The sequence below is a fragment of the Onychomys torridus genome, chromosome 2 (assembly GCF_903995425.1).
Source record: "Onychomys torridus chromosome 2, mOncTor1.1, whole genome shotgun sequence".
Lineage (NCBI taxonomy): Eukaryota > Metazoa > Chordata > Mammalia > Rodentia > Cricetidae > Onychomys > Onychomys torridus.
The window spans coordinates 160934894-161076417 of NC_050444.1; the positions used below are offsets into that span (position 1 = coordinate 160934894).

Genomic DNA, 141524 nt, shown 5'->3' on the forward strand with positions numbered 1-141524 from the left:
TGACAGCTGGGTCAGGGGATGCTGGCATTTGAGTGAGGACAGACAAACAGACAGCATGGTCATAGCTGTGTAGGGCCTAGGCTGAGAGGTGGGAAGTCTTCCCAGAATGTCCTAGAGCAGTTGAGGTGGCAACAGGAAGTCTCCAGAGTCAACAACAATGCTGCAGTTGCAGCCATGGTCAGAGGATGACATCTTTGGCTGGAAGGAGTGCTGGGTGTGGTCTGGAGGTGGGGATGGGCAGCAGAAACCTTGGGAGGGATCCAGCTGCAGGAACGTGTTAGACATTACCAACATGGAATCTTCAGGCTTTGTGGGGAAATACAGGACAGAGAGGAGAATTTCCATTACAGTTTGCTTTGACACACTCTCAGGTCATGGCACATCTCTCTACAGCTGTTGAAGGTCTTCCTGTATCATCAAGTCCAAGTCCCCCATCCTGTCCTGGCCAGGCACCTCAGTCTACCTTTATGGGCTTCTTGCCCAAACTGCTCTTAAACAGTCCTGTCTCTCCACAGGCCACCCATTCAGCTTTGGTTAAATAACTGTTTGGTTGCTGTTAAGCTTTTTGTTGTAGGTGTTTCCCTAATGAGGCCACCCTGCCCTCGAGGGCCTAGGGCAGACTCTTCTCAGCCACAGAAGGCATTTCACTTTCCTGTCAGTAAAATAGAACCAATTAAGTCTCCCAAAGCACAGTGCTCACTGAAGCCCACCTTAACTCTGCCAACCCTGTCCTCTAGCGTGGGGCAGCTTGTGTGTGTGTGTGTCCAGATTCCAGGAGGCAGATAAGGGCACAAGGAAAATGGGTGGGCCCCAGAGAACCCCATAGAGACCCACAGAAGGGGCCCTTCTTTTGGACCTCTGTATTCCTAAAAGGTACTTAACATCGTACTTTGTGCTCTACAAGCCCATAAGCCACAAAAGGTTTCTTCAGTAAATCAGGACTCCCTGGAGACAGTCCCTTTCCAAGGCCCCAGACTGGAGCTGGAGAACAAGTACAGCCACCCTAGGCTGTTTACCAAACGCACTAGGACAAGCCGTGTCCCTGAAACCTTTTTCCTACTCCACAAGCTCCGCTCATCACCTCCACTTGGCAGAGGGGGTCCCTGAGGTGCTTGGAGGAGACACTGCTCGACCCAAGTGAGCTCCGAGGCCCTGGGATCTGCAGTCCTAGTGAGTGGAGGGGCAAGTCCTTAGGTTCGAGAACCGAGGCGCGACTCCGCAGGAGCCTTGGGGAGCTTCCAGGTGCAGCGTCCAGAGGCGCGCGCGGGGAGGATGAGTGGATGCTCTGGGGCGGCCGCGGGCAGGGGGCGCGTCCTGCGGGTCCCTGCGGGTCCCTGCGGGTCCCTGCGGGTCCCTGCGGGTCCCTGCGGGTCCCTGCGGGTCCCTGCGGGTCCCTGCGGGTCCCTGCGGGTCCCTGCGGGTCCCTCTGGGCTGCTCCCGGGCCAATCCTCCTCGGCGCGTCTCCGCAGGCGCGCACCGCGGGCTCAGCCTGTGGGCTCGTGCACCCGCGGAGCGGGGAGCGTGCGCGCGCGCTCCCTCCCTCCCTCCCCGCCCCGCCCGCCCGCCGCCACCCCGCCCCCGGCCGGGTACCCTCGCCGGACCCGAGAGAGAGCGCCGCCGCCATCTTAGCTGCCGCCGCCGCCGCCTCCAGCGCAGCGCTGCCGACTAGGGGAGGGAGCGCGCGGCCCAGCAGCACGGCGGCTGCTGCTCCCATCCCGGTGCTCGCCGCGCCGCCCAGCCGCGGGGCCCCCGGCTGCCTGCGCCCCTCTTAGCGTCCCGCGCACCTCCCTGTCGCTTCCGCGTCGGGCCGGCCGCGGCGCCCGGAGCCCGAGCGATGCTGCGCCGCCCTGCGCCCGCGCTGTCCCCGGCCGTCCCGCTGCTGCTGGCCGGGCTGCTGAGCTGCGGCGGGGTCTGGGCCGCGCGAGGTAAGCGGCGGGGCGCGGTGAGCCGGGTGCGGGAACCATAACCGGGTGCAAGGTTGGGCCGAGTGCGGGAGTCATGCGGGGCCGCAGGGCTCGGGGTCGGGGCCGGGTGCGGGAACCGTGCCCCGGGTTCAAGGTGGGGGCCCGAGTGCGGGAGTCATTCGGGGCGTCTGGGTTGTGGACAAGGTGGGTACAGCTCTGAAGTCGTGCAGGGCCTCAGGGTTCTGGGCCGAGTGCGGGAATCGTGCCAGAGCCCAGGGTTCGGGTCCTAGTGCGCGCATTGTATTAGCAAGGTTCGGGTCCGAATGTAGGAATAGTGCCAAGGCCCTTGGTTCGGATCCGAGTGCGCGAATCGTATTGAGCAAGGTTTGGGTCCGAGTTCCGAAATAGTGTCCGGGTGCAAGGTGGTGGGCAGAGTGCAGGAGTCATTTAGGGCTGCAGGGTTTGGGTCTGAGTGTGGGAATTGTGCCAGGTCCCAGTGCACGCGTCGTATTGGGCGAGGTACGGATCCGAATGCGCAAGTCGTATCTGGCAAGGTTTGGGGCCCAGCGCGAAGATCGTATCAGGGGCACAGGTGCAGGACCCAGTGCGGGAATGGTGTCAGCGCACAGGGATCGGTCCCGAGTGAGGTGGTGTTACTGGGGCGCGGGGTTCCGGCCCGAGTGTGGGACTGATTGCTTGGGCGCGGGGCTGCGGGCTGAGTGCGGAGCACCGAGCCGGTTCGCTACATGAGGTTCAGGTGCAGGCGTGCAGAGCCGGGCACTGAGCTCCGGAGAACCTAGGCACGCGCTGCAGTTGCCTAGGGGAAGCCAAATTTTTCCCGGGCGGGGCACCTGGGTCTTGAGCAGCCCAGCTGCAGCCCCAGGGTGGTGCTCTTCTAGGGAGATCAGGGGACGAGCGGAGGAGGTCAGCCCACTTCCCAGGAGTGCACTCAGCCTGGGGGTGCGCCCCTGGGTGGGATGCAGTGGTCCTGTATGGGGTGCTCAGATGTGCATCAGCTGGGGGATGTATGCCCGGATTTTTTGTGTGCTTACATAAGAATCCACTCCTCCGCATCCCTTTCCCAAGATCCCGGTTCTCTGCTGCGGCTAGGTGGACACCACGACTTTGCCCCTTTCTGCCTCCTCTCTAAGTCCTTGAAGCGTGGTTTCCGAAGTAGCAGAGGCGAAAAGTCCGCTTCCTTCCCACCCTTTTACCCAAGGCGAAATTGAGAAGGTGTTTGTAACCACTTCTCACCTACCGGGTGTGAGCAAAGTGTTCATCTCCCGTAGCCTTACTCACAGTGATGTGCAAGGCTGTATGACCACCACAGAAACTAGAAGCCCCGCTAATTCTTAGGATTGTAGGTGACAAATAATATTTCTTTACTAACTGATTGTTTTAAATATTCATCCACTTCACCTAAACATTTTACCAGGATTCTGATACTGACTGAGCTTGCTACCAAAAAGCTTACGCATTGCAGATAAAGGCTCTTGAATAGAACTTGAAATTGTAAACATTTCCCTACTCTTAAAGTATTCTAGGTCTATAGGCTATAGAGTGCTCTAATCTATTTTCTTCGAGTGTATATTTTGGTAATCAAAAGAACTTTGGGGGAAGAGAATTAATAGAAGTCTGGATGAGATGGTCACATTATAACTTTGCAAGCTTTTTAAAAAAAGGTTGCTTTTTCTACTTAGCCTGACATAGGAAAGTTGTGTTCACAAAATAAAGGGCAGAAGAGGCCAAGACAGCCTTTGTTCCAGCGTGCCACACAGAGGGTGATAAACTGTGAACACTTCTTTTATTTAATTTAGAACATTCTGTCCATTCTTGTCAAAGTCAGCTCCTCCTTGGCACCAAGAAGCTACTTAGCCTGCATTTGGTTTTTTAAACGTTTCATTAAGCCAAGTTTGAAGTGAGGTTTGAAGCCTGATATATCCAAGAGGGAAAAAAAGTCAGTTTTGGAAAAACCCCATACATTAAAAAAAAAAAAAAAAAAAGTGCTTGGGTTGGGTATTTTAGAAACAGTTTGAGTAATATTTAGTTCAGTTGGCAATAACACTGCTTGTTATGGTTTTAAGTTTGTTCCTGTACCTACATTTCCGTTCATCTTTTAATTACTTTGGTGGGCTATGGTATCAGTCTCTCCTGACTGTCCTCATTATGGCCGACTGGCAGAGAGGAACGGGAAATTTCCAGTGGGTTGAGTTTTTGAGTCTTTTGTAATCTGCTTTCTCTAGCATTTCCCTGGTGCACATTGGGGTTCTTATTCTTCAAAATAAAAACATTTAAACATCAGTTTTTCTTTTGCATTTGTTTATTTTTTTCCAGCTTGCACATTCATGAATATTCCATGACATGCTAATAAAACAATTTCAGTTTGAAATGTTACAAATGAGTTTTATATGTAAATATGCAATTTGTGGAGGCGCTTTCTGTAGGCTCATTATTTCAATTAGCATCTGAGTCCTCCCAGTGATGTTGGTGCTGAGGACAGAGCCCAGGGCCTTGCCTAGGCTGGGCCAGTGCTCTGCTGCTGACCCACAATTCCACCTCAGTATTCCAGATGGTTTCATGTGCAAGTCAGAAGGGTGTAAACTGTTGTTCATACTCCATATGCCTTGAATAATTACAACTGGAATAAAGTTCACATGCAGACTTGGAGTGGAAATGGTAGCTATCTTAATATAAATGACATTGAATTATTAATTAATTGTCTTGAAAATGGTTTACACCCCTCCCCCATCTTTGAGATAGTTTCACTCTGTAGCCTGGAGCTTGCTGTGTAGACCAGGCTGGCTTTAAACTCGAGGCGATTCCCCCTGGCTCTTTTTCCCACTGCTGAGGTTACATGCCTGCACCTCCTGTCTGGCTAATTAGTTGTTTTGTTTTAGAGTACTATAGAATTTCATTTTAATTAAAAAAAAAATCAAGTCAATCAGAATACTGGAAGTCTCTGCATGCCTAGATGGTTGTGTCTGCTGCAGCTTGTCTTCTAGAGAAGGAGAGCTTGAAATATTTTTGTTGTTGTTGTTCATGTCTTTTTTTTTTCATTTTTCTTTATTAAGAAATTTTCTAGTCACTCCACATGCTATCCATAGACCCCCTCCCTCCTCCCGCCCCCTAGGCCCCCTAGCCCTCTTTCCCAAGCCACTCCTCATCCCCACATCCCCCAAATCAAGGTCTCCCATGGGGAGTCAGCAGAGCTCAGCACACTGAGCCTAGGCAGGTCCAAGCCCTTCCCACTGCACCAAGGCTGTGCAAGGTGTCACACCACAGGCACTGGATTCCAGAAGCCTGCCCATAGACCAGGGACAGATCCCGATCCCCCTGCCTGGGTGTCCCCCAAACAGTTCGAGCCAAACAACTGTCTTCCGTGTCCAGAGGGCCTAGTCCAGTCCCATGGTGGCTCCACAGCCACCAGTCCACAGTTAATGGGCATCCACTAGTGTGACCGGTCGAGATCTTGAAATATCAAGAAATATGAACTGAAGTAGAGAAATTGGAAAGCTACCTGATGTTATAGTCGCTGTTATTTATTTATTTTTCCAAATTTTCTTTTTTGTTTTTGAGGCAAGGTTTCTCTCTGCAGCCCTGGCTTTGTGGATCAGGCTGGCCTCGAACTCACAGAGATCTGCCTGCCTCTGCCTCCCGAGTGCTGGGATTAAAGGTGTGTGCCACCTCTGCCCAGCAGAATTTTCACACAGACCTCTCACAGCCTAAAACTGAAATATGTTTTTTGTTTTTGTTTTTGTTTTTGTTTTCTAAATCAAACACCAATAAAGCATGAGAGCGGAGTCCTAAACCTTCCTCACTGCCCTGTTTGACAGCTGAAGGCTCTTGAAATACAGGTGCCTATTGAGCCAGGGTCTTGAACATGGCTGAACAAATGTGCTAAGCCGAGTCTCCAGTCCCTCATCACCCTCTTTGAAATTCTCTCTCAACCCCTGAATCTCCCTTTCTCTACTTATTTGTTCGTTTTTTGCATAGTATTTACCTCATTAATTTTTTTTTACATTGTTTGCTTATTATTTGGGGAGAGCCATTTTGCTAGCTCCTGTTAAATAGGCTTCTATAAATAACTTTGAAGCAGGAGAGTCATTTCAATATAGAATTTATTATTATCTTTAGCCTAACACTTTTACTTATTTGGATGCAGAAGAATTAATAAAATAAATAAAATTAATAAAGTACTACTAATTCTTAGTGTGCCATAGTTCGAAAGTCTTTAACTTGATTACTTGGAATATTGGATTAGGAGGTAATTCATACTTTGGTGTATACTTTAGGAGAAAGAACAAAACCAAGCAGTTTCATAGAAATTCCTTTTCTGTAGGACGATTAAAAGTTCATTTCGAAGCCAGGCAGCATGGTGCACACCTTTGATCCCAGCACTCTGGAGGCGGAGGCAGGAGGATCTCTGTGAGTTTGAGGCCAGCGTGGTCTACAGAGTGAGTTCCAGGACAGCCAGGGTTACACAGAGAAACCCTGTCTCAAAAAAAAAACAACAACAACAACAACAACAAATTCATTTTGATGATCATTTGTATTGCTGCTAACCTGTTTAAAAAGGTGTATTTTTTTATTTTATTTTATTTTATTTTTTGGTGTGTGTGTACAGGTATCTGCAGAGGCCAGAAGAGGGCGTTGGAGCCCTGGGACTGGAGTTATAGGAGGTTGTGAACTTCCAGATGTGGGTGCTGAGAATCCAGTTCCAATCTTTTGAAAGCAGCAAGTGCTCTTAACTGCTGAGCCATCTCTCCAGTCCTGTTAATTTCATTCTTTAGTCAAAGAAGAACAACTCATATTTTAGATATGGAGAATATGGCCTGAAATGACATTTTGGTGAAATATAGTGTTTTTATATTGAAATCAGAAAATGCTATAATTGTAACATGTTTAGGTAATTGGGTAAACTTATTAAAACAAGTCTGAATATTCAAAATGATAAACCTAAGATAAATGAAAAATTTAAACTACAAATTATTGTAACTCAGATGTCATAATGTACACCTATAATCCTAACACTTGGGAGGTAGAGGCAGGAGAATCAGAGGTTTGAGATCTTTCTTGGCTGCATAGAAAGTTATAGGCTAGCTTGGACCATATGAGACCCTGTTGCAAACCAATAAACCAATTGCATTATTTTCATTATTGCTTTGTAAGACAGGAAAATGTGATTTTTTTTTTTTTTTTTTTGGATAGAATTTTATTTCATGTAAAAGAATCGAGACAGAACTGATGAGATGGCTAATGAGCAAACATGCTTCTCCTTTAGACAGAGGGTGAGTTCTGTCTCCGGGACTCACGTGGTGGAAGGAAAGAACCAACTCCCACAAGTTGTCCTCTGACCGGCACACATATGTCATGACACATGCAAGCTTCCCCATAAAATAAAGAAATATTAAAAAAAACAAAAACAAAAACCTGCCGGTCAGTGGTGACACACATCTTTAATCCCAGCACTTGGGAGGCAGAACCAGGCAGATCTCTGTGAGTTCGAGGCCAGCCTGGTCTACAGAGTGAGATCCAGGACAGGCTCCAAAGCTACACAGAGAAACCACGTCTTGAACCAAAAAATCCAAACCAAACCAAACCAAACAAACAAAAAAACCCACCAAAAACCTCTTAAAAATAGAACCAGGGCTGGAGAGATGGCCAGTGATTAAGAGTGCTTACTGCTCTTGTGGAGACTGAGGTCTGGTTCCCAGCACTGTAGTTCCAACTCCAGTGGACCTAGTGCCCCCTTCCGGTCCCCAAGGGCATTGCACACATCTGGCGCACGTACATGCAGACAAAACACCCATAAAAAATAGGTAAATATATATAGTTTGTTTGTTTGTTTTTTGAGGCAGGGTTTCTCTGTGTAGCTTTGTGCCTTTCCTGGAACTCGCTTTGTAGACCAGGCAGGCCTTGAACTCACAGAGACCCACCTGCCTCTGCCTCCCAAGTGCTGGGATTAAGGCGTGTGCCACCAACGCCCGGCAATAAATCTTTTAAAAAATTGAAACAAACCAGGCATAATGACTTATGTCTGTAATCATAATGCTCAGGAAGGTGAAGCAGGAGGATTGCCACAAGTTTGAAGCAGGCCTGGCCATGTAATGAGTTCCAGGCCTGCCACCAGGAGCCTGACCCTCATATATTCTAGTTGAGGCTTCAGAACATTCTACCTTGCTTTTCTTGTGGTCTTGATTTGGTAGAAGCAGTTTCTCAGATGAAATTCATGTTTGCAAATAGAAATTTAAAATGTCTATTTGGGTTGGGGATTTAGCTCAGTGGTAGAGCACTTGCCTAGCAAGCGCAAGGCCCTGGGTTCGATCCTCAGCTCAAAAAAATAAAATAAAATAAAAAATGTCTATTTGTCTATAAACTACAACTCGCATATATGATGAGGAGAATGTACTCTCGACTGGTAGAGGTGATTTATGCAAAGTCATGTTCTTTCATTGTTAAAAAACCCAAACTTCAGGGTGCCCTTCAGACACAAAAGTGGGTGCTGAGAAAAGGGCACAGGTGGGAGCCTGGTGCTGTGACAGCCCTCCTGAACAGGTTTCCTGAAGAGCCACCACCACTGCCCGTCACAGAAGCGTTAGGTGTGGGTCAGCTCATTTTATCATTTAGCTTTAGGATGATATTATTAGATTAGACATTTTCACAGGATGCCTTGCTGAGTGTGTGGTTTTTAAAGGTTCTCGGCAAAGATTCAATTATTTCAAAGTAACTGAATATAAAGTGCCTTAAGAGCCTGTAAGATTTGAAGGTCAACTTTCCTCCTCTCCGAACCCCAGCAGGGGGCTGGCGGCGGCAGCAGCCTACCAAAAGAAGGCCTGTGTTTGTCTTTGTGCCTTTTGGTCAGAGATGGACAGTGTCTCAGCACTGTTTCAGATCAGTCAGATTCTCCTGCCCCGAGAGCTCCAGTTGAGGCTGTTCTCAGATTTTCTCTTTAACTCATTCCTTTTTCTTCATCTTTTAACTGAACCCAGGGCTCTGGTGCTCGCTCTGGCGCTCTCTCTCTCCCTCTCTCTCCCTCTCCCTTCTCCCCCCCTCTCCCCCTTTTCCTCTCTCCCCCCCTCTTCTTCCCCCTCCCTCCCCCCCTCCCCCTCCCTCCCTCCCTCTCCCTCCTCTGTGTGTGTGTGTGTGTGTGTGTGTGTGTGTGTGTGTGTGTCAGAGGATGACATCAGGTATCTTTCTCCATTGTCCTCTTATATTTTCATCCAGGGTCTCTCACTGAACCCAGAGCTCACCAGTTGGCTACACAGGCTAGTCAGTGAATGCAAATGTCTCCATTTCTCTGCACCCCAAGGACAGGGTCACAGACCTTCATGACCATACCTGGCCTTTCCATGGGTGCTGGGGATCTGAACTCAGGACCTCATGCTTGTGCAGCTGGCTGGTTAATTCCTGGCTGAGCCGTCCCCCGAGGTAGGAGATGGTCTCATGGAGCCGGCCTCTGATTTGCCAGATATCAAGATTGACCTTGCATTTGCAATCCTCCTGTCTCTTTCCACCCCAGTGCTGGGCTCATAGGTGTGCACCACTCTCCAGAGTTTACACAATGCTGAGATGGAACCCGAAATTAACCCTTTAAAGTGCATGACTTGGTGATGGTGATATTCGTAAATTCACAGTTTTGTTACCATCACTCCAGTCAAAGTCCAGTCCCTCCTAAACCCTGTACACGTTACTTGGCAGTCACTTGCCATTCCTTTGACAACCACTGGATTTCCTGTCTAGATTTACTTATTCTGGACATTGTACACCAGTGTTCTCATGGTATTTGGCCAAACTTCTTTCCTGTAATGCGTTTTCCTTCCTTCCTTCCTTCCTTCCTTTCTTTTTTTTCTTTTTTTTTTTTTTTTTTTTTTTTTGTAGTTTTTCAAGACAAGGTTTCTCTGTGTAGTCCTGCCTGTCCTGGGACTTTGTAGACCATGCTGGCCTCAAACTCACAGAGACCTGTCTACCTCTTCCTCAAAAATGCACCTGGCAACTTAGTATATTTTCATGATTTATCAGTATCATGGCATGTGTCAGAACTTCATTTAGTTTTTGGCCAAATAATAGCCTATTGTGCTACATTTTGTTTATCAGTTTGTAGGCATTTGGGTTATGCCCACTTAGTACCTTTTTTATACTGTGAACATTTATGCACAAGATTTTGTGATGATGTGTCTTAATTTTATTTCTTTTGATTTTCAAGACAGGGTTTCTCCATATAGTTTTGGTACCTGTCCTGGATCTCGCTCTATAGACCAGGCTGGCCTGGAACTCACAGAGATCTGCCTGGCTCTGCCTCCGGAGTGCTGGGATTAAAGGGAGGATGTGTCTTAAGATCTTTTAAGTATATACTTAAGAGTGGGATTTATGGGTCTTAGGGTAATTTTTTTCTTCTTCTGAGAGAGTCTCATGTAGCCCAGGCTAGCCTAAACTCATTGCATAGCTGGGGCTGTTGTTGATTCTCTGATCCTACTGCCAAGTGGTGAGATCACAGGCGTGTGCCAGCGGACCTGGCTACTTTTGGTTTAACCTCATGTTTAACCTCTTTATGTTTAACCGGTTAACCTCAGACTGTTTCTCAGAGACTGTGGCATCCTGTGACCTCCACAGTCACTCAAGGGAACATTTTTCTGCTCCAAACAATATTCCCTGTTGTCTGTTCTTAAGTTGAAGGTTGCTGGTTTTTTCTTACCGGGACAAAGAAACATTTCACCCAACCGGTTCCTTCCTTTGTGTCTGTGTCCCAGGGTTTTGAGCAGAGTTGGGAGGAACTTTGAAGTCCTCTGCTTGCACAGCCTAGCCCCACCCCCACGACGGACAGGCTTGTGCGCACCTACAGGCTGCGGACACAAAGCCTCTCTCTCACACTTTGCTTTCCCTTGGACTGGGCCCTATCTTTCCTATCTTGGCGTCATCTCAGCCTGAAGCTCTTTGTCACTCTTCACTCTGAGGCCCACAACATTTTGTGACCCAGTATCTCTCAGGTTCTCATGTTTGGTGATCTGAGATGGAGCCAGCTCATGTGAGGGACATATGCAAAATGTGAGGCTAGGCTGCTGAGCAGGGCTGAACTTCATGAAGGGGTCGGAAATGACATGTGAATTCCTAGGCTACAACTAGCTTAGAAATGACAGTTGCTCACTCATTATATTTTGTTATGTTAATTGGAGACTGGGGTTTAAAAAGAAATTTATTTTGTCAGGTCCTTTGATTTTATTCTTTAATTAATGTTCCTTATTTACCCTTAATCCTAGTATAAAACATTTAAAGACATGTTTTTAGAATCGGATGTACTTTAAAACTTAGTAAGAACAGATGCTATCTTTAATATCTCTTTAAAATAAAGAAACAAAAATATTTACTCTAAGTTCCTCCCAATACTTAAAAAATTTTTGAGACAGGGTCTCGTGTAGCCTAGACTAGCCTCCGGCCCCATACAAAGCTGAGAATGACCCTTGAACTTCTGACCCTTCTGTCTGTCTGTAGCTCCATGTGCTGGGACCACAGGCATGTGCTACCATGTTCAGTTTATGGGTGTTGGGGATCACACACACACACACACCCCTCACACTTGAGTGTGGCTTTGTGCGTGTTAGGCAAGTACTCTACAGGTCAAGCCACACTTGAGTGTGTATACTGCACTGTTTTGTTTTTTGAGACAGGGTTTCTCTGTGTAGCCCTGGCTGTCCTGGAACACTCTGTAGACCAGGCTGGCCTCGAACTGACAGAGCTCTGCCTGCCTCACCACCAGGCTCTATGCACACATTTTTTGACATAGGGTCTTACTAGGTATCCCAGGCTGGCTTAGAACTCACTGTGTCCCCCAGGTTGGCCTTGAACTTTCAGCAGTCCTGTCTCAGCCTTCCTGATGAACCAGCCAGTGTACAGCCTCCAGCTGATGCTTGCCTCCTGCTCCCCCTGCCCATCTTACCCCCTCTCTCTCCCCCCTCCCCCCTTGTCCCCCTTCCTCTCCCCCCATGGGGAGACTCTGGGCTTTCTTCTTTAGTAACCTCAGGATGCAGGCCACCTCTTCTTTGTTTGCACAGCACCTTGCCAGAGATGTGTTATTCTGAGTTCATCAGATACAGTGAGAACAAGTGGGGTTGGTGCATGATTTGGGGGATTAAAACCCTGTGTCAAACAGATTGTGTGTACCTTTAAGTACACTGGCTAATTCCTGCCAGTTTAAAATTGCATATGGGATTAGTACCTAGGATGACAGTAATTAAAATGCACAGCTAATCCCTCATCTTTTTTTTTCCCTGCCATGCATTTCAAACGTTTATCAAAGAACAGTGTGCGCTGATGTGTCTCTAATTTCTTCCTGGCTTCCTCTGGGTGAAATTTGTGGAAGAACAGTGGGGTGGGGACTGGCGGTGAGGACAGTGGCTTTGTGCCCGAGCCCTCACTCACGGTGCCGCATTAATGGCAGGGGATCTTGAAATCCTCAGGGTGGATTATAAACCTGGAATTGGTGAGGGCTGATCTTCTGAGATTCTGTAAATAGCTGCTCCCACCTGTGTGTGATTCCCAAGCAAAGTATTTTCGCTTGGCAAGGGTTTGAAAAGGCTGTGCCCAGGTGTATGAGTGCCTGTGCTTGCTTAGCCCAGGAGTAACTAGAATGCACCCTCTGTACTTCAAAATCTCAAATAGAAAATAAATAGCCTGGGGCTGGAGATGTAGCCTGGCAGTGAAGATCCCTTGCAGCTGCTTGTCCAGAGAACCTGAGTTCGGCTCCCAGCATTCTTACTAGGCAGCTCACAAATACGTGTAACTCCAGCTTCAGGGGATCTAATGCCCTCTCCTGACCTCCCCCGGGCACAGGCACACATGTGAAACATACATACACATAAATAAAAATAAAAAATATCGTGGCCACAAGTGTGGCTTTGTGCTAGAGTGCATGCTGTATGTGTGAGTTCCTGGATTTGACTCCAGTATTGCAAAAGCAAAACAGAATTTGGGGCCTAGACAGATGGCTCAGGGGCTAAGAGCACTGGCTATTCTTGCAGAGGACCCAGGTTCGATTCCCAGTGCCCACATGGCAGCTCATGACCATCCATAATTCCAGTTCCAGGGGACCTATGAGCACTGCATGCACATGGTGTGCATATATTCATACAGGCAAAGCACTCCTATGTGTAAAATAAAATAATAAAATAGAATGCAACAACAAAAACCTTAACTCTGAGACCAGCAAGACTGCTCAGCAGGTAACGGCACCTGCCCCACAAGCCTGGAGACCTGAGTTCGATTCCCAGAAACGTGGTGGAAGGAGAGAACTGAGTTCTCAAAGTTGTTCTCTGACCTCCACATGTTGCCTAGGTAGTGTGCCCATATTCCTGTGCATACACACATAATAGGAAAAATTAAATGCTTTTTCTATATGAAATGGATATATTTAAGCCATGTGGTGGTGCACACCTTTAATCCCAGCACTCGGGAGGCAAAGGCAGGTGGATCTCTGTGAGCCGAGGCCAGCCTGGTCTACAGAGCGAGATCCAGGACAGGCACCACTACACAGAGAAACCCTGTCTCGGGGCGGGGGTGACCAAAAGTGTTAAACTTATTACCACTTAAAAAAAAAGTGGGGCTGCAGAGACGGCTCAGTGGTTAAGAGCACTTGCTGCTCTCATAGAGGACTCAGATTCAGTTCCCAGCACCCACACGGAGCTTCACAACTGTCTGTAACTCCAGTCCCAGGGATCCAGTGCCCTTTTCCATTCTCATCCAGCGCCAGGCATATACGTGTTCCAGACATAACACAAGTAAAACACCCATACACAAAGTAAAGTCGAAGTTTTAAAGATGTCGGGACAGAAGAGATGATTCAGTGGTTAAGAGCACTTGTTCTTGTGAAGGACTCAGGTTTGAGTCCCAGCACCCACCTGAAGTCTCGACACTTCTGTGAGCACCACAACAGACAGATATACATGCAGGCAGGGCACTCATACACACAGAATAAGTCTTTTTGTGTTGTGTTTCAAGACAGGGTTTCTCTGTGTAGGCCTGGCTGTCCTGGAACTTGCTCTGTAGACCAGGCTGGCCTCAAACTCAGAAATCCACCTGCTTCTGATTCCCAAGTGCTGGCATTAAAGGTGTGTGCCACCACTGCCCCGCTGGTGATCACATTCTTAAGCAGTCTTCTTTGGGATGTCCAGTGCAGAGCTGGCAGCAGTCAGGCTGCAGAGTGGATGTGGCTCATCCCAGGGCTGGTTCAGACTCTGAAATGCAGAGAATGGGTGAGCTCAGTTGCTCTGATGTCAGCTGTGGTAGTACATGTCCCTTATGGCCATGAGTCTCATCCTCTGTCCTCCCTAGGAAGAGACCAGGAAACATGTGGAGAGAAACAGCCCCAGAATGTTGTCTGAGGTCTGAGTCTGTCAGAGGAAAGGCAGAGCCTGGAAGACCCTAGTAGATGGAGCAGAGCTGGGGGCATAGTGGCCTCTTGGGCCAGGCATGATGGAGCAGGCTTGAGAAGTGGCTCAGAAGGACAGTGTCTGCCTCTTCCTCCCAAGTGTTGGGATTAAAGGCATGCTCCATCACACAAGCCTAACCGTCTTGACTTTTTATTTTAAGATGGAGTCTCCTGGTGGTGCCTGGAGTCTCCCGGTGGTGCCTGAAGTTGGACCTGAACTTTTTTTAGGCCCAAACAATTCTCCTGCCTCAGGCTCCTGTGTAACTGGAACTGATTGAATTGTCTTATTCTTTTATTTTTTTTTCAAAGATTTATTTATTTATTATGTATACAGTGTTCTGTCTGCACACATCCCTGCAGACCAGAAGAGGGCACCAGATCTCATTACAGATGGTTGTAAGCCACCATGTGGTTGCTGGGAATTGAACTCAAGACCTCTGGAAGAGCAGTCGGTGCTCTTAATCACTGAGCCATCTCTCCAGCCCCTTCTTATTCCTTAGAAATCTGAAGCCGGGCTATGGTGGCGCACGCCTTTAATCCCAACACTTGGGAGGCAGAGCCAGTTGTATCTCTGTGAGTTTGAGGCCAGCCTGGTCTACAGAGTGAGTTCCAGGAAAGGTGCAAAGCTACACAGAGAAACTCTGTCTCGAAAAACCAAAAAAAAGAAAAAAAAGGAAATCTGAGTACAGGCTGGTAAACTGAGGCCTCTGGTGTAGAGGGGAGGGCGGTAATGGGACCTTGGCCCAAATAGCTGTATGTTGACAAAGTTAAGCCACGTCTAGTGTGGCACTGATTGAAATCTTTCCTCCCGGATGCTAGGAGCGTATTTTATTTCTCCTCACTCAGATTCTGTTGCCATAAACTGGCCCTTATCACCTCTGCTACCTTCTGGAACAGTGCAGTAGCTGAAAGCCAGCCTTGTTTGGCAGTGTTTCCTGAGATCACAGTTAGGCGTGATTCTAAGATGACCCAGAAGGTCACTCGTTGAGTTTGTTGACTGTGAGGACAGCAGCTTGAAACTCAAATTTTATTTTCTCCCTGGAAACGTTAGAAAACCCTTGAAGTTTCCCAATTGACCACTAGAAATGCACTCAGCCTGTAGTGAGTGTGCGTGGGGTGATTCGTAGGGAAACAGCTCAGTCCACACAGACACCATCACATGGGCAACGAGGCCCAGGGGGTAGAGCTGAGGAGGTGAAGGAAGAATCTGAGCGACTGCACCAGGATGGGTAGAAGGTGGACAGTGGCCTGTCCACTGTGGTCTCAACAGGGAGAATGGAGGCAGAAGGCAGGAGACAGTGGAAGAGCCCTGGGACAGCACTCGGATCAGGGCAGCTGTTGTGTCCACCATGGGGATGTCTGACCCTTGGTCTCTCCCTCCCCAGTGCTGGGACCACAGGCATGGGCATTTCACTAGCCTTTCAGGAAATATTTATTAATGTGTGTTATGTAAAGCAGTGACTGATCAAATGTACCTAATAGTTTATATCAAAGAATTTATCTTATGAATTGCTGTTTGAAACTATCCCTTGGGTTTTCCAAATTACTTAATCTATAAGAATCAGGTTTACTCTTTTGTAGAAGTATTTCACCAAAGGAAAGATAAGAAGCGTGTTTTAGAGGCAGCCAGATATAGCTCAAAGCGCTTGGTGTGGAAGCCTGTTGACCAGAGCCCGGTCCCTGGAGGATCCTGGTCCTTCCTCATGCCGGTGGAAGGAGAGAGCCAGCCCCAGCTCCACAGGGTTCTGCTTTGACCACACACGGGCTGTGGCACGTGTATGCCCACACTCAGGCACGAAACATCATGCACACATGCACACTCCCATGATTAAAAACTCTCGGGGGCTGGAGCAATGTTCTTGCAGAAGAAGAAGAGCTCAGTTCCCAGCACCCACATTGTGTGTAACTCCAGTTTCAGGGGATCCAACATCCTCTGCAGGCAGTGTGATGGTACAGAGATACATGCAGGCCAGACACATACATATAAAATAAAAATAAATAAATCTGCAAAAAAATTTAAAGTGTGGTCTGGACAGATGTCTGTTAACTCCAGTGCCAGAGGATCTGGCACCTTTGCAGAGACATACATTCAGGCAAAACACCAATGCACATAAAATAAAAATAATGTAAAATTGTTTTGTTTGTTTTTGTTTTTTGAGACAGGGCTTTGATCAGCTCTGACTGTCCTGGATCTCGATTTGTAGACCTTGAACTCACAGAGATCCGCCTGCTTCTTCTCCCTAGTGCTGGGATTAAAGGCGTGCACCACTACTGCCCAGTTTTAAGAAACTCGTGTTAACATGGTTTTGTTTCTGTGCATATTTACTATATTGAAAGCAAAGGTAAGGCCAGTGGTGGTGTACGTCTTTAGTCCCAGCACTCTGGAGGCAGAGGCAGGCAGATATCTAAGTTCAAGGCCAGCCTGGTCAACAGAGTGAGTTCCAGGACAGCCAGGGCTACACAGCTTGTTTTAGAAAGGAAAAAGCCAGGCGGTGGTGGCGCACGCCTGTAATCCCAGCACTTGGGAGGCAGAGGCAGGTGGATCTCTGTGAGTTCGAGGTCAGCCTGGTCTACAAAGCAAGTTCCAGGACAGCCTCCAAAGCTACAAAGAAACCCTGTCTTGGGAAAAAAAAAAAAAAAAAAAAAAAACCAATAAATAAATAAATAAATAAATAAATAAATAAAAAAAAAGTAAGACCAATTAAGCAAATGGATAGTTATTATTTAAGGCAGTAATAATAACCTCCACCACATGGTCATTTAACACATTTTTTTTTTTTTTTTCTGAAACAAGAAAACAGTTTAGAGAGCTGGAATGTGACTCAGTTGTAGAAAAGAAAACAAAACACTTGCTTACATGCAGGAGTCTTGGGTTTGATGCCCAAGCACCCCAAAAACAAAACAATTAACACTTAGTCAGAAGAGTGTTTTCTAGTCTCTGTCTGATTATGAAGCAAGCTGAATTCTATATCCATTTGTTCTGTTTGAAATAGACAGGAAAGTTAAGCTTCACGTAGATACAAAGGTGTAGACTGGGCTGGAGAGATGGCTCAGAGCTTAAGAGCAATGACTGCTCTTCCAGAGGTCCTGAGTTCAATTCCCAGCACCCACATGGTGCCTCACAACCATCTGTAATGAGATCTGGCGCCCTCTTCTGTGTACATAATAAATAAATAAATCTTAGAAAACAAACAAAAAAGAACCCAAGGGTGTAGACTTCCTGAAAAGACCAAGGAGACCCTCCCCCCTGAGCCCAGAGCATACTGCCCAAAGCATCCTCCAGCAACTGTCACTGGGGTAAGGTACCTGTAATCTGCCTCTAAATGTAGTTGACAGTGCAGAGGCAGTCTGCAGAGGCTTGCTTCTTCTTTCTGTGCCCCTCATTAACCACTCAGGGACCCCTGGAGTGGAGAGAAGAGTGGAGTTCTGGCCCTTGGGACGGCCTTGCTCGTGGCACACATGCTACCATGCCCCAGTGAACCCTTGCAGATGGAAAGGCCTCCACTTGATGTTGGAATGGTATGTGCTTGTGAGCTGTTGTTATAGATCTCGTGGAGCCAATGCTGACCTCAAAGTAAATTGTATAGTTGCAGATGACCTTGAACTCATGACCTTCCTACCTCCATCTACCTAAGTACTGAGATTACAGATGTGCACTACCATACCTGGTATTTCTTTGAAAGGTTTATTAAGTTTTATTTTATATATGTAAGTGTTTTGCCTGTATGTATGTATGTGCAGCATATACATTGTAGTGCCTGTGGAAGCCAGAAGAGGACATTGAAGGGCCCTCTGGGACTGGAGTTACAGAAGGTTGTGACCACCATCCTGGGTCCTCTGCAGGAGCAACCAGATCACTCAATGTCTCTCCAATATGCTTCCTTTTCTCTTGGGAGGTGGTGGCAGTGGGGATGGAATGTCACAAGGACCACTGAGGTAGCCTCCTGTTTTGAACCTCAGTTAACAATAACAAATTATCACCTTTGTTCACACCCCGCCCCCATCCCCACCCTCTGGAAGCTTAAAGTGGGTGCTTTCATTGTAAAGGACTTGCTTTTTATAACCACCATGATGAATGGAATCTGTGTTTGCTCTTTGCTTTATTTTCTGAGAAATCTGCTGGGATTTCTCAGCATCTGGCTTTCTCCAGGGGACAGTTCCGCCCTCAGGAGCCTGCCTGGGTACTCGTGGGAAAGGCTGTGAACTGCCAGCTCTGGGCATTTTGTTTTGGTGTTACCCTTGACAAGACCAGTGCCTTGTTTTTGCTTAGACAATGTTCCCTACAGCTGGCTTCGCCTGACCAGTGCTCTACTCAATCCTTTCTCCTCTGTGTGTGTGAGAGCCCTTTACTTGTAAAGCTGGCAACTTGCCTGCCCACTTAAACAGGCTTTGGTGCCTTGGATTGTATTGCATGAGATGTTAGGTACTTCAAACCCCTAAGCTTTAAAAGGGAAAAAATTACCGTCATGTAAACAAACAGACAAACAAACAAGCAAAAACCAAACCCTCAGCTTCTAACTCACGGTGCTGGAATTCTAGAAGTAAAAGGAACTTCAGAAATCCTGTTCGTACACATTTTACCAAAGCAGAAGTGAACGCCTGCAGTGGTTTTTGTAGCTCAGGACCAGCAGATAGGACTGAACAGTAGAGGTGGCTAAGAGAGATGGTTAAGAGCACAGACTGCTCTTGCTGTAGACCTGGGGTTCAGTTTCCAACACCCACAGGGTGCCTCACAACCATCCATAGCTCCAGTTTTAGGAGATCTGACGCTCTCTTCTGGTCTCCACTGACTCCTACACGCATATGGTGCATGTAAACTCATATGCATACATGTAAATAGTGAAGGTCTTAAAAAGTCCCAGTGCAGTTGGGAGTGTAGCTCAGTGTTAGAGCATGTGCTTTCAAATGCAAAGCCCTGGGTTCAATCCCCAGCACATCCCCAAAATATTTATAATAATTATTAGTACATTGTATTTATATTTATTTATGTGCTTATTGGGTTTTTTTGAGACAGGGTTTCTCTGTGTAACAGCCCTGGCTGTCCTGGAACTCACTCTGTAGATCGGGCTGGTCTCGAACTCATAAAAGATCTGCCTGCCTCTGCCTCCTGAGTGCTGGGACTAAAGGCGTGCACCACCACAGCCCAGCTAGTGCCTTGTATTATTAACCACTGTGATATTTACATGTGTAAACATCTCAGAAACTTGCACTGTGCTTGCCTCCTGGCAGCAATGTTAGCAGGCATCTTAGAAAGGATCTGTGGGGGCGGGAGGGGGGAGGACAGGGGAACTCATGGCTGATATGTAAAATTAAAACACAGATATAATAAAAAAAAAGGCGGGGGGGGGGGAAAGGATCTGCTGTGGCTTTGACTGAGTGCTGCTCCGTGTGGTGTCTTCAGAGGAGCCCTGTTCACCAGCTTTGCCTTGGAAGGCTGATTCTGCCGCTGCTGCCTCAGAATCCCCACAGGGTGGATTTGGGTGTGACTGCTCCTTACTGTGAGCTCTTACATGGGTTATTTAATTTCTCTGTGACCCAGATTTTCTCTCTGTGAAATGAGGATAGGAACAATAGCTAGGGTTGCTGGTGAGCGATGAATTGTGAAATGTTTAGAACAGTGAAATAAGTGTGGATGATGTTTTATTAATTCCATGTAAATTCCCTGTACCTCTTTGTTTTGCTTTGTTTTTCAAGACAGGGTTTCTCTGTGTAGTTTTGGTGCCTGTCCTGGATCTTGCTCTATAGACCAGGCTGGCCTGGAACTCACAGAGATCTGCCTGGCTCTGCCTCCCGAGTGCTGGGATGAAAGGCGTGCACCATCACTGCCTGGCCCCTACACCGCTTTTAAAAATGGAGATGAAATTACACAACATAATAAGGACAATTGGAATTTTTAAAACATTTGCTTCTATGTGTGTGTACTCACATGAGCTGTGGTGTAAGTACAGACAGGGGTCAGCAGACAACATGCAGGAGGTGGTTCTCTTTCTATTGTGTGGGTCCCTGGGGATTGGATCGAGATCTTCAGGCTTGGTGGCAAGTATGTTTACCTGTCAGCCCGGGTGTTGATGTGGCTGTACATTTTTAGTGCACATGGGCAAATACCAAGACCAATAGATACAGGCTTCCCTTGTCCCAGACTACCTGTGTCTTTCTGAGTGCCTGCAGCATTTGGCCTTCCCACCAGTAGTGAATCCGTTTGTATCTGCCCCGGCATTTGATGTCTTCAGTGTTCTGCCTTTTGACTGTTCTAATAGCTAGTGTGTTTAGTGGAGTCTCGCTGCATTCAGACAAGCACTTTCCTGACAAGCGTGTGGGAGTGTCTGTTCACACACTCACTCACCTTGCCGTCTGTGGAAGGTTCTGTGGGTCAGATCTTTGGCCCGTGTTTCGGTTGTTCATTTCTCGCAAAGGTGTCCTCTCACCCTTATACCTCTTTCCTCACCTTATTTCCCTTTGAAGTGAGGCCGTTATTTTGTTGCCCAGACTGGCCTCATACTTGTGAGCTCAATGATCTGCCTCAGTCTCTTTCTTTTTTTTCTTTTCTTTTTTTTTTTTTTTTCTTTTTTTCAAGACAGGGTTTCTCTGAGTAGCTTTGGTGCCTGTCCTGGATCTCAATCTGTAGACAAGGCTGGCCTCGAACTCACAGAGATCCACCTGCCTCTGCCTCCCAAGTGGGATTAAAGGTGTGTGCCACCACCGGCCTGCCTCAGTCTTTTGAAGAGCTCTGGCTACAAATGCACCTATCTCGTTCATCTGTCCGTCTGTCTGTCCATCCATCCATCTGGACACAGGGTCTCACTAAGTAGCCCTGGCTGTCCCGGAACTAGCTCTGTAGACCAGGCTGGCCTCTCACAAAGATCGTCCTGCCTCTGTCTCCCTAGCGTTGGGATTAAAGGTGTATACTGTGGCCAGCTGCTCTTGGCTCTTCATTGAGACATTTGAGTCCTTTGTGTATCTTGGGTAACAGTCCTTTATGAAGGACATCTTTCACAGATGTGCATTGCTGGCATGGAGCTTGTGGTTCTTTATTCCTGTGTCTTTGTAGATCACAATTGTGAGTTTTAGCTGCTTATTGCCATGTACAATGTAAATCAGAATTGTGGGTTTTAACAGCTTATTGCCATGTACAAAACCATCTGAATTTCTCTCCTTTGTCATCTGTTTGGCTTGGATATGTGAGTTTGGTCGACTTTGCCTTTCAAGGAATTGATCTGTTTTATTTAGTTCACCAAATTGTGTGCATAAAAATGTTTGTATCATTCCTTTATTCCTTTAAAAAATATTTAATTGTATTTTGTGTACAGTGGTGTTTTGCCTACATGTATGTTTGTGTGAGGATGTTAGTTCCCCTGAAACAGGAGTTACAGACAGTTGTAAGCGCCTATGTGGGTGCTGGGAATTGAACTCAGGACCTCTGGAAGAGCAGCCAGTGCTCTTAACCTCTGAGCCATCTCTCCAGCCCCTGTATTACTCCTTTGTTCTAGTGTCTATGAACCTACAGTGGTGTCTTCATTTCTTTAAAAAGGTATTTTTAGCTTTATTTTTAATATTTATTGTGTATGTGCGTGTTTTGCCTGCATGTACGTCTGTGCATCACATCATGCAGTGCCCATGAAGGCCAGAAAAAGGCACTGGATCTTCTGGAACTGGAGTTACTGAGGACTGGGCTGTCATGTGGGAGTTGGGAATTGAACCTGGGTGCTCTGGAAGAACAGCCAGTGCTCCTAACCACTGAGCCATCATTTCTGATACAATCAGGAATCTTTTTCTTAGCCTAGCTAGAAGTTTAACTTTTTCCATCTTTTCAAAGAACCAGCTTCAATTTTGTTGATTTTCTATTGATTTGCTGATATAGCTCTAATTTTTGTTTTGATTCCTAAATAACTACTTTTTGTTTGTTTGTTTTTGAGACAAGGTTTTTCTATGTAGCCCTGGCTGTCCTAGAACTCACTCTGTAGACCAGCCTGGCCTTGAACTCAGAAATCTGCCTGCCTCTGCCTCCCAAGTGCTGGGATTAAAGGCGTGTGCCACCACTGCCCAGCTTAAATAACTACTTTTATATCATTTATTGCTTTGTATTATGGCAGTGGTTCTCAACCTTCCTAATGCTGCGACCCTTTACAGTTCCTCATGTTGTGGTGACCCCAACCATGAAATTATTTAGTTGCTACTTTATAACTGTAATTTGGCTACTATTATGAATTGTAATGAAAATACCTGCTATGTGACCATTGGGGGGTCATGACCCACAAGTTGAGACCACTGCTTTAGGGGTGCTCTGTGGTTTGTTTGGGGGTGATCTTCTGGCCGCTGGCTTCTGAGCTGTAGCAACTGTAGACTTGTGTTATTGGCCCTGGTTTAGATTTTTTTCTTTTCTGAAGTCACATGTTGTTTAGTGATGAGAGGTATTATGAGGAATGTGTGGCTACAATCTTATCACTGTGTAAGCATAGAGTGTGCTTACATGAGCTTAGATGGAATAGCCCACCACATCCCTGTACTATGTGTTTTTACATTTAGGGTTTTTATTTTTTTTTAACCTTTATTTAATTAATAAGTAGGACTCTAAAATACACATTAGTCTATATCTACACTGTGTTAGATGGCTGGTATCTCTTCTCCATCTCCACATCTCATCCCTTAGGACAGTAACAGGCTTCCATGTTATCTCATGATGACAGAAAGGGCTACATTCTAAAACAGCAGCTGAAACAGACGTCATCTTGTCCATTCATCTGTCGATGTTTTGAACAGTCATATTTATTTGACTACATTCCTTTTCAGTTCTTTGGCACTAGGATTGGTGCTGTGTTTGTTAGTTTATTGAGAACATTTCAATGGTGGCAGAAATGTTTTCTCTCTTTTTTTTTAAGATTTATTTTTTGTCTTTATTAATGTATACATGTGTGTGTTTATGAGTATGTGTACCATGTGCATATATGGGTGCTGGAGGAGGCCAGAAGAGAGCATTGTACCTTAAAGAGCTGAAGTTACAGGCACCTTGAGCTGTGTGATGTGGCTGTTGGATACTGAACTCAGGTCCTCTGCAAAAGCAGCAAGTGCCCTTGACCACCAAGCTGTCTCCAGCCCTGGCAGAGAATGCCCACAAAGGGAACCCTTGCCCTTCGCTTTCCCTGGCAGGTCAGCTTTGACGTCTCTGAGCCAAGCATCCTCTGTTTCTCTCAGCTGCTCATGTGACTTTGTTTCTCAAGTTCCTACCAGCTAGCCTGGTTTCTTTCTCTCTGGCTGCCTCCAATGGTGTGGATGTTGCCTTTTACACTAAGGGTTCAATGGAGGTCCCTATGCCAGGACAGTACTGGTGTGGCCAGCTAGCTCAGCTTCTCAGCATGATGCTTTGTTCTGGTGCAAGCCTTTGTCTTTCCTCTATCTCGTTTCTCTCGCTGCCTGTGACCCTCCCTCTAATTTGCTGACTAATCACCCCACATTCCATCATGTCATTCAGGCTTCACGTCAGCTCCAATCTGACCAATAAACGGGTTGGAGACAGTTCAGCAAGGACAGAGCCTTTGAAAGGTAGCTGGAGGGTGGTCTGGGTTCCTGTGGGTTCCTGACTCTCCTGAGGAGAATCCCTTTCGAGGAGGCTGTGAAAGCATGGTAAGGCTTCCCGGCTCTCTTTGGCCAGTCCCCAACTTGAATCCTGTCCTCAGTCACAGCATGTGAGGGAAAGCCTCCTCACATGTTCAGGGGCTCAGGTGAGTGTGGGAGTGGAGCTCCGGCCTGTGCTTGGCACCAAGCAAGCTCCCATGCCGTTCTTTCAACCCTTGCTTGTCTTCCTGATGACCTCAGAAGAGAAGCATCCAGAGAGCTTGTTCATGCGAATCATGTCTCCTCCAAAGGCACAGGAACCAGCCGAGGAGGACGCGGTTCCTCTGCAGCAGGGCCCCGGCAGATGGGCCTCGCTCTTGCACAAACCCATCTTCATGAGCGTCATGATTCCCCTTAAAGAGCAGCTATGGCATAGCTTGGTGTCCTGGGATTTAGATCAAGCAGAATAACCCAGGAAAAATGAATCCTTTTCTTGTCCGTGTTTCCCTACCTGGGAGTCTAGTTGTCTTGTCATGACAGTCCATTCCTTCCAGTGAAAATAAACATGCTTCTTGAGAGACCCCTGGGCCTATGTTGGGTAGTTTCGCTTTCTAGTTACCATAAGAGTGTTAATGTTTATTTTGTAAATAATACAAGGACTTGTCAGAGCATCAGTCTTGCTGTCATTTGTATCATAGGGACATAAATCATGAAGAGAAAAGACCAGGACAGAAGCCTGATTTTTCTGACTAGGATTTATGGATTTATAGATGGTCATAGCCAGCCTTTGATAGTACTTAGGGAAGCAGCTGGTAAGGGTTTTGCATTGATAATGAATGTCAGCAGGTTTTCAATACCGTGTGGCCTTTTTGGAACTGTGTGTGATAAAGTTTTCCATTGTGCATGAAGGTCAGGAGACTCAAAACACGCAGGACTTGGAAATGCCACCGGACTATTAGTTCCTGAGGAGACAGGGCCCTGCCCTGTTTAAATTCAAGACAAATGTGGCAATGATAAGAGGTGGGGAAGGGCAAGCCTGGCCTGTATCTTCTGATAGCAGTAAACACAAGGAATTGAAGGAAATCCTAGCCTGTGCTCTGTGGAATAACTAGGTCTGCAGTCCGCACTGTAAGCACTCGCTAATAAGAGTGTGTGCACACCGACACCGACACCGAGCTGCTCGTGTATTTACTGTGGGGATCGGCTCCTCGCTCGTACGTTACGCATTCAGTTCTATAGAAAGCTGCAGATAGGTGCTGGAGAGATGGCTCAGTAGTCAGGAGCTGCTTTTGCAGAGGAGGTGGCTTTGGTTTCCAGTACCTGCACAGGTGGCTCACAGCCATCTTCTATAACTCCAGTTCCAGGGGATCTGATGCCCTTTTCTGACCTCCAAGGGCACTGGGCATGCACATGGTATACATACATACATACATGCAGGTAAAACACTCATACACATAAAAAAATTCTTAAAAAAAAAAAAAAAAGACAAGGAAGCTGCTTATAGCCAGATATAGTGGCATACACTATTGAGTCCAGCACTTGGGAGGCAGAGGCAGGAGGATCTCTGTGAGTTTGAAGCCAGCCTGGTCTACATAGCAGATTCCAGGCTAGGCTGGGCTACATAGTGAGATCTTATCTTCAAAAAGAAAAGAAAACTTGGGAGACATATATAGTCTGAATAATTCGTATTGGTGACCATCGGGTGGTAGTGTCCAGACACATGCAAGGTGAACGGGTTTTTGAAGGGCCCTGTTCTTCCACCAGGCTGTGGAGAACACACTCCTTGCTGTGGCTTGTGTTTCCATGGGAACTTGTTGAAGCTCTTTGCAGGGCAGATCCCTTAATTCGTCAGCATCGTTAGCATCTCGGTCAAATTAGTGCGTGAGACCAGCTGTTTGTCAGCATCGTTAGCATCCAGGTCGTTAGTGCCTGAGACCAGCTGGCCTGTGCATGGGGCAGTGAGGGACGAGAAGGTGGGACAGGAGAGTTTCGTTCTGAGGAAGAGTTGGGAGATTTGGAAATACTGACTGGTTACAGATTTTTTTAAAAAAAGATTTATTTATTTATTATTATTATGTATAGTGTTCTGTCTGCACATATCCCTGCCGGCCAGAAGGGGGCGCCAGATCTCATTACAGATGGTTGTGAGCCACCATATGGTTGCTGGGAATTGAACTCAGGAGCTCTGGAAGAGCAGTCAGTGCTCTTAACCTCTGAGCCATCTCTCCAGCCCAAAAATATTCACTTTTTTTTTTTTTTTAAATGGATCTGAGGATCGAACCCAGGGCCTTGCGCTTGCTAGGCAAGCACTCTACCACTGAGCTAAATCCCCAACCCTGGTTACAGGGTTTACATTGGGAAGCCTGGCCTGCCCTAGAGCAGAGAAAGGGGCTGTGCGATGATAGGCTGCAGCCCTGCTCGGCCCTGCCTGGGGGAGATTCTAAGCCAGATCTCAGGGAATTAGCAGTCATCCATGAGATGCTTGTGAGTGAACAATGGCAAAGCAAAGAAGGAGCCGGTGGCCTCACTGCTGCCACTGATGAGGGAGAGCTGCAGTTGGGTCCCTACCAAGGGGAGTGTTCAGAGGACTCTTCTGGGCAAAAAATCCCCACTCAGGCCAAGGAACTTCCTCCCAAGTAACCTCTGCTCCTGAGCTTCCTCTGATACCAGTTGTGATTGGTTCTCTGTTGGGGAGAAGGGCCCAGCTGGGTAGTCGGCCTGCCTCAGCCTCCAGGGTTGGGCCAGAAGCTGCACCAGGCTCTCCTTTCCTGCCATTCTGCAGTGTCCACGGCAGGGTGGCTCTTTGCTCTCTGAAGTTTGCTCTCTCCTGCCCTCTTCTTTAGGAATGAAAAATTTCCAGTTTTCTTCCTTTGGTGGCTCCAGAGACAGACACCCAAGAGAGAGGCATTCTTGCCTCAACCCCAACTGGGGGGACCAGCCCCCACACTTATTTACTCCAGGAACTCTTGAGGAATGAGGGATAAGAGACTTAGAAATAGAGAGGGGAGGGAAAACAGAGAGACACAGGGTAGACTGGCGGGGGGGCTGGATCCTTAGCCACCGGCCCAGAACTTTATTCCAAAGGTCTATTTATAACAATGCCAAGGGGTGGAGCAAAATGTAGACCCTTACAAACACCTGACACTCAGGCCCGTGATCCAATCAATCTCCCATGCAGTTCTGCTGGGTACAGCCACTAGGAAACCTAGTGGGCTCCAACACCCAACCTCCTTGATTCCTTTTCATACCTCACACTTAGTCCCCAAAGCCAGTTCTCAGCAGGCAGCGAAAGTCACAGCCTGAGGCAGGCTGGAGAGCTTGATGAAACCTCAGAGGAAATTGGACCCCACCCACCTGAGTCAGAGACACCCCAGTTGCTTGGGATGTGACCTGCAAACATCAGGCGCCATCCTTTGTACCCTCTCTGGGTATTCTGGACTGAGGCAAGAGCCTGTTCTGTTCCCAGAGATGCTAGAGCTCAGGGTGTGGCCCCTGCATCTCTGCTGGAGTATGTCCCCAGTCGGACACAAGGAAAGCCAAGACCAAGGACTTCTGTGACCTCAGAGGCACTTTTACTTGGACCTTCCCAGCCTACAGCCAAATTTAGAGGGAGATTTCAGATTTCCTCAACATTGAAGGCGGGCCTTCCCTGCCCTCCTGCGTGCCACCGTGGCAACATTTAGAGAGTGACACACGGACCTTCCTTCGGACCTCTGTTGTGTTTGCAGAGCTTGGGTCCAGCTGCAGCCAGAGCAGTGTAAGAGCTGCTGCTGGGTGCCCTACCTGCTGCAGTGGGTCTCCAGGTGCTGGCTCCCGCTGCAGCACATTCGTGAGACTGAAGAACCCTCAGGACGCTGCAAGCTTTGTGGGTGCCTCAGGAGACATAGGGATGCAGGCCGTCAGGTGGTTCGGGTGGCTGCCTGCCCTGCTTTAATGGGACGAATCTACTGTGGAGAAAAATAGATTAGAAACATAACATCTTCAGTTAACGTCACTGGTGGTTTTTGTGCTCCTAGAAAAGTCTGAATGTGATAGGAAGGCACTTTGGAAATCTAAGCATAACCTTTTACGAAGGTCTCAGTGACAGAAAATTGAGCTAACAGACAACTTTTGCAGCTGCTGCTGGTGGCAGCAATAGAGGCCAGGATCTGTCCGTGCCAGATTCAGGCTTTGCCACAAGCCACATCCTTACCACACTATAAGCGTTAAAAGAAAATTTGTTAAGCTGGAATGTGGTGGCACAAACCTTTAACCCCAGCGTCTGGGAGGCAGAGGCAGGCAGAGCTCTGTGTGTTCTAGGCCAGTCTGGTCTACAGACTGAGTTCTAGGCCAGCCTGGTCTACAGACTGAGTTCTAGGCCAGCCTGGTCTACAGACTGAGTTCTAGGCCAGCCTGGTCTACAGAGTGAGTTCTAGGCCAGCCTGGTCTACAGAGTGAGTTCTAGGCCAGCCTGGTCTACAGAGTGAGTTCTAGGCCAGCCTGGTCTACAGAGTGAGTTCTAACTTGGGTCTGAATGCTTGTAAGGCAAGCACTCTGTCAGCTGAACTGTCTCCCGAGTTCCACGTCCTATAGATTCTCCTCCGTCTCCTCACTGGCTGTGTGCTGCAGAAGCCTTGGCACACCACCACAGCTTAATTTAGGTCCTTGTTTCTCTTCTTCCCCTGTGCTGTCTCTCCTCTGGTCTCCTGCCTCTCAGCCCTGGCCAACTGCCTTCCCTCACCTGCAGGGCCAGGCAGGGCGCTTCTTGCTTCTTCTCACATCACCCTCCTTTGCAGTTTGTGTGGGTGAAGTCCCGGGGACTCTTCTCAGCTAGCCTGGCTTACCCTCCAGGCTCCCTACTCTCCTCCCTTGCAGAGTCATTTCCTGGCATGAGATGCACAGTGCAGCTCTTCTGGTCTCTGGGAACCAGTCTGTCACAGAGTCGACCTACCCCTGGTGACAGCTTCAAGCCCATGAGCCCCTAAAGGGCCGGATCTGACTCTGCTGTGTTTAAAGTCCCTATCACCTTGTAGAAAATTGGGCCTCGATGGCTGGTGGTGGCGCACACCTTTAATCCCAGCACTTAGGAGGCAGAGCCAGGCGGATCTCTGTGAGTTCGAGGCCAGCCTACTCTACAGAGGAAGATCCAGGACAGGCTTCAAAACTACAGAGAAATCCAGTCTTGAAAAACAAAAACAAACAAAAGAAAGAAAGAGGAAGGGAGGGAGGGGGGGAGAGAGAGAGAGAGAGAGAGAGAGAGAGAGAGAGAGAAGTTAGTTAGTTAGTTAGTTAGTTAGTTAGTTAGTTAGTTAGTTGGGTGGGCCTCTTACGACCCAGTGTCACAAACTAGCGCTTTTCATGGACAAAGTGAGTATCCACAGCTGCCTTTCTCTCCTCCCCTTGAACTCTTGATGTAGCTGGAAATGATCTTGAATTCCTGATCCTTCAGCCTCTAACTCTAGGTGTTTCTATTATAGAACTATGTCTGACTCTGCGTGCACATGTGCGTGGCGTGTGTGTGTGTGCGTGCACATATGCATGCTCGCATGGCATCAGGTGTCTTTAACTTCTTTAATTACTTTACATATTGAGGCAGGGTGGGTCTCTCACTAAACCTGGAGCTTGCTGACTCGGCTAGTCTCGCGAATCTGTAGTCTTCAGGGATCCCTTGTCTGCACCTCCAGGGCTAGGCACTGTTCTGCTTCTTATCTGGGTGCTAGGGACCTGAGTTTCATCCCTCATGCCTATGACAAGTGCTCTGTCCACCAAGCCATCTCCCAGCCTCTTCTCTGTGCTGGTTGCTAAGGAAACCAAGCTCAGATTTGTGTGACTTAAGAATTTATTGTATATTGTGTATTTTTATTTTTATAATTCACATTGATTTAACACACAGATGATACCGTTGGCTGTTTTAAAGTGTGCAAGTGACTTTAATGTGGAAAACATTGCTCTTCTTAATGAGGTAGATCTAAGTCGCCTCTCTAGGGAAGAGGACTGGGATTTGCCCTAGAGGACTTTCGACTCTGGTGGAGACAAACTGTGGTTGACTTAACCAGGAAGGTACTAGGGCACCTGGTGTCCAGAGCGCAAGCACTGTGCGTTTAATTCGGAAGCCTCTTCTTTCTCATATTGCTTTTCGTTTTATGATGTTTTGCCAGCGTGTGTATAAGCACCAGGTTTGTGCTAGGCCCACAGAGGCCAAAGAGCCCAGCCCCAGTGTTGAGTTTTGGGGGGCGGGGGTCGCTCTGAAAACATTTTACAAAGTCAGAGAGAACTGATGTAGGACTGAGCCTGGGGATGGATTGAGGACCAGTGCCCACTTCTTCAGTTTTACACTTGACACTGTGTGACACGCTCTTCCTTTGTTGTGTAAAAAGAATAAAAAGAGCCAGATGGTGGTGGCTCACGCCTTTAATCCCAGCACTCAGGAGGCAGAGGCAGGCGAATCTCTATGAGTTCGAGGCCAGCCTGGGCTACCAAATAAGCTCCAGGACAGGCGAAAAGCTACACAGAGAAACCCAGTCTCGAAAAACCAAACCAAACCAAACCAAAACAAAAAAAAAGAGTAAAAAGAATTTTCTAGAGCGGTGGATCTCAACCTTCCTGATGCCGTGACCCTTTAATACAGTTCCTCGTGCTGTGGGGACCATTAAGTTACTAATTCTGCTACTGTTATGAATTGTAATGCCCTAAAGGTTTGAGACTGGGGATTCACTTTAGCTTGAGTTGTGCTAATGGCAGTTTGAGGAACTGCTAATTGTGGGGTGGTCCTGAGCTTGTCTCCCAGCCTGGGAGATGGCCTGAGAAGTCTGGTCCTGTCTTCATGGCTAGTCTGGGACATTGATCTTACAGCTTTCAGAAGTTTGTGGAGGCTCCCTAAGTGGGCGGTTCCCTCCTCCACTCCAGCACTTCCCTAGCATGTGTGAGGCCCTGGGTACCAAACCACCTCTGCAAAAAAGAAAGAAATGGAAGAAGGTCGCCTTTGCCCCCACACCCACCCCATGCCATTCTGCAGAGCAGAGCAGGAATTTGCAGTGACCTCATTCATCCAGGCCGCCTGCCTTTTCTGCCCTCCTGCTCTTTTTAAAACTTCACTGCAGGCCAGGCATGGGGCATGTGCCTTTAACACCAGTGTTTGCTATGTAGACCAGGCTGGCCTCAAACCCACAGAGGCCCCCTGCCTCTGCCTCCTGAGTGCTGGGAATAAAGGCATGCGCCGCCATGTCTAGTTTATATGAACTTTGACTTAGTGGATTCAGTGGTTTTTTTTTTTTTTTTTTGCACATGTTTAGAGGTCTCTGTTTATACTTCAGGGTCCAGATACTTGGTGGAATACAGTTCCTTAGGCTTCAGCTCCTGACTGGTTCTGGCCTGTAAGTTCTGAGAAGCAATGGCTTGTGTATCTCTGGAGGGGGAGATCTTGCTTGCTCTCACTTGACCTTTGGTAGAGGAGTGGGCACATTTGTGTCGGCAGCTGCCTTGGCATGTTGGTATGAAGCTGCCCTCACTCAGCATGGGCTCACTACCACACTTGGAGGGCACTGTCAACAGAGCCAGAGTGTTTTGGAGTGCAGATACATTTTTATGTTTGTGTTCTGCCCAAGTGTTCTAAGAGCCCAGCACCTGCAACCTGCCTTCTGCACAGGAGGGGGAGATTGCTTGGAATATGTAACGCTGAAGAGTTAAGACCTATGACATTCAGAAGGACCACAGATGTCTGCGCTGAACAGAACTTATGATTGGAGACAGTACTCAGCCTGAGAGTGTGTCTTTTTTTTTTTAACATATTATTATTATTATTATTATTGATATTATTGGTGTGTGTATGTGTGTGTGTTTGTGCATGTGTGTGCATCACAGTGTACATGTGGAGGTCAGAGGACAACGTGCCAAACAGAGGCTAACCTGCTGGAGCTGGATCTCTCCTTCCACTGTGGTTCCTGGGCAGAACCACAGGCTTGTCAGTGGACGCTTCTATCTGCTAATTTATCTGTCTGTCTTTCTGTCTGCCTATCTATCTACCTACCTTTGAGAAAGGATTTTTCTGTGTAACAGCCCCTGTTGTCCTGGAACTCACTCCGTAGACCAGGCTGCCTCTGCTTCCCAAGTGCTGGGATTAAAAGTGTGCACCATCACCACCCAGTTTATTTTTTATTATTTTAAATTATGAGTATATGTGTATTTGTGTGTGTGGGTATGTGCACGTAAGTACAGGTGCTCAAGGAGGCCAGAGGTGTAGGATCACCCTGGAACTGGAATCAGGTTTGTTGTGAGCTGCCTGACTGAAGTGTTGGGCGTCAAACTCAGGTCCACTGCAAGAGCAGTTCCTGCTCTTACTGGGGAGTCCGAGGTGAGTCTCCAGCCCAGAGAACGCATCTTCTGCATTTCCAGTTTGCAACTGTGCAACTATCCTGTCAGCTTTCTGTTGCTGGGAAAAATGCGTGAGAAAATCACCTTAAATGAGGAAGGGTGTGTTGGTTGCAGCCTGGGGTCTGTGGGCTCTTGGTTCTGGGCCTGTGGGGAGGGTACACCACTGTATGAAATGTGTAACGGAGGCCTCTCAGTGATGGGAGGCAGAAAGGACATAATGAGCAGGAGAGAGAGGGAGTGGCCCACTATCCTGGCCACACCCCCAAATGACCTAACTTCCTTCCATCTGGTCCCACCTATAGCACCTCAGGTTGGTCAGCAAGTTAGGGCATCCAGGCCTTTGGGGGACACACTGTCCAAACTGTACCAGCCTGTTCAGTGTTCTGGATTATGAGTGTTGTTTGCATGTATTCTGCATACCATATGTGTACCTGGTGTCCAAACAGAGGTCAGAAAAGGGTGTCAGGTCCCCTGGAACTGGAGTTATGAATGGCTGTGAGCCACCCTGTGGATGCTAAGAACCAAAGTCAGGTCCTCTGCAAGAGTAACAAATGCTCCTAAATGCCTCTCCAGCCTCAACCCTGTTCTAGTATATTTTGAGGAAAGAATCAGCTAGAGACTACTTCATTGCTTATTATAAATATTTATTTATTTTTGACAAGTCTCATTATGTATTCCTTGCTGGCCTGGAACTCACTGAGTAGTCCAGCCTGACTGACCTTGAACTTGTGATCCTCTTGCCGCTGCCTCCTAAGTTTGCAGAAGTGGGCATTTGACACTATGTCTAATTAGGGATTTTAAACCTAGTTAGTTGCGTTTTCCACACCTATCATCTTACCAGGGTGGCTACTGGTTCTTCTTTAGTAACCAGGGGATGGGCTAGAAGTTATTTTTTTATTTTAACTTTTTATTTATTTTTTTGTGGCTTTCACATGTAGAGGTTATTTATTTTTTTTAAATCAAGCAAAATTTGAAGGATTCACACCCAAGCACCTGCTGCCACCTGGTGGCAGTATCCCAGGATTGCAGGGTCTTTCGATGGACCAGAATTCAGTTTGTCTTGGCTTTTAGAGGTTCAGTTTGTAGTCAGTGCATTTATTACAGATGTACAGTATGACCAGCCTAGGTATGTGCAAACCGGAGACATACATCCAAGTCTTATTCGCAAACAATGAGTTTCTGCTTATAAAGATGTAGACGAGAAGGCTGTACAGTGTGTGATCAGCGGACAGCAGGCTCTGTAGTGCACTGTGGATCTGAGACCAACCTGCCAGCATCTCTTGCTTCTGTGACTGAGGCAGGAGAGCAGCCTTCTTTGGCCTACAGAATTGGGATGTACCTGGGACAAACCTTTTATATTTCAAGTTAACCCAGGGTTCACTGTTCATACTGTGTGTGTGTGTGTGTGTGTGTGTGTGTGTGTGTGTTCTTTAATGTGCATTGGTGTTTTGCCTGCATGTAAATCTGTGTGAGGGTGTCACATCTTATAGTTACAGACAGTTGTGAGCTACCGTGTGGGTGCTGGGAATTAAACCTAGATCCTCCAGAAGAGCAGTCAGTATTTTTTTTTTTTTGTCTGAGACAGAGTTTCTCTGTGAAACAGTCCTGGCTGTCCTGGAACTCACTCTGTAGACCAGGCTAGCCTCAGACTCACAGAAATCCACCTGCCTCTGCCTCCCGAGTGCTGGGATTACAGGCTTTTGCCACCACCGCCCGGCTGCAGTCAGTGCTCTTTAATTGCTGAGCCATCTCTCCAACCCCCTCGTATTGATTTCTTTTATTTATTTGTTTGTTTGTTTGTTTTTTTATTTATTTTTAGCTGAGGATCGAATCCAGGGCCTTACACTTGCTAGGTAAGCGCTCTACCACTGAGCTAAATCCCCAACCCCCCTCATATTGATTTTTAAATCAAGTTTCTAATGATTAAAATCTAGAGTCAAAAATTATTTTCATCCGAAAGTAACTCCCAAAAAACTCTACACTTACCAGTTGGATTGCTAGCTTTGCTGTTTGAGATGTAGCTGGGTTTGATCTGGAGTGTAATGGTGTGAGTGTGGTGAAGATTGTGCCATAGCTGGTGTGTTCCTGGACGTACAGCCTACAGTGTGTAAGATTGTGCCATAGCTGGTGCTTTCCTGGACGTACAGCCTACAGTGTGTAAGATTGTGCCATAGCTGATGTGTTCCTGGACGTACAGCCTACAGTGTGTAAGATTGTGCCATAGCTGGTGTGTTCCTGGACGTACAGCCTACAGTGTGTAGGATTGTGTCATGGCTGGTGTGTTCCTGGACGTACAGCCTACAGTGTGTAAGATTGTGCCATAGCTGGTGTGTTCCTGGACGTACAGCCTACAGTGTGTAGGATTGTGCCATAGCTGGTGTGTTCCTGGACGTACAGCCTACAGTGTGTAGGATTGTGTCATGGCTGGTGCTTTCCTGGACTTACAGCCTACAGTTTATAGGACTGCATCATGACCAGTACAGTTCTGGACTTACAGCCAACGGTGTATAAGACTGCGTCATGGCCGATGCGTTCCTGGACTTATAGTCCATAATCTTCTGGTGGTTTTGGAGAGAGGATGATTACTGAAACATCAATCATTTGTTTCTATAAATGTTTCATAATGCAAATTGAATGTGATGAAATATTAAAAATATCATTCATTAATTATTGAAAAGTTCAGTCTCTGGAAATGGCCATATCTCTCATTATACTGCCAGCTTAAAGGAGCAATCGAGAAATTTTGGATTATAAAATTAGAATGCTGGGATGGTGGTGGAATTAATCGCCACAAAGTTATTTTCTGCTCTGAAACTTGTTAACCATTTTCAGTTCAGCGGCAGCCTTTCTGTTAAGGTGGCAGCAGGTCCACTCGGTTAGGACACGGCAGGTGCCCTGGGCTTTGCTTGGCTTCATAGTTCTGCATTCCTGTTGTGTTGGAAAAGACAAGGCGATGTCCTTATTTTAAACCAAGAATTTTATGGACTCAAATGCTGGAATAAAATTCAATTTTACTTTATTATGCTTGTAATTTTATTAGTAAAACAAAGTATTAATACAAGTTAGTATGAAATCTTACTATTACTTGCAAATCAAATCAGTGTGAAGCAGTGGTGTGCATCTGTAATCCCAGCAGTTTGTAAACTGTGAGACTGGAGTGTGAAGCAGTGGTGTGCAACTGTAATCCCAGCAGTTTGGGAGGCAGAAGTAGGAGGATTGAATTTGAGGCCAGCCTGGGCTACATAGCCTGGTGAGGCAGGGGTAGGAGTCGTAGACAGGGTGTTCAGGTTTGTGAGTAATTTACAGTGCCATTTGCCTCCCCCAGGTGTGTCCCAGCCTCCCTCCTAGTATGGTTTGTGTGAAAAGCTTGTGGGGAAGAGACTGGGGTCTCGGCAGCGGGTGCAGCAGCGGCCCAGCCCATGGGTAGCAGCGTTGCCCTCTGTTCGATGAAGCCTGTGATAGAAGGCTGGCCGATGCCGCTTGTGAGCCTTCCTCCATTCCATCCTGTTGCTGCTGTGGGGGAGGAGGGTGGGCACAGGGAGGAGGGTGGGGAGGCTATGCTAGCTGAGTCCTCCTCTGTGTCAGAGCTCCTGCCCCAGGAGTAGCTTGTGGAGGGAAGGCGTCAATGTTTTGTCTCTGTGATCTGGGTTAGATTTCATGTGGGGTCTTCCCGTCATCAAACCACAGTTCATCTTTTTCCAGAGGATCAGTCTCTTTTGACCTTATTGATTTATGTGCCTGTGGCTTTTCTTCACATGTGCACATGCATGTATGTGGAAGCCAGACACATGTTCGTCTTCCGAGGCGGCACGTGTTAGAGCAGGCCATCCTAATCTCAGAATTTCTCTTTGTCTCCACGCAGTTAACAAGCACAAGCCACAGCTGGAGCCCACCTACCACGGGATAGTCACTGAGAACGATAACACGGTGCTGCTCGACCCCCCACTCATCGCCCTGGATAAAGATTCACCGTTGCGGTTTGCAGGTACGGTGGCCGGCTGTTCACTGTCACAAGCTTGGCCTGCATAGGAAGCAGCTTACATCTGGCTGGATGACTGGACCTTGAGGAAGTGTTTTGGTAGCTGAGAGCTGCTTGTGGCTCCAGGCGCCACATGTTCTCCTTTTAATAGTCGGGGTAGCCGACACAGAGCAGATGTGCTGGTTGAAGGGGAAATGCTTAACCTAATTGCATCATTACGTGCTCTGCCTTGTGCAGATGGGCAGATACTGTCTAGACAAGGGCAGCCAGACAGAGCACGCCAGACCACGTGAGCACTGTTCAGTGCGGAGTCGATGTGGAGGGCCGGGGCCTGGGCTCTGTGGTTTTCATTCTTGTCCAGGTGCTCAGACGTCCACGTCGCCTCTTTCCACACACCCTTTGTTCCTTGTCTGCACAGACTTGTGAAAACTTGAGCCATCTCTGTGGGGAAATGTTTTTGGCCTAGATTTACTTTCTTTTTCTCAATCTTTAAATTTTACTGAATTACATTTTTTTTCTATAGATTTATGTGTATGAATGTTTTGCCTGCATGTATGTGTGTGGAGCAAGTGGATGCCTGGTGCCCACAGAGGTCAGAAGAGGGCATCATAGCCCCAGGAACTGGAGCTATGGATGCTGGGATTCAAGCCTAGCTCCTCTGCAAAAGCAGCAAGTACTCTTACCCACAGAGCCATGTCTCCAGCCCCTTTCTGTGGTTTAAAATCATCTATGGTATTGTGTAATTTAAGGGATATACATACTGAGCACAGTCTCCATTTGTGTGTGTGTGTGTGTGTGTGTGTGTGTTTTGTTTTTTGTTTTTTTGTTTTTCGAAACACATTTTCTCTGTATAACACTCTGACTGTCCTGGAACTCGCTCTGTAGACCAGGCTGGCTTCAAACTCAGAGAGATCTGCCTGGCTCTGTCTCCAGAGTGCTGGGATTAAAGGTGTGTGGCACCACTGCCCAGCATTTGTTTATTTTTTTTTTAAACAGGCATATACCACCATGTCCAGCTTAATGGATTTACTTTTTTTTTTTTTTAATTTACTTTTACTTTATTTTTGCGCGTACGGGTGTTTTACCTGCATACCACATGCATGCAGCACCCAAGGAGAGCAACAGAGGGTATTAGATTCCCTGGAACTGGAGTTAGAGATGGTTGTGGTTGCTGGGAACCAGACCCGGGTCCTCTAGAAGAGCAGTTGGTGCTCTTACCCACTGAGCCATCTCTCCAGCCCACTTTTTTATTTGTTTGTTTTTGTTTTGTGACAGGCTGCTATCTATTAATGATGGCTAACATCAAACTTGTCATCCTCCTGCCTCAGCCTTTTGAGGGCTGAGGTGGCAGGCATGCACAACACCTGGCTTACTAAACTTAACAAATGTTTAATTTGAGTTATATTACTAGATCGAATCCTGTGTCTTTGCAGAGAAGAATCTGTAGGATAGTGCCAGCGATTTTGATCATGTGGTAACTTTCCCTCATTGCTGAGATTTAGTGGCATTTTCCAGTCAGGTCTATTCTGGCATCATGTCAGCCTGGACTGGTGGAGAGTGGGACTTTCTCAGTCCCAGAGTTACACAAATGCTGGGATTACATGTGCATGTATAAGGCTGTGTCCAACTTTTAAATTTTTTCTTTTTTCTTTTCAGTTTCTTTTTAATGCATTAGCAAGGGGAAGAGTGTTTGTTTGTTTATTAATTATATATAGTGTTCTGTGCATATATGACTGCACACCAGAAGAGGGCGCCAGATCTCATTACAGATGGTTGTGAGCCACCATGTGGTTGCTGGGAATTGAACTCAGGTCCTCTAGAAGCACAGTCAGTGCTCTTAACCACTGAGCCAGCTCTTCAGCCCCATGTCCAGTCCTTTGTGTGGGTCCTGGGAATCCAAACGTCTGGTCGTCAAGTTCTTTACCCACTGAACTGTTCCCCAGAGCCAAACAACCTTTTGCACATGAGTGCAGGTACCTATAGAGGCCAGGAGAGAGTGTTGGATTTTGAAGTTGGAGTTCTAGGCACCCAGCTCCAGTGCGTTTTTTAAGTAATTACGGTTGCTCCTCCGGTGTGTGACATTTAGAGCTACATCACAGTCTGAGTGTTGTTGCCTAGGAGGTGCTTTGAGTGGATTTATATACACTTCTGCATTTTTTTAAAAGATTTATTTATTTATTATAGTATGATTGCAGGCCAGAAGAGGGCGCCAGATCTCATTACAGATGGTTGTGAGCTACCATGGGGTTGCTGGGAATTGAACTCAGGACCTTTGGGAGAGCAAGCAGTGCTCTTAACCTCTGAGCCATCCCTGCAGCCTCACCCACACTTCTGCACTTTTTTTTTTTAACCTTTTAGAGCTTTATTGGGAGAGGGAGGGAGGGAGGGAGGGAGGGAGAGAGGGAAGGAGAGAGGGAGAGAGGGAGAGAGGGAGAGGGAGGGAGGGAGGGAGGGAGAGAGGGAGAGAGAAAGAGGGAGGGAGGGAGGGAGAGGACTAGAGAAACAGAGAGACCGTGTGGAGGGAAGAGAGCAGGAAGAGAAAAGGGACCACTTCTGCACTTTTAAGAAGTGGTTTAGAGGCCTAGGGATATGGCTCAGTGGTTAAGAACACCTTTTGCTCTTGTGGAATATCAGGGTTCAATTGCCAGCACCACATGGTGACTCACAACTGGAAGTCCAGGTCCAGGGAATATGGGAATACAGTGCCTTCTTCTGGCCTCTGAGGGCATCAGGCACACACATGGTGCACAGACAGACATGTAGGCACAACCATTCTTATACATAAAATAAAAACAAAATGTTGTTTTAAGAATTAAAAAAAAAATAGTAACGGGCTGGGAATGAGCTTGCCTAGCAGCACAGACCCTGAATTCACATCCCAGAGCCGAGGGACATGTTACAGCAGCACATGCTTACCCCTCAGCATTTGTGAGGTAGAGGCAGGAGGAGTCAACCGTCAGGGTCATCCTCTGCTGGGTAGTAAGTTTGAGGAAGACCAGCCTGCGCTGTATGAGACGCTCTCTCAAGAAATAAAGAGGGGTTGGGGATTTAGCTCAGTGGTAGAGCGCTTGAGGCCCTGGGTTCGAGCCTCAGCTCCACATTAAAAAAAAAAGAAAAAGAAAAGAAATAAAGAGCAAAGAGGTGACTGAAGTCGTGGGTTCTGCGTTGTCTCCTCCAGCCTTAATTTACCAAGTGTGACCAGCTGTGTGGGTCTGTTTGTGGGGCTCAGGCCTACTACATGGCTAATAATACATTTGTGCCTAAGCATCAAGAATAGATTCCAGGCACAGCTCCAAGTGCTTTATAAATAAAAATTTGTATTTAATTCTCTACCACTTGAAGGAAGGATGATTTCTGCCAGCCTCATTTTAAAGAGATGAAGCTCAGGGGCTGGAGAGATGGCTGAGTGGTTAAGAGCACAGGCTGCTCTTCCAGGGGAGCCAGGTTTATTCCCAGAGCCCACATGGTAGCTCACACCCACCATCTGTAACTCTGGTTCCCAGGGATCTGATGCTCTCTTCAGGCCTCTATGGGTCCCAGGCGCACATGTGATGCACAGACATATGTGCAAAGAAACACATGCATAAAATAACAAGAAGTGTTTTTAAAGAAAGAGAAAGGGAGTTGAGGCCCAGAGCAGTTAAATTGTCCACTCTGCTTTAGAGGTAAGGTTCTAACTCAGGCTGGACAGCAAGTGAACACTTTGTCACAGTGATGCTTATAACTACAGGAAATCAGAAAGGGACAGAGATGAACTGGACATCACATAATAACTGAAGGGAAGCTAATGTAAGAAGTCTTCTTTTATTATTATTATTATTATTATTATTATTATTATTATTATTTGGGTGTGGGTTTTTTGTTTGGTTGGTTGGGGTTTTTGTTGTTGTTGTTGTTTGTTTGTTTTGAGACAGGGTTTCGATGTGTAGCCCTGGCTGTCCTTGAACTCACAGAGATCTGCCTGCCTCTGCTAGGATTACAAGTATGTGCCACCATGCCCAGCAAGATTTAATTTTACTGCCAGGTGGTGGTGGTGCACACCTTTAATCCAGCAGGCAGAGGCAGGTGGATCTCTGAGTTCGAGGCCAGCCTTGTCTACAGAGCAAGTTCCAGGACGGGCAGAGCTATATAGAGAAACCTTGTCTTGAAAAAAAACAAACAAACAAAAAAAGATTTAATTTTATTGTATCATTTATCAAATGTATTTGGAATGAAGCAATACGTATAATATTTCATGGTTTCAGGGGTCCTTGGTTATTTTTTATTGACACATAAAAATTATAAGTTGAGATAAACTATTCAGAGAAGCATTTTAGATCCAAACTGTGGTGTGTGTAATTGGACTGACCTTCTGCAGGAGACACATACGTCATCCTTTCTCTCCTGGAATCTTTGGGAAGCACAGTTATTCATAGATTCATTTTTGTTTTGGGAGAGAGAGGGTCTCACTGTATAGCTCTGGCTGCCCTGGAACTCACTTTATGTAGACTAGGCTGGCCTCCGACTCGCTGAGATCTGCCTGCCTCTGCATCTTAAGTGCTGGGATTGAAGGAGTGTGCCCTACAGCTGATCTTTTTTCTTTTTCTTTTTTAAAACAAGTTATTCATGTACTACAAAAGTCACCCTTTGTAATTCACTGAATTTTAAAATACTATGTTCACAAGACTGTTCAATCGTCTCCTTCAAGAACATTCTCATTACTTCAAGAAGCTACCCTTGCCCCAGTTAACAGCCCTTCACAGTGTCCCAGTTAACAGCTCTTCACAGTGTCCCAGTTAACAGCCCTTCACAGTGCCCCAGTTAACAGCACTCCACAGTGTCCCAGTTAACAGCCCTCCACAGTGTCCCAGTTAACAGCACTCCACAGTGTCCCAGTTAACAGCCCTTCACAGTGTCCCAGTTAACAGCTCTTCACAGTGTCCCAGTTAACAGCCCTTCACAATGTCCCAGTTAACAGCACTCCACAGTGTCCCAGTTAACAGCCCTCCACAATGTCCCAGTTAACAGCTCTTCACAGTGTCCCAGTTAACAGCCCTTCACAGTGTCCCAGTTAACAGCACTCCACAGTGTCCCAGTTAACAGCCCTTCACAGTGTCCCAGTTAACAGCCCTTCACAGTGTCCCAGTTAACAGCACTCCACAGTGTCCCAGTTAACAGCCCTTCACAGTGCCCCAGTTAACAGCCCTTCACAGTGTCCCAGTTAACAGCCCTTCACAGTGTCCCAGTTAACAGCACTCCACAGTGTCCCAGTTAACAGCCCTCCACAGTGTCCCAGTTAACAGCCCTTCACAGTGTCCCAGTTAACAGCACTCCACAGTGTCCCAGTTAACAGCCCTCCACAGTGTCCCAGTTAACAGCCCTTCACAGTGTCCCAGTTAACAGCACTCCACAGTGTCCCAGTTAACAGCCCTCCACAGTGTCCCAGTTAACAGCCCTTCACAGTGCCCCAGTTAACAGCACTCCACAGTGTCCCAGTTAACAGCCCTCCACAGTGTCCCAGTTAACAGCCCTTCACAGTGTCCCAGTTAACAGCCCTTCACAGTGCCCCAGTTAACAGCCCTTCACAGTGCCCCAGTTAACAGCCCTCCACAGTGTCCCAGTTAACAGCCCTCCACAGTGTCCCAGTTAACAGCCCTCCACAGTGTCCCAGTTAACAGCACTCCACAGTGTCCTCTTGGCCCCTGGCAACTGCCATGGGTTTCCTTGTTCTAGCTGTGGTTATCTCCAGTGTTTAGTAGCTACTGTCGATTTCAGGGTTCATCCATGTGGTGGCGTCCGCCAGTCCTTGTCCAACCCTTTAATCGCTGGGTAACATTCCCTTATGTGGACAGGCTACATTCTGTTTGCCCACTCATCCATTGGTAGACATTTGTATTTTTTCATTTTGGTTATTATGTGGATATGTACACTGCAGCATGGGCCTTGACCTTGGGCTTGAGGCCTGAGCAGGCGTGTGGTGTGTGGAAGGGAGCACCTACCCAGCCATTCTCCCTCTTTGGTAGCCTTGTGCCTGTCCATCATGTCACAGAATGTTGCCCTGGTGAGGCTGAGCAGACAGGTAAGTGAAGAACACAGACTTTAGAGCCAGTGGGTAGCACTTGACCCCTGGCCATGCTGCAGGTAGTTCTGTGACCTTCAGCCAATTATTAACTCCACAATTTTCATCATTTATAAATGGATAGAAGCTTAATACACTACAGGGTGGGGGTCTCAGAAAAGCAGGGAAAAAACCCAAAATATTTAACACCCTTTGGTCTGGGGAATATTAGTTTGTCTATAGGTAGGTGTCAGAGAGCTTAAATTCGCAGGTGGTTGCTCAGTGGTAGAGCACTTGCCTAACATGCATAAGGGTCAATCCTGACCCCCCACACACACACTAGTGATAATAATAAATATGAACCCCCCATCTGAACCAGGGAAGCCATGCCTGCTTGAGTTATATCTGCTGCTTCAGTGTTAACAATGGTATCATACTTAACATATTTAAAAATATGTTGTCATGGGCCAGCAAGATGGTTTAGCGAGTAAAGGCACTTACCACCAGTTTGGGTCCCTGATCTGTGCTGGAAGGAAGAAACGGACTCCTGAGTTGTCCTTTGATGCGCGCACGCGTGCGTGCGCACGCACACACACACACACACACACACACACACACACACACACGAGATAAATAAGTGAAATTTTGTTTTTTCTTGTTTTGGTCTCACTACTTAGCCCCAGCTGTCCTGGAACTCACTCTGTAGACCAGGCTGGCCTCAAACTCACAGAGATCCACCTGGCTCTGCCTCCTGAGTGCTGGGATTAAAGGTGTGCGCAATAAGTATAATTTTTAAAGATGTCAATACATATTCTTTAATTTAATATTCTGTGGGAAAAGTTTCTTTTTACATAAGTCTTTGGTATCCAATATCCTCACACTTCCTTAGAATTATTTTTGTGTTAGAGCAAGGCCAGACATGGAGACTTATTCTGCGATCATTTTGAAGTGACACTGAGTTTGCTATACTAACATGATTGAGATGGCTAACAGTGGCCCGGGGCTCTTCGCGGGCCACTGGTCCCTACTGCTTGCAGAAGTCAGGTACCAGCACTCTCACGTGGGGGAACTGGCTCACAGTGTCATTCACCACAGCAGGAGTGATGGCCTTGTCCACTTTTGGCTTTAGTCCCCTAGCTAGGTCAGTGTTTGGGACACACCCCATGTGTGTATGTGGAGGGGACAAATGAGTTTGTCGGAAGCTACACCTCACTAACACTGGAGTTGCTTTTCGGCCAGGCCGTCTGGCTGCAGCCTGGATTTGCTATGCTGGCTCTCTGAGATGTTGTATTTCAAAGTTGGGAACATTCTGGTTTGTATTCCCAGCCCCTTGTGGGGTGTGTGTAGGTAAGTGCTAAGCTCACTTGACAGAGCTCTGAAGCAGATGCGTGTATGATATGGAGCATTTTATCCCCTACGCCCCTGGTAAATGTCATCAGTGTCAGACGCTTGAGAACACACAGCAAGTCCAGATTGTTTGCTTGGAGTGAACTAAGTTGGTTCAAAGGAAGGCAGTGCACCAGGGAGTTTGGATATTTGCTGCGGGTGTCCATCTTCTTAGACGATGGCGACTCTGGTGACTCCCTCTCTTTACCCTTCTCCTCCTCCTCCTCCTCCTCCTCCTCATTCTCCTCCTCCTCCTCCTCCTCCTCCTCCTCATTCTCCTCTTCCTCCTCCTCCTTCTCCTTCTCCTTCTTCTTCTTTTTAAAGATTTATTATTATTTTATGTTTGTTTTTGGCCATTCCCAAGTCTCTTTCTCTGGTCTACAGTCAGGTCTGAGTATTTTGTCTGCATGTATATATGTGCACCACTTAGTGCCTGGTGCCCTCAGAGGTCATTGAGGTCATCAGACCCTGGAACTCACAGATGCTTGTGAGCCACCATGTTGGTGCTTGGAACCAAACCTGGGTCCTCTGCAAGAGCAGCCAGTGCTCGTAACCACTGCTTCATGTCCAGTCATCTTAACTCTGTTTGATTAAACATGTTTTACTTCACAAGTAGCTTGTGGTCCAGTTTCAGAAGTTCAGAAATCCTGATTGACGAGGTAGAAGAACGAAAATGGGAAACGGCTTCCTTTGGGCACCGAACGGATCTGAGAAAGGAAGGCGCTGCCGGGGCACAGCACCACAGGGCCTCGTAGGTCACCCTCTGTGTCCTAAGCTCGCAGTCGGGGATTTAGCTCAGTGGTGAAGCACTTGGCCTAGCGGGCACCAGGCCCCGTGTTCAGTTTTTCATTTTATTTATTTTTCTATTATCAGCTTGATACAGTATAAATTCGTATTCTAATAGTGAAATGTTTCATTGAGGCTTGCCCAGTAATTGAGTAAAACCAAAACTTACTATAAGCCGCAGTCATCCTAGGGTCCCAAAACCATGGAACGCTTCACGAATTTGCATGTCATCCTTGCACAGGAGCCATGCTGATCTTCTCTGTATTGTTCCAATTTTAGTCTATGTGCTGCCGAAGCAAGCACAAAAAAAAGAATTCTTTAGGGAAAAAATTCCCCTTGGCAATTTTAGATCATCTTAGAGTGGGAAAAGGGGAGAAAGAGATGGGTGGCGAGAAGCAGCTTCAGGAGAATGATGGGGCTGGACAGTTCTGACTGGGTCCTAGGTTGGCATGGCTGGGATCTGATTCCCCACGAGGAAGAAAGGATTTTAGGAGGCTTCCTGCTGCAACATAGTTGTGTGGAGTCTGCGTGGACCAGAAGGGGCCACGGCAGAGAGGAAATGGTACGTGAGGTGATTCTGCGAGATGTGAGCAGCAGTGTGTGAGGACAAGGGAGTAGCCAAGGGGTAGAGGTGCCAGTGTGACTCCATACGATGCTGGTGACTTCTGTGAATTGTGCATAAAATGGAAGAAGAAGTCAGCGTCAACTAGACAAACAAATAAATAAACCTTCGGTTCTCAACCTGAGGGTCGCCACCCCTTTAGGGGTCAAAGGACAGTGGAAAACACAGACATTCACACTGCGACTCATCAAAGCAAAATCACAGTTGTGAAGTAGCAACAGAATAATTTTATTATTGGGGTCACCACAACATGAGGCACTGTATTAAAGGGTCAAAGCATTAGGAAGGTTGGAACCACTGAAACAAACAGATATTAGCCCCTGGGGAGAAGAATGTGAGCGACATAAGTCCGAGTTAGGGAAGGCAGATCATAAAGCTTTGTGCAAAGGTCCATAATGGGGCCGGGTGGTGGCGCACGCCTTTAAACCCAGCACTCGGGAGGCAGAGCCAGGCGGATCTCTGTGAGTTCAAAGCCCGCCTGGTCTACACAGTGAGTTCCAAGACAGGCTCCAAAACTACACAGAGAAACCCTGTCTCAAAAAAACAAAACAAAACAAGTCCGGAGACAATAGCCATTGTCATTCAGTTGGCTGTGATAGACTCTTGTGGCTCCATTAAATAGAGTGTTATAGAGGAAACTCTGTCATGCCTGAGATTTGATGTAAAATTCTCCATGCAAGCCCAAAGATGATGAGGATAAATGACGTAAGCCAAACCACACACACACACAAACACAGACACACCATACACACAGGCATATCATGTACACACAGACATATCACACACACAACAGAGAGAGACACACACACCACACACATATATACACAGCACACACACAGACCTATACACCACACACACAAACATACAGACATACCCCACACACAGACATACACACACAGAGACACAACATAGAGAAACACACATACCACCCACATATACACAGCACACACACACACACACACACACACACACATATATACAACAGAGACACACACACACACCCAGACATGCCACACAGGGAGAGACATACACACACATACTCAGTATACACAGACAGAAACACACCGCACACACAGATACACCCAGGCCACAGTTCCATAGAAAGCCCCATTAGCTAGAACCAAGATCCTAACCCCAGACTTACTAACTTCTGTGTCTTCCAGTCGGTCTTCCCTGAATGTCCCTAAGTACTTGCTGCTGACACTGCCTTTATTAGGCCTTCTTACCGCTCACCTCCAGAGCTGCAGGACCTCTTACTGCCCTCTTGTCCTGCCTTGTGTCCATCAGATGGATCCAGCCTCCTCATTAAAATCACTGCTGTGGGCTAGATGAACAGATAACAACAAGAGGTCGTCTGCTTGCTGCCTCCCGGAAGTCCAGCCTGTGAAAGGGTAAATCCCCTTCCCTGTGCAGCAGCTGGCCAGCTGCTGAGGCTTCAGGTCACTGAGGCAAAGGCCCAGCAGACTAGCCTTTGAATAAGCTCTAGTAGGTTTCTAAAGCCTGTTGATGGCGCCTGTTAAAGTAGCTGGCTGCAATACTCAGAATCAGTGGGGATCTGTGGGAAAGACAGTTACAGACTTTTGCTGGTCTTGTTACATGATCAGATCAGTCTTTTGGAAGGCAGCATAATGTGCTTTCGAGTCTTCTATGTCCTTGTGTTTGTTAACTGTGACTTTGCAGGCACTCTTACACGATAACCCCACCACCATCACATTGCAGAACGTGCCCATGTTTAAAGCTAACATACTAATTCCCAGTCTTCCAGACAGACCTTTCCTCCCTATACTTTCCCAAGTCAGTAAAGGCAGTCAGGCTTAGTTTCTCAGTTACACCCTGACCCCATTGACCTTACCTTTAAAATTCTTCATGCCTGGGGTTGTAGTCCTTGAACATGGCTGATCTCATCTAAAATACCCCTGAGAGTCTGGAGAGATGGCTCAGGTTAAGAGCACTTACTGCTCTTGCAGAGGACCTGGTTCAGTTCCCAACATGCATGTGGCTCACAACCTCCTGTAACTCCAGTTCTGGGGTTCCAACACCCTCTCTGGCCTCCACAGGACTGCACATGCATGGCACACACAAACTCGTGCAGGCAAATATACACATACAGAAATAAAATTAAAACAAAAGCCTCCTCTTGAACGTGAACTTTGACCACTTCTTGCCAGCTGGGTCTAGTTCCCAACATCTCTTGCTGAGGTGATCCAGGTGTCCATGTTTGAACAGGCATCCTTTTGTTAGCAGCGCCAAGGAAGGTCCCTTTCAGACCTTCAGAATCCTGAAGCCCATTCATCCAAGCAGCTGCTCATTTCCTTCTCTCTTGATAGAAATCCTTGTATCAATCTGAGAGGATGACGCAGTATCGCTTCCCAGCCTACTGTGGAGCCTGAGGCAGAGGATTGCTTGAGCCCAGGTGCTCAAGACCAGCTTGAGCCATAGAGTGAAGCCCTGCCTCAATTTTTTTCATTGTTTATTTAAATGTGCAGCATTAGTGGTAGCACTGGAAGTGTCATACCAGAGGTCCTGGTCTGTATTTACTGCAGGGCTAGTGGCCTTGCCAGGAACACACAGTCCCCGTTAGGAACACCAGCTCCCAAGATACAGAGCTGTCTCCCTTGCCCTGTGCTCTGCAGAAAAGTGAACTCCAGTTGGAAATTGGGACATTTACATTGAATGAAAGCTTGGCAGTTGGGATTATTTCACAACATATTTTTTAGTGCTGGAGAGTTGGCTCATTGGTTAAGAACACACACAATTCCCAGAACCAGTGTTAGGTGACTCACAGCCACCTGTAACTCCAGCTCCCCTGGAATCTGATGGCTCTGGCTTCCATGCCACCATTACTCATGTGCATATAACACATACAAGTAAAAGTAATGAAAATAAACTTTATAAAAATAATGCTGATAATCAAAGTACATTTATAATAGTTTACTAGCACATCGTAGGGTGCTGTTTGGGGTCACATGTCATCCAGCCGTTCTAACATGGAGCTGTATCTCCATAGTAAGGATCAGTAAACTTTTCCTTGAAGACCTCGACAGGTTTAGGTTGGGTAGTCCACAGGGTCTCTTGCAATAGTGTAAATTGACAGTGAGCTTTGCCATCACAGTGAGAAAATGTCCCGAGACCTACGCAGATAAGCATGTTTGTGCTCCAGCCAAACATCATTTATGAAGTCTGATGTTTGAATTTTAGTATAATTTTCTCATGCTGTGAAACACCATTTTTAAAATGGTAAGAATCAGCTAGGTGTGGCGGGGCGCTACTGTAATCCAAGCACCCAGGAGCTAAAGCAGAAGGATCATGGGCTGGCCTGGGCTACAGAGTAAGTTCCAGGCTAGCCTGGGGCTCGTAGTGAGACCGTGTCTCTGCTTGATGAAGTACTTTCAAAAAGGGAAAACCATTCTTTTAGCACACTGGCCTTTCAAAAAGAGGGGAAGCCTGAATCTGGCCCAGACTCCATGGTCTGCAGAGCCAGACCCCATAGAACCTGGTCCCGCAGTAGTCCGGCTCCCCAGTAACCCATCCCCACAGTAGTCTGGTCCCCCAGTAGCCTGGCCCCCCAGTAGCACAGCCCCCCAGTAGCCATGCTATGGTGCTGCACTGGGTTGTATTCTCTATGCAGTGAGTATTGTCAGCCTTGTGTGGCTCATGTGACTGAGAAATTGAAGGTTTAATGTTACTTCATTTTAACATGGATTTTAGTTTAAATTTGAACATCCCCTGTGGCCAGCATCTACCATGTTGGGCAGCACTCATCCATGGAAGTCTCATGCAGGAGACATGGGTGGAAATGCTTCCTGCCATGTGTTCACAGGCAGCAAAAGGCCTGAAACGGCCGTGTGCAGAGTGGAGAGTGGCTTTAATAACAGCCATGTGTGCTGAGCGCTTTCTGTGTGCCAGGCAAGGTGTTAAGCACTTTACAGGTTTCAGCTCACTGGATTCTTACTGTCTGTCAGTCAAGAAAATAGATAAGCCACAGACTCATACATCAGTGGGGACAAGTGAGCTCTAGGTCATGAGGTTGTGTGAAATTCAAGGCACAAAACCCACATTCCATGTTAATGTTATGTTTAAAATCTTAAAGACGAGCAAAAGGAAACAGGTTGTTTTCCAGGGGGAAATACATGGTAAAAGCACTCAAAAGAAGGGGCATTTGGTAAGTTTGCAGTCCCAGAAATGGCATCCAGTCTGTGGTGGGCACAGGGTGGCAGGCTGGATTGGTGCTGGCTAGGTGACATCTTGTCGACACAGTGGTCCTCACTGCGTGGCTGTGACCTAACGTCTGTTCCCTGAAGAGGCACTTCTGCCCATTGCTCTGGTCATGTGCTTAGACACAGTTTACCACTGGGAGCAAAGACTCAAACCCCTTAGCTCCAGATTTTTGTTTCAGTACATCTAATGTTGAATGTTTGTAGACTCTTATTTAGAGAACTTGGTTTAAAAATAAGAATACAGGGACTGGAGAGATGGCTCAGAGGTTAAGAGCACTGATTGCTCTTCCAGAGGTCCTGAGTTCAATTCCCAGCAACCACATGGTGGCTCACAACCATCTGTAATGAGATCTGGTGCCCTCTTCTGTATACATAATAAATAAATAAATCTTTAAAAAATATTAAAAAAACAATAAGAATACAGGCCAGACGTGGTGGTGCACACACCCTTGATCCCAGTACTCAGGAGGCAGAGACAGGTGGATCTCTGTGAGTTCCAGGCCATCCTGGGCTACAAAGTGAGACAATGTTTCCGAAACAAACAAATGAGAATACATAGGTTTACTTACTTACTTAGGAAAAGTCCTAAGGACACCTGGGGTGTCGGGAAACCCTAACAGCATTCCACCAGTGTTTCCCCAGAGTGAGTTCAAGTGCAGAGTTACATAATAGCTTATGGTAAGTAGGGTTCAAAGTGGCCTGGGGTCGAGGACCAGGTTTCTCCTCCTTCACATTCTGGCTGCTGTCTCCTAAGTGTGTGTTAGTGACGTGTCGAGCTTTTCTAAGGAATGTGTTGCATCTTTGACGATTTCCTTGTTCCGTCTTCCGTCTTTCCTGAATTACTGACATGGGTTTATCTTTTCTCCCTTTAGAGAGTTTTGAGGTGACAGTCACCAAAGAAGGTGATGAAGGGTTCTTTATCTTCCTCTCATGAATATTAACCCACTAACTTGTTTATAAAATTGGGAATCAGCCGTTACAGAAGCAACTGCCATGCCATTTCCCATTGACTCTCCTAGTTTTGCTTTGTTTTCTTTAAGTGTATTTATGGAAAGTGTATGTAACCAGACCCTTGGTTAGAAATATCTAGAACTCAGACATCCATTTGAACTACATGGACAGGACCACGTGCTTTTGTTACTTTGGCTTGCTTGGTACCATTTTTCTATTCACTGGACTCATGGAAATGAGCAGTCTTATTTTTATGTGAAATAATCTTGTAGCTTCCTGTGTGCATCCGAACGTTAAACTTGCTCTCCCACAGACAAGCATGGAGCCATGGAACTTTCTAATCAGGACAGTTTAGCTGTAGGTGAAGTTCCTGGCTGGTATCCCTAAAGCCCGGAACTAAGGAATCCTGGCAGACCCCTCCCTGTAGTGGATGTCAGCTGTTGAAATGGATGCCTGAAAACTTGGTATTTCTACCCCTCTTTAGCAGTTTGTTTTGATTCCCTAATTTTAGCCAGGCTCATTGCACAGGAAGACTTGATCTTTTTTTCCTTGACAGAATCTCTGTAATTATGATGCTGGTCCCACATGTGACACTGCTCCTCTCAACGCTCAACTGTGCATTTTACCCTCTCTCTGGTCCAAACCCAAAGAGCTGCCCAGTGCTCAGATGGCCTGGGAGTCCGGTGTGCTCAGGCCTTGGCTGTTGCTTATGAGACTCCTTTTACCCTGAGCCATCTAAGTGCTCCTGTGGAATGCCTGTCTATGTTCTCTCTCTTGTATCCCTGCATGAATGGATGCAAAGTAAACCAATTGCTTGGAAAGCCAGAATCCGCTTCTAATAAAGCTCCAGAACTCACCCGTGTTACAGCACAGTGCCCCCGCTTTGTCCACGGACCCTCCGAACCCCCTGGCTGCTAAGTGGTTGTTGTCTATTTTCTTTGGGGGTGGAGGGCATTGTGCAAAAGGTTCAGTGGCAGACACACTAACCTGTTCTGCTTTACTCCCCAGGTGAGATTTGTGGCTTTAAACTCCACGGGCAGAATGTCCCTTTTGATGCTGTGGTAGTGGATAAGTCCACAGGTGAGGGGGTAATCCGCTCCAAAGAGAACCTGGACTGTGAGCTTCAGAAAGACTACACCTTCACCATCCAGGCCTACGACTGCGGGAAGGGACCTGATGGCACGGGTGTGAAAAAATCTCACAAGTAAGTGGACTGGACAGAGGGCAAAGAGCCACACCCAGGAGATGAGTGTGCGTGGGGAGTGACAGCCTGGACCTGGCCCCCAGGTGCTCTGTGTTTTGAAATGGAGGCAGAAGAGTTCTGCAGGGTCCCAGATGGGTTGTAAGGGTCTTTGAGGGTGGGACTGCAGCCTGTGTGTCCTCTTCTGTGCCTAGCTTTCAGGAAGAGGCTGGTGGTTAACAGGTTTCAAAAGGATGAATGGTTTCATCCCACTGAGTATTCTCGGTAAAGAAACCAAAGCTCCACCCAGACAGTGGCTCACCCTGTTACCAGGGCACTTGGAAGGCTGAGGTAGTCAAGGACAGCCCAGGTAATGTAGCAAGACCCTGTCTCTCAGGGGTGGAGGGTGGGGGAAGGACAAAGACAGACAGACAGACACACACAGACACTCACACTCATACTCATGCATGGCCCTATATTGAACTTTTTCCTGAGGAAAATGATTTTGTTGCTTTTTTTTTTTTTTTTTTTTTTTCCTCGAGACGGCGTTTCTCTGTGTAGCCCTGACTGTCCCGGAACTCACTCTGGTCTACAGACCAGGCTGGCCTCGGAACTCACAGAGATCTGCCTGCCTCTGCCTCCTGAGTGCTGAGATTACAGGCGTCTGGCTGATTTTGTTATTATCTTTTCCTGTAAACTAGTGAACTCTGTGATTGTGTGTGGCATCCACACACCTGCCAGCTGAGAGCTTCTAGAACCCTCTGACAGCAGGAGGCTCTCAGCTGGCAGAAGGGGTGTGGACGCCACACACAATCACAGAGGGATATCAGCCGGGAACTTCACTACAGCTAAACTTCCTGATTAGAAAGATCCATGGCTCCATGCTTGCCCGTGGGAGAGCAAGTTTAACGCTCAGATGCCTCTTGAGCTCTGAGATTACAGAGGCGCCACCACTGGCCTCACATTCCTGTGGGCGCTGGGGCTCAGAACTCCATCTTCATACTTGTGTACTTCACCCACTGAGCCTTCTCTCTACCTCAGGATTTATTTTAACTCATACAGTGAGAACTTTTCTCTATTTTTTTTAAACAGGAAGCAGAGAGAGAGAGATAGAACTATATTTTATTTTTATGTGCATTTATGTTTAGCCATGGGTGTTGGGATCCCCTGAAACTGGAGATACAAACAGGTGTGAGCTGCCATGTGGGTGCTTGGAATTGAACTTGGATCCTCTGGAAGAGCAGTCAGTGCTCTTGACCCATGAGCCATCTCTGCAGCCCCCTTTTCTCTGTTTCTAACCCTTCTTCTTTTGGCTGTGAGTTTTTAAAAACCTTGAATAACATATCTTAGCCTTATGACCAGAGAGTAAGACGTGTTGACTTCATCTCCTTCTTCACATCCCGTCCCCACTTTGAAAGAAAATTCAGTCTCTTTAGTTATATCACTGATTTTCTAAGTCTGCTGCCTTACTTTAGGACCTAGAAAAATCAGCCCCAGTCCCGATTTTAGCTTCCCCGTGATTCCATGCCAAGCTAAAAGGAATGTGATTATGTTTTGGCTTCATTGTAGGAAGCTCATGGAACAGTATCAGGAAAAGGAAATTTAGAAATTGGCAGAATTGTTGCTTTTTGGGTAAAAGAACCAAACCCCTCAACAGCTTCCCCCTTCTCGTCTAGAGCAACTGTCCACATCCAGGTGAACGACGTGAATGAGTACGCTCCTGTGTTCAAGGAGAAGTCCTACAAGGCGGCCGTGGTGGAGGGGAAGCAGCATGGCAGCATCCTCAGGGTGGAGGCTGTGGACGCAGACTGCTCCCCTCAGTTCAGCCAGATCTGCAGCTATGAGATCCTCACCCCAGATGTGCCGTTCACTGTGGACAAAGACGGTAAGGGTGGAGGAGCCTGGTGTGTCAGTGAGGCCGGTGGCCCTTCTAATGAGATCAGCTGGTAACCTGGGCTTCCCAGAGCATCAGTGAGCCTGCAGGCTGCCCGGAGCCCTGTCTAGTGCCTAGTGACTCGTGTTTGACCCAACTCCCTGGTCTGACAGCTTTGCTGGAAGTCTGGGCTCTTGGGAGCTCTCTTTCTCCTTTCCTACCCAAATCGAGTAAAGGCCTCATTTGACATGAATCTTCTTGCTTTGATTTATGGGCACCTGAGTGTGGTGTCCCTTTAGTTAGATGCAGTTTCAGTTCTCCGCTTGATTAGAACCTTTCACTCCTCCCCACTTTTGGTGATGCTGGGGATCCAGTCCAGGGCCTCGTGCATGTTCTCCCACTGGGCTACGTACACCTCTAGCCCCTTCCGCCCCATCTTAAAGGTGAGTGTTCCTTCTTTCTTCCTTTCTTTCTTTCTTTCTTTCTTTCTTTCTTTCTTTCTTTCTTTCTTTCTTTCTTCCTTTCTCTCTCTCTCTCTCTCTCTCTCTCTCTCTCTCTCTTTCTTTTTTTTGTTTTTTTGAGACAGGGTTTCTCTGTGTAGCTTTGCGCCTTTCCTGGAACTCACAGAGATCTTCCTGCTTCTGCCTCTCCAGTGCTGGGATTAAAGGTGTGCACCACCACCACCCGGCTCATGTTTTCTTTTAAAGAATTATTTTTAGTTCTGTGTCTCTGTGTGGGTGTGTGCATTTGAGTGCAGGCGCACAGAGGCCAGAGGTGTTGGATCCCCTGGAGCTGGAGTTGGAGGCAGTTGTGAGCCACTTGCTGTGTGGGGATGCTTGGAAGGGAACTGCAGTCCTCTGGAAGTGCAGTGTGTGCTCCTAACTGCTGAGCCATCTCTGCAGCCCTCGGTCATTAATTTTTGAGACAGACTCTTCTGTGCAGCCTAGGCTGGCCTCACATTTGTCATCCTCCTGCCTTGACTCTCTGGTTGCTAAAATGTGGATTTATGCCAGATACTTCTATCAGAATCAACACACTTGTGTGGCAATTCTTTGTTGTTGTTGTTGTTTGTTTATTTAAAGATTTATTTATTTATTATGTACACAGTGTTCTGTCTGCATGTATGCCTGCAGAGGGCACCAGATCTCATTACAGATGGTTGTGAGCCACCATGTGGTTGCTGGGAATTGAACTCAGGACCCCTGGAAGAGTAGCCAGTGCTTTTAACCTTTGAGCCATCTCTCCAGCCCCTCTTTGTTGTTTTTCAAGAACAGGTTTCTCTGTGTAGCCCTGGCTGTTCTGGTGCTCACTCTGTAGACCAGGCTGGCCTTGAACTCAGAGATTCCCCCTGCCCCTGCCTTCCTACGGCTGGGATAAAGGCGTGCACCACTACCGGCCAGCCCTGGTAGTAACTTCTTAATGATAGTACAGTGTCTCCATTACAGATGAATGCACACTGTCTTTGATGGAATTGTGGGTGTGAGACTTGTGGAGCCGGAGAGATGGTGCTCTGGCTGCAGCACTTGCTGCTCCTGCAGAGGACCTGTATTCAGATTTCAGCTCACTTCAGGCTGCTTACAACTACCTGTAACTCTAGGTCCAGGAGATCTAACCCCCTCTTCTGGCATCTAAGGGGACCAGACATGCATGTGGTTTACATACATACATGCAGGCACTCACACATACACACAAACTAAAAACGAACCTTAAAAAAAAATTTTTAAGCCGGGCAGTGGTAGCGCATGCCTTTAATCCCAGCACTTGGGAGGCAGAGGCAGGTGGATCTCTGTGAGTTCGAGGCCACCCTGAGCTACCAAGTGAGTTCCAGGAAAAGCGCAAAGCTACACAGGGAAACCCTGTCTCAAAAAACAAAAACAAAAACAAAACAAAAAAAAAAATGAAGACAATAAAAATTTAAAAAAATGAAGACATTTGCACTCACATTAGAACAGAAGGATGCCTCTTTCTAAGCAAGAGGACCAAGGAAGGAGCTCCCCCAGTTCACCTCTCCCTCCCCTCCCCCGCTTCCTCCCTTTTGGTGCTAGGATAGAATCTGGGGTCTCACCTCACAAATGTTAAATATGTGTCCCAGTGAGTCATACCCCCAGCCTATCCTTAGTTGTTTTGATTTGTTTGTTTGAGGGAAGATAGAATTTCTTGTAGTCCAAGCTAGCTCTGCATTTGGCATGTAGCTCAGGATGACCCTGAACTTTTCATCCTTCTGCCTCCCGAGTGCTGGGGTTTCGGGCGAGCACCACCACTCTTGGTTTATGGAGCACTGGGGATGAGACTGTACTGTCATTCACCAACTGAAGTAGATCCTCAGCCCAACCTTCCCTTTAACAGAATTAATCTCTCAGCAGAAGTATTTAATGGAGCTTGGCCTCATTGTTAGTATTCAAGGTATTTAAAGGATTTGTCTTTTTTTATCTTATATGCAAAGTAGTAAATGTTTTATAAAGTCAGGTCAGCGGGGGCTCAGGTAGGAGTACTTGCCATCTGATGACCTGATTTCAATCCCCAAAACCATGGTGTGAGGAGAGAACTTAATTCCAAAAGATGTCCTTTGACCTCCACACATGTGAGGAAGCACATATACACACACACACATACACCTGAATAAAAATGTGTTTAGAAAGCTGGCTGTGGGGCTGGAGAGATGGCTCAGAGGTTAAGAGCACTGGCTGCTCTTCCAGAGGTCCTGAGTTCAATTCCCAGCAACCACATGGTGCTCACAACCATCTGTAATGAGATCTGGTGCCCTCTTCTGGCCAAAAGAACACTAGGTACATAATAAATAAATCTTTAAAAAAATTTTAAGACCAATTAGAAACCCTGGGAGTAAGTGGATGACTGGCTGTGTGGACTCAGACTATTGACCACTTGAGTGTGGACTCAGTGAGGGAAGAAGTGTCGTGACCTCAGGACTGAGTTTATTTCAGGTCGTGTCAGTCTTGCATAGCATAAGTAAAGATGGTTCTCACTGTTGTTTTCCTCTTCTGCCAGGTTATATTAAAAACACAGAGAAGCTAAACTATGGCAAAGAGCATCAGTATAAGCTCACGGTCACGGCCTATGACTGTGGGAAGAAAAGAGCCACAGAAGACGTTCTTGTGAAGATCAGCGTCAAGCCCACCTGCAACCCTGGGTGGCAAGGTGAGCTGTAGTCTTGTCTGCTCCTACGTCCATTCTGGAAATGTACGTGCCATAAAAACATAAGCGTGAGCTTTCTTTTTTTTCTCCTGCACCCATCCGTGGGTCAACACAGGCTGGAGCAGCAGGATTGAATATGAGCCAGGCACCGGTGCTCTGGCCGTCTTCCCGAGCATCCACTTGGAGACCTGTGATGAGCCTGTCGCCTCAGTGCAGGCCACAGTGGAGCTGGAGACCAGCCACATAGGGAAAGGCTGCGACCGAGACACCTACTCCGAGAAGGCCCTGCACCGGCTCTGTGGTAAGGAGGTCTGGTGTCAGCAGGAGCCCATGGGACCCTGGCCCTGTGTCTTGGTCTGTAAAATGATAAGCAGAACAGACAGGATGTTCTGAAGTGGCCTTTGCTGCCTGGCTGGCTGGTTTTCAGGACGGGCACCAGGGAATGAGTACACACCCTGCAGAATCTGTTCGGAGTGTGTGCACTGAAGAGCCCAGAATTTGAAGAAAGTAACATACCCAAGTATGAATGATGTAAGAATAAGGAACTGGGCTTGGGAATGTGCTCTGTACCCCAGCTACTCAGAAGGTTGAAGCAGGGGATCATTTGAACCCAGGAGTTCTGGTCGAGCCTGGGCAACACAGGGCATACTGTTTCAAAGGCACATGCTTTTGCTAATGCATGAGGCTCTGAGTTTAATCCCCAGTACCAGGAAGAAAGAGCAAAATACTTAACCTGACAACTATAATATCTCTCTATTCTTTTTTAAATTGCATTTATGTATTTTATATTTGTGGGTACCTGTGTGCCACAGTGGTCTGCAGAAGTCAGAGGGTAGGTAATGTGGTTTTTTCCTTCCCACATCCGGGTCCTGGGGATGGAACTCAGGAGTCACGTTTGGTGTCAGGTGCTTTTACCAATGCTGGGCTATCTCACCACCTCCCTTTCCCTGCTCTCTGACTTAGTAATTGCAGCTCTAGAAGTTTATCCTGAGCTGAGAATCATCGCACACATAGGTGCTCACTGAGGAGAGGTGTGAGTGCGTAAGGAAAGAGGGGGGGCGGGACACATGACCAAGAAGTTCCGTGGTGTCTGTGCAGGGACATGCTTAGCCGTCACTTTAAGGTAGAGTATATGTACATACGGCAGCCACAGCAGGACTCCAGTTAATTGAAAAATACTTTGTGAGCTGGAGGTGACTCAGTGGTTAAACACACTCGTGTTCTAGGTTTGAATTCCAGCACCCACATGGCAGCTGACGGCTGTCTGTAACTCCAGTTCCAGGGAGTTATACCTTCTTCTGACCTCCTTGGGCATAAGGCATTCAAGGAGTGCACAGGCATGCATGCAGAAAAAACACTTGTACATATAAAATCAAAACAAACAGACAACTTTATGGGCTAGACAGACGGCTCAGTGGTTAAAGCAAGTGTGAGAACCAGGGTTCAGATCCCCAGAACCCACTAAATGCCAGGTGGGTCTAGTGGCCCACCTGTAATTCTGGCATAGTAAGAGACAGGTGATCCACAGAGCAAGCTGGCTATTGAGACTAGTCATATGGGTAGCTCTGAGTTTGATTGAGAGACCCTGCCTCATTGAGTAAGGTGGAGGTATTTGAGGATGATTCCTCCACATGTGTGCACACCAATACACATTTGCCCAGACACATGCCAACATGCACACACAAGCACACACCACTAACCTATGAAAATGAAGAAAATACTTTTATGTATTCATTAACAAAGGACAAAAATGGAGTATATTTGGGTGGAAGCATAAGAAGTCACTTTGTTGTTGTTTGTTTTGAGACAGGGTCTCACTACATAGCTCTGGCTAGCCTGGAACTCACAAAGACCTGCCTCTGCCTCTGCCAGTGCTGAGATTAAGGGTGTGTGCACCACACCTAGTGGTGTTTTATCATCTTTATCCCTTCTCCTTATAAAACAAAAATCCACAGTCTGTGTGTGTGTGTGTGTGTGTGTGTGTGTGTGTGTGTGTGTGTGTGTTTCTGATTTGTCTTATTCTGTAGCTGAAAACTCACTTGTAGCCCAGGCTGGTTTTGAACTTGGCAATCCTCCTGCCTCTGCCTCCCAGGTGCTGGGATTACTGATGTGTGTATTATTACATTTTTTTTTTTTTGTCAGAGCTGAGGACGGAATCCAGGGCCTTGAGCTTGCTAGGCAAGCACTCTACCACTGAGCTAAATCCCCAGCCCCTTATTATTACATTTTTGTTAAGGAAAAAACATCCCTTATTTTTCAGGACAAGCAAAATCAAACCAGCACGCATTCTCACCCTAAGCTGAGACACACCCCCACCCCCACCCCACCCCACCCCTGCTTAGTGTGGTCCTGAACCACTCCGCCATGGAACTGAGCCTCATGTCTCTGGTTTCAGGGGCTGCTGCTGGCACCTCCGAGTTGCTTCCTTCCCCAAGCAGCTCCTTCAACTGGACTGTTGGCCTCCCCACCGACAACGGCCACGACAGCGACCAGGTCTTTGAGTTCAATGGCACTCAGGCGGTGAGGATCCCAGATGGCGTTGTGTCCCTTGACCCCAAAGAGCCCTTTACTATTTCTGTGTGGATGCGGCATGGGCCTTTTGGCCGGAAGAAGGAGACGATTCTCTGCAGTTCAGACAAAACAGGTTGGTTGCACCCCTGGACCTTCTTCAGTGTTCCCTACCAGAGACTAGTTCCTCGTAGATACTGCTATTTTATGCTGGGGACACTGTCCTCAGAGAGACAGCACCAGCCTGGGGGATTTATTAGTTTTACTCCGTAAATTGTCATGAGTTCTCAGTAAAACTCATGTGTGTTTGTTCCTAAACCCTGTCTTGGTCCAACTAGAGGATTCATTTCTGCAGATAAACGTGTCTTTAAATCCATTAAGGAAACAGTTCTTACTACCCCCGGTACCTGAAGTTGGCAATTTATCCATAGATGCTGTCTTTGCAGATATGAACCGACACCATTATTCGTTGTATGTCCATGGGTGCAGACTCATTTTCCTCCTCCGTCAGGACCCGTCTGAGGAGAAGAAATACAGGCCTGCAGAGTTCCACTGGAAGTTGAACCAGGTGAGTAAATAGAAACCTCGCCAGATGTCGTTGTATCTAGGGATGTCACAGCCTGCAGGACATCACACTTTGTGCATCTGTTGGTTACAGGAGAGCAAATCGGGTCCACTTAACTCCTTCCCACCAAAGCCTACCTTTCCCCATGTGTGCACTTTATGAACAAAATAATAACATAAATATTATCTTCTTTTTGGGCCAGAAGGACTCACCAGGTGTAAGGGTCTTGCCACCAGGCTTGGCCACCTGATTTTGATCCCCAGAATGCACACCCATGATGGAAGGAGAGAACTGCCTCCCCCAAGTTATCCTCTGATGTGCACACGTGTTGTGGCATGTATGTACACACACATACACATTTCAAATGTAAAAAAGAATATGTGTTTTAAACTGAAAATACAGTGACGATCTGTTGAAATAAAGAACGCTGTCCGGGGTGATGGCATTGAAGCCCTCATGTTTAACTTACTCATCAATGTTTAAAGCTCCACCAAGGAGTGCTAGGTTGAGTTAGCAATTCAGAAGTACCAGAATTCCCTAAATATTCAAGTAGCTACAATCTCGGTATCTTTCAGATGCCACACAAACTGCTAGCTCAAGGTAGCCTATGGCTCTGGCAGAGACCACATAGAATTTCTCTTGGTGATGTTGTGTAGGCAGAAGTTTCTGTGTCCGACCAACAACTCCCAAATACCTGGCAGCAGCTTCCCAAATAATTGACTCAGAGGCTTAATATTACTTATAAATGTTCAGCCAGTAGCTCAGGCTTATTACTAACTAGCTCTTACACATAAATTAACCCATAATTCTTATCTATGTTTAGCCTCGAACTCACAGCGATCCACCTAGCTCTGCCTCCTGAGTGCTGGGATTAAAGGCGTTCGCCACCACCACCCAGCAGAGTTACATTTCCTAATCACTTATTTAGTTGTTTATTTTATTTTATTTGGAGGCAGGGTCTATGTAGTCCTGGCTGAATTTCGGTGTAGACCAGTCTAACCTTGAACTCAGAGAGCCTTCCCTTTGCTTTGCCCCCCCCCCCCCCCCGCCTCTGACAGGGACTCATGTAGTCCAGGTTTGCCTCAAACTGTAAAGCCAAGGATGATCTTGAACTTCTGATCTTCTGCTTTACCTCCCAAGGGCTTTCAGCAGGCGCCATTGTGTGGTTATATGTGGTTCTGGGGATTACTCCTGGGGCCTTATGTGTGGATACTTCCTTCAGCCTATATGTTCCTGTTTGGATGAGCAGTTGACAGAACATGTACATTCACTGTCACATGCCTTTTCCTGAGACTGATAATGATTATTATTTTGACTTGGAAATGAATGATGGGTACTCGGGAGCAGAGGCAGATGTCACTGAGTCCCAGTCCAGTTCCAGGACAGTCAGGGCTACCTAGTGAAACCCTGCCTCAGGAACGGGGGAAGAGAATAGCTAGTTGATAACCCCACCAAGTTTTTAAGACTTAAACGTCCAGCCTGCTGCTGGACAGACTTGTGGATGCCATGGTAATGGAGAACTGTGCAGCCCCTTGTCATCAGTCCCTGGCCTGTGGATAGTGCTGGTGTGAAATGCCCTAGCGATGATGAAATTGACCTACCCCTTTCTGGTGGGATGCGTTTACGAAATACTTTCTTGCAAGATTTTTTAGAATCCTTTTCTTTTTAGGAAGCCATTCCTTATGCATGACTCCTTTTCCACAGCCTGCTGCCTCTCAGAGTCGTGTCTTTGGGTGAGCAGCTGGGTGACATGTCACGCTTCCTTTGCCTTGGCTAGGTCTGTGATGAAGACTGGCACCATTTTGTCCTTAATGTGGAATTCCCAAGTGTGACTCTCTATGTGGATGGCGTTTCTCATGAGCCTTTCTCGGTGACAGAGGACTACCCACTTCATCCAACCAGGATAGAGACTCAGCTTGTGGTTGGAGCTTGCTGGCAAGGTAACAGTTGCTGGCCTCCCATCCCTTGGCCTGGGAACTCACTCACACCTCCTTGCTGTATCGTTACAGTGTCAGGGATCAGAGTCTCAGTAGCTCTCCCTTCACTCAGTGTCCTTGTATCTTGTGTGGCCTTTTAGAGGACAGGATGGATGTTATCAGTGGTTGTTTAATAAAGGTATGTTATGGACAACAGTCCACTGTCACCCTTCCTGAACCTGAGAACAGTGACACACAGAGGGAAAGTATGAATTGGAAACTGGCATATAAATCAGTCTGTTTATTGATTATTGATGTCTATAAAGCCAGAGGTAAGAGTGAACCAAGATACAGAAATGTAAAGGACACAGAAGTGTCCAGGCCTGTAGGCCTCCTCTGTAGCTCTTAGTCCTTGACAACTTGGTAGGAACCTGGTGAGTGAGGGAGCATTTGGAGTGGACTCCGGAAAGCTTTGCTGAAGGGATAATATAATCCCCATGGCCAAGTTGAAAACCACTGCCTTAAACAATATATTGGTTATTTGTGGGATCTTAGGTAGCCAGTTAAATTGAAACAGTGACCAGCATACTGAAGGATTGACTCTGTAAACTTGTGCAACGATACCCATGATGCCTTATTAAATGGGTGAGACAAAGCTTTAATGGCAGGGCCAGAAAAGACCGTAAATTTGAAAGTGGTGAAGAGCTTTGAGATGGTGTGTGGAACCCTGCTCTGCTGTGCAGTGATGAGAAAACACCCATGATTCTGCTGGTGACAGGGTCACAGTTACCGCCCACTGCTGTGGTTTATGGCCTATATTTATAGCCAAAGGAAATAAGTTAGTGGAAATAAACAGTAACTGTTCTTGTCCAAGTTCACAGAGCCTCGGTCTGCCTCAGAGGGTCATGCGCCCTCCACTGGACATTGGACCCTTGGACCCCACATCATTTCCGGTCACCACACCATCACCGTGTGCTAGATGTCTAGACTTTAGATACATTTTTCTCCCCGTGGAAAGATAATAGCTGGACTTTGGTTAGAAAGGTAAAAACAAATCTAATTCCCAAGACAAATTTGTTTATTTTAGGAGAGTTTGGATTTTATAGTTTCTCTGTAAACTTTTTCAGATACAAAGCAGTAGCTAGCACACTGAGGCGACCCTCTTCAGCAGGCCCCCAGGGTTACTGTTGGTTTATAAAGCTGCCTGTGAATATGGGATGTGAAGCCAAAGGCTGGGTTGCAAGGCACGCAGGCAGCTTTCAACTGATGCCCTGGTTCTTAAGTTCAAATGTGCTGTAAGAAAAAACACAAGCATAAGCCTGAACAAAACTCTGTATTCTAGAGGTTCCTTGTTCCGGTTAAACAGGCCGCCCTGCACTGCCCGCCTTCTTCGGTCAGCATCATTGCCAATGAATAGCAAATGCCTTTCATCTTTCCTCTCTTTTGACCTCAGCTCTCGACTTTTTCAACCTGAAAGCAATTTCCACACCAAATGAACACAAATTCTTTTTTTTTTCTTCTAATTTTTAACATCTTACGTGTCAGGGATATTTTGACCTATATGTACTCCTGGGCACCAGGTGTGTGCCTGGTGCCTATAGAAGCTAGAAGAGGTCTGATCTCCTGGAATCAGTGTTACAGATGGTTGTGAGCCACCATAGGGTGCCTGGGAACTGAACTCAGGTCCTCTGGAAGAGTAGTCAGTGCTCTTAACCTCTGAGCCATCTCCAGCTCCTACCAACACCAGTATAAAATTCAGTTCACACAGAGGAAGGTGAATGTGGAAGCCTTCCCCCTGCTGACTTACAGTGGGGAGGGTGGGCCATGGCAGCAGCTGTGTCTCCATGGCAGCAGCATCACCTCAACTGTGTTATAGAGAGATCACAGTGGGTGTGCATGGAAGTGCAAAATGGCTTCACAGGTCTGGCCTCAGCCCAGAACACATCTCCACACTTGTTGCATGGGAGATACCTAATTGGACTGTAGTGGCCATTTGCAAGGGAGGCATTTCCCACAATGCAGTACAGAATATGTGGGTTCTATGCACAGCCATGGGTGTGTTGCCCACTAGCAAAGCTTCAGATTCTGTGCCCCCATCTGTAGCTGTAGAGATTGTGGCTGGTGAGCGCCTAGGCCTGCTGCAGGTTGTTTAACTGAGTGAGACCCTCAGCCAGCATCCTTCCTACCATCCTCTTTTCTCTGTCATTTAAGATCCAGGAAGTACAGGCTCACGTGTTTTCACGTGCCACACTCTGGACCCTTGTACGGGTCCTCCCACTTTGTGTGTTCTGCTTCCCTGTTTGGAGAGAAGAACATGGTGGTCCAGGAGCTGAATGTTTATTTACATTTGCTCCATCACCACTCCCGGCCAGACCTCCTGGGAACGCATTGTAACATGGGCTAAACAGATAATGAATGGTGTACCTGGTTTTGTCTTCGTTTGAGTCTGATTTGTGTTCTGGCAAGAAGAATAGGCGATGTATAAAAGAAAAACCCCAAAGGAAGCATTGGAGGGGATCGCTTCTGGGAAAAGGTCATCAAGAGTAAGCATGCATCTGGGTGAAACATGTCCCGGATGTCAGGAGGAACTTTGTTCTCTGGGGCTCCTGTTTGCCTACTTCAGCATTGGACTCTGAGGTCCAGTGTGAAGGCCTAACCTCTTGGTCTTTTCTGCTGTTTGTCTCGCTTTCCAGAGTATTCAGGAGTCGAACGAGACAATGAGACCGAGCCTGTGACTGTGGCCTCTGCAGGTTGCTGGACATACCCCCCACTCCCCGTTCACTATAGTGTTTCCTTTAAAGCTGAGACATCAACTCATTCCACATGTCGCATGAGATGAGCAAATTGCATTTTGATCCTGGACACCATCTCAGCTGCTTGCCTGCATCGAGCTTCCCCATTGCCTCCTGGGACTTCCTTTCCTGCTCCTCTTGCCCCTGTACACCCCCGTGGGCTGCACTCGTGGGGATTGTCATGCCTCCAGTCCCCCAAGTCCACTGCACGAGGCGCCTACTACAATTCCTCAAGCTGGGTTTGGGGGCCACTTTGTGGTGCTCATGTGGCTAAGCCACGGGACAGGAAAAGAGTTTCTGTGTTTTCTGATTGGTACTAAATTCTGCACAGAAATAGCAATCCCCAGGGATGACTTGCTGGGCCAGGCCCTGTTCTTCAGAAATGTGAAGCTGTAGTCTGTGGCTCTTTGCTGTGGTCTGTCAAGGTCCACCATCTGGGGTTACATCTTCCCTGCCTGTCATCCTGGGAGACAGGACCCAACCAAAGAGCTTCCTGGAGCAGAGATGACTCCATGTGTGAGGCGCTTGCTGTGTGAGCATAGAGATGAGGGTTCGGATCCCTAGCACCGATGTAAATGCCAAGTGAGCCTAGCACCGGCTACTTAGTCCAGTGATTGGAAGGCAAATCAGATTGCCTGAGGACTAGCTAGCCAGCAAGCTCTGGGTTCACCAAGAGGCCTGCCTCTGTGAATAAGGTGGGAGAGCAATGGAAGGTGATCTCCAGCATCAACCTCAGGTCTGCCCACACACGTGCACACACACGTACCCAAACATATGAGCATGCTTACTGTATACATATATTTGCACACACAACTTGCATATGCATGTGGATACTGTTCACATATGAGTGCACACACAAATCTCTCTGGAAGGCCTTCAAGGCCTTTTACGTGGGGACTCTTAGTGGCTCAGAGTTCCTGCCATGCTTATGATCGAGTCTTCCCCATGCCTCCACTCCTGTGTCCTCAGTCAGGGAAGCATCCCACAGTGTGCTCAGCCAAGTAGGTGGTAGTGGTTGAACAGGCTAGTGCCAAGTGTCCTATGTACCTTGCTTATAGTACCGGGTTAGCCTCTGTCATCAGGGAGTGGCCCGATATAAAAAGAGGGACCCCTGGGCATCCAGGCTCTGGGTGAGGGAACCCCCACCCCAAGCTCCTCTCTTCTCCAGGCCATGTGCATGATCATAAACAATTTAATTTTCCATTGCACTTCCATGTAGACTGCAAGGCTAACAGGGTTTGCTCTGAACTAACGTGCATGTCCATTCATCAAGCCGCCTCCACTGGTAACACAGCCATGACAAATGCAAGCCTAACTTCTCTCCTCCTCCTGTTCCCAAGGTGGTGACCTGCACATGACACAGTTTTTCCGGGGTAACCTGGCTGGCCTCACGATCCGTTCTGGGAAACTGGCGGATAAGAAAGTGATTGACTGTCTGTACACCTGCAAGGAGGGGCTGGACCTGCAGGTCCCTGAGGATGGCAGCAGAGGCGTGCAGGTAAGCGCTCGCCTGAACTCACTCTTAGCCTAGCCCACTAAGAGTGGGGCTGGCAGGGTAAGGCAGAGATAGGGTGAAGGGATTTTTTTGTTCCTGTTTTGTTGTTTGAAACAGGGTTTCTCTGTGTAGCTCTGGCTGTCCTGGAACTCATTCTGTAGACCAGGCTGGGATTAAAGAGATGCACCACCACCACGCAGCTGGGGGGTGGGTGAAGGGATTTTACACTATGTAGAGAGTCTTGTTCATGGGGACTGAAGAGCTCAGTGAGCCATCTTTCATGGCTTTGGCTCCTCTTGGTTGGGACCTTGTTCCCAACTCTAGTACGATGATTTCAGATCCACACAAGCTCCAGTCAAGCAGTGTTGACCTTGGAGGGAGATGATGTTGGAGAGCTGGATAAGGCCATGCAGCACGTTTCTTACTTGAATTCAAGGCAGTTCCCCACACCCGGCATCCGCAGACTGAAAATCATCAGCACAGTCAAGTATGTCGTGATCTGTGGCAATGAATGTATTTCCACTCGCTGACCCTTGGGCAGAATGTGTGTGTGCCCTTGGATTTGCCTTCCCCTCTGAGGGAAGGCGAGTTATCACTTGATCATGTAAAGCCTGAGTGAAGAATTAAATTTCATCCAATCACAATGGGAAGTGCACCCCGGAGTGGCCACCCTCTGTCCACAAGCCTTTGATAGGTGGCTGCCTCATAGCTCTCAAAGCCTTCACCCTTCTCTCCCTGTCCCCCTCTTGCTTCTCTGACAGGTGTTTTAACGAGGCAGCTTGCATCGAGGTGCCTCCAGTTGAAGGCTACGTGATGGTTTTGCAGCCAGAAGAACCCAAGATCAGCCTGAGTGGGGTTCACCACTTTGCCCGGGCGGCTTCTGAGTTTGAGAGCCCAGAGGGTGTCTCCCTCTTCCCTGAGCTTCGAATCATCAGCACCATCACCAGAGAAGTGGAGCCTGAGGGGGACGGGGCCGAGGACCCCACAGGTAACAGCTGTCCTGGGCCTGCCAGCCCCTGAGGGGCCCTTTACCTCTGTGGGTTCTGGGAGTCTTAATGTCTTAGTAATTCTTGGCTCTGTTTTTGGAACCTGACTGTGGACAGAGTCTCTACATCTCTTCTTAGTTGGACATCAGCTTTTAAGATGTAGCTTGAGGGCTGGCCCACAGGAGGACAATGTTCCCACCATTCTTACTGGGGACTGACTAAGTGCTCTTTATTGACGGAGCTGTTCTGAGCCTTCAGTATGCTAGCCATAACCTCCTCCACCGACTCCACTTCAGCCCCCCAAGTCTTGATGGTGACTTCTTGCTTCAGTTTCAGCCTTAGATTCTCTGAGCCTGGGGTGTGGCTGGGCACTAGGGTTGACTGGCCTCTGCTATTTCTGGTCGGCCATTTTTTGCAGTTCAAGAGTCCCTGGTGTCAGAGGAAATTGTGCATGACCTGGACACCTGCGAGGTCACAGTGGAAGGGGAGGAGCTGAACCCAGAGCAGGAGAGCCTGGAGGTGGATGTGGCCCGCCTCCAGCAGAAGGGCATCGAAGTGAGCCACTCCGACCTGGGCGTGGTCTTTACAGGTGAGAGGTTGTAAAGCAGAGGGTAAGAAGGAAAGGTGAAGGCTCTTGCCTGCCTACTGCCTGCAGATGTGGATTAACACATTCACTCCACACTGGTGCCCGCTACCTGCAGATGTGGACTAACACATTCACTCCACACTGGTGCCCTTCTGCACTGGAGAGGGGACATGGGGACTGGTGGGGAGTAGGACATAGGCAGTGCTTTATGCAGGGTGGGCTGTGCACATGACACATGGCCCTGGATGGAGAAATGTTCCCACTTGGCTCCAAAAGCCACAGAGGTGTGGCCATTGGCTCAACTAACCCAAGTTCATGACTTTAGCTACCTGGGCCCCAGTCTCCAGACTTCTGCCACTCACCTTCGACACCCTACAGGTGTGGACACCATGGCAAGCTATGAGGAGGTTTTGCACCTTCTGCGCTATCGGAATTGGCACACCAGGTCCCTGCTTGACCGGAAGTTCAAGCTTGTTTGCTCAGAACTAAATGGTCGCTACCTCAGCAATGAATTCAAGGTGGAGGTGAGTCCAGGGTGCCCACCCAGCAGGACCAACAGTAGAAGGAATCAAGTGTCCTGACTCTTGGTTCCAAGGCTTCAGACATTCATGGTGGCAACTATATTGGCTCACACCAGGGGCGGCTTTGTTCACACTGTGGTCTGCCGGCAGGGTAGATATGCAGGCTTGGAGTGGCTTGGAGACCTTGGAGACCGGTGAAGAATGAGTGTATGTCTTTAGGAGGGACAAGGTCATTCCTTGGGTTCCATATGTGAAAGAACCCCCAGGAAAACAAATGGTCTTTGAAGCTGTGTCCCATCACTGACCCTGGTGAAAGTACAGTTGGGTCACCGCTGGGTGTGCTAACATGGCCATGGTCACTCTGAGGTCACAGCAGCTAGAGGACAGTGCATTCCGCTCTGAACCTCCAGCAGCCCCCTCTGCAGCCGACTTTATTGACCAGGGCTGCTGCAGTCTGGAGAAATGGGCTCAGTTGTTCTGAGCAGCCCACTGTCTCCACCATGACCTAAGTGGTGGGCCAAGGTAAAGTTAGAGCACTGACGACAGTGTATTACTTAAGCCAAAGGGTGGCTGGTTTGAAAAGTGACAAATGGTGATTTGTGCTGTCTCTCCTCTGGCCAGGTTAGGGGGAAAGTGGTCTATGCCAGGCATTTCCAATGACCTGGGTTTGTTTTCCTGGCTGATGCAAATGTGTTCTTTTATAAACTACACTATAAATAAACCATTAGACAAGAGCTGCTTTGGGATGTGTGACACTGTCACACTGTCAGACCAGGTGACAGGTTCTTCCTGTTGTTTTCTGGTCACTGGAGCAACCGTCTGTCCCCAGCCTGGAGGCCTTGAAGCACAGATTTGCCAGTGACTGACTCCATGGTCACCTGTCAGGCACACTTGGGATGCCAGCCTTAGTGACTTCTCTTCGTCCACTGCAGGTGAATGTGATCCACACAGCCAACCCTGTGGAGCATGCCAACCACATGGCTGCCCAGCCCCAGTTCGTTCACCCTGAACACCGCTCCTTTGTTGACTTGTCCGGCCACAGCCTGGCCAGTCCTCACCCATTCGCAGGTAGGCTATTGGGAAGTTCGTGGGTCAAGATGCTATAGCGCCAGGCAGCGGGGGCGCACAGCTTTAATCCCAACACTCAGGAGGCAGAGCCAGGCAAATCTCTGTGAGTTCAAGGCCAGCCTGGTCTACAGAGGGAGATCCAGGACAGGCACCAAAACTACACAGAGAAACCCTGTCTCAAAACAAACAAACAAAAATAGGCTATGGCATTCAAGTAGGGTCCAGATGGGTACCCCGCCTCCCGACTAAACCTGGCTGTAAGCTCATAGCCACTGCCTGTCAGCCCTTACTGTCACATATAGAAGGAAGCTCACCGCAGCCACAGAGCCGGTGAGCAAAGCCCGGCTGCTTTGGTCTTTGAGGGTCAGGTGAAGCACTCTGGCACGTTCATTCCGACCTCAAGTAGTTGAGGAAGCCAAGGGTGGGATTGCTGTCTGGATAAGCAGTGTCACCAAAGCCGAGTCCGGCCTTCAAATCTCTTGGCAGTTGTCCCCAGCACGGCGACTGTTGTGATTGTGGTGTGTGTCAGCTTCCTGGTTTTCATGATCATCCTGGGGGTGTTTCGGATCCGAGCTGCACATCAGCGAACGATGCGGGACCAGGACACCGGGAAGGAGAATGAGATGGACTGGGATGACTCTGCCTTGACCATCACCGTAAACCCCATGGAGGTAGGTGCAGAGGGCACCACAGACCTGTGGAGCCATGGCCCCTTGAGTCCTTGTACCTGTGTCATGTACCATGCACGTTGGGTCTGTGAGATGAGGAAGCTTGCTGAAGGTCACACTGATTAGCATAAGTAGGCAGTTGATGCTGCTTTACCCCAAGATGTTTCTGGTGTAACAGGACTAAGCGTCATCCCTCGGCATCGAGCGCCTTTCCCTGGTGCATGGATTCCGAGTTTCTGGTGAGCGCGTCACTGGCCCTGGCACTCTGCATGAGGCAGCTCCCAGTGCTGCTCAGCCCTGCTTGTTTCCCTCCGTAGCTTCTGGAAGGTGGACACTGGGTCACGGGGCCACCAGCTAGACTTACAACTATCATCTCTTTCCCAGACATATGAGGACCAGCACAGCAGTGAGGAGGAGGAAGAGGAGGAGGAGGAGGAGGAGAGTGAAGATGGGGAGGAGGAGGAGGACATCACCAGCGCTGAGTCAGAGAGCAGTGAAGAAGAGGAAGGCGGCCCCGGCGACGGCCAGAACGCCACCCGGCAGCAGCAGCTGGAATGGGACGACTCCACGCTCAGCTACTGAACACACGCCTCGACACCTGCTCTCCAGAACTCTCCAGCCATCTCCCAGCCCATGGGTCCACGATGTACAAAATCATTTTGGCCAGCAGGTCTGCAGACCCTCCCCCATCGCTGCACCTCCGCCTGTGCTGGGTGTGGGGGACCATAGCCCCCACTCCTCCCTCCCTGCCCATCACACTCAGTTTTGCTAGGAGCTGGCACTTCCTTCCTGACCACATCTGGGTGCAGTGGCCCCACAGCACCTCGGACCCCGTATGTGGCTGGAGTCCCCCTTCAGTCCGGGAGAGGATACCAGCATCCCCAACCTCCAGAGAGGCTGCAAATGACTGGGCTTGCTGACCAAGGGTAAAAATTACTCCCACCCAGTAATCATTTTTCTTTATTTTTAAAAGTTTTATTTTTTTTCCAAACTAGTGCATGTATAAAGTGGGAGAATGGGGGTTACTATGTAGATGACCAACTGACTTTTTAATATTTTGTAAATAAATTGGGATTCTGTGTGTCTTCTGTGCTAGTATAGTCCAGGACAGGAATGTAAAGTGAAGTCAGAACACAGGCCCAGGAGGAACTCTCCTCCACCTTCCTCACAAGAAACCGGGTTGGAGAGGTCCAAGTCACTGTGGCCCTTGCTGGGGTCTCTGTACAGCCATGTGGCCAGGGGCCACAGGCTTTGAGTGCTGCTTAGGGGACCAGACCCGAGCGCCAACCACATTGGAGGCTGGGAAGAGCCAGGTAGTAGCCAAGGCCCCTGGCCTCTCTTACACTTCTGCGACTGGCAGCCAACTCACTGTGTGCAGCCTTGTGGTTTCTGCTTATTCAATGTGTCCCCCTGTTGGTGAAAACCTGTAGCTCCTGGGAACTGACATCAATTCTGCAAGACAGTCAGGCTCCTTGATTTGAGGATAACAGGCCTGAGCACCTCTACACTACAGCATCCAAAAGGAGATCCTGAGGCCCAAAGACAAAGTGCTAGAATGTTCCAAAACAGTCTGTTTTCTCCCCCCCACCCCCAGGGGCTCCGTGGGCTGCCCCTGTCCTGGTGTGGAGTGAGGCTCAAGCCCCGTAGTTAGGAGTCTTGCTGCTTGGTGGATGGGTTGGAGACAGCAGTGTGAAGCCACACAGCACTCAGCTGGTCATTTACAATCCCAGTTTAGACTTCTCCAGCCGGGAATCTCTGGCCCTCGCTGCCGGTTGGAAGGATGCTGACAGCTGTGGCCGCCCTCCCATGTCCCGTCCCTGTAGCTGCTGTATTAGACGATGCGGAGAGGGACATTTTCATGTGTCGGCTGCAGCATCTGTCTGTCCCCTTCAGTGTGTGTATATTGATGCTAGGTTGGGAAGTGTATGCACTATAATAAAGTTCTGGTTCTAACTCTAGCCCGAGTGGGGGTTATTCTGTCACTTTCCTTTTTTGGGGGCGGGGTGGTTGAGACAAGATCTGGCAGGCTAGTCTGGAACTTCCTGTCTAGACCAGGCTGCTCGAGAACTTACAGCAATCCTCCTGCCTCTGCCTGCTTAGTACTGGGATTACAGGTGCCCTTCACACCCATGCACCATATGTTTTGGTGGTTATGGTGTGGAAGAATGCATCCAGCCTCACATTCCAGGCGAGCACACTCTACCACTACACCGTGTCCCCAGCCCACCCCTTGCTGCTTTTGAGCCGAGAATGTAAGAACATAAAAAGGCTTTTATTTCTTTTCACCTGTCTTTACCGATCATGTCAAGGTTGCACAAATGTCTCAGCCCACATCAGTGAAAGGAAACCCACTTTCCCCACACAAACATGAAATGACTTAAAAAAATAGAAAATATTCTTATAGCCAGGTGTACAGACCATACACCCAACTCAAAGGCTGAACGTGTGCAGTCTGCAGCCACACCAGGGAGCACCTAGACTCTATTCAATAAATAACTTGATACACACACACACACGCACACGCACACGCACACACACACACGCACACACACTTCCTATCTCAGAGTTGGTGGGGCAGATAGGGTTCCAGCACTCCTGTGAACTAAGCAGGTGGTTTGTGGAGGTACAAACTGCTGCGGGACCCTCAGCCGTCAACACGGGCGAGCTGGTAACCTGGCCTCCTTGAGCCGTGTTCTGGGATTCTGGCAACACAGCAGTGATGGTTCTCAAGTCTCAGAACACTACTGAGAGATCCAGGTCCTGAGGTGGCATCAAGATGTGCTCGGGACAGCACATTAAGCACATGCTGTACCATTGAGCTGTGTCCCCAGATCCCTGAGTGTCCAAAAGTCCAGGTACCTAGCTCCATTGCCAGCATGGCTTTGGAAAGCCCAGGAGGCGGCTCAGACCTGCGTTTCTAGGGTCGCTCTGATCCATTCCTTTTCAAGGATAAAAGCCCAGGCTACTTTAATTTCGCTCTTGCCTTCAACTTCAGAACCTGGCTCCCCAGCTGCCTTTCAAGGGGACAGCTCCAGGAGAGGTCAGTCCTGCCCTTCCATACAGCTGCCTTCAGGTATGGCTCACAATCATTGCACAGAGGACTCCATTCCAACCTGATTGGTGACCGCACTGGGCTCAATCAGTCGCCAGTTTTTGAGTGTTTTGAGGCCTGACACATACTATACATAGCAGGGCCCAGGTCTTTCTCCCCAGCCTAGAGTTCTGTACATAGTTTGGCTATCATTTTCTTACCCGAAATAAAAGGTGAGGGTGTCCCCATATCCAAGAGGTCACTTTAACAGTGCAAAGCAAGTGTGCCTGAGTCTAGAGGGTACCTTGGCTTCCTTGGGAGCTGCCGGAGGCGTGGTTGGTGAAGGTCACCAAAGGTGGGCCACACAGAGGTGGCCGAGGGGAGCTGAGGATTGAGGTGTCCTGTCTGGATGGGAGGTGACTTCCAGGCTTGCTCCAGGCAGCCTGCTGGGGAGCCTGGGAAGAAGGCCCCAAGAATTGTTCGCTGGGCCAAGACCCACAGGTTGGAAGACTAGAGGCGTAATCCTCAAGGCGCTGCTTACAGTGCTGACAGGGTTGGGGTGGGGGGTGTGTCACGAGGACTGCCCCTCCCCTCCACAAAGACAGTTCCATTTATGGCTGTTCTGTTCCTTAAACATTTTGAGTTGTAAATAAATAACCAGTGTAAACAAGAGGCAGTTGTGTGGTTCTTCCCCATGAGGAACAGTTCAGGTGTTGGGGCCTCTGATGACCACTGAGTGTGCCGGGTTCCCAGAGCTGACAGTTTACCTCTAGGCCTGAGAGCCAGGAGGGACCTCCACATGGTGACCAGGAGAGGCCCTATTGCCTGTTATCCTTGGACACATTGTGCGCCAACCAGTTGACTTTGGTTTTCCAGCTCTCCCGCAGGGCTTCATTGAACTTCACCCGGAAGTGCTTGAGCGCCTCTTCCTCGGTCTTCCCTAGTGCCAGAGAGTCCTGGACAAACACCACAGCGGGGTGACACTGAGGGGCCCTGCTTGCTCTCATACAATCTGTACTGAAGCCTACGGGGCTGTTAATCCTCTCTGAAAGGGAAAGCTCTTTACTCAGACCCCAAGCCCTGATGACCCATCCAGCCCACCCATGACTCAGATGCCAAGAAGCCTTGAGGTGTTGGCAGGCCCAGGTGTTCTGGGCCTTCGGGGAATGCCCTGGCTAGCTCTGTGGTCTGTTACCACCTCACTCTGCTCCACTTACCACAAGCTGAGAATGTGGGAAGGAAGCATTTTATAAGATGTGGAAGAAACGTTAGCTCACACAGATCATACACGAATGTGTGTGTGTGTGTGTGTGTGTGTGTAGACACCTGTGAGGGACATGTGGATTAACTAAGGAAGGTTATCACATCTCAACCCAGCACAACTAAGCCCAGCAAACTAGACCACGCTGGCCACTTCCCACCAGACCCCACTGCGAAGACAAGGATGGTATGAGGCGCCCACCAGCGTTGGTAACCCCAAGAAGTCCACAAATGGGGCCCTTCTAGAACCCAGACTGCCCAGGCAGGCCTTGGGAAACAGCCCTGGAGTAGGTCCTGACTCAGCTCTGGATTAATCTACTGTGTTGGTTAGTTCTTTGTCAACTCGACACAAATTAGAGTCATCTGAGATGGAGAGATCACCAAGGAAATGCCTCCATCAGGTTGCCTGTAGTTAGGTCTGTGAGGCATTTTTTTTTCTTAGATTTATTTATTAGGTATACAGCCCGAGACATTTTCTTAATCAAGACTGATGTGGGATGGCCCAGCCCACTGTGAATGATGCCACCCCTGGGCAGGTGGGCCTGGATTGTATAAGGAAGCAGGATGAGCAAGCCATGGCTTCTGCTCCAATGCTCACTTATTTATTTATTTACTTATTTATTTATTTAGTTTGGTTGTTTGTTTTTATGTACATTGGTCTTTTGCCTGCATGTATGTCTGTGTGAGGGTATCGGGTACCCTAGAACTGGAGCTCCAGGCAGTTGTGAGCCATTTATGTGGGTGCTGAGAATTGAACCTGGGTCCTCTGGAAGAGCAGTCTGTGCTCTTAACCACTGAGCCATCTCTCCAGCCCTTCATTGCCCACTCTTGACTTCCCTTCATGATGGACTACAACTGTAAGCTGAAATAAATGCCCTTTCTCCCCAAGATGCTCTTGGTCATGACTTTTACGGCATAAAGAATCCATAAGGACACGCACCCTGAGAAACTGGGTATCTTTGGAGCAGCCTCTTGGTCATGACTTTTACGGCAGCGATGAGAACCCATAAGGACACTCACCTTGAGATACTGGGTATCTTTGGAGCAGCTAAGCTCAGGCAAGCCTGCAGCACGCATCAGGGCAAAGAGGTGGAGGAAGAGCGGCCCGTGGCGCCGCAGGATGGTGTAGGCTCGTTCACAGTAGCTGCGGAACCTGCAGGTGAGGCAGATGGGGCAGGTGAGGTCCTGGATTCTCTGCAGCACTCCCAGCCCGAGGCCAGTGGGCCTGTTTCCCAAGATGCTGCTCCATGATGGCTACATGAAAGTCCCTAGTTCCTCAGGCTGACCTCCTCAACCTGCCTCCTACAAAAGACCAACCCACGGGAGGTGCCAGGAGACAGCTGTCTCTGTCCCTTCACCCAGGGACTCTGTTGTCCAGGGTGGCAGCGTCCTCACCTTTCAAATTTCTCACTATTATTAGTCTTCCCCTGCTGGATCACGTGGACAAAGTCATAGGTTAGGATGAAGGGGACTCGCTCCCGGTTGATTCCAAACTTGGTCTTGAAGTTCCCCAGAAAGTGGCCAAAATCAATGTGGAAGAGCTAAAGGGGAGGGGAGGGCACAGAATGAGAAGCCAGGAAGGAGGCACTGGGGGTGTAGCTCAAGATTGGAGCCCTAGCCTAGTGTGAGCTGGATTCAAACCCCAGGAACCCAGGAAGGAGGAAAGAGATCCAGCAGGGAAGAGAGCTGCAGTTTCTGAGAGTCCCAGGCCGAGAAGACACCTGGCGGGGCTCACAGCATCATCTGGGATACCGAATACAGGGCAGAGGGGCCAGCAGGCCAGGACGGAGGTCAGGCTGCCCACAGGGAGCCACCCGCCCACTCCTCTCTACCTGCCCACTCTCTCGGATCATGATGTTGTCACTGTGTCGGTCACCAATGCCCAGCACATACGTGGCCACACAGTAGCCAGCACAGGAGAGGGTGAATTCCTCGATGGCTCGATCCAGGGCCTCCCTGAGTGGGGAAGATTCAAGGTCACGGCCACACCGTACTGCAGCTCCTTCTACAGGAGGTAGAGTGTGCTGCTTTCCCGAGTCCAGCCTTTCGGCTTGCTTTCGTCACCAGAACGTAGACCACACTGTTCCAGAGCTTAGGCCTAGGATACCTCCCTGATCTTGAACCTGTCTCGTGAGCACCATGGGGAGAAGCTGGGGGCTGACCTACTATGTGAGCAGAGGCCAGGAGGAGAGGTAGGGCTCCAGGCATTCAATGGAAGCCATCTCAGACCCTCCAGCCGTGGCAAAAGTCCCAGATGGTATGAGTTGACCCAAGCAACACATGTAGAATTCCCAGGTGACTCCACTTGAGCCCACTCAGAATGGTGGATGTCCTGAGGCCTTAAGCTCTGGAGTAGCATCACACGGCCATCGGGAACCGGCACATGAGAACAGCCTGGCTGACTCAGACTCAGGCTGGCCCCACAGCTGAGCCCAGAAGGTCACAGTCCCCCCTCTTACCTCGTCTCTGATAGGCTGACCCTCCCCACATCACACCTCCCAGGAACCTACCCAGGGTTCTTGGATTTGAGCCAGTTGAGCAGGGCGTCCTTGTTGAAGGCGGCTGTGGCCGCCATGTTGCTCTTGTTCAGTTGGATGTTGGCAATGGTGTCCGAGTGAAGAACCACCTCAATGAGGCCTGTGCGGTCTCCAGTGGGGAGGCAGCCATAGGGGGTCATCCTACATGCGGGAAGGAGAGCCGACAGACGTAATGACTGAAGGCTGTCCCCGGGGAGACACTGGAAATAGCTACAGGGCATGCCACACCCAGGTTGCTGAGGAGGGGAAGGACTTGGGAGGCCCCAGCACTGGCCCCCAAGATGATGAGTGGGAAGAGACTGCTGCTTCCTAAGATGCGCCGGAGGCCAGGAAGTGCAGAGGGAGCAAGGCGAACGCTTGGGCAGCCTTCCCCGCCCTCTCCTAGCTTTCTGTTGTCTCCCTGTCCTGAGAACAGCCCCTTCCCCAACTGACACAGCAATGATAGCTTCGGTGCCCTTCAGGATGGGCCCCCACCTCAGGTCCAGGCCCTCCTGCTTCCACAGGACGTCCATGAGCTGGATCATCTGCAGAGTCAGCATGTCCTGGCGGAGGTCTGTAGCGTGGGAAGGAGGGAGACCCCAAGTGTCTGGTAGGGTCTGCATTCCTGGGTGTGTTAGGTCCCAGGCTACTTTCTCAATTCATTTCTCCAGGACCACCCCCTCGGGATAGTACAGGGATGGATAAAGCCTCAGCAGGTTCCCAAGCCCGTCTGCTCACCATCCCCGTTCTTAAAGATGATGCCCACGCTGCCAGCACTGCCCGCCTCCTCGCTGCTATACATGATCCACAGAGGCTTCATCTTGGAGTCCATGAAGGTGCATTGCTCCACACTGCCGGCCAGAGAGTGGGGTCCACAGGTGCTCCTCCACAGGCCGGAGGGGTGGGAGGGGCTGCCATGGTGGGGCCAGGCATGGGGCTCACCAGACTTCCTCCAGCAGGGTGCTGGGGTCCAGCGGAGACTGCAGGTGAGACAGGGCCTCCATGTAGGTCTCCTGGCGCATGCACATATGCATCATCTCCTTGGTTTGGGGCTTGGTGGTCTTCTGAGAGCTCACCTTCACAAAGTCGTTCAGTGCCTTAAGCTTGCTCAGTGCTTCCCCCTGGTGGTGAAAGTGGTAAGGCACTGGTAGGCGCCAGCCTCTGGGTTGAGGAGAGGATGGTGTGGGGGAGGGGGCGCGGGTGCAGCATTCTAAAACCTAGGCGTAGAGCCTGGCTGAGCCTTACCTGCTTCATCAGCACCTTCATGTGGTGGGTGCTACCTCTGCAGTAGGCCTCCATGATGAGGCCAAATCGCAGGGCCACCGATGGTACGTGCATCTCAGAGCTGGAAAAAAAAATGGTACTGAGTTTTGCCCAGTACCTTACCCCACAGTCCCTCCTCCGCCTGTGTGGGACCCAGGACACCTAGAACATCTGGGCCTGCTAGAAACGTAAGGTCAGCAAGCCTGAGGTCTCCCTTCCCTGTGGCCCTCACGGGGTTTCCAAGGAACAGGCCGGGGTGCATTCAGATACCGAAGGTGCCAGAAGAGGAAGTGGCCGATCTTGCGGTTAGCCAGGGCTCGGTCCAGCAAGAATTTGGTCAACTCGCAGTCCAGGTAGGACTCATATTTGAGCACCTGCACAAGCTGCAGAAGATACTGGAAAAGCTCATCATCCCTGTGGAGAAAGAGAGGGCTGATGGTCTCCAGCTGGTAGGTGGCAGAGGCTAGGTTCATCCCAACCCAGTACCCACTTGTGGGTGGTTGGGGCAAAGCGGCCTTCTGGAAGAGAAAGGAATCTGTGTCCCCAGAGGCAGCACCCAGCCAGGACTCACGTCAGCTTCCGCAGGGACTTGATGGCAAAGGAGCCCACGTAGCAGTCAGGAAAGCTGAAGTCCAGCAGTTCCAGGGCGCTCAGCACGGGCAGCTCAGGCCAGGAGCACAGCAAATAGAGCATCTGGGACAGCTTGGTGGTCAGGTGAGGGGTGGGCGGCAGCTGGTCCATCTGCCCCAGGCTCTTTCCCCAGACTCCCCTCCCTACTCACCTGGGCCACATCCTCATGTTTATTCCACTTGGTGACCAGGAGCAGGCGGGCCAGAGCCTCTGGGAAACGCTCCTGGACTTCGTGTCGAAGCTTCCACACCAGATCCTTCTCGTGCTCATACAGCTCCCCAGAGCCCCTCCGCTCCAGGATCTCCCGCAGCTGCAGCTGCTGAAGGGCACAGACTGAGGCCTTCAGCTCCACACCTGACCCCAGCTCCGCCCTCCAGGACCCAAACTCACCTCCTCCTCTGTGATGTGCCCGCGCTCCCCGTGACGCCCCAGCTCCAGGATCTGCAACAAGTGTCTGGCTGTCAACATCCTGGGCATGGGGCAGCCCCTGCAGGGCCCCAAAGCAGGACATCTACACCTCAGGCCTAGCACTTGACATTCTCATGTGTGGTAACCGTCTTGTGCACTGCACAGTCTCCACTAGCATCCTAGGCCTGTACCTACAACACGCCGGGAGCATCTTTCCCACACAGACGCTACCCGATGGTAGCCCACATGGCTCTTGGAAACCCGAATTGGCATAACGACCTATACCCTAGCAGTGGGCAAATCCCAGAGTGGCCAGGGTCTACTCTCTGAAGGACTGTAGAACTAGAGTGGGAAAGATCTAGACACAATGGTTCTCAACACATGGGTCACAACCCCTTTGGGAAATGAACAACCCATTCACGGGATCACCTAAGACCATCGGGAAACATAGATATTTGCATTAAGATTCATAACAGTAGTAAAGTTATGAAGTAGCAACAAAAATAATTTTATGGTTGGGGGTCACTGCAACATGAGGAACTGTATTAAAGGGTCACAGTGTGAGGAAGGTTGAGAACCACTGCTCTGGAAGGACAGGGCTCTCACTGACCTTCTCCAGGGCAGGGAAGTACACAGGATGGGGGGCCACCTCAGGCAGGCAGATGACCAGGGCTGCAGCACTCTCTGTGTTGGGGTTGCTACGCACTGTACCCGCAGGGTTCAGCAGCTCTCCTTTCTCATCTGAACACAGGGACAGATGGCGTTGTATGTGTAAGGTCCCTTGCTTTGGGACCTCCATCCATGCTAGCTGTTCCCTTGGGGCCGGGCCCACCTGGGACAGAGGGCCACATGTAAAGGCGGCATTCCCCAGTCTTGAGCTGGTCTTTGTAGTCAAACAGCATGAGGTTGGCCCAGGCGATGGGGCAGTCCTAGGGAAGGACACCAGTGGGTTAGGGCCAGTCACAAAAACCCCTTTTGATGATGGCAGAGTCGGACAAACCTGAAGGCCCCGTGGGAGAAAGGATCTGGGCTCCAAGGGAGGACTCCCAGGAGGACTAAAGGGAAGACCCTCTTTGAAAGGAGGGAGGACCAACAGCCTTGTCCTAGCGACAAAACCAGCATGGCCTGTGTCCCTGCTCCCAGCTTCAGAGAAACTGGAGCCAGTCCCAGCACTTGGCTCAGCTCCCAGTGAGCACCAGCAGGATGAGGGCCAGTTTACATACTGGAAGTGTGGCTAGGGACCTAGCCACTCAAGGCAACAGCTGCCCAGACCCTTTAGTTCCACTGAGGACACTTTCCACCCAAGGAGCTGCCTGCAAAAGCCCACTGGACCACAGGTCCAGAGCGGATATTCCCAATCTATCCTTTAATAGGTAGGAATGCAGACTTGGTAGAGGCTGAGTGTTTCAGGCCCCCAGGACCACTGTCCTCAGTCTGCCTGCCTTGGGGCACTGCAGGGAGGCCTGGCTTCCTCCCAGTCAGCCCTACTCACTGCCTTCTTGGACTTCTTCTTTGTAGAGCGCGCCTTCTTAGCCTTCTCCACAACGGCGTAGAGTGCAAAGCAGAGCCGAGCCATGCGCGGTAGGTCACAGATGCTGATGTCGAACTCCAGCCGCTGTTTCCACACGGGCTCCGAGCACACGCTCACCTCTGAGCTGGACACCGTCTTGCACAGCATCTCATTGCCATGGAAGAGCCCAGCCTGTACAACCAGCTGGGGGTGGGGAAGGGTGCCAGACACAGAGTAAGGGGAGCAGGGGCCCTGAGCCACCTCTTCCGTCTCCTCACCAGCTTCTCCCACCAATGTTCTCAAATGTCCTCATTCTTAATCAAGTAGATCGGAATCTACTTCCTCATGGAGTGGCGGGGAGTGTGTCCCTCAGAGGGAAAGCCACTAGCCAAACAGGACAAGAAGTCGTGGGCTGCCACAGTGGTGGCGCACGTCTTTAATCCCAGCACTCGGGAGGCAGAGCCAGGCAGATCTCTGTGAGTTCAGGACCAGCCTGGTCTACAGAGCAAGATCCAGGACAGGCACCAAAACTTCATGGGGCACGGAAGGTCACAGACTGTGCACTGACAACTCAAGGCATTTCCCTTCCCACTCCACGCCCCAGCTTCTTCAACAGGAGATGGTAATTCCACAGCTCCCTGGCTCTTACATCCTGAGGCTCCCTGCCTTTGGGAATCTCATAGGCCAGGTGCACCACCACCAGTTTATCATCCTAGACACAGGTACCCAGCCCCCCAAGCTTGTAAAACTCCAGCACTAGAGAGGAAAGGCTCTCTGTGGGCTTCCCACTCCACAAAAGAACAATAACACCTCCACCTGGAGGGCAATGGTGAGGAGAGAGGATGTGAGGCTTGTGTGAGAGTGTTTTACAAGCCAGAGCGTGGAGCCCCTACACTATCTTCATAACCTGAAGCGAGCTCAGGCTCCAGGGGATGAGACAGCTACCCGTCCATGCTTGCCCTGACCAGATATAGCCAGCTCTTCCTTGCTCCCCACACCTCCCCAGACACCTCTTTCATCCCCACAACCTCCACCAAAGTCAAATACGCAGAAATCGCTCTGCCCAGTTTCCACGAATCAGTCTCTGGCTGGCTGGCCCACCCCACTCCCCTCTTCCTGTTTTGAAGCGGCTTACAACCACTCCAGCCAGGGACGCTGGGTAATGTGGTCAGGTGGCTTTCGTGTGACATCTTCCCACTCCTCTTCCGCTGCCTCCCCTTCTGGCCACAGCCACCTTGTTTGTATAGAAAACAGTGGCTCCCTCACCTGGCCCAGGAGCCCCTACCTTCATCCGCTCATCCGCATTCACTTTGCTGCCCTCGATCAGCTCAATGCAGAACGGTTGCTCTAGGGACCACAGGGACACCGAGGAGGGCTGCGGAAGCAGGGAGGCAGCGTTGGTGGCAAGGCTCAGACACTTGTCCCCAATGCTGTCTTTTATTGGAACGCCTGCTGTGCAAATGCACAAGCCCCCAGATCCACAAGGGGACAATGGAGGGTCCCCCGCAGTTCACACAGATCCCAACAGGACACTGATCACCCACCAAGGGCCCCTGAGCCCAGGCCCTCCTGCTGTGCCTCCCAGCTGACGGTGGGACACAGGGAAGGAAGTACATTGTCTCACCTTCTTAGCAGGGATTGGGGGAGGTTTGGTGCGTGGTTTCTGGACTTGGGGGGCAGGGTTGCTCTGCTCATCCCGCATGGCGAGGATGGAGGAGGAGTGGACCATGGTCAGGTGGGGGGTCAGTCCGCTGTGCAGGCAGCTGCAGATGTACTGGGATGGAGGTGCAGGGTGAGGTGATGATGGGTGGCTCCCTCTCATTTCCTGGACAACTGGCTACCAGGAACTCCCCAAGCTGATACTGCCTATCCCAAACCTCAGGAGGGGGGCCGCCTGTTGGTTCTCCCTAGAGATGGGGTCCTTCCTCACAGAGGACCAATTCAGCAAAGGGGATGCTCTCACGGTGACTACAAAGACCTGCCTTGTCAGACTCAAGAGAGGCTAAATCCATTCCCCATGATGCTCCCAGTCCACATGCAGGTGGCAGGAGGTGCCGCACCAGGGGCTCACCTGGAACTGGCACAGCGGGTAGCTGCCATAGAGGTACTCATGCCTCCCGTTCACCTGAAGTGCATAGTCTTCAGGCTGCTCCACCAGAGGCTGCCGGAACACTGTGGCCTTCTTTCGGAGGGCACAGGCCATCAGTGCCAGGGGCATGTCGTTGGTGGATACCTGGAAGGTGAAGCTCTCCTATTGGGAGAAGGGTGTCAGCCTTCGGCTGTACCGTCCCTGTGGCCTCTGGGGCACAGAGGCAGGGCTGCCTGTGAGAGCCCCCCCCAAAACATGTCTGGGTGTTCAGTGATCAAGGCATCCCAGGAAACACAGCGGGGGGTGGGGGCGTGGCTGACACCATCGGGTCACTCGGCATTGTCAAATCTGTCTGGTGAGGGACAGTTCTTGCTGCTCTCTCAGAGGACCTCAGTTCGGTTCCCAGCGCCCACATGGTGGCTCACAACCATCTATAATTCCTCTTCTAGGGGCTCTAATGCTGTCTTCTGACCTCTGTAGTCACCATACATGCATGTGGTACACTTACATACCTGAGGCAGAACATACACATAAAATAGAGTAACATAAAATAAAGCTAAGCCCTTTGGCATGCACGGGGACCTGGCGAGTGCCATCTTACGCTACTGTGAGAAGGAACAGGGAGCTTTGGAAGACTGGGACATTTTACAGGAGGAAGTCCCCCGTGGGCATGGCAGGCTGGCTGAAGCACCCAGGCTAGCATCCCTAGGGTTTTGAAGTCACGGCTCACCTCACTGCCCTCGAACTTCACATTGACCAGCAGGGCTCTGCTGGTGACACGCAGTATGCCGGCTCGCCAACTCCTTGCTGAGGGCTCCAACTGCAGGGGGAAACTATACTGCAGCCAGTCCTCCCAGCCCAGCTGCTGGCGGCGAGCAGCAACCTCTTCACAGAACTGGCGCATCTTAGTGCGGAAGTCATTCACTTCTGGGTCCCGCAGAGAATCAAACTCATGGAGACCTTTGGGGATGCGGGAGGAGGAAGTCAGCACACGCCAGGCCACGTAGGGTCAGCCGAAGCAACCCCTACCCCCAGCAAGTATACCTTTGCCAATGAGGAGGCTGATCTGGGAGTTGATGAGCTTCTTGACCCGGTCTCCCTCTCGGGCCACCAGCCGCAGCACTGGCAGGAAGGGCTGGATGTCACACAGTCTCCGCTGCTCATCCTCCAACTCCTGCTGTTCGGCTGTCTGGTTCACGCAGGTGAACACATAAGCCTCAGGGTCACTGAGCATGTGGAAGAGCGGTTCATACTGAGCGCGATGCCACAGCACCTGGGAGAGAGGGTCACGGTCAGCCCTACAAGACACCCACAGAGACAGAGGGAGACCCCAAGGAGACAAAAGCTCCCCCTGAGGACTGGTCACATGCCAATAAACTTCCTGTCCCCCTGTGCAGGGTGTCACTTTGCTGGGACGGGGAGCAGGGCAATGGGTTCTACATCTCCTCCATGGGGTTCATGGAGGACCTTTGACCACCCAGGGGGACAACCAGGTGTGACCTTTGAATACTCCCAGATGATCACTATGGATATCACTATGATCACTCACTTTTTAGACCTGGCCACTCATCAACTCCTCATTCCTCTGCCTCTGCTTCCCAAGTGCTGGGACCAGGGGCATGAACTGCCAAACTAGAGTGTTTTATATAAAGTTTAGAGCCAACATCAAGCTGTTACAATGTTCATTCAGGAAGAGAGAGCGAGAGCGAGAGCGAGAGCGAGAGAGAGAGAGAGAGAGAGAGAGAGAGAGAGGGAGAGAGAGATACAAGGGGGCTGGAGGGATGTCTCCAAGGTTAAGAGCATTTGTTGCTCTTGCAGAGGACCTGGGTTCAGTTTCTAGTACTCACATGGCAGCTCACAAAAGCCCTGGAACTAGAGTTCCAGGGGACCCAACACCCTCTACTGGCCTATGTGAGCACTCAGCACACACATAATTCACATACATATTTGCATGCAAAGAAACCATACACATTAAAGCAATCTTTTAAGAGAGAGAAAGATACAAAAGCTCATCATCAGATTGTCCCGAGACTCAAAGCACAGGTATAAACTGAGCTGAGGGCTGATGAGTGGGTGCCCAGAACACGCATGATAGGAGATGATACCTGCAAGTTGTTCTCTAATCTCCAAATACATACCATGGCATATGCATGCCCACACACATACATGTGAGATACATACACAAACAACTAAATAAATGTGAAGTTTTAATTAAAAAGCAAAGCCAGGAACTAGTTCAGGTGTTGACAGTAATTGCTTTTATGGCTCAATGATAGTTTTTTTCTTCTTCTTTCTCTATTTTGAAACATCCTTTTATTTATGTATTGTGCTAGGGGAGGCCACATCTACTGGTGCAGATGCGGACGTTAGGAGACAGTGTACAGGAGCTGGCTCGCTCCTTCCACCACGTGGGTTCTGGGGCTCCAACTCAGGTCTTCAGGGTGGGAAGCCAGCGCCCTTACTTGCTGAACCATCTCACCAGCCCGCCTGCTTCCTTTCCTTTTTTGCTTCCTTTCCTTTTCTGAGACAGGAGGCTAGAATGTCCTTGAACTCACTGTGTGGCTGAGGATGACCCAGAACTTCTGAACTACCAGTCTCCCAGTACTGGGATTACAGGTATGTATTAACACACCTAGCTTATGATGTGCTGGGAATTGAACCCAAGGTAGCATGTATTTTAGGCAAGCCCCCTAACTAACTGAACTACACTCCCAATGTCCTTTTTCTTATTTTCCTAAATTTTAATGTGTCTATATTGTTTTCACAGTGGGAAAAAAATCAGTATTAAAGGAAATCTCTCAGGAAAGCAGGGACCACAGACTTCGACAGCTGGCTTTCCATTTACTGCTTTTAAAATTCTGAGGTAAGATCCGGGGTGTGCTGGTGCACGCCTTTAATCCCAGCACTCAGGAGGCAGGTGATCTCTGTGAGTTCGAGGCCAGCATGGTCTAAGAGAGAGTTCCAGGACAAGCCAGAGCTACACAGAGAAACTATTCCAAAAAACAAAACAAAACAAATTCTGAGAGAAGGTCTCAGCCTTTGGTAGCTCAAAACATAACGCAGTAAACACATTTAGCAGGTTACACAAGCCCTGGCCAAGTCAGATGGCAACTACCAAATGCAATCCAGATGTATGTAATTTAGTAATCACCCTGAAAATGATTCAATAACACCCAAAGCCCTTTCGAACAATGGTGCTTACTGTCGTGGTGACAGCTCAAAATAGGAAAAGGCCACAAGACCCTTAAGCGCCGTAGATAGTGGTTCCAAAAATGACCACACAGTCATGGGTGGATGAGCGCCCAGCCAGAGGCAGCCTGGACACTGGCTCGCAATCTAGTAATCTAGTGAAGGGGAGTGCCCGCTGCCAAAACGGAAGCTGACAGGGGATGATAAGTGGAGTTTAACCACAAATTTTTAAACAATTCTTAGTAATTTTATCTTGTAAAATTCACATCTAAGGGCTCAGGGTGATAGCTCAGTTGGCAAACTGCTTGTCTTGCACTTTACCTAAGTCAATCACTCAGAACCCACAATTAAAGGGGGAGAGGGGGCGGAGAGATGACTCAGCAGTTAAGAGCACAGGCTGCTCTTGCAGAGAACCTGGGTTCAGTTCCCAACATCCACATGGTGGCTCACAACCATATGAAACTGCAGTTTCAGGGGATCCAAAGCCCTTTTCTGGCCCCTGGTGGGCACCAGGCATATACATGGTGGATACCCATACACATAAAATAAAAATAAGTCTTTTTTTTGTTTGGTTTTTGTTTTGTTTTGTTTTGTTTTTTGAGACAGGGTTTCTCTGTGTAGCTTTTAAAGCCTGTCCTGGAACTCACTTTGTAGACTAGACTGACCTCAAACTCACAGAGATCTGCCTTCCTCCGCCTCCCGGGTACTGGAATTAAAGGTGTGCGCTACCACTGCTTGGCAATAAAAGTTAGTGTTTTGGTTTTTTGTTTTGTTTTGTTTTGTTTGTTTGTTTTTCAAGACAGGGTTTCTCTGTGAAGCAGTCCTGGAACTTCTCTATAGACCAGGCTGGCCTTGAACTCAGAGATCCACCTGCTGCCTCTGCTCCTGAGTGCTGGGATTAAAAGGGTGTGGCACCACCACCCGGCAAAATAAGTAAATCTTAAAACAAAACAAAACAGGCATCTGGGTATGATGGCACCCTTCTGGAATCTCAACGCTGAAGAGGCCAAGAAAGGTAGATTCTTTGACTTGTTGGCCAGCCAACCTAGACTACTCCAATGAGATCCTGTATGAAAAAACCAAAAGAAAACAAAAACAAGGTGTATGGACCCTGAGAAATGATAGCCCAGGCTACCCTCTGGCTGACATACATGTACACAGTTTACCCGCAGGGATTCTGTGTCGAGCATCAGGGTTCGAGAACTGGCCTTCAGATGGAGGCCGTACCTGCTTGATGGTGCTGAGGTTGGCATTTCGGGACACTGGAAAGTTCAGGTAGACCCCCGTGGGCAGCAAGAAGTCCACAGCCACGCTCTGGCTCTCCTCTCTGGTCCAGAACTCCATGGGGCAGTCCACCCCAGGGGGCATTCTGTTGCCTTACTGCTCTGAGGCCAGTTCTCCTGAGGGAAAGGCAGAGACGGAATAAGCTGATCCTGCTGTGCTAAGCAAGGACTTTGGAAAGTGGGATGGCCAGATCTGGGCCACAGGAGGACGGACACACACACACACACACACACACACACACACACACACACACACACGAGGCCCCATCCTGCCTGGGTGGCTTGTGCCACCACCTAAGACATCCTCTGGGCTGAGGTACCTCTCATTACAGGTGGATTTGCCATAAGCCAGAAGACCTCATGATGGCAACAGATGACCCAGAGAGAGGCAGGAAGAACGGCCAGACATCTGAGAAGTCTACAGTTCTGAGAAACTGTAAGTCAAAAACCAAGTAGCTTAAAAACAGCTTTGACTAGCCAGGCAGAGTGGCGCCTGCTTACAATGACAATGCCTGGGCAGTGAAGGGTGCTGATCAGGAAGGAGTTCAAGGTTAGCCTCAGCTACATAGTAAGTTGAAAACCTGCTTGGAGTCCATGAGATATCTCTCTCTCTCTCTCTCTCTCTCTCTCTCTCTCTCTCTCTCTCTCACACACACACACACACACACACACACACACACAGAGAGAGAGAGAGAGAGAGGAGAGAGGGAGAGAGAGAGAGAGAGAGAGAGAGAGAGAGAGAGAGAAGGAAACGACTTTATGCCGGGCGGTGGTGGCGCACGCCTTTAGTCCCAGCACTGGGAGGCAGAGGCAGGTGGATCTCTGTGAGTAAGAGGCTAGCCTGGGCTACAGAGCAAGTTCCAGGAAAATGGCGCAAAGCTACACAGAGAAACCCTGTCTTGAAAAAGACAAAAAAAAAAAAAAAAAAAAAAAAAGAATTTATATCTGTCATGCCAACCCCTCTGTCATCCCCTGCCCCCATCATAGTACCACAGTAATAACAAAACATTACAGGTAATGGACATAGGGTGTGTATGTGCCACTCACACTCCCAAGTCACCAAATCCCTCCCCACCAGCAGCTTCTCCCTTTTAGGTCACCACAACCTGGAATCCAGCCACTTATCATTCTTATGCTTGTTTTTATATTCTTATTGCTAGTGTGTATCCACACACAATTCCTAGGATTTTCTGCATGCTTTAAACTTCCGGTTGGTGAGTCTTCCCGGCCTTGGGCCGCCCAGCACAATGAGACAGACAAACTCTGTCTTGTGCACGTCTTATGCAAGTGACCTGCTGCTGCTGGGATGCAGCACCCACGTCATATCAAGAAAGCATCACTCACAGCCTCCTCAACACTCTCGGGCTTTCACAGTCTTTCTGCTACCCCCACCACACAGCCTGGGTGGGGGTGGGGGATGCTACAGATTTCCAGTTTCAGGTTGAGCAGTAAGCAGAAGGGTTAATGTTTATATAACCACATTTGTTCATCTTTTTTTTTTTTTTTTTTTTTTTTTGGCGGGGATGGGGGGAGACAGGGTTTCTCTGTGTAGTTTTGGAGCCTGTCCTGGATCTTACTCTGTAGACCAGGCTGGCCTTGAATACACAGAGATCCCCCCTGCTCTGCCTCCCGGGTGCTGGGATTAAAGGCGTGCGCCACCACTGCCTGGCTTTGTTCATCATTTTATGTGGGTTTTGTTGTTGTTTTGTTTTGTTTTTTTGTTCTGTTGAGACAGGGTCTCACTGTGTAGACCAGGCTGGCCTCAAGCTCACAGAGATCTGCCTGCCTCTGCCTCTTAATGCTGGGATTAAAGGAGTGCACCATTGTACCCATCCAATTTTTATTCTTTTTTGTTTTGTTTTTATTAAGAAATTTTCTACTCATTTTACATACCAACCACAGATCCCCCTCCTCCCTCTTCCTGCCCCCATAATTTGTATTCTTTTAAAAAAAAGTTTCTAGGCTGAGAGTGTGGTTCAGTTGGTAAAGTACTGCCCAACATCTACAAAGCCCTGCGTTCAATTCCCAGTACCACATGAACAAACTGGGTTTCATTGTGTACAATGTTACTACATTAGAAGTTCAAGGCCAGCCTGGACTACATGAGACCTTGTCCAAAAACAGAAAGAAAGAAAGAAAGAAAGAAAGAAAGAAAGAAGGAAGGAAGGAAGGAAGGAAGGAAGGAAGGAAGGAAGGAAGGAAAGAAAGAAAGAAAGAAAGAAAGAAAGAAAGAAAGAAAAGACAAGACTTCTGAGTTGGAGATGTGTGGCTGAGGAAAGAACACATGTTTAGCATGCTTGAGACCATGAATTAGAGTCCAATACCAAAACAAAACAGAACATTTCCATGCCTACCACAAGGTCACATTCTTCTGGACTGAAATGACATGTTTGGTTCATGAGAGCTATCCTTTAGATGGTGGTACTCACTGGGCTGGGCCTAACTCACTGGACAGCAGCAGCTAGCATCTGCTCCACGCATCATGCTGCCTCCAGCACCACCCCTGGTAGCCACTTCCTCTGAGTGTGAAACCACGTCCTACTTGGGGTTCCTCTTTCTGAGGCCAAAGTCTTCCTTTTTTATTTAAAATGGGGGAGGGGTGAGGTCAGGAATCTGAGGGGTTACATCTATAATGCTAACTAAGCATTCTTTCCAAGCTTGGGAAGTCAGGGTGCTTTTGGTCACATGAGCACAGAGGCCTGTATTTCTGAGGACCCTGAGGTCTGGGTCTGAGGAAAGCAAACATTTTGTTTTCTTGCCCCTCAGCCTTATGGAAAGGAAGGTTTCAGCTGCATTACCCAGATGGTAGTAGAACATTAAGTCTATAAACAACCTCATTCAACCATGGAGAAGACCCTGTGGTGTGCATGGCGCATCACTGAGACAGGAGAAAAGGGGAACCCCTTCTCTCTTCCTTAGAAGAAGTCTAGAACCTTCCCTTTCCAGTAGGATGGGATATTAGAACTACCCCAAGAATGCACACAGTACATCCATCAAGGCAAACTGTTGGGCTTTACTCAAGTGGAACATGCCTGTACCCTGGGACCAAGCCGATCATAGTCTATGCCCAGGCACACACCCAACAGAACTCGAGTACAGACATTGCCAAAGACACACATAAGGGTTTAAAACTGTGATGATATTTTGTTTGTGATCTACCAAATAAAGCTTGCCTAAAGATCAGAGTGTGGAGCTAAGCCACTAGTTAGCCGTAGAGGGCAGGAAGTGGTGGCACACACCTTTAATCCCAGCACCTGGGAGGTAGAGACTGGAAGTGTTATGGCTGGGCAGAGAGAGGAATATAAGGCGGGAGGAGCTGTGGGCCCTTTAGGCTGAGGGTTTCGTAGAGGTAAGAACTAGTGGCTGTTCTGCTTCTCTGATCTTTTAGCATTTACCCTGATATCTGACTCTGGGTTTTCATTATTAAGACCAATTAAGATTCCTGCTACATAAAGCATCATTGTACAGTCACCCCACAGGACACTTCTCAGGTACGGATCAGTGGTAGAACGTGAGCTATCACTTCCCAATTGACTATTAGAGGGCAGCAAGGATGAATGAAGAATCTACAGATACACACAGTGATGACGACGCATCTTATGGACAGAAAGCTGAGCAAGAGGAGCTTGGAATGAAAACAAATACACACGTGTTCAAGGCCAGCCTGGGACACATGAGACATTGTCCCAAAAGAAAAGATGTTCTCCTGACCCAGGCTTGCCCTCCCATGGAGTCTGTCCTCCATCATCTCTATCTCCCGAGTACTAGGTTTGGAGGCAGACACCGTCATTCCCTGTTTCTGTAACAATCTGGGAGGGAACTGAGGGTTTCTCCCTTTCTCTTTTTGAATATTTTAAAAGTATGGGTATGTGTGTATGGCTGTGGTGGGCATGGACACATGAATGTCTATGCCCTTGGAGGGCAGAGCCACCAGATTTCCTAGACCTGGAGTTACAGGCAGTTGTGAACCATTTAAATGGGTGCTGGAAACTGAACTTGGCCCAATGTAAGACAGTATTCACTTAACTGCTGAGTCAGCTCTCTGCCCAGCTCTCTGGCCCCCAAGCACCAACCCTCCAACCCCCACCCCAGGACACCTTTGAGCCTCTAGATTCAGCCACACAGCAGCCAATTCTGTTCCTTTCAGGGGAGTTGTTTTAATTTACAGCATTTGATTTTTTTTTTTTTTTTAATTAGCCAGAAGGCAAAAGTGGATGAATCTCTGAGCATTCAAAGCCAGCCTGGTCTACATAGCAAGTTCTAGGCCAGCCATTAAAGACAATTAATTACACCAGGCAGTAATGGCACACACCTTTAATCCCAGCACTGGGGGGAAGGGGGAACGGCAGTGGCAGGTGGATCTCTGTGAGTTCGAGGCCAACCTGGTCTATAGAGCTAGTCCAGGACAGGCTCCAAAGCTATAGAGAAACCCTGTCTTGAAAAGACAAACAGAACAAAACTCCGGAAAAGTAGTTACATTTGCTGATTTATTTATTTGGTCTGGTGTTTCTGCTGTACTGCATTACTCCAAGCACCACGGTCAGGGAAGCCACAGCCACTTCCGTTTCTCCTCCTCTCTTTCCAGTTCCCACTGCAGGCCACTGTTCACATGGCTTCCAGGGACCCAAACTCAAGGCTCACATGGCTGTCACTCCTACCCACTGGACCATGCCGACCACACATGGTAGGTTTCTGATACCTCCTCCTCCAGAAACTATCTTTTTCCACGAATGAAGCAATACCTTCCCCCTTTCACTCTTCCTATCTAGAAAGTTCCTGCCTTGCAAGCTGGCTGCCTCCGACAGACAATTTCTATGCCCTGCGCTGTCATCGGGTGATGAGCCAGAAGGGCAGGTGAAACAGCTTAGACAAAGGGTCAGTGGGTGCCAGGATTGTCCCAAGTCACTGGGAGAGGAGTCACTGCAAGACATCAAGAGCTTCACAGGACCTGGCTCTGTTCTTTCAACCTCTCTAACTGGTGCCACAGAAGCCCCAAAATCAGCTATAGGACAGCACTGTGGTAGATCTCTGAGTCTCCCATCAACTTTCCTGGATGTTTCCAATCAGTTTTCTCTAGCCCAAGATGGACATGTAGGATCTGACCTCTGAGTCCTACAGATCCAACAGAGATGGGGACCAGGGAGAGCCTCAGCCAGTGAGGCACTTGTCTTACAAGCCTGAGACCCTGAGGCCTCCTCAGACCCTACAGAAAAAGCTGGGCACAGCAAAAACTTGTAATACCACAGCTGGCAACATGGGACAGGAGGAAGGGCAGTGAAACCTGGAACTCACTGGTCAGCTGGTGAAGTCACCTGGTGAAGCTATGGGTAGAAGCCTTCCTAGAGAACAAACACCCGAGATTGTCCTCTGACTTCCACACACATCTGTGTACATGTATACACATGTGCATGTATAGATCCAGGAGAATTTTTTCCAAAGACTTTAACAGACATACCTGGGCTACTCTCAGGATCCAGGAATGCTTCAGGGGCCCTAGGAGGCTTCTGGGAGGCCTGCAAGCAAGGATGGCCCCGGGCTGGGAGCCCTTCTGGCTGGAGTCTTAGTCCAAACTTGGGACTCCTGGGGAGTTCTTTGCCTTTTGAGGGAGGGGGATTCAAGTCAGGGTTTCTCTGTATAACAGCCTTGGCTGTCCTGAACTCAATTCTTTGCCGTTTTTTTCTGTGCCTCTTCTGAGACTCTCAGTGGCCAGAATCTCTGGACTATTAACTCCACCCTTTATCCGGGTCCATGGCCAATATGCCCGATTTTGCCCAGTCTTTTGTCGACATAAAGGCAATCTTTGAGGTCCTGCAGTCATGAGTCCTGGGGAGTGGCTTCCTACCTGAACTTGTGAGTCACTGTGGCTACATTGGGGACAGACAACAAGGAAAAGAAGGGAAGTGGCCCCTGCTTCTCTGGGTGATAGCCATCTTTCTCCCCAAGGCAGGGAGCCCTGGGAAAGCATGTCAGGCTCCTTCAGTGCGGCTGCAATGGGAACCCAGAGTCACTCCCCTAGGAGCCATCTCTCCATGTCTGTGAAGAGACAGAACACTCATACTCTGAGCCCACAGATAAACCATCTGTCCAAAGCCTGGATTTCAGAGTCAACATGACAATTTAATTAGTCAAAGATCTGAGTCACAGAAACTTCTAGAAGGTGAGTATGCGTAAGTTAAGTGTCCATAAACCCTCAGACTATGAAGATCTAAGACTGGCATCCACCTCAACCATGAACAGAGAAGGCATCACACAAAGACACTTGTGTGGCAGTGTCCTGTGAATGCTAAACACAGCAGCGTGGGCAAGGGGCCAGTTTGCAGGAGCCCCTCAAATCCAGGCACCCATTTCTCAGCCCCAATCAACCTATATGGACAACCAGCACAGGTGGGCACATCAGGGCAGAGTCCAAAAGTGTGGCCCCTTTTACCCAAAAGGTCACCTCCCAGCAAGTCTCCAAGGACACTCCCTAAGAAGGGACATTCTTGAGACAGTTATCCTGCTGTGGATGCCCACACAGCCCTGGAGGCCCCCAGGAAGGGACGGTGAAGAGCTACCTTCCTTGACTCATTTACACTGAGTTTATGTTCACGTGTCCAGCAGACAGCTGACGGGCATCATCAGGGCTCTTAGGGAATGTTTAGTCTAATGGAAGGAAATGGAATGAACAAGATGATTTCATGGAGCCAAAGAGCTAGACTGAAACAAAAAGGAACTTGCAGGGAGGTGTCCTGTGAATGGAGGCAGGTGGAATGATCCTTGGGTGAGGCCACATTAAAGGGAAGGGTCCAGTGAGTGAAGGAGTCAGGATGATGGGTCAAACAGAGACCAGGTGCTAGGAACATGGTAGGAACAGGCACAAAGGCCCTGAGGCAGGAAACCAGGTGACAGGAAAAGGAAAGGATCCTCAGGAAAGGAGAGCTTAGCCCCGCCCCTCGCTCTGGCTTCCGGGCAGTGCTAAGATGTCTCCCTCCTGCTCTAGCTCCCACTGCAAAGCCATCCAGCATTAGGTTCGGAGGCTGAACCAGTAACTGAGCAACGACCTTGGACCTTCAGCCCCCAAGACTATGGACTGAATAAACATCTTTTCTTTGTAAGCAGCCTGCCACGGGCTTTAGTTATAGTAATTGAAAACAAAACTCAACATGGTGGTGTTTTCCTGTCATTCCCAAGTCTCAAAGATAGCACTGGAAACACTGAAAGCCAGTGGGCAGCCTAGCCAAATGAGAAATAGATACAGATGCACATTGTTTCCATTTGTTTTCAGTTTTCCTTCTGGCTTTGGAGCCCAGGTTGACCTCTCGTCTCTGCTCCCCAGAACTGAGACATAGGCAGGATGCCTGGTTCACATTCTTTTTTTTTTTTTCTTTTCCTTTTTTCTTACATTAGTGGAAGACTTTCTTCCATCAACTTCCTCAAAAAGACATAAAAAGGTATGTGTCACATATTTGAAAATCCACATCTAAAAAAATGTCTTAAATGAACCAGACACAATGGCATACACCTATAATCCTAGCACCAAAGAGGCAGAAGCAGGGGGGACCATGAGTTCAAGGTCAGCCTGGGCTATTTAGTGAGACCCTGCCTCTAAAAATGAACACTAGGCACAGAGATTCACAGCTATAATCATAACATTTAGGAAGCTGAGGCAGGAGGACTGTCCCAAGTTCATGGCCAATTGGTACACACCTAGCCAGCCAGAATTATATAGTGAGACCCTCTTTAAAAAAAAAAAAACCCACAAACCAGGGCTGGAGAGATGGATCGATAATTAAGAGTATATGCTGCTCTTCTAGAGGACCAGAGTTTGGTTCCTCTAGAACCCACACTGGGTACCTCTCAAACACCTCTAATTCCAGCTCCAGGGGATCTGAAGCCTCTGACCTGGATCCAAGGCCATTTCATTCACGTGCAAACAGACAGACAGACAGACAGACAGACAGACAACACACACACACACACACACCTGTAATAATAAAGCTGGGTACAATGGCTCACACCTTTAATCCCATCAATTAGGAGGCGAATTAGGTGAATCTCTGTGTGAGTTCGAAGTCAGCTTAGACTGCACAGAAAGCCTCTGTCTCAAAAAGAAAAAAGTAATAATCTTTTTAAAAAATCATTTCAAGTTGGGGCAGTGGAGGCACATGCCTTTAATCCCAGCACTCAGGAGGCAGAGGTGGGTGGATCTCAGTGAGTTCAAGGCCAGCCTGGTCTACAGAGTGAGTTCCAGGACAGACTCCAAAGCTACATAGAGAAACCCTGTCTCAAAACAAACAAACAAACAAACAAATAAACAAACAAACAAACAGCATCATTTCTGATGCCATAGGGGTTTGTTTGAGACGGACTCTCAAGGTAGCCTGGAACTAACTCACTGTGTAGCTAAGTCTGACCTTGAACTTACGATTCTCCTGCTTCCCAAATGCCCCTCCACCCCTTGTTTATGCACTGCTGGGGACTGAACTAGGGCTTCAGGCAGCCTAGTCAAGTACTCTGCCAACTGAGCTACATTGCAGTCCCTGCTACCTTAGTTTTAATACGCAAGAGCATTTTGCAGAGGCAACAAACAGCCATGTGGCAACATCCTGTTTTCTTTTTCTGTCTGTCTGAGTGGTTCCTGCTAAGAACTTAACTGCATTGGACCAGCCAGGGCTGCCAGGTCAATGTAGGAACAAAGCACTGGACCAGCTACTTTTGCTTTGCTGTGACAAAATACCTCGAGGAAATGACTTAGGAAGGAAAGATTTATTTTGGCTCAGTTCCAGGGGGTCTCAGTCCATCACAGCTAGGGAGGCATGGAGCAGCTAGTTCATGGCTGTAGGAGCCTGTGGGAAAGACTGTTCACATCATGGCAGACCAAGAAACAGAACAGCAAAATCTGGGGGCAGGTACCACCCTCACCCCTTAAGCTTCCACAGCCTCCCAGGAGAGTGCCACCAGTTGGGGACAAACATTTGAAACAAGCCACTAACCCCACTTGAACACTGGGAGAGCTCACTGTGTAAAGAGCTTCAGGAGTCAGCAATCAATGTCAGGATGTGATGGTCACTGTCCTTGCGAGAGCAAAGAGAGGATTTGCAAGGCCCTGCCTGGCGACTGGGCGGAAGCCACGCCACCATGTTCCCATCATTCTGTGTCAAGTGTCTGGGTCTTACAACTTTTTTTTTTTTTAAATCTCCCTTTAGCTCCTGTCCAATTCCAACTCCCCTCCTCCATACTAGCCCTTTTTCCTGACTCGTGACTCTTCTGTTTTCTGATCCATTTAATTTAACCAGGACAATATTACTCACTGGAGTCTGGCAGTCTCTAGTGAACAAACAGCTGAGGGCAATGACTCCCCCTTTCCCGGGAGCTACCAGCAGTAAATAGTCCGGCAGTGACAGGTAGAGCCCCCGAGCCCCTCCTCCAGCCATGCCTGACCAAGGACAGGCTCATTCTCGTGCAAACCCACTGTGGGAAATCACAGCTGCTGTGAGTTCATATTGTAATGGGCATATAGTTGCCAGAAGATGTGTAACTCCAGTTTCAGGGAATCTAGTGCCCTCTTCTGGACTCCATGTGCACTGTGAACACATGGTGCACATACATACATGCAGGCAAACACTCATACACATAAAATAAAAACAAATATTTTTGTTGTTATTGTTCATTTTTTGAGACAGGGTCTTTCTGTGTAGCCATGGCTGTCCTGGAACTTGCTATGTAGGCCAGGCTGGCCTTGAAATCACAGAGATCAGCCTGCCTCTGCCTCCTGAGTGCTGGGATTAAAGGCATGTTGCTAAAATTATTATTAAAGGTATTTCCTGAGCCATGGAGATGAAGGTAAAGGTGTTTGCTGGGCAAGGGTGGCCACCCAAATTCACTCCTCTCAACTCAACCCACATATAGACGAAATGAAAAACAACTCCACAAATTTTTCTCTGACCTCTGTACACACACCATCATGGCCTAAGTGTGCCCAAACAGGCATAATAATAACAAGGGTGAAAAAAATTTTAAGGCAGTTTGGAAAAATAAGTTTCCACTGTGGTGGTTCTGTTTCTACCTCCTTTCAACTTTAAAATTTTGCCTAATATTTTAATTTTGAAAGAGATTCACAACCAACAAAGAGGTTTAGCAAGCAACAGGAAAGACCTAGAGATGACGAGGTAGAGGCTGAGGGAAGCTTCACAGAGGACACTGGCCCTACCTCATCTAAATGACAGCAGCTGCTCAACAGAACGTTCTCCATGTACAAAAAATAACCACGTACCCACAACGACTGCAAGGGAACCCCAGACTTCCCCATCACAGAGCTTAGTACCCACACCCACTGCCTATTGCCTGGAGAGGGGGTGTCTTAGTTACTAGTCTATTGCTGTGGCAAGACACCATAACCAAGGCAAGTTGTAGGAGAGTTTATTTGGGGCTCACGATTTCAGAGGTCAGAGTCCATGACCATGATGGGAGCAGACAGCAGGCTGGCAGGCACAGTACTGGGGAAGCTGAGGGCACACATCTTGAGACACAACCATGAGGCAGAAAGAGACACCAGGAATACCCTCAACCCACAAGGCCATGCCTCCTAATCCTTCCCAAACAGTTCCACAAACTGGGGACCAAGGATTCAAACATTCTTCTTCCAAGTCAATGGCCCAGAAACTCAAAGGAGAATCCTAACTTGATCTTGTGACTATCCAAGACTCTGTAGACCCAGAGTTCCCTACCTAATGCTGCCACCCGCTGCACCCTCAGGCCCCATTCGCTTCTTTTGAGAATGCTCATCTCACTGACAAGTCAGAGAGGGTTGATTTTCTTCCACACTCCTATCTATAATACAGTTTCTCTCCCTTCCCCCAACCTACCTTTTTGGGATGGGCCAAGAAAGACTAGCCAAGGCCCTTCTGCCTGGGAGATTAAAGGGGCTTTGCCATCAGTGAACTTCATCCCACTTTTGGGGACTCTCAGCTCCTCATAATTCTGAAAAGATGAGATGAGGAAAGAACATTTTAAACACAGAATTTCAGAAACCAGGACATTTTGGTATGGGGTATATCTCAGGGCAGTGGATACAGCTCAGTGGGAGTGCTTGCCTAGCATGCAAAAAGCCCCCAGCACTGAAGGGAACCATTTCACCTGTGTCTCTTCTTGTAAACCAATCCCATGTTGCTGGGTCAGTAGCACCCCAGCTCCCCGTGATGGCACAGAAGCATTTCCAGACCTGAAGCAGGGGCGTACACACAGGTGACTCGGATGTTTGTTGGTTTTCTTTTATTTTCTTTTTTTAGAGCAAAGTTAATTGATCTGAGCCATGCCTGAGTTTGAATTTCATCTCATGGCTGCAAAAGAAGTAGGCTCCTGAACTTTAGACCTTGACTCTCCATGCGGATTTGCTTTCAAAGCCAAGACTAAAGGAAAAGTCTTCCTTGCTGGGCTAGAGATGAAAAGGAGGCCTGTGAGAAGAGGGAGCATCCCTACTAAGAACCTGACCCCTAAGAGGGGAATAACAGACACCCTGGTCCTGGGCACCTGGGCAGTGGGGCAACTTAAGCCTCCATCCCAATAGGTAGAGTGGGAAGGGCTGATGAGGAGGCACAGATCACACTCACCAACTACTGGCTTCTCCCTAAGACCAAAGCAAAGCCCATAGGAGTACACTAGAAACAGTGTATACTAGAAACACAGACTTCCCAGGGGCCAAGCTCAAGTCCTCTAGTCTGCCAGCACAGGCCCTGCAATGGATGCTCAGCAACCCTGCTGCAGGAGCCTGGGTGGGTGTGAACACATCCTTCAGTTCGGCATCCAGGGTGGACCACTAGGGCTTTCCAAGAAACTATCAGCAGAGACACTCCAGGCTTTGTCCAAAGACTAAAAGAAGAAATAACTTACATGCTGACCAGTGAAAATAGCAAACAGTAGTAGCACGGACCATGGAACCTGAAGGGAGTGCAGAAAGAAAGCGCTTTGAAAACCGGAAGGAGAAAGCAGAAAGCATGATGGAGCTCAGAGGATTGCATCCTCAGGAATTCAGGACTGGAGATAAGGAGCCAGGAAAAAAATTGCACCAGGGTTAGTAGGAAGGAGTAAGTCCCACGTGGAAGATGGACAGGAACTCCAGGCCTCCGTATGACTTCTGTTAGCCCCTCTTGGTTCAAGGGCAAAGCTAGGGAGGGAGGGATCCTGCCGACTGCTGGGCTGGGAATCCGGGACAGGGGGAAGGGAGGAACGGGGGAGGGGGCGGGGAGCGCGCACCGAACTGCTTCGGTTCCTGAGAAGTAAACAGCTCCGCTCGTCCTAAGCAAACGCGACCTCGTCCATCCTAGTCGGGAGCCCATTGAGGGTCCGGCTCATTCCACCAAGGGCGGCAGAAGACACACCCAGGATTCCATCCTCAGAGTCACAAAAAGATGCAACTCAGCACTCTCCCGGCACCACCACCACCACCACCATCACCACCACCACACACAGAGACCAGGGAATCCCAGGCAGGCGACCCTGTGTGGGGGTCGACCTCTCCAGTGGGGTGCTATTGCCTCTGATGCTCCTGCCTCTCCTAAGCCGCTCCACCCTGGACTCCTGATGACCTCCTGCCCTGCTCACCCAAACCCAGGCCGACAAAGCCCAGTGCTGGGCGGGGCTGAGCATCTGGCCAGTGGGGGGGCTAGGGGGGAGGCACAGGGACCCCACAGACGCCCGCACAGGTGGGTTTCGTACCCGGTGTCGGTGGCAGGGGCGGGCTCAGTCTCCCTGGAGACAGTTGCCCAGGGGACACGGCGGGAGGGTCCCCGAGTGACCGGAGGGCGCCAGCCTCCTGGCGGCCGTGTGCAGCCCGCAGGGGTGGCGGTGAGTGAGAGAGCGAGCTGGGCATCGGCGGAGGGGCGCGGCCCGGGGCGGGCTCAACAACGGCCTGGAGAGGGCGGCCAGGAGGGGCGGGGCGGGGCGCGGTCGGAGGCGGAGCATCTCCGGGATGGGGAGGGGCCAGAGCCCGCTGTACCCCTGCACAGTCCGCAAGTGTTAATACCCCAGGTTTGGGGAGGAAGAAGAATAGCCGCCTGGGTGCTATGAAGTGGAGACGCTTGGTTACTCTTGCAGGAAGCCAGAGGCTAAGGCAGGAGTCTTCAGGGTTCTCCTCATCTCCCCACCAAGGAGCCCCAGAACAGCAGAATGATCCGAGATGACAGGCATAGGCAGTCCTGGCTAGGGTCTCTTACAATCAGTGGACAGAAGGCGCTATTTATAAAGGAAGATCTACCCAGCGTCTTTCTGTCTTAGTTCGTTTTTTTTATGGCTGTGATAAAAAAGCATGACAAAAAGCAACTTGAGGAGAAAAGGTTTATTTGGCTTACATATCCCGGGTCACAGTCTAGTGGGGGAAACCAAGGCAGGAACCTAGAGGCAGGAACTGAAGCAGAAACCACGGAGGAATACTCCTTACAGGCTTACTACTCCCCATGTCTTGCTCAACCTACTGTCTGAGGACCACTGGGGACTACCTGCCCAAGTGTGTCACTGCTCCCAGTGAGCTGGGCCCCATCAATCATTAGTCAAGAAAATACCCACAGACTTACCTACAGGCAATATGTGGGAGGTGCTTTCTCAACTGAGGTTCCTCTGCCCAGATAACTCTGGGTTGTGTCAAGTTGTCAAAAACAAAACAACAAGAACAACAACAGACCCCAGCTAGCAGCACTTTCCCCTTGGTTCCCAGGGCATCACCGGCAAGGGCAGAACATTCAAACCTGGGTCCCATCTGGAGTTGCTGTCCCCCAAGTATTCCATGAGCCTGGACTCTGGGCTCAGATCCAGCATGCCGGTTGTGTCTATCAGTGGGAATTCCCCCACACGGAATTAAAAACAAGTGATTTATCCAAGATTTTCCCTCACACATCTAAGTTCCTTCCAACAGCTCTGCTGTACTAGGGCTGGGGTTCCATCCTGGAACCCCACAGTAGGTAGCTATTGTTCTCCCTGGGGCAGTAAATGAGGAGACCCTACTGTCCCATGTACACACAACCCTCAGCTGTTCTGTTATGCCGTGTTTTAGTTTGGAGCCTCGAGTGTGCTGAGTAAGCTCTCTTATCACTGAGTTATATCCCTAGCCCTTTATAAAAAAATTTCTTTGAAACAGGGTCTCATTATGTAGACCCGGCTGGCCGGGAACTCATTACATAGACCAGGCTAGCCTTGAACTCAGAAATCTGCTTTCTATTGCCTCCCAAGTTTTGAGACCATCTCATTAAGTTGCCCAGGCTGACCCTGAACTCTCCATCCTCAGCATCCTCAGCAGCTGGGGCTAGAGGCCCAGTTCACACAGCACAACTACTATGGAGACAGTTTGGTTCTGCACTGGACCCATGCACCTCTTGTTTTTCCCTGTCTTCTTACCATGTTCTTAGAATTAATAATCCTTTGCAGCTGGGCGGTGGCGGTGGTGGCGCACGCCTTTAATCCCAGCACTTGGGAGGCAGAGGCAGGATGACCTCTGTGAGTTCAACGCCAGCCTGGTCTACAGAGCAAATTCCAGAACAGCCAAGACTACACAAGGAAACCCTATTTCAAAAAACCAACCAACCAACAAAGAGAGTCCTAGGAAGGCCCTGGAGTGAGTGAAGAGCGAAAAGACAAAAGCCGAGCCAGAGGTTCCCAGGACTCGCTGAACCAAGCATGGGAGGACTAGGCCAGGCTGAGATGGCCAGGATGTGGGAGGTCCCCAGGCAAGAGTCAAAAAGCCCAGGCCAGGAGCTTCCCACGGCCCCCAGCAGCTCTGCCTGGGGCCTTGGAGCTAGAGCACCCTAGGAGGAGAGTTAGACAGGCAGGATGCAATTCTTTCCCAGTATCATGTCTAGATGTCCGACACATCTTCACTTTCAGCATGGCGGCACTTTAATCCCAGCACTCAGGAGGCAGAGGCAGGTGGGTCATTGTGAATTCAAGGCCAGCCTGGTCTATAAAGGGAGTTCCAGGCAATCAGGGCTACAGAGTGAGGACCCTGTCCCTAAATAACAAAACAAAATCAACACACCTTCAGGGTGCTATTAATGTAAACACACTGGCTGTGTTTGCCCCAGGATTCAAGCGACCGGCTGTGACCTCATAAACTGACCTCTGCAGCAACGGAAACCAGGGTCACTGGGTGTAGCCAGCTTAGTATGGGGACTAACCCAGGGTCCTGCCCCTTGGAGCCCTCTGTGCCTGCAAGCAAGTCTGGGAGCAGAGCCATCTTCTGAGGGCAGCCTGGAGATCCTGAGCCCACCTAAATTCTCCAAGGTGTGAAGCCTGGGGTCTCCTAGGCCACTCAGACCCCAGAGCCCAAGAAAAGTCATGGCTCGATCTTGAAGAGCAGACAGGGAGGGGGGAATTCAGACAGCCACCTGGGTGCAGAGGAGAGATAGCTCTCACCGGTTAATGACTCCCACTGTCGGCCACCAAAAAGATTTTCCAAAGCAGAAAAACTCCAAGGTCCTCTACCCTCTGTTCCATGTGGGGGGGACTCTCTGCACTCCACAGGAGCAACACATAGTGTTCCCCCCACAATTCCACTCTTTTCTGATGGAATAGGTCTGAGTGAATTCCAGACTCAATGACAAGATCCCCATTAACAATGAACCCCAGTGACCGGCTTGGGGTGCAAACTAAACCGTCAGATACTAATTCCTCTTGGAGTCCAGGGGGTGGGGTGGGTGGGAAACAAGATTTCTTTGAAATGGCAAAACCCACAAAAAGGTGACATGTCTGTATCACAAAAATATGTTAGAACTGTGCTGGAAAATACAGAAAGACAGAAACCATTAAAGAATTTGCCAAGTCCAGAGAGATGGCCCAACGGATAAAGGGGCTTGTTCTGTGGGCCTGACAACCTGGTCTGTCCCAGAAGCCTTGTAAAAGTGGAAGGAAGGAGAAAGCCAACTCCACAAAGTGGTACTCTGACCTCCACACACGCATAGCGGCCTGTGCCCCACTCCCAACAGTAATAATACAATAAAGTTTTCAAAAGCATTTTGAGAGAAGCCAGGCTTGGAGGTGCATGCCTGTAAAACTTCAAAGATGAGGAAGGTACCCATTGTTGACCCCTGACCTCCACATGCACCCACACACACATGAACACACATACACACTTAGGAGTTTCACTATTGTCAAAACTCAAGAGTAAATAGAAAAATTAGATTTTCGCCTCTCTGTTTGCTACTGCCAAAAGGAGCCAACTCTCTGTAAGTACTCTAGCCTAAGAACAGGAAACCAAATACTCCCACTCATAGGAGCCCTTGTTCCACTCAAGTAGTTTATTTGCTCCATCCATCACTCCTCCCCTCCTGTCCTGACACTTCCAGGTCACCAGTCTGTGATGTCATCCCACCTCTCTCAGCTGCCTGCCTGGTCCCAACTGCCTTGCTGCTTCCTTCCTAAAGTGGTATCATCAGCATTCCTAGCAGTGGTTAGACACAACAAGACCAGAGAGGATATTACCTTTGGCACAGCCCGGGGTTATCTGAGAAGGGAATAGATATGTGCATGGTGGATGGTCTGGACTGCCAGCCCACTATGGGTGGCACCATTCCCTGGGCAGGTGGTCCTGGGTTACATAAGGAAACTAGCTAAACATGAGCCTGTGCGTAAGCAAACTAGAGAGGAAAACCAGCAAGCAGCATTTCTCCATGGCTCCCTTGAGTTCCCGCCTTGACTTCCCTCAATGATGGACTGACTATATGATGGAAATTCTTGGTTGTCAACTGGACTACATATGGAACTAAAGCCCCAAGGTGGGAGACACACCTTTAATCTGGGCCACACCTTCTGCTGGAAGCCTGTATGAGAGCATGGAAGAAGGAAGCTTTTGCTCTTTGCCTGCTCGCCCTCGCCTTGCCAGCACATCCATTCCTTCACTAGCATTAGAGTCTACTTCTTCGGGATTCCAGCATCGCCGGAAGCCTTGCAGACTGAGTAACTACTGGATTCTTGGACTTTCTGTTCACAGCCAGCCATTGTTGGATTAGCTGGGCTACAGCCTGCAAGTCATTTTAATAAATTCCCTTTATCTAGAGAGAGATTCATTCTATAAATTCTGTTAATCTGAAGAACCATGACTAATACACATCCTAACAATGCCACTCCCTGGTGACCAAGCATTCAAATCTATGAGCCTATGGGAGCCGTTCTTATTCAAATCACCAATGGGTTGTGGTGTTTGTCACAGCAACAGAATAAAAATACAGCAGGGACTAAAGTTGGGGGAAAATCAGATACAACTAACAACAAAATGTGTTAAATGTATATTTTAAATTCTAACTGGAAAATAGGAGGACAGTGCAGAATTATCCCCCAAAGGGACAAGATTCCATATCTATTTACATAATCTCACTATTGCTTTGTCCCCTGGATAGACTGTTTTGTTTCGTTTAGAAACAGGGTCTTTGCTGCATCGCCCAGGCTGGCTTCTAGCTTCTGAGTGCCAGTGATCCTGCTGCAGCAGCTCCCTGAGTAGCTGGGACTAGAGAGGGGTACAGGCCTGCACCTGTGCTGCTCTGGTCTTTTGATACTTTTATGGGAGACCCCGATTACAAGAGCCCTCTCTCCCCCACCCTCTTTACATGTTTTTATTAATCTTTGAATTCTCACCCTCCAGTTAACTAAAAATGTCACTCAACTGTACTTAAAAAGCCAAGTTAATTAGAACCTGAAGCTTCCATCTCCTCTGGGGTCAGTTCCCTAAGCTCTTATTACATGTCTGTCTTAGTTGAGGCTTCCAGAGTTTGTGACTTAGGGCATAGACAGGGGTGGGTAGGCCGAGGAAAATGATGCTCGAATCAGCCTTGTTCATGTGTCTACCAAAAAAGCTTTAGTGTTTCCAGGAGAAAAGCTCTGGAACGTTCTTGGCTAAACTCTCCACAGCTCACTGTCTGTTCTAGGATAGGAAAACCAGCACACAGGGTTGACCTTGGGCTCAGAAGCAAGGATCAATCAGACAGATAGCACACACTGGCAGCTTCTAGGAGTATTCACAGGGGAGAGTATCTGTCACAGTTTCTGGGAGTCTCAGGTTCCCAACGAGAGCCTGTGAACCTGAATTCTTTGGGAAAGGCGCTCTGTGGAAAAGGCCTACTGTGAATACTTACAGAGGGCAAAGTTAGAATAATGGGCCAAATAGGAAGTTGCAAGTTCCTCACAAAAGGCACTAGGGTCAGGGTGGGTTTCTGGCCCTAATTTTCTAGAATCAGTTTAGAGATATGTTGTGGCAACTGCTGAGGACCAAGTGAGAAGATAATTTTAAGAAAATGAACTTGGCAGCATTAAGCTAAACAAAGTTGTCCTTAGAGAGCAGGCAAGTTTCCCAAGTCACAAAGTAAGAGCAGTAAGTAGCCTGTGTTAAATGCCAGATCCTAGCAGAGAGACAGTGCCATGGATCAGGCCCAGGGTTAGAAGCCTGGTCCCTAGCCTGATGATATAATCTAAATACCTCTTTCTCCTCCATCTTCTCTTTTCTCCCCTCTCCCCCACCCACGTAATGGCTCATAACTGCCTACGACTCTAGTTTCAGGGGATCTAATGCCTTCTTCTGGCCTCTGTGGGCACCTCCTGCACACATGTGGTACACATATATACACTCAGGCACCCACACAAGCACATAAAATAATCCAAAATGAATAAATAATCAAATAACATAAAACTCAACCACCAAAGCTTCACCAAGGTCCAAGGTGCTGGTTTTAAGGCATGATATACATCCATGTTAGTGAGACCGTATCCTCCCCCTCAAGACAGCCTTATGGACCAGCCAAGGAAAGCCTATGGCTCTCGCAACCTCTGCTGGATGGCATGACCCACTTCGAGGCTGACTGAGTTTAAAGGGATGAACAGACTGTCTCCCCACTCTACTGTCACACAAGCTGACTTGGGAGATTCGATGAATTTGCCCACACACCAAGTACCTGGTGGGTTCTGCAGTGGGGAGATACCAGCTGATCATTGTCTAATTCAACTATGACACTGTCTAGCTGGAGATGATGCAGAGACCGCTGTTCCACTTCCAGGGACAATTACAATGCCCCAGCTTCTCTTACGCATGCCATACAGAGGGGTTCCTATGACCCTCCCTTGGGTTGCTGCCCTCCTAGTACTGAGCATCAGTACTCAGGGAAAGAATTACCTATACTTCTCACAAGTGACACTCCAGAGGCTTCTAAGGAGCACCTGCCAGAGTGAGGACAGAGGTGAGAGGGGTGTGGCGTGTCACACTCGAATGGGGGTACTACTCTCCAGGACTCTGCCCATAGGCAGCCATTTGAAGCAAAGACTGAACTTTATAATTTTATTTATTTATCTTTTATTTATTGATTGATTTTTGGTTTTTTCAATAGGGTCTTTCTACCTCTCCCTGGTTAGCCTGGAACTTGCATTGAGAAACTGCTTTTGTTTTAAAAAGCGCTGACTGAGGGAAGGAGGAAAGCCTAGTGTGTCTACCTCACTTCCTATCTGTGTGTCTCTTCCACTCTGGCTGAAGACAGAGCTGCAGCCACCTTGGATTCCAGGAGAAGCAAAACCTCACAGACAGATCCCTTCCTACCCTCCCTTACACCTTCTAGAGGAGGGCAGTCACCCAGAGAGTGAGTGACTAGAGAGTCAGTCATCATTTGACAGCCATCTTGTCCTCTCAAGCAATGTAGACTTTTCGGACCACCTTGCAGGACAAGATGCACACCTGTCTCTTCTGGGAACCCTTCCCGGTTTCAACAGGAAGTGCACGTCAGTGCCTTAAAGACAAACTTGGGGGCCTGGGACCCCATTGTCTATTAACTTTCCCAGGTGGCCACACACATCTCACCATCCCTCTTTAATTGGTGTCATGGGAATGGGCAGCCCCTCCTAGCTTGCTGAAGCTGTGTAAAAATCTGGCTAGGACTTAGTCTTGCCAGTGACTAGCCCCACTCCTGATCTACTGAGGGAGCAGCTACCAGTCACCTCAGTAGATGCAAAAAGACATTTATTAATTAGCAGGTTCCAAGGAGTTTTAGGAATTGTGTGACAAGACATAAGGAGGAAAAAAGGATCAAACAGACACTTCCCAGTATCACAGCAACCCAGGGCTGCAGTAGGAGCTACCAGCTTCCACGCCCACTGGGAAGGCCTGTTCTAAACAACGTTATTACTGATAACAAAAAGGGAAAGAAATGCCCAAACTAGCTCTTTGGCTCGATCAAAATGCAAATGAAATCCACAGACATCTGGCAAGGCACATGACACCTACACTGACCATGCTAGCAGGTAGAGGCTGTACAAGTCCACATCCTTAACTCCCTGACTGCAAACACAGAGGGATCAGTTCTCCAGGTTTAAAGACGGAAGGGGAGACAGGGAGCACCAAGGTGGTCTCCAGTGGGTCCAGAGGTAGCACGTTAGCCCCTTCCAGAGCAAGCTGGCTGCTTGCTATGGTATCTCATGGGCATTCCCTATGTGATAGAGTCATACATCTATTTAGTCCCCACCTGGGAAATCAAGCCTACATTGATTTTTATTTTGTAATTTTTCTTATTTGTACTTTCCAAGTTTTTATAAGTAACTTGCATTAAAATCTGTATATATATATATATATAATGTATATATATTATATATAATAAAATTATGTACTATACATGTACAAATGTCACTGATGACTTTATAATTATATATATATATATTATATACATATATAGTATCTAAATATACAATACAGAAGATCTCAGTCTGTAAGTCTTAGACGATGTGGCTACTCCAACCTCCACATCCCTGCAATATTTAGTATCTTCTAAAATTGCAAATTCTCAAGGCAGGCTTGGTGTTGTGAGTTTGAGGATAAACTGACCCACAATCCAGGTTGGCTGAGGCTACATAGTGAGACCTCTTCTCAATCCCCCCTCCCCCCCAAAATACCCCACAAATTCTCAATTTCTCTCTGTGTATGTATGTAAGGGGGTGTGGTGTGCGGGGGTGTTAAGAGTGTGTATAGGGTGTGGGGTTGTATATGGGGTAGGGGGGATGTGTATGGGATGTGTGTGGTGTGTGTATGGATGTGTGGTATGGGAAGCTATGGAGGTGTGAGGTGTGGGGGTATATGGAGTGTGGGGTATTGTGGGGGTGGTGTGTGGTGATACTGATATATGGTGGGTGTGTGTGTGTGTGTGTGTGTGTGTGTGTGTGTGTGTGCAGGACATTGCTCTCAAGGGCCTTTGTTACTAGATGGTTCTCCTTAGAGTGAGCCTGGAGGCTGGCTATCCATACTTAGATCCTCCTTCCTCATAGTCTCCTGAGACCCATGTCTCATATAACTCTGCACCCACTGAGACAAAAAAGAAGAGCCTTGGGGACACATGGCCTCCCGCATACTCGATCACAACATTTATGGTCTCTCCTTGGCAAGGACTCCATGCCCCCTTCTTTCACCTGAGCAGGTCTCTAAGCTATTTCTGCCCTCAGAACCTGTAAAACTCAGTTCAGTCTCTCTTTTGCAAGGACTAGGCATGGCCTTGGGGCCATGCAGGCAACCTCATCACCAGAGCCTGATCCATCAGGTGGCTCACAACCACATGGAACTCCAGTTTCAGGGGATGCAATGCCCATTGTTCTCCTCCAGCACCCAGCACATGCTCGATGCAGACAAACTCATGTGACACACATATAAGTCAAAATAAGTCAGGCTGGGCGGCAGTGGCACAGGCCTTTATATTCATACTTTTTTTTTTTTTTTTTTTTTTTTTTTTGCCGGAGCTGAGGACCAAACCCAGGGCCTTGTGCTTGCTAGGCAAGCACTCTACCACTGAGCTAAATCCCCAACCCCTGGACAAAGGCCTTTAATCCCAGCACTTGGGAGGCGGAGGCAGGCGGATCTCTGTGAGTTTGAGGCCAGCCTGGGCTACAAAGTGAGTTCCAGGATAGCCAGGACTACATAGAAAAACCTTGTCTTGAAAATAAAAATAAATAAATAAGCAAACAAACAAATAAATAAAATCTTTTTGAAAAGATCCGTATTTCTGGGGCTGAGATGGCTTGGTGGGTGAAGTGTTTGCCTCACAAGTGCAAAGACCAGAGTCTGGATTCCTAGAACCCCTGATAAATGATGGGCGGGCATTGCAGGCTACTCTGTAATTTCAGTGGGCAAAAGTGAATACAGGAGATCCCCAGAGCAAGCTGCCAGCTAGACTGCCTGATGGACAAGCTCTAGCTTCAACTGAGAGAGGCTGCTTTAAGGAATAAGGTGGAGATGGAAGATGGCTGACATGAACCTCAGGTCTCCACAGGCGCCCTCTTCACACACACACACACACACACACACACACACACACACACACACACACGAGAGGAGAAAAAAACTATATATTTCTTGTCACATTTCTGTCTCTTATTCATATGATTTTTTTTCATAATCCTGTTTTCCTTTTTTCTTCTTCTTTTTTTTTTTTTTTTTTTTCGAGACAGGGTTTCTCTGTGTAGCTTTGCGCCTTTCCTAGAACTCGCTTTGTAGACCAGGCTGGCCTCGAACTCACAAAGATACGCCTGGCTCTGCCTCCCAAGTGCTGGGATTAAAGGCCTGTGCCACCACCGCCCGGCATAATACTCATGTTTTCAAAGAAGGCTGGAGTCACTGCTGGGAGTAGAGGAAACCACAGAAGGAAACATAAACATCTTTCTGGAGTAGCAATTTGACTCAAAAGTAGGGAGAAATATTCTTTATAGTAAAGTAAACATGCACACATCATGGAAGAGAATGTGAAATTGAGGTCAGTGTTAAAAATAGGGCTTGAAGCTTCAAAGCAAGGTCACGGTTGGGGTGGGATGCTGTGGACTAGAGTTATACATCTTCTCTGGCCAGAGGAGTGGGTGGGAAAGTTGGAGGAGAATGGTCCATGTGGGTCAAGGTTACTTCTGCCAGCCGCCTGGCCATTTCCCAGCCACTTCTCCACAAACCCAGTGCACAGGGATCCTGGGTGGTCATTTTTGGAGTCCTCTGGCCTACCCAGAGGCACTGACTTGTCTTGGTCACAGCTGTACAGAACTCAGTCGATCATCTCAGACACTTTATCACAGCTGTGAAAAGCTGATATTCACACCACACCATGCAAGCAAGCTTCAGCCATAACTTGTAGCCTGGACACCTGTCCCTCAGAAGCCATTCCCTCCCAGAGCATGGGCCTATAAGATTCAGATACCACGTGACAGGCACTTGGAGCTTTGCATGAAGCCCACAGCCTGCTACGGGATTCAATTATTTCTGGTTATCAGCACAAACCAGTGAGGCACTGTCAATCCCAGTTTTCTAGATGAAAGCCTCTTGGCATAAGCACTGATGAGTTCACATACATGTTAAGAACCACCAGGTTCTGGGTTGGGGATTTGCTCAGTGGTAGAGTGCTTGCCTAGCAAGTGCAAGGCCCTGGGTTCAGTTCTCAGCTCTGGGGGAAAAAAAAAAAGAACCACTAGGTTCTTGCTAAGTAGCCTAGGTCATCTTCGAACACATGATCCTCTTGCCCCAGCCTCAAGTGCTAGGATTATAGATGTCTGCCACTATGCCCAACCCATCTGTCCAATTCTTTTTAAAAATTTCAAATTATATTTATGTGTGTGTGTGTGTGTGTGTGTGTGTGTGTGTGTGTGTGTATGTGTGTGTGTGTGTGTGTATAGGTGCAAGAATGCCAAAGAACAGGATGGAGGTCAGAGGATTTTTGGGAAACTGTTTTCTCTTTCCATCATGTATTTCTAGGGAACAAACTCAGGTCATCAGGCTTGGCAGCAAGCATTCTAAGCCACTGAGCCATCTCATCAGGTCCAATTCTTTCTTTTTCTTCTTCAGTGCTGGGGATCAAGCCTAGGGACCAGGCATGTGAGGCCAGTGCTCTACCCTGAACTTAATTGCTAGCTTTCATCTGTAATCCAAAGAAAGGCTCTTGCTTTGAACACTAACACAAAGCTGTTTACATTCATCTTACCAAGCACAGCCCACTGGACACCTGAAACCTCAGGCAATGGTAGTGTCTCAGAAGCGGCCACTTGGTAGATGTGCCTCATTTCGCTGATGAGTTACCTCATTCAATATTTGTCTCACACAATAGGGAGAAAAGCTCATGGAGTGTGATTCACCCCTGACTCGGAAGCCCTCAGAAGCAGGAGGCCTGCACTATCCTTTGGTTGACTCTGAAAGTGGAGGATATTTATTTATTTATTTATTTACTTATTTGTTTGTTTGTTTGTTTGGAATTGTTTTTAGACTGACAAGTAAGGGGGAAAGCAGGGGATTGTGGTGGTCTTCCCCTAGAAGAACTGTGTCAGGAAGCAGGTCATCTGAGACCAATATCCTGGTTGTATGCACTTCCTGAACAGGAGCAGGCCAGCCTCAAGGAGGAAGGAACACCTGCTTTTGTCTCCTCACTTGAGGCTGCCCTGGGCCACTCAAGATGAAAGCAGGGGGCCATTTCATTCTAGGAGGCTTCAGGGGCTGGAGAGATGGTTCAGTAGTTAGGAGCACATACTGCTTTTGCAGAGGACCAGAGTTCAGTTCCCAGCACCCTGTCAGGCAGCTCACAGGTGGAGTTCTGATGCCTCTGGCCTTTGAGGGTACATTACCCCCACACACCTACCCCTCCCACACACAGTTAAAAAGTAAGATCTTTTAAATATAAAATAAAGGGCTTTAGGTGGGTTGGGGGTGTGGTTCAGTAGTAGACAGGTTGCCTAGAATGTATAAAGCCCTGAGGTCTGTCCCTAGCAATGAAAAAAAAAAAAAAAAAAAGTGGAGGAGAGGGCTTTAGTAATTACCATCATGGGCAAAAAGCCAGGCTGGTGCCCAAGTCCCAGGATCTGCTGTCTGAAGTCTCTGGGTCGTCCACAGGGCTGCCTCTGTTTATGTTTTGCTTGTTTTTATTTTGAGACAGAGTTTCCTATAACCTAGGCTAGCCTTGACCTGGTTATGTAGCCGAGGGTAACCTTGAACTTCTGATCCTCCTGTGTCTGTCTCCCAAGTTCTGGCACTATAGGAGTGCACCACTACGCCAGGTTTATGTGGTGGTGGGAACGAACACAAGGCTTCCGGCATGCTAGGCAAACACTACGAACCATGCCACAGCCCAGCCCTGACCTGAGCTTCTCAAACGGCATAATGGAGAAGTAGCGGGCAAAGAGCAGGACAGCTCCCAAGATGAATTTTGCTCTTCACAAGAGCCATTCATAATTTTTATTTCTATTTTCCACACCACAGAGGCTGCAAGACCACAGGGGACCTAGGCTCCCAGAGAAAGTTCAAAGTCCATCAAAACCCTTCACCTGCTCTGTGGCACACCACAGGTCATTCACATGCCTCAGAGCAACCACCATCCAAAGCCAGCCAGGTAGCCAAGGGCTAATCAAGAGGAAGGTCCATTTGGACAGAAAGGCTTTGCTGGCTCTCTCTCCAAAATCATCAACCTCCTTTGCAGCTGATGCCTCTGCATAAATCAGCCTTGAACTCAGAGATCTGCCAGCCCCTGCCTACCAAATGCTGGGATTAAAGGTGTATGCTACCACGGTCTGGTTTTAAAGACACTGTTTTAAGGGAATAAGTAAGAGAAAATGATAGAAGACAGTGTCCTCTTCTGGCCTCAACATGTGTTCACATGGGTGCATACACATACACACACACACACACACACACACACACACACACACACACACAGCCAAACACAAAAGCACATGCCTAGCTGGGCATGGTGGGCACACCCTGTCATCCAGCCCTTGGGAGATACAGGCAAGGAGACCAGGAGTTCAAGATCATCCTCAGCTATATAGTGAGTTTGAGGCTAACCTGGGCTACCCAAAACCCTGTCTAAAACATGGGGCTGTATTATTCTCTATTACTGTATTACATGAGGTACCTAGAGCTGTGTCAAGTTTATAAAAACAAGAGAAGTTGTTAAAGGGTAGAGGGGGGCCAGTGTCATGCTTGGGATAAAGGGACCCCCCCCCCTGCTACTTTTTAGACATCATCTGTCTTGCTGTGTCTACCCCCTCTACCCATTCATAACTTCCAAAACCTGCTAGGTATTGCCATACCACTGTCACAGCAGCTGCCTCTGAGGCTCAGAGGAGTTAAGCACCAAGGGCACTCAGCAGGCTCAGTGGTGAAGAGCACATACTATTCCTGGAGCGGACCCCTTAGGTTCCAGCACCCATGCAGGGGGCCTCACATCACCTTAACTCCAGCTCTAAGGAGATACAACGACAGCTCTGCCTATACATACACATACAAATAATTTAAAATAATAAAAATAATTTTTTGACACATGGTCTATGTAGCCCTGGCTATACTGAAAAACTCTGTAGATTAGGCTGGCCTTGAACTCAGAGATCCACCTGCCTCTACCTCCTGAGTGTTGAAATTAAGGTGTGTGCCATTACACCCCACAAAAATAAGTAGTTTGTTTTTTAAAGTAGCTGAGGCTAAAACCCAGTTCTGGGGAGGGGTTACTACTCAGAGAGGGAGCTTGTCTCACAGAGGAGCCTGGCTTCCACACTGAAACAAAAAAGCCAGTGTGACCCTGAAGACAACGTCTTTGCTACTGTGTGGTAATCCTGCCCTGCCCTGCACGCCTGGCCCTGAGCAGATATCTTCCTGCCCAAAGTTTCAATATGGCTCTGCTCTCCCTTCCCAGGAACACTGCTCCAGCTTCCACAGAGAAAAGCAACGTCCCATCTAGAGCAGAGGCAACAGAGTGGTCCAGCACTGCCAAGGCCCCTAGGGACCCCACGACCCGCCACGTTCCCCCTTGCTTCCCCTGGGGTTCAGCAAAGGGGGCTCTCCAAATCCCTTCCAATACCACGAGCCCCAGCTCATGAATCTTTCTGTCAGGCAAATCATGGTACCAAAGGAGGACGTGGGGACTCACCCAAGTGGTAAAACAAAACAAAACCCCAAAACCCTGCAGTCACCTCCTCAGATTGTGAAGAATGTCCCAGCCAGCAGGTGCTGAGAAGGGAAGAGAGGAGGGAAATGTTTGCAAAGGCACCCATTCTTCCCAGGGGTCTCTGGGAAGAACATCTCTGCAGAACTGACTAGAAAGCTGCTGCTGGTCACAAAGCCAGAGAAAGGAAAGCAGGAGGGAGGCTTGGGATGGCAGTTCAGCAGAGAGCATTGGAAATGGAAATATGGCCTGAGGTCACCCTGCGTACGAGGCAGGACAGAGTTGGATAAAGACACGTTCTTGGAAACTGTGGACAGAACTCTCCCTTTGCACTGGTGAGCTGGTGAGTGACCCCCCTCAAAGCTTTTCCAAGGGTGCCTTTACCCTAGAACCTTGCCACTGATTGAAAAAAAATGTTCGTTGAGTGTGCACACATGCGTGCGTGTGTGGGAAGGCCAGATGACAACCTCGGTGCCATTCCTCAGCAACGCCGTCCACCTGTTTTAAAACAGGGAATTATTATTACTCAGGATTTTTAATTTTTGCCAGGCAGTGGTGGCAGTGCACGCCTTTAATCCCAGCACTTGAGAGGCAGAGACAGGCAGATCTCTGAGTTTGAGGCCAGCCTGGTCTACAGAGTGAGTTCCAGGACAGCCAGGGTTACACAGAGAAACCCTCTCTTGATAAACAAAACCAAAATTTTTTTGATTTAAAAAAATGTATATGTGTCTGTGAGTATATATGCTGTGTGTTGCAGTGTGGTAGAACCCAGAAGGGACAATGGATCCTCTGGAACTGGAGTTACAGGCTTCTGTGAGCTGTCTATGGTGGGTGCTGGGACCCAAACTCTGGTCCTCTGGAAAGCAGTTAAGTGCTCTTAATCACTGATCCATCTCTCCAGATTATTATTATTAGTAGTAGTTTTTTGAAACAGGGTTTCTCTGTGTAGTTTTGGTGCCTGTCCTGGATTGCACTCTGTAGACCAGGCTGTCCTCGAACTCACAGAGATCCGCCTGACTCTGCCTCCTTAGTGCTGGGATTAAAGGCTGCGCCACCACTGCTTGGCCATCCCTATTATTTTTATGTGTATGGTGCAGGATGTGCCACAGCATACGCATGGAGGTCAGAATACAACTTTGTGGACATAAGTTTCTCCTTCTCCCTGTATGTGGATTCTGGGTCATCATCAATAAAATCAAAAGCAACCTTTGCTTGCTGAGCCATCTTGACAGCTCAAGACAGGGTTTCTCCATGGTAGGGCTTGCCAATTAGGCTCAGCTTGCTCATCAGTAAACCCCTAGGATCTGTGCCCGTCCTTGTCATCCCAATGATGGGACTGTCACACACACCAATTTCTTTCTTTTCTTTTTTTTTGAGACAGGGTTCCTCTGTGTAGGCACCCTGACAGTCCTGGAACTCATTTTGTAGACCAGGCTGGGCTTGAACTCATTGAGATCCACCTGCCTCTGCCTTCTGAGTGCAGGAATTAAAGGTGTGCGCCACCACAGCCTGGCTTGTTTCTAAACGTGGGTTTGGTTCTTTGGCTAGAACTCAGGTAAAGTGTGTTCTGCTAAACTATCTCCCCAGCTCCAAGAAAGGATCTTTGCATACATAAGCTAAGACTCTAAAAAGGACTTCCTCCTGAATTACCTGAGTAGCCCTATGCAGGGACAAGTGTTCTTAGACAGAAAAAGAGGGTTGGAGAGACGGCTCAGCAGTTAACAGCACTGGCTGCTCTTCCAATTGGACCCGGGTTCAATTCCCAGCACCCACATGGCAGCTCACAACTATCTGTAACTTCAAGATCTGAGCCCCTCACACAGACTTACATGCAGGCAAAACACCAATTCACATAAAATAATAAATGATTTTTTTAAAAAGTAGAAAAGAAACAGGAAAAGCCACAAAGACGGGTGGAGATGGTATACGAGGACAGAGGGCGATAGGAGTGTTGGAGTCACAAGCCAAGGGCCACTGGAGTCCTCGGCAGCTAGAAGCGGTCTCCCTTGGGGTTGGTGGGGACGACACGAATGGACACATTGGGACCCTGACTTCAGACTTCTGCTTCCAGAATAGAAATCTGTTTGTTTGAAGGCACAAAACTGTTCCTTTGCTACAGCAGCCACAGGAACCAACACAGCATCCCAATGGGACCGAAATTCCCAAGCAGGTTGTCGCCCTCCCACACTGGTTCTGGGCCTCTTCTCTGTTCCCCACTCCCACGGCTCTCCACCCACCAGTAGTGGAGCTCCTGGTTGGACCTGCCACATCCATCAACCGACTGCAGATCACACCCAGCACAGGAAGCCAGTGCCGGTCTAAAGCACCTGTCTCCAGCAGCAGCCTGATCCTCACCCATCCTCAAAGCTTTGAGGGTTTGCACGCATATTCAACCGGAAGGGGAACTTTCTTAGGCTCCAGGGACATCGCTGAAGGGCTAAAGAGGGTGGCGGAGCAGAGTGGGTCATATTTTGGTTCACTCCACAGAAAGTCACACACAGTGTTTGGCTGCAAAGAAAGAGCAGGGAGGTTCCCGGATTTATGTTTTTTTCCACCTTGAAACTGGCAGCATTTCTGATATGATGGCTGGGGATTTCCGTCAGCCACTTCAATGACCATTCGGTTTGAGGGCTGAACGCAGGACCAAGCGGAGATCAGCAATCTGCGCCATTTGTTTCGCTGCTCCTGAGGCGCTGTTTCCAGAACAAAGCTGGTGTTTTTCTCACTGCCTAAACAAGCCTGGCTCCTGGTGTCCTCCAGGCTGGCAGCTAGTCATCCATCACTGCAACACGTGCCCTGCTACAGGGCTCTCCTTGCCCATCCTCCAGGGGCACTTGCCTTTGGGACTCGCTCTACCATCAGACCTCCTGGGAAGCACGGGTTCCCTGGAGAGTGGCGGAAGCTTTCCTAAGGTCGCATCTTAATGGACCCACAGAAACGAGCTGGGGAACTGCCCTCTAAACAAAAAAAAATTTTTTAAAGCAGCCAAAGGGGAATTGCTTCATACATTGCGCGTCTACTTCCCTCTCCTACTGTGCAGCTAAGAAAAACACAGCGAGCAGGAAGCAACCCCTCACCATCCACAACCACCCTGACTTCTCCACTGTGGACCGCTGTCCCCTGACGACCACTACCCCCAGGCCCATCCCCAGAAGCCGCTGCTTTCTCTACTTGCCTTGTTCTGAGCACAGTCCCTAGTCCTGGTGGATCTTAGTGAGCCTCGGCACAATGCGGCTGAGGCAGAAAAGCGATGGAGCCCACAGCAGACTGCTCAGGCATGCTCTTGTATGTAAAACGGCTGAGTTTGTAGGGGAAAGTCCCAGTGGCAGAATTAAACTGCCACAAGCCCAGGGCCACCGTCAGCAACCCGTGGTGTCAGAAAGGAGAACCCGGGGATTAGGTCCTTACTTTCAAAGTCCCCTTAGAGAGTAGTGACTAGGGAACATTTCTTTCTCTCTCTCTCTCTCTCTCTCTCTCTCTCTCTCAACAAAGGCACACTCATTCCACATACAGGCAAGATTGTGCCCCAAGTCTCAGAGGTCATTTAGGCACGGGCTTCTTCCGTCCTGACAGTGTGGTAGGGTTGCAGGCTGATAGGTCCCTGCTCCCTGCAGAGCCTGAACCCAATGGACACGGCTCAGAGGACCTCGGATTCTATCTACAAACTGAAGGAGTTTTAGGGAGCTAGAGGAGGCCCCAGTGTGTGGGCACTTCACACCCTGACACTGGAAAGTCCATCTCCACTTCCACCCTAGAGCATGCATGTCCTTGCCTGCCATTAGTCCCATGCAGGGTCTCCATTTCTCCTCTTAAGGAAGTATACAGCCACTTTAGCAGCGCCCCCATCCTAGTACCCACAAAATGCCTTCCTATTCCCCCCATCTCTTAAAGATAAGGTGCAGAGGAGGAAGCCTAAATAAGAACAGGGAACTAAATTTAAAAAAAAAAAAAAAAAAAAAAAAAAAAAAAAGTCCCATTCAGGCTGATTTACTGGCAAGAGTATTAAAAAAAAAAAAAAGTCCGGAAATGCAAAACTGGAGGCGGTTTTGCCGCCGTAACCCCTGCTCAGCCGCAGATCTGGAGAGTGATCTCGCTCGCCTGGGTCCAAAACTCAGCAAGAAGCAGCACCAGCAGAGAAGGGAGGGAGAGAAGGAGGGCCCAGAAACTTCAGTGTCTGCCACTAGGCAGCCCTGACCCGTCGTGAAGAGGCTGGGAGGATCGCAGGGCCAGGGTGCAAAGGATGTTGATGCGCCTCTGTCCCCTTGCCTGGGCTGGCCTACCTGGGTAACCCTGCTCAGGCTCAGCCTCGCCGAAACCAAGTCCAGGAAGCCCGCACTACCCCAATACCTAAAGTGCAACATGGACCCTACTGCCGGGCGGAAGAGCCCTTGATCCAATGATTGAGGTGCGCCAGGACAGGCTTAGGGGAGATGCTAGAGCGGGGGAGATGCTGGCACAGGGGACATCTGGAGCCCCGAGGACAGCTCAGGTCCAGGTCCCAACAGACCAGCTCCGAAGGGATCCACTGTTGGCTTGCCAGACGACAGGAGGCACCCAAAGTGTGTGCCGGGACACGTGCGAGAGCCGGCCCGGCGCTGCCTGAACCCCCGACCCAGTCTTCCTCTGATGCAGCCTTTGGGGAGCACTTACCCGTCCTGGAGCGGAGCAGCTAGGCCCGCGGAGCTGGCAGCCCCGAGGCTGGGCGCGAGTGAGCCAGAGGCGGGGCGCGTGGCTGGACGGCCCGCCCACTGACAGCCCGCACACTCCACTTCCCACTTTGTTTCCTTTCTACAGATAACAGGAAAAACAACTGGTCCCCTACCCCTAACCCCCTCCCTCCTGCCTCACCAGCCCCGCCCCCAGTCCAGCGGGGCCCTACAGGGACAGCATTGCAGGTGCCTCTGAACCAAACTAAAGTCTCTCGATACAAAGACACACGTCCAAATAAAGATCTGGAGAGCCAGAAACACCATGGTCACTCAGAAAACAAGAACAAAACAAAAACAAAACCTTGACAGGCACGGATCTCTACAGGATGAGTGATTGTAGTCCTAGGCACCCAAGAAGTTAATGCAGGCAACCACGCAAGAAGGAAACAGCAGAGTGACAGAGACAGCCTGGAAATCTCAAAGGTCCTTTAAGAACATTAGGTAGCCGGCCGTGGTGGCTCACACCTTTAATCCCAGCACTTGGGAGGCAGAGGCTGGCAAATCATTGAGTTCTAGGCCAGCCTGGTCTACAGAGAAAGTTCCAGGATAGTCAGGGCCACACAAAGAAACCCTGACTCGGAAAAACAAAATAAAACAGTACAGAACATTAGGTAGTAGCTGGGTATGGTCGAGAATGCCTTTAATCTCAGCACTTGGGAGACTGAGGCAGGTGGGTCCCTGAGTTCAAAACCAGCCTGGTCTACATAGTGAGTTCCAGGACAGCCAGGGCTGTATAAAGAGACCCTGCCTCAAAATAAGAACATCCAATGGTTGGCTGGGTGTAGTGGAGCTTGTCTTTAGTCCCAGCACTCGGGAGACAGAGCCAGGCAGATCTCTGAGTTTGAGGCTAGCCTGATCTACAGAATGAGTTCCAGACCAACCAGGGCGACATGGTGAGACTCTGTCTCCAATAAACATAAGGGACTGCAGTGGACAGCTAGGCTTCTCTCATAATTACCATAACTTCCTGCCTTTCTGGATCATGTGGGGAGGGTGAGCCTGCATAGTTGATCCCTTCCTTTCAAGTCAGGCTGGGAAGTAAATCACCTATTTTTAGTCTTTTGCTTGTTTGTTTGTTTTTAATTTTTGAGACAGGGTTTCTCTGTGTAGTCCTGACTAGCCTGGAATTCATTCTGTAGACCAGCTGGCTTTGAACGCAAGAGATCCACCTGTGTCTGGCTTCTGAATGATGGCTTTACAGGCCAGTGCCCAGAGGAAGCTCTTATTCTTATCATTAATTATATTGGTGCTAGGGGTAGAACCTGGCATTTGGCTGGAACAGCTCGCCCCTGCGAACGCCTCATTCCTGCCTCTCCAAACCCTGACCTCTCAGAAAAACCACCAAAAGTTCAGGTCTGCATTCCTGGCGATTGTGTCGGCTCCTCTCTGAAGCTGCCAGCTCCCCACACAAAGCGTTATAATTGAGCACAAACCCAGCTTGTGGAGGATATTATCACCCCACGCCTACAGGGTATTTAAGTCCTCTCCTTTAGATTGGCCATGTGATTTTCCCTGCCATTCCCCGCTCCTTAATCTCTGGGGGCTAGAGGAGTCACTCAGGAGTTGCTTTGCTCAGAATAAACCTGGTTTCTTACTTTTTGAATTCAGCTTGATGTGGCTTACTGTGTCAGTGGAGAAATTATTATTGGGGTACAGAAAACCTATTACCTGGAGCCTTCAATGTGCTAAGAACCGGCTCTACCATGAAGTAGCTATTATTGTTCCTATGAACGAATAGGACAGATGCCCCAAGTCTCAGAGGGTAGTTGGGAGTGGGCTTCTTCGGGTTCAGGTGCAGAAGCTCCACTGTGGTGGAGCTGGAGGCTGGCAGGTCCTTGCTCCCAGCCTCTCTTGAGACCAGAGAGTCAGGACCAGCACCAATCTGGATCATCAGACACTGCTCCGTTTCTGTCTGACAGAAAAAAGGACTTGGTGCGAGTTACTGTGTGGGCCCAGCTGTCTCCGATGGATTCTGCAGGCTCGGGACTTAATTGGGGACTTTCAAAGGAGGCCTGTGCAAGGACAGGTCCCTTTGAGGGGAATGTCAGGTCTATTCTAAGGAATACACCTGATGTCCTTCTCACTAGGACATCCAAGCTCACAGCCTCACTTACACCTTTAGCCTCTGAGGATGGCAGAGGTTTCCACCCCAGCCAAGGAGAACCTAGGAAAGCCAGGGAGGAAGGGACAGTACAGGGAATGTGCTGGCTGAGACTACATACTGTGCCCACACCTGTCCTAGGCCTGCTTTTGGCTAGGCTGTGGTTTAAACACTGCTCCCTGATAGAGTTCTTTGTGAGACAGTCAGATGTGGAATACATTTGCAGCTTCCAAAATAACTTCCTGGGAGCTGGAGCTGTGGCTCAGTCAGTAGAGTGCTTGCCTCACGTACATCAACTCTTGGGTTCGATCCCAGCACCCAGGAGGATCAGTACAAAGTCATCCTCAGCTATGTAGCAAGTTCAAGGCCAGCCTGGGCTTCATGACACCTTGTGTCTTAGTCAGGGTTACTGCAGCTGTGATGAAACACCATGACCAACGCAACTTGGGGAGGAAAGGTTTTTAATTGGCTTACGTTTCCATATCACTGGTGATCAAGTCAGGACAAGAACTCTAACAGGACAGGAACTCTAACAGGACAGGAGCCTGAAGGCAGGAGCTGATGCAGAGGCCACGGAGAGGTGCTGCTTACTGGCTTGCTCAGCCTGCTTTCTTATAGAAGCCAGGACCACCAGACTAGGGTAAGCCAAGGCTCAGCTGCTCTCCATGACCCCTTCAAAACCAGTATCACCTAGATGACTCTTACACTACCAAGTGCAAGGTATAACCTTGGCTGCCTTTGACCCCCAGTTCTGTGTGCTGACTCTCAGGAAATACTTTCCAGAAGATTTCTCAATGATGCTGATCTCTTTAATCACTGCAAATTTCTTAGCTCCAGCCGACCAGCATCAATTGTACCAGAACACAAAGGCTTCACTTCTTCGATAGTGCTGGTCTCTTGTTAATCATGGCTGACTCTTCAGCCCCAGATGACCAGAACAACAGAATCCTAATTCAAAATAGCAAACAGCTCTGATAGAGTCTTTAAACTTCCCTCTGAAACTTCACAGGCCAGGCCTCCATCATCTGCACTGTTCTCAACATTCTCATCTCCCAAGCTCCTACAGAACATCCCACTGAACTCTCAACACTCAGTGGCTCTTCTAGCCCAAAGTTCCAAAGCCCTTCCACAGTCCTCCCCAAAACATGGTCAGGTCTGTCACAGCAATACCCCCGTCCTGGTACCAACTTTTCTTAGTTAGGTTACTATTGCTGTGCCGAGACACCATGACTGAAGCAGCTGGGGAGGAGAGGGCTTATTTTGGTTTATGCTTCCACAGCACTATTCATCATCATAGGAAGTCAGGACAGGAACCTGGAGGCAGGAACTGATGCAGAGGCCACGGAGAGGTGTTGCTCACATGGCTTGTCCAGCCTGCTTTCTTATAGAAGCCAGAACCACCAGCCCAAGGTAGGCCACACCCACCATGGGCTGGACCCTCCCCATCAATCACTTGTTAAGAAAATGTCCCTATAGTCAGATCTTAGGGAGGCATTTTCTCAATGGAGGCTCCCTAGCTTGTGTCAGGCTGACATAAAACTAGCCAGGACACCTTTTTTCAAAAAAAAAAAAAAAAAAAAAAAACAAAGCAAAGCAAAATAAAAAAACAAAAACAAAAACAAAACAAAGCTGACTAGCAAATGACTGGATTAAGACACTTGCTCCCAAACTTGATGACCTGAGCTCAATCCTCAAGGCGCATGTGATGCAAAGTGAGCACTGACTCCCAAAAGCCTCCTCTGAACTTCATGCTTACTTCATCATCATCATCGTCATCACATCTCTCTCTCACACACGTGCAAACAAAAGACAGTAACAATTTTAATGGATCTGTATGGGTGACAAGAATTCAAATTGATTATGCCTTCACTATGCAGGATGCTGCTGTGGGCTAATACGTGCATTTCCATTCTCTTCTTTGATCCCCACAGCAGCCCAGGACAATTAATCTCATCATTAATAAGGACACTCCGTCACTTTAGGAGGCCGCAGTCAGTAAACATCCAACTGTCCGGATCCTCATACCACCCGACTTGCCTTGTCATTGTGAGTCTCTCTGCCTAAGAAAATCCCACCTTCCTAAAAGTCCAATACCCTTCTTTATTGAGAGCCTAACCACAGGAACTGAGGGTGTCCCTCCTTCTCACTCAGGGTGCCAGAAAACTCAAACTAAAGTTGACATTTGAGTAAAGTCGTCCTCATTCCTCAAGTTCCTGATAGCGTGGTGTCCTGCCTTCCTCTCTCTGGTTTCTGATCTCTCTCTCTCTCTATTTTTAACCATCGTCATGTGTGTATTAGGGGAAGTTATCTCAACTGTAAATATAATAAACCGGTTATGGTGGCTAATTTAAATAATCCTAAGAGAACTCGGTACTCTAGCCATGGGAAAGCCACTGGGACAGCTCACATGAGTCCCTTTCTCTGGAAATGAGTACTGCTAGAAGCATGCTGGCCCCACTTGGTGGGAGGGAAAGGGAGTCCTGATCTGACGGGTGGGGCTGCTCTGTGGAGAGCTGGCTGGCACAGGCCTCCAGGCTGCACCCTTGGGTTCCCAGAAGCTTCTCCTGCAGAACTTCCCCCCTGAAGCCAACCAGCTTCCGCAGCATCCTGGATGCAGCAGAGAGCAAGCAGCTTTGTTTGGCTCAACCTCCAGTGGCCTCACCACGGACACCCACACATGCCCGCAGGCAGGGTTATCTCAGGGCAGCTCCTCTGAGCCCTGGGCACAGAGGTGGGGCAAGAAAGAGAAGTCCTCCCATGCCCCAGCCTCTCAGGATGCTCATCTTTCTGCAGAACCCATCCTTCCAGACAGGGTAGAAACTACCCAGATCATGTCCTGACCCTTTGAGCAAGAAAAGTATGGTGAAGCATAGCTGCATTTCAGCCAAGAGCAAGACTCTTCCCTGAGTCGGACTCCCTGGGCTGCAGCTGTGGCGCTGCAGCACTTCAGGCAAATGACTTAGCTTCTCTGTACCGTTCCTTTTCTTTTTGTGATATGGCAATGCTAAAAATAGGCTCTACTTGCCTAACACTCCATAGGATTAATACACATAGAATGTTTATAATGCAGGCTGGGGAGATGGCTCAGTGACAAAGAGCTTGCTATGCAAGCATGAGGATCTGAGTTCAAATCCCCAGAACCCACATAAAAGCCAGACAATGGAGGGCACATCTATAATCTCCATGCTCATAAGGTGAGCATGATAGGAGGCAGATAGAGGAGAATCACAGAATCTCATGGGCCAGCTAGCAATGAGTACACATCAGTGAACAAGAGACTGTCTCAAAACAAGATGAAAGATGGTGACAGACAGCCAGGCAGTGGTGGCGCACGCCTTTAATCCCAGCACTTGGGAGGCAGAGGCAGGCAGATCTTTGTGAGTTCAAGGCCAGCCTGGTCTACAGAGCAAGATCCAGGAAAGGCACCAAAACTACACAGAGAAACCCTGTCTCAAAAAAAACAAAACAAACAAACAAAAAACATATATATATATATGGTGACAGACATCTGAGGTGGTGCTCTGACCTCCACTTGTGTGCTGCGGCCCGTGTGCCCCTGCCATACACAAGTATTTACAAATATGCTTCTATTTGTGATGCATCATGACCCCCCAGAATGTGTTTTTGAGTAATTATCATCATCTTAGCCATTCTAGAGCTGTCTTTGGACATTGCAGGATGGGGAGATCTGCTCTAGAATGGTTCTTTTCAACGGTGGCAACATCAGGTGTGTCACATGCGCAGACCTGGTCAGCAGCTTTTACACAAGCCACGGTGCAGGCCTACCACACTGGCTATGTAAGAAACTGAGGCAGGAGGATTACAAACCCAAGAACAGTTTGGACTACAGAATGATCTTGAGGCCAGCTTGGGCAATTTAGGCAGGCACTGCCTCAAAATACAAAATAAAGATCTAAACAGAGAATTCTCAAAAGAAGAATCACAAATGGCTGAAAGACATTTAAAAGAATTGCTCAATATCCTTAGTCACCAGAGAAATGCAAATCAGAACGACTCTGAGATACCATCTTACACCTGTCAGAATGGCTAAGATCAAAAACACTAATGACAGTCTATGTTGGAGAGGATGTGGAGCAAAGGGAACACTCCTCCACTGTTAGTGGGAATGCAAACTTGTAAAATCACTATGTAAATCAGTATGGCGGTTTCTCAGAAAATTGGGAATTGATCTACCTCAAGACCCAGCCATACCACTCTTGGGCATATACCCAAGGAATGCTTAATCATACCACAAAGATACATGCTCAACTATGTTCATAGCAGCACTATTTGTAATAGCCAGAACCTGGTAACAACCTAGATGCCCGTCAACTGAAGAATGGATTAAGAAAATGTGGTCCGTGTATACAATGACATCATGAAATTTGTAGGCAAATGGATGGAACTAGAAAATATCATCCTGAGTGAGGTAACCCAAACCCAGAAGGACAAACATGGTATGGACTCACTCATACGTGGATACTAGATATAAAACAAAGAACAATCAGACTGCAACCCACTGATCCAGGGAGACTACCTAGCAGGGAGGACCCTAGGATGACTGTGGCTTATAATAAGTTTTGGTTTGACTCAATTACTGGGCAAGCCTCAATGAAACATTTCACTATTAGGATAAGAATTTATACTGTATCAAGCTGATAATAGAAAAATAAATAAATAAATTTTAAAAATAAAAAAAGGTGGGGGATGGGATCACAGCTTAGTGGTAGAGCACTTGCTTAACATGCTCAGCCCCATCGCACATCAGCTCCATCCTCACTACCGTGAAAATGAAACAAAACACCTCCACATGCTCTGAAATCCCAAACCACCAGGTTCAAATCCCAGCCACCACCTTGGGGAAGTCACTTCAGCCTTAGTTTCCCCATCTATTCCCAACTGTACTAGGATTGAGCATGTGTGGGCTAAATCCATGGCCCTGCTCGTGGGACTGAGGCCAGGAATCCACAGTTAGTTTTGAAGAATCTGATAACAGTTTTCCTAGTCCAGGAGTTGGGGGACCTGTGGGATGGGGTAAGAGGATGACCCGAGGTTCATAGCAGCACCCTAGGACTGACCCTGGATGTGTAACACTGATTCTTTTCACCGACCTGTGTGTTGTGCTGGGGTGTTGCTGAGAGCTCAGGCAAAGAAACCTTGAAGACTAAAAGATACAGTATCTGACTGTAAGCCGAGGAGACCAGAAGGGCCCTCTGAGGTCAGGACTTTAAAAAACAAAACAACAAAACCACCTTTAAAACTTTTTTGTTTGTTTGTTTGTTTTTTAAAATCTCTCTGTTGCTCAGGCTGGCTTTGAACTAACAGAGACTTGTCTGCATCTACCCTGCAAGAGCTGGACTTAAAGTCTTGTGCTACCATAGCTGGCTATTTTATTGGGTTTATATATTTACTTATCTGTTCCACAGCGCATATGTGAGGGCCAAAGGCCAACTTCACAGGAGTCAGTTCTCTCCCTCCATCCCTTGGAGCCTGAGGATCAAACTCTGGTCATCAATCTTAGTGGGAGGGGTCTTTACCTGCTGAACCATCTTGCCAGCTCAGAGGTCAGAACCTTAGAGCAAAGTCATGGCCTCAATAAGGTGGGGGTCATGAGGGTGTTTAAGCCCAGGCTCTGAGAAGGCCCCCAGGGCAGCAAGCTGGAGGGTGGAGGCAAAATGTGGGGAGCGGGCAGGGTGGAAACAGCAAGGAGGATGGGGAGGAGACAGAACAGAGAACCTTCCAGTGGCCAAAGCTAGAGCAACATGAGCCATACGATAAGTACGTTGTTTACAAATCAGAAAATGAACATCGTGGCAGCTGAATGGTTGTCACTAAAAGCTACAAGGCTGTGGCTGTAGCTCAGAGATAAAACGCTTGCCTAGCATGCACAGAGCTCTGGGTTCCATCTCTGGCACAGCATAAACTGGCAGGGTGCACACTGCTGTAATTGCAGCACTGGGGAGGTGGAGGCAGAATGATCAGGAGTCCACTGCATTTATAGAGCACGTTTGAGGCTAGCCTGAGCTACACGACCATGCCTTAAAAAAACAAAAAACAAACAAACAAACAAAAAAACCACTCAGACCAAACCAAAATAAAACAAAAAGATCAAATACATATGGGGTTGGGCATGTTGCTCAGTGGTAGGACGTTTGCTTGGCCTTTGGCTCTGTCCCAGAGTTCAGCCTCCAGGTTCCATCCCTGGTACCCATCAGCAAATCAAGAACCAGGTCACAAGACTGATGCACAAATAAAAAAAAAAATCAGACAAGGGTCTTTCTCTTCCATTTGGTTTGGTTTTTTGTTTGTTTGTTTGTTTGTTTGTTTTGTTTGAGACAGGGTCTCACCATGTAGCTCTAAGCTGGAATTTACTATGTAGACCAGGTTGGCCACAAATTCAGAGATCCACCTGCTTCTGCCTCCCAAATGCTGGGACTACTGGAGTGTGCCATCATGCCTTGCTAGCTAAGTGTCTTGTACAAAAGAATTCCAAGTAGTTCATGTGATGCATTGCCCTTAAAAAGCCTCACTCCCCACACCGTGTGGGCAGTACTTGGTGACTTCCCTATAAAAAGTACAGTAGAGGCAGAAGACAGAGAGCATATAGAGGAAAATAATTAAAATTTTTAAAAAGAGAGAGAGAGAAAGGGAGAAAAGAAAAGGGGACGGGCGGGAGGAAGGAAGGGAAATAAATGAAAGAACACAGAAATGGAAACAAACCTTGGCCAAGCATGATGCTGCAAGCCTCCTAATTCCAGCAGCACTCTGGAGGTGGAGGGGGAGATTAGGAGTTCAAGGTCATCCTCAGCTACATATCAAATCAGGGGCCATCCTGGACTATGTGAGTCCTTGTTTCAAAATGAAAGAAGGGGTGGGTGGAGAGATGGCCCAGGGTTAAGATCATTTGCTGCTCTTGCAGAGGACCTGGGTTAAGTTCCCAGCACCCACATGGAGGCCCACAATCTTCTGTAAGGGAATCTGGCACCCTCTTCTGCCTTCTGAGGGTACCAGGTGTACATATACATTGCAGTTACATGCAAGCAAACACTCATACACATACAGCAAAAATAAATAAATCTTATTGTTACTGTTTTTTAAAAAAGCTGTGGTGGTGCACGCCTTTAATCCCAGCACTGGGGAGGCAGAGGCAGGTGGATCTCTGTGAGTTCTAGGCCAGCCTGGTTTACAGAGTGAGTTCCAGGATAGCCTGGGCTACACAGAGAAACCTTGTCTTGAAAAACAAACAAACAAACAAAAAATAAATAAATAGTTTTTTAAAAGCTAGAAGGGAGAAAGGGAGGGAGGGAGGGAGGAAGAACAGTTAAGCCTTCCCCAGGTCAGTGAATCCTCTTGACACTGTACAACCAGGAAGAGCCATGGCTGTGGCAATCTGGGCTCCAGTGGCATTGGGCTGCCATCGGGTGCTCATTTGTCCACCTCCATATCTGTCACAGGAAAACCACGTACACGGGATGCCACTGTGTGGGGGCATGGCCAAATTCTTGCTTTGGGGGCCCTGCCCCCCTGCACTTGCACACCTGCATCACAGTCCCAACTCCAATGTGTTTGCTCACCGTATCCCTGATCCACCTGCCTAAATTGACGTAGCCCACGTGGTCACGTGACTCGAGGTAGTCAACCTGTGATTTGCTGGGATGCTATTAGAAACAAGAGTAGAATGGAGTTCTTCCAGGATGGAGAGCTAGGATGCAGCAGTGATAAAGCTGGGAGCACAGGGCTTCACTAGACCATGAAAGAAAGGGTTAGAAAAGCCAGAGAAGCTGATGTGCAGAGACTGGAAGAGAACTAGAAGGCAGGCTCAGAGGAACAGGGTAGGGAAGACTCCAAGCCAGCTCTCAGCTCCAGCTCACCGTATCTGAAGCCCTACTGCATTCTTACCCCTGAGTTCTGCCGATGTCTTTGTCCAAACTTTATAAAAACCCCTCCCCTAATCCATCATAACTGATCAGATCATCTACAAAGACCGTGGTGGTGTGAATCAAAATGGCTCCCATAGGCCAATAGGGAGCGGCACTAATAGGAGGTGTGGCTTTGTTGGAGTGGGTGTGGCTTTGTAGGAGGAAGTGCATCATTAGGGGGTTGGCTTTGACGTCTCAGATGTTCAAGATACTCTCAGTGTGACATTCACTTCCTGCTGCCTGCCAGTCCCAATGTAGAATTCTCAGCTCCTTCTCCAGCACCATGTCTGCCTGCCTGCCACCATAACAATAATGGCTAAACCACAGAATTGTAAGCCAGCCCCAAATAAATATTTTCCTTTATAAATGTTGTCATGATACCATGGTCATGATGTCTCTTCACAGCAATAAAACTCTAAGTAAGACAGTCTCTGTTTCCAATTCTGAGGTTCTGAGAGAATATTACTTTTTTCTTTTAGGGGAAAGGAATATAGTTCAACCCAGAAAAAATTCTGCCTTGATAACCACTGTCTGGAACCAACAATCTCAATCGCTAAGAATATTAGTGTCCAGAGTGGGGTGTTATAGAAACAGTTTGTCAAAGACAATAGGAAATTAGCTGACTTGAGACCAGGCAAGGGGCAGTGGAGAATTCCCTGTTCTGGGCTTGGAGGCCGGCCATTCATGTTACACACTAATAGACCAGCTCCGCTTGGTTCATTGGTCTCCTGAAACTTCCAGGTTGTGACCACCATTAAACAACTTCATAGTAAGGCATGCAGGCTCTGACTTAACTTTCACCAGCCTTCCCAGGTGCTGTAAGACAAGTGTCAGTCTCATGCTGTCTGTTCAAGAAAAGCAAACAGAGGACTGGGATGTAGCTCTGTGGTACAGTGACTGCTTAGCATGCCCAAGACCCTGGCTTCCGTCTCCTGTGTCACAATGATTAAACAAATTAAGAAAGTCAATGGGGAGTGGTGCGGTCCTACCCCTGTAATCCCAGTGCTTGGGAGGGATGCTGAGGCAGGAGGATGAAGAGTTCCAGAACAGGGCCAGTGAGATGGCTCAGTGGGAAAAATGGTTGTCACCAAGCCTGATGACCCGAATTTGATCCAGGGACCCACATGGTAGAAAGAGAGAGCCATCTCCTGGAAGTTATCTCGGGACTGTATACATAGCAAGCAGGTGTTCTCCCATATAAAATATATAAATAGATGTAATAAAAACATTTTTTTTTTTTTTTTTTTTGGTTTTCTGAGACAGGGTTTCTCTGTGAAGCAGTCCTGGCTATCCTGGAACTCACTCTGTAGACCAGGCTGGCCTTGAACTCAGAGATCTGCCTGTCTCTGCCTCCCAAGTGCTGGGATTAAAGGTGTGCACCACCACTGCCTGGCACTAAAAACAATTTTTAAGAAGAGTTTTAGGGAGGTTGGGGATTTAGCTCAGTGGTAGAGTGCTTGCCTAGCAAGCGCAAGGACCAGGGTTCAATCCTCAGCTCCCAAAAAAAAGAAGAGTTTTAGGACCAGGCGGCGTCGGTGGTGGTGCACGCCTTTAATCCCAGCACTTGGGAGGCAGAGGCAGGTGGATCTCTGAGTTCCAGGCCAGCCTGGTCTACAGAGCGAGATCCAAGAAGGTGCAAAGCTACAGAGAAAAACTCTGTCTCGAAAAACAAAAAACGAAACAAAACAAAGAAAAAAAGAAGAGTTTTAGGATAGCCTGGGCTACATCCCAAGTACCATATATTTAACTTTGTGGTATTTTTGTTTGTTTGTTTGTTTTGTTTTTAGAGACAAGGTTTCTCTGTGTAAATAGCCCTAGCAGTTTGGAACTCACTTTGTAGACCAGGCTGGCCTCAAACTCACAGAGATCTGCCTGCTTTTGTCTCCTGAGTGCTGGGATTAAAGATGTGAGCCAGCATGCCTGGGTCATATATTTAACTTTGTAAAGGAGAATTATTTTCCCTATAGTCAGAGACAACCAAAGGTCAAATACCTACATGTTTGCTACATGGCAGATGCTACACCCTGTGTCCCTAAGTTGGTACACTGCACCTGGCCAGGGAACAGATGTGGTTCTCTTAGGGGAATAGGGAGAGCCATAGGGCTGAATGATTCTGACTGGTGGTCCCTACACACTATCTCCTCTTGTCAGACAAATGAGCCTGTCGTCTTCTGGCAATTGCATGAAGGCAGGCAGTGGGTGGGGAAGCCATTTTCCAAGAAAGGAAAGAAAAAGCCTTTCACCCTCATCCGGAACACGGTTTTCTCATCCTACCCTTGAGCTGTAAGAGACCCTGACTCTTCCTCCCCTGCTAGGAAGCCCACACCCCAGGGCCCGGCCCACTCTAAGGTCAAAGGTTTGACTGGACAGGATTTCGAGGCACTGGTACGGATAACTGGCATGACTTCAAACAAAAATTGTACAAATGAGGCTGGAGAGGTGACTCTGACCTTAGGAGCCAGCACTGTCTTTGCAGAGGACCCAAGTTCGGTTCCCCCATTAGGCAGCTCAGGGCTTCCTGTGACTTCAGCTCCAGGGCATCTGACACTATATGGCCTCTGCAGGAATCTACATATAGACACACATGTACACAGAATTATTAATTTTTAAAAAAATGTATTTATTTTATTTCATATGTAAGAGAGTTTTGCCTGCACCCACATGCACACACACACACACACACACACACACACACACACACACACCTCACATGCATGCCTGGTGAACTTGGAGGTTGGAAGAGAACAACAGGTCCCCTGGAACTAGAGTTACAGGTGTTTGTGAGACACCGTGTGGGTGCTGGGCAGTCAGTGCCCTTAGCCACTGAGCCATCTCTCCAGCCCCAATATACATAATTTTATTTAATTAGTTAGTTAGTTATTTTGGTTTTTCAAGACAGGGTTTCTCTGTATTACAGCCCTGACTACCCTGGAATTCACTCTATAAACTAGGCTGCCTCAAACTCAGAGATCCACCTGCCTCTGCCTCCTGAGTGCTGGAATTAAAGGTGTGCACCATCACACTTGGCTATTGCCCTATATACATAACTAAAAAAAAATTAAAGTCTTAAAGACATTTTAGCCAATCCACTCAAGTTTTATGGTGGGTGGGGGTCTGAGAAGCCACACCTGACAACGTGAGCTGTGACATCCCACCCTGGGACATGACTCTGCCAGACTCAGTGCCAGGCTGCAGATTGCTGTGGCAATTATAGCCCGACAAGAAAAAGCCTGACCAAGGAACTCTTAGGCAAGGCTGGGGAGAGTCACGCAATGGCCACCTTTCCAGTGAGAGGAACCTGGAGCCACCATGTTGCTGACAGGAGAGCTGTGGTGCTGACCAGCAACATAAGCGCAGGGGACAGCTTGCTGCTCCCATCAGGGGACAGCTTTCCACACCACTTCCATGCTTTTGCTCTATAGACAGTTTGGGGTGCAGTTAAACTGACTGATTGTTCATAAGGTGAGGGGTCCTGGGGAGCCATCTTCGAGGAGGGGCAGCAGAACAGGGGAGGGAGGTACAGGTGGAGAGGGCAGTCCTGAAATGGAGCCTTGAACACCATCCTTAGCTACCACTTGAATCTCCTCATGTTTGACACGGGGAGACGTGGTTACTTTAGTGGTAGAGCATAGCTAGGTTGAACAAGGGCAACAGGAATGGGGATGTCTTGGAAAAGTAAAGGAGGGGCTGGAAGGGCGGCTCAGCAGTTAAGAGCACTGACTGCTCTTCCAGAGGACGTTAGGTTCAATCATCAGCACCCACATGGTGGCTCACAACTGTCTGTGAGTCCAGATTCAGGAGGTCCAGCACCTTCTTCTGGCCTCCACAAGCACCAAAGCACACACGTGGTGCCCAGACACACATTCAAGCAAAGCATGCATACACATAAAGTAATAATAATAAAAAAATACAAAACTACTTATTAAGCCAGGTGGTGGTGGTGCAGGCCTTTAATCCCAGCATTCAGGAGGCAGAGGCAGGTGGGTCTCTGTGAGTTTGAGGCCAGCCTGGTCTACAGAGTGAGTTCCAGGACAGCCACAGAGAAACCCTGTTTCATCCACCTCCAAAACAAAACAAACTGCTTATTAAATTAGAGCCCCCCCTTTTTTTTCTGAGACAGGGTTTCTCTGTGTAGCCCTGGCTGACCTGTAACTCACTCTATAGACCAGGCTGGCCTCAAACTCAGAGGACCACCTGCCTCTGCCTTCCAAGTGCTGAGATTAAAGGCATGTGCCACTACCACCCAGCTAAGACATTATTTTTTTTAAAAATGTGCATTGGTGTTTTGCCATGGCTGTCCAGTCCCTTGGAACTGGAGTTATAGACAGTTGTGAGCTGCCAAGTGGGTGCTGGGAATTGAATCCAGGTCTTCTGGAAGAGCAGTCAGTGCTCTTAACCACTGAGCCATCTTTCCATCCTCCAAGCTGAGACTTTTTTTTTTTTTTTTTTTTTTTTTTTTTGAGACAGGGTTTCTCTGTGTAGCTTTGGTGCTTTTCCTGGAACTCACTCTGTAGCCAAGGCTGGCCTCAAACTCACAGAGATCCTCCTGGTTCTGCCTCCTAAGTGCTGGGATTAAAGGTGTGTGCCACCACTGTCCGGCTGAGACATTCTTAAAAAAAGAAAATCTAAAGGAGTTGAGCAAGTGTGTATGTGCCTGCTTGTATTCCATATGTATATATGTGCCTGCTAGTGTGTTTCTTGTTTCTGTTTCTGTGTTGTATATGTGCATTTGTGTGTGCTGTGTATTTATGTATGTGTGTTGTATGTGGTGTATGTGTCTCTCTGTGTGTATTGTGTTTGTTCATGTGTCTGTGTGTATATGTCTGTTTTGTGTGTTGTGCATTTTATGTTTGTTAGTATATGTATATGTAGTATATGTGTATGTATGTGTCAGTGTATTGTGTGTGTCTCTGTGTGTTGTCTTCGTGTGTATATGTGTCTTGTGTTGTTTTGTGTGTGTATATTGTATGTGTGTGTACATACCTGCCTGCGTGTGTATTGTGTGATGTGTATGTGCATGACCGTTGGTGTGCTGTGTATGTGTGTGTGTTGGGCAGGACCAGAACCGAACGAACTGACATGGACACAGATGCTTCTAGGCTGTTAGTCCGGCGGCCTCTTTTCAGGCAACGCTTCCCCATGTAACTGAGAGGGTAGACATCCAGCAGACAAACTTGAGTCATGGCCATAACTGACTCGACCAATCGAGTGAGGCCAATCATGACCTTCTCAGAAAAGTGGACTTGGGACCAGGGTGAGGGACCCCTGGGAGGTCAGCTTGGCAGGTGTGGTAAGTGGGGGCAGGTGAGTGGTGCTGGGGGCTCCTCAGGTGGGGGCTTGGTCCCTTGAGAACAGCCTGTACTTGTAATGCTGTGACAGGCATATTTGACCATTGTCCCATCTCCTGCAGTCAGCTCCTAACATCCTGGGAAACTCTGCAGAGGCATCTTTCTGTGGCCAGGGCTGATGGGTAGCCGAGGGCTGCTGGACAGCTCAGGATGGGGCTGGCTGCCACAAGGAACTGGCCTTGTGATGAGGGTAGTGTAGTGGGTAGCCATCCCAGCATTGGCCTGGAAGTTTCAACTCCCACTGAGGCTTCGGTAATGGTCACACCCACAAGGCGGGGCGGAGGAAGCAGAAGACCCAGGATCGAGAGGAGGTCTCTCTTGGTTCTGGGATGCTGGACGCAGGAGGTAGACCGAGCAGAGTTCTCCAAGAACACTGCCGGACTGCGCCATACCTTTCCCAGACCCTGCAACCTACCCCTTCATTTGTAAGTTACCCCACAAAATAAACCTCCCTTTTAACTACGTGGAGTGGCCTTAATAATTTCACCAATAGGGTAGGGTCTTTCAGCCCTGCCCCCCAGCCTACTGAGAAGGGAAGGTGGTCTAGATGTCACCAGTCACTCCAACACAATTACTCAAGAGGACAGTGGGGCTTTGTTGGTGTTTGTTTTGAGACAGGGTCTCACCTGTCATAGACTGGCCTCAAACTCACTACAGAGCTGGGGAGGACCTTAAACTTCTGATCCTCCTGCCTCCACGATGACAGGCACCTGGTTTTATAGGGTACTAGTGCTTCCCATGTACTATGCAAACACTCTACCACAGGAGGGCAGTGTCCTCTTGGTCACTGGAATCAAAACCAGCCCAGGAAAGTGGCCTTTGGGTAAGCCGTGCCTTGACCTCGGCCATCCATCTCTCCTCTGTGTCACTTTCAGTGCTTTGTTGAGTCAGAAAGAGCAAGGGAGCATTTCCCAGAGTCCTCAGAGCTGCTCCAGCAAGCCAGCAGAACCTGAAGAGGGCTCATGAGAACCGGGCTTTGTCACCAGCCCTCTAGAACACAGCGAAAACTACTGGGGTCTATGGCGGGCATCCAAAGGATAAGGGCACCTACTATAAAGTCCCCTTTCTATTCCAGTTAACAGGCCGGTTTCTGATCGTAGCTTGGGAAACACTGTGGATCGGGGTGTAGAGGGAGGCCACAGATTGAGAGTAAGACAGGAAAAAAAGGAGCTGCACAGCCTACCTCCCAGAGTCCTCTCCCACTCAATCTGTCCTACCGCCCTTGATGCTGTCCCGAATGGGGACTTGAAGGCCCATCTTCTCAGGCTGGCTGTGTGCCTCTGCCCCCTTGTCTGGAGCACCCCTCTTTGCAACTGACTACTCAGGAGAATTAGGCCCCCACTTTGCCCCACTGTGTCCTTGCTTTGCAGTGCTCAGCGGCTCCCTTGGAGTAGGGGTCCATATGGATCAGGACAGGCTCCTTAATCACCTGCTCTCTGCCTGGCACCCAGACAGCACTGGAAGTGAGTGGGAATGCCGCTGAATGAATGAATGAGTGACGTAATTTTGAATGGGCTGGTTGGGGCTGTAGTCAATGACCACGAAGAATAAAGGACAGGGCTGCCTCTAGCCATTGCAGGGATAATTGTGTCCTGCTCTTCAAGCTGGACTTTACACTCAGTAATTATGGAGCCCAATGCACACCCCTGACAGCAAAGAGGCTGGGTTCGATGTGTGTAAGCCCACATGTGCATGTGTGTACATGTGTGTGTATGTGTTTTTTTGTGTGTATGGAAATGTTCATTTGTGTGTGTGTTTTGTGTGTGTGTGTGCATATTGAAATGTCCATTTCTGGTGTATTCCCGTCTCTCTTCACCCTAGTTTTTGTAACAGGGACACTCCTTGAACATGCCATTCACCAATTCAGCCAACCAGCGTGCCTCAAGGATCTGTCTGTGTCTGCCTTCCTAGCACAGGAATTACTACTGGCCCACTGTACCCAGCTTTTTACCTGGACCCTGGGTACAGAAGTTAGATCCTCGTGTTTTTTGTCCCAAGTAATTTACCAGCTCAGAATCCCCTCCACCTTGTACTTGCTTTTCATAGCCCTTTGTGTCTCCAGAGAAGGGCCTGGGACAGTGCACCCCCAACTTAGTTCTTGAATCCAGGAGACTTGCAGCTTTAGTGAGAGGCCGCGGAGGGAAGCCAAGCAACCTGCCTCTGCCCAAGCGAGCCCAAAGTGCACCCCTCTAGCAAGCCCTGATAGTTGGGCTCTTCTGACCTCTAGGCTTCCTCCCCAGCGGCCTTTACCTTCACCTCCACCCCAGTCCCTTGATGAAAGCACCAGGGGCAAAATCCGCTGGGGGAGAAAAACAGGAAGTGGGGGCTGGAGCAGAGGCGCAGAAGTTCCCAGGTAACTGTGGCAACACACCCCCACCCACCCCCGCATACCACAGCCCTATAGGAAAGGGATTTGGGGGTAGCCCTAGTCTGACTGTGAGCATACAGTGGGGTTAGGCGAAGCCCTGTGGTGAAGGGCTTTATTTATTTATTTGGACCACATCCCACACCTGTGCCTCAGTCTTACATTTTACCTCAGCTACACACAACTGTCCCATTTCAAGAACAGACGAGAAGTTCATGCCTGGCCAGGGTTGCCTGGCTTTTCCCACGGTGGTGTCAGGCCTCCTTGCTCTCTTCTCAGACTTTGATTCTATTTGTTCTAGCCTGTGAGTGTACAGTGGGTTGGGGCAGGGCGGGGTATGGGTGCTGTTTCTGGACCCATCTCAGTACTTGGAGAGCAGGCAGCTGAGAACTGGGCTCCCGAGCTGTGTCTACCCGGAGGTTCAGGGTCCAGTCTCTGCTGGAGCCAGGGAGGAGACACCACCAGAGGAAGACACAGAGGCAAGGCAAACCTTCCAGACGCAAGCTTAGCCAGGTTCTCGGCAGGCTGTGGGACCAAAGAGCTGGGATGTCCAGTGATTTCAGGATCCTCTGTCCTGTGCCAGGACTCAGGCAGCCCTTGTCTGTCAGTTATATGCTCTGATGTCATCATCAGGCTGAGACCTGAAGGGGCAAGGGACTCGGGTGGCCTAAAGGGGATGTGAGTACAGCTCCCCACTCAGGCTTCCGGTCATGAAATCTGCTCACCTTGCTTGTCTCATTCCAAGCCAAGAGACCAGGCTTCCACCTCAGCTGTGTGCAGCATTTAGGACCAGTAAGGAAGGTAGACATAAGGGATGCCCTGCCTTTCCTTTTGAGAAAAGACTTGGCCCCTGGTCCCCATGTAGAAAGGAACTATAAAGAATTAATATGAGCTGGGCGTTGATGGCACACACCTTTAAATCCCAGTGCTGAGGAGGCAGAGGCAGGCAGATCTCTGAGTTTGAGGCCAGCCTGGTCTACAGAGCAAGTTCCAGGACAGCCAGGGCTACCCAGAGAAATTCTGTCTCAAAAATCAAAACCACCTGGGCAGTGGTGGCGCACACCTTTAATCCCACCCAGCACTTGAGAGGCAGTGGTAAGTGGATCTCTGTGTGTTCAAGGCCAGCCTGGTCTACAGAGTGAGTTCCAGGACAGGCTCCAAAACTACAGAGAACCCCCCCATAACTATATATATAAAACTATATATATATAACTATGTATAACTATAACTAACTATATATAACTATGTATATATAACTGATATAACTATGTCTAACTGTGTATATGCATAAAGTGCTTACGATAGCCCCCACTCTTGCTGAGAACCCAATACCTGCTCATTTGTATTTTACTGCTGTCATCATATTCCTCTCTCTCTCTCTCCCTCCCTCCCTCCCTCTCTCCCTCCCTCCCTCCCTCTCTCTCTCTCCCTCCCTCCCTCCCTTTTTATTTGAGTCTCTTGTAGCCTGAGCTGGCCTCAAACTGTGTAGCCAAAAATAACCTTGAACTTTTTTTTCTAGAGACAGGGTATCTCTGTGTAGCTTTGCACCTTTCCTGGATCTCACTCTGTAGCTCAGGCTGGCCTCGAACCCACAGAGATCCGCCTGCCTCTGCCTCCCAAGTGTTGGGATTGAAGGCATGCGCCACCACCGCCCGGCTTCCACTCTAATTCTTATGCCAGTTGTTTAACATTACACCCCATCTCAAAGGTGGGAAGACAGAAGCACTAAGTGGTCCAGAGTGTTGGGACCGAAGCCTATCAGGGGCTTGCGCTCTTGGCCCCTGCTTACGAAGGCCTCTCTAATTGTCATCAGCTTCGAGTGAGCTCCCTCCTCAGTGGGAGGACTGGCTGAGGCTGGAGACTACCCGAGACAGGCTGAGGTGGGTTCTTTGATGTGTGAGTGCCTGCCCTGCTGAGCACAACCCTTCTCTCAGGGCATCTACAGCCTGGCCTCTGGGTTCCAGAGAAGTACTAGGACTCCCCTAGTGGCCATGTGTAGTACTGCAGGTGGCCCTGCTCGGTAGTCCTTTGCAGTGTGCAGTGTTTTGTTTTTCCAAGACAGGCTTTCTCTGTGTAGCCCTGGCTGCCCAGAAATGCCCTCTGTAGACCAGGCTAGCTTTGAACTCAGAGGTCTGCCTGCCTCTGCCTCCCGACTGTTGGGGTTAAAGAGAGCGCCAGCACATCCAGCCTAACTGCTTTCTGCAGTAAGCAGATTAGAATTCTCTCCTTCCTGACGTCTGCCACTGGGCGAAGTACACCCATTGGTCCGTGTAGCTGACTGCAGCAGGTGCTAGCTAGCATGCAAGGCTTGTTTTTCTGAAACTGTTTCCTTCTTCCCCAAACTTCCCATTTCTTACTTCCCACACTGCAAGTGACACACCATCTAGACTGTGTCCCCTCTGTGGGTGCTGGGCAGAATGGCCCTGGGGATATACACTGGGAACTGGCACATAGGTGGTACACGAGACCACTGAGGGCCAGGGGGTCACAGGTTTGCTTCCGTGTCCAGCCTGATACCAGACTTTTCATTTTGAGATGCAGGCAGCATCCTCTATTTGGAGGGCCCAGCAGTGACCAGTGTCCCTGACCTCAAGGAGGTCATAGGACTTCTCAGCTCTGGCCCCACCCTGCCCCCAATTCACACGCATGCAGGGAGCTGCAACATGGCTTTTCTCTCCCCAGCTCCTTTTCTTGTTTTTTTTCGAGACAGGGTTTCTGTGTTTACGTCCCGGTTGATCCTGGGACTCACTCTGTAGACCAGGCTGGCCTCAAACTCAGATCTACCTGCCTCTGCCTCCGAGTGCTAGCATTAAAGGTGTGCAGTACCATCACCCAGCTCCGACTTTTAAAGGTGGTTTTTCATTCCCTGGACGTCCTGTAACTCACTCTGTAGACCAGGCTGGTCTCAAACTCAATGACTGCCTTTGCCTCCAAATGCTGGGATTAAAGGTGTGCACCGTTTGGCTAGCTCTTTTTTTAAAAACTGAGTTTTTTTTTTCTTTCTTCCTTTAAATAGCTGTTCTTTGTGTACAGCTCTGGCTGTCCTGACTGGCTCCGTAGAGCAGGCTAGCCTCAGGGCTCACAGAGGCCCACCTGCCTCTGCCTCCCAGAGTGTTGGGATCAAAGGTATGTGCCACCACTGCCTGGTGAGACAGGGCTGGGCTAAATCTTTATCCTGGGCTGGTCTATTCAAGATAATCCTCCTGCCTCAGCCTCTTGGGTGCTGAGATTAGAGGTGTGAGCCAGTATACCCAGCCCCAATGCCTTTTTGAGTGAACTGTAGGGAGAACTGAAGGGAGGAAAAACCCTTAAATTAAAAACGTGTGTGTGCTGGATCACACTCATGGGTGGTTAGCTTGAAGGAGTCTGTTCTCAGGTCCTACCACGTGAGTTCCAAGAATCAAATTCAGGCTGTCATGCTTGATGGCAAGCACCTTTAGTGAGTGAGCCATTTCACTGGCCCTTTATTCATTTAACACCACTTTGTGTCTAGGTGTGAGTGAGCCACCACACAGAAGTGGGGGTCAGGGGACAACTTGGTGGAGTCAGTTCTCTCCTTTCACTCGGTGGGATCCAGAAACTGTATAATAATACACCTTCAAATGGCAGAGGGTAGCAACCAGGACAGGAATGAAGGGCCTCTGTGAGGTGGGGCCACAGGGTGGGTGCACAGGGCAGGGGACTCCAGAAAGGGCCATGGCTAGGTAGCCATGGCAGGCCCAGCTCATAAACTGTCTGAACGTTTAATCCCCCGGTGGCTGTGAAGTGGGCCTGCTCGAAGACAGGAAGGGCATGGGCTTTGTAAGGGAGTCAGGTTGGAAAGTGGGCATTGTGGTACCCTCCCACCCATTCAGGCAGTGTTCCACTCTGCCTGCAGGTTTCTGAGATCAGGAGCCAGGAGATCCACAGGGACAGTATGAGGGCTTGGGACAACCAAATCTTTGTCACTTGCTGACCTCTGGTCCTGGTTAGCTCTATCAAGTTAGTCTGGAAAAAGAATTTCAATTGAGGAAATCCCTAGATCAGACTTAACTGTTGGCATGTCTGTGGACTGCCTTAACTGTATAAAGCTGAGACTGTTAGTCAGCTAGCAGCACCCCGGGGTCCCTGCCTTACTTCTTTGGCTGAGTTCCTTGGTCAGAGTTAATGGCTATGTGGATTAGCAACACAGGCCTGCCTTCAGGCTCCTGTCTAATGCCCCTCAATGATGGACTGTGAGCTGGAGCTATAATCTACATCAGCTCTTGGTCAGGGTCTGTCACAGCGACAGAAAGGACAGCAGACCGTCTCTCCAGCCGGAGGCAGGGACGGCTCTGTGACACATGTGCCTGGCCACACCATCACTTCCTGTTCTCATCAGGCCTCGGGTGTAGATCAGCAACAGGACAGCCTAGCTCACTCCTCCAAGAATCAGAACTCCATGGATTCTCTGTACCAACGCCCTACACGGACGGCACTCCCATCCTGGGATGGGTGCCTTTCTCCCAGGGAGCTATTCCAGCAAATGAATAAAGACAACACAGCCTGGTATAAGTCAAAGGTTGGTATGTTTTTTTCTAAGTTTTTCTTTTTTTTTGCTTTTGTAAAGAAAAATAACGTCATGTTTTATGTATGAGTCAAAACATAAGTAAAAGCCCCTCATGGGTGCACAGGGTGCCAGGCTGGCCTGCTGTGCTACTGGGAGGTGCCAAAGCATCTCCCTGGGTGCTTCTTCAGGGCAAGAGACAAGATGCTGGGGAACAATTTGGTTTCATTAGGCAATAAAACAAACGTTAAAACTTGAGACACCCACTATACAAGGAGCCACCTCCAAGCAGGACTTTTGGTGATGGGACTCATGGGGGCCTGACACTGTCCTGACTGCCCACATGCTGGAGTGTGAGACAGCCAGGATGTCATCCTAGACTGGAGGGCAGAGCAGGCCTCCTTCCCTATGGTTAAAAAAAAAAAAAAAAAAAAGTACTAGAGCACCCCAAGCTTAAGAAACGACCTCCCTGGCAGGGAGAGCTAGAGACGTGTTTCAAAGCATACGCCTCACCCAGCAAAAAATGTGTAGAAAAATAAAGTTAAATTTTATCCCTGAATGACAGTGAAGACCCTTCCCTGCCCCATGCCCCTCCCCCACAACAAATCCCAAGCAGTGTAACACAAAGACACACATATGTACACTCGCACACACATACACACATGTGCCTGGGGCCAACGCCTGGGATGGGATGGGACTGACCCCCACAGGCACATGTGGCCCCACAGTATCAAAAGGGCCAGGGTTAGGCCGAAGTTCCTCCTTCTTCCTCATGGGACAGATGTGCTCCACAAGCCTGCAGTGCCCTCAGCAGGGCAGTGGTTAGGCATGAAGGCCGACTGAGGTGGCCTGGAGCCAGAGGTCATGTGGAACACAGGTGGGGGCAGGATGCAGGAGAGCACAGGAGGGCCTCAGGGCTGAAGGAGAACGGGCTCTGGGTGTGGGGGCGGTCCAGTCTCATCTGGATTGTGCAGCTCGCGTGGAGCTGACAGGCCA

At 48.7% G+C, this 141524-nt stretch overlaps 3 protein-coding genes and 1 non-coding gene across 19 annotated transcripts in view; 1 reads left to right on the forward strand and 3 right to left on the reverse strand.

The window, feature by feature from the left end:
- The first annotated feature begins 1618 nt into the window (after positions 1-1618).
- Positions 1619-71467, forward strand: Clstn1 (calsyntenin 1). Of its 4 annotated transcripts, XM_036178090.1 has the most exons (19): positions 1619-1925; positions 36083-36205; positions 50120-50149; positions 51207-51402; positions 53055-53263; positions 56258-56407; positions 56520-56705; positions 58800-59048; positions 59359-59480; positions 61255-61417; positions 64087-64143; positions 65526-65683; positions 66019-66167; positions 66442-66668; positions 67085-67255; positions 67631-67776; positions 68706-68841; positions 69328-69512; positions 69894-71467. In XM_036178090.1, the coding sequence occupies exons 1-19, from the start codon at positions 1835-1837 to the stop codon at positions 70089-70091; spliced, it is 2946 nt and encodes a 981-aa protein (XP_036033983.1). In that variant the 5' UTR covers positions 1619-1834; the 3' UTR covers positions 70092-71467. The 4 variants fall into 4 exon arrangements, with proteins under 4 accessions (XP_036033983.1, XP_036033984.1, XP_036033986.1 ...); XM_036178091.1 differs by lacking the exon at positions 50120-50149; XM_036178093.1 differs by lacking the exon at positions 64087-64143 and having other exon boundaries at positions 1625-1925.
- Positions 44605-44711, reverse strand: LOC118578926. The gene has a single exon (XR_004944316.1). It is a non-coding gene; the product is annotated as a U6 spliceosomal RNA (small nuclear RNA).
- Positions 71468-71724: 257 nt separating the features above from the next.
- On the reverse strand, positions 71725-118306 carry Pik3cd (phosphatidylinositol-4,5-bisphosphate 3-kinase catalytic subunit delta). Of its 13 annotated transcripts, XM_036178079.1 has the most exons (25): positions 99382-99562; positions 98557-98604; positions 97533-97647; positions 86633-86805; positions 83261-83489; positions 82947-83176; positions 82199-82378; positions 81752-81901; positions 81413-81502; positions 80110-80331; positions 79450-79546; positions 79228-79358; positions 78600-78650; positions 78361-78528; positions 78151-78281; positions 77850-77993; positions 77562-77661; positions 77259-77437; positions 77055-77167; positions 76812-76890; positions 76311-76478; positions 75633-75756; positions 75196-75341; positions 74821-74953; positions 71725-73496 (listed from the first exon to the last, which is right to left on the reverse strand). In XM_036178079.1, exons 4-25 carry the CDS (start codon positions 86771-86773, stop codon positions 73359-73361), a joined length of 3144 nt encoding a protein of 1047 aa, XP_036033972.1. In that variant the 5' UTR covers positions 86774-86805; positions 97533-97647; positions 98557-98604; positions 99382-99562; the 3' UTR covers positions 71725-73358. The 13 variants fall into 13 exon arrangements, with proteins under 13 accessions (XP_036033972.1, XP_036033975.1, XP_036033977.1 ...); XM_036178082.1 differs by lacking the exons at positions 98557-98604; positions 99382-99562 and adding an exon at positions 118212-118306; XM_036178084.1 differs by lacking the exon at positions 98557-98604 and having other exon boundaries at positions 78361-78525.
- A 22663-nt stretch (positions 118307-140969) lies between these two features.
- Positions 140970-141524, reverse strand: part of Tmem201 (transmembrane protein 201) — a 23574-nt gene continuing 23019 nt past the window's right edge. The window contains exon 11 of the mRNA XM_036178097.1: positions 140970-141524. This exon is cut by the window's right edge and continues 790 nt beyond it. The gene's annotated coding sequence lies outside the window, so the exon portion shown is untranslated.

Bases quoted from the DNA above. Each gene is read 5' to 3' on its own strand.
- Clstn1 (XM_036178090.1), top strand. From the start codon at position 1,835: ATGCTGCGCCGCCCTGCGCCCGCGCTGTCCCCGGCCGTCCCGCTGCTG. The intron at 51,403-53,054 runs GTAAGTGGACTG...CTTCTCGTCTAG, and splicing joins GGTGTGAAAAAATCTCACAA to AGCAACTGTCCACATCCAGG. The intron at 65,684-66,018 runs GTAAGCGCTCGC...CGATGATTTCAG, and splicing joins ATGGCAGCAGAGGCGTGCAG to ATCCACACAAGCTCCAGTCA.
- Pik3cd (XM_036178082.1), bottom strand. From the start codon at position 86,773: ATGCCCCCTGGGGTGGACTGCCCCATGGAGTTCTGGACCAGAGAGGAG. The intron at 81,902-82,198 runs GTGAGCCCCTGG...CCTCCATCCCAG, and splicing joins ACCCGCTGTGCCAGTTCCAG to TACATCTGCAGCTGCCTGCA. The intron at 79,359-79,449 runs GTGGGCCCGGCC...CCCTGTGTTCAG, and splicing joins CATGTGGCCCTCTGTCCCAG to ATGAGAAAGGAGAGCTGCTG.